Source organism: Cupressus sempervirens, chromosome 3 (assembly GCF_028749045.1).
Source record: "Cupressus sempervirens isolate cs-2001-9-10 chromosome 3, ASM2874904v1, whole genome shotgun sequence".
Lineage (NCBI taxonomy): Eukaryota > Viridiplantae > Streptophyta > Pinopsida > Cupressales > Cupressaceae > Cupressus > Cupressus sempervirens.
Window position 1 is genome coordinate 515,862,242 of NC_143120.1, and position 144,179 is coordinate 516,006,420.

General features: G+C 35.8%; 1 protein-coding gene across 2 annotated transcripts; it reads right to left on the bottom strand.

The window, feature by feature from the left end:
• Nucleotides 1-10,202: 10,202 nt before the first annotated feature.
• Nucleotides 10,203-92,222, bottom strand: LOC149567438 (serine/threonine protein phosphatase 2A 59 kDa regulatory subunit B' gamma isoform-like). 2 transcript variants are annotated; one of them, XM_089820628.1, is made up of 4 exons: nt 91,870-92,222; nt 91,465-91,750; nt 89,744-91,261; nt 10,203-11,346 (listed from the first exon to the last, which is right to left on the bottom strand). In XM_089820628.1, exons 3-4 carry the CDS (start codon nt 91,019-91,021, stop codon nt 11,017-11,019), a joined length of 1,608 nt encoding a protein of 535 aa, XP_089676754.1. In that variant the 5' UTR covers nt 91,022-91,261; nt 91,465-91,750; nt 91,870-92,222; the 3' UTR covers nt 10,203-11,016. The 2 variants fall into 2 exon arrangements, with proteins under 2 accessions (XP_089676754.1, XP_089676755.1); XM_089820629.1 differs by lacking the exon at nt 91,465-91,750.
• Between the last annotated feature and the right edge of the window lie 51,957 nt (nt 92,223-144,179).

Consider the following 144,179-nt stretch of genomic DNA (forward strand, 5'->3'; position numbering starts at 1 on the left):
AAATTAGACATATAGCTATAAAAATAGAGAGGGAAAGGAGAGTGAGTGAGTCAAAAATAGACACATAAGTAGAGAAATAGAAAGGGATAGAGATCAGTTGATATATATTTTAGGTATATAAAGGTGTAAGTGCTTTTTTTAAAAAAAAATTCAATGTAACTTTTTATTATTATTATTATTAATCTACTCTATTTTTTTAATAACTAATTTACTTCAACTTAGATTTAGTTATTTAATTTAGATTTGTTACTTAAATTGATTTGTTTCTTTATTTTTATTTTATTTTATTAATATAGATTAGTTGTAGTTTTAATTGTATTAATTGATTTAGACTAGTAAAGTACTTTTTTTAAATGATTTCATTAGATTAATTTAAATTTAGATTTTATTTTTAGATTAGAGTTTGCTTTTATATTAGATTAAATCTTGATTTCATTAGATTTTTCTAATAGTTTATGTTTTGATTTTTGTTTTGGGGGATTTTTCTTTTTTCTTTTTTGTCCTCTTATATAGGTGATAATCATTTTGTCGAAAGCTTTATCTTGAATCTACTAACAATATTTGGTGCAAGATGTTTGTCAAAGACTTAAATTTTGAAACCACCTATTTAGTTTAGCAAACAATTCATTTTGGTGCTTAAAATTTACCAAGTGTTTGATGTCCTTGGTGCATTGACACATTTAGTTTGGATAGATACCAAGATAAAATAAATGTATTATCTCCCCTCACCTTTGTGGATCTTTGGTGCAAGATAAGTAAAAAATGATCTTCTAGAGAAGCTTGGCTTCGTGGGAAAAGGTACACACCCCAAGAAAAGAACCTCAAGAAGTGTTTTCAATTCAATCCACTATATAAATGAGATAAGGTTAAATTCAAGTCTTAACCAATATTAATGTGTAATATACAGTGTCATTTTGAAGGGATGCATTTATTAGGCCCCTAGTAAGATTGCTTAGACCCACTTGATGGGTCATTAGACAATCATATCTTGTTGATACCCCAAATTTTACTAAAAACCAATTGTGTTAGTGACTAAAATCCTTCTATTCAATGACCAAGGAGAAATTCTAAAGACATCTCACACTTTTGTGACTCTTCAAAACAGATAGTGATTCCTTGGGAAATGATGTCCCTTGAAATTTGAAGCTTGTCGTGCTTGAGAAGGGATTGCAGAGTACGGAGGACCTCGTGCCTCCAAGCCTCTAGGCTATCCACTCTGAGTAAGCATGACAAGACTTGTCCAAGTAGAAAAACAATGAGTATTTTCCTTGCCTAACCATAGGTTGTGCTTGACTTCAAACTCATTAGAAAACGCTTTGTTTGGCATGTGTGTTTGAAACGTATTCCTAATCAACAATCACTCATCGAAACTTCCAAATGTTTCCACAAACACTTTTATCAAACCCTTATCTAGAGCATTGTCCAACCTTTCAAAAAATAGGAAATTTGAACCTTGCAGCTTTATTTCAACTTTCCATAGTTGTCATCACTTGCATCTCTTGCATCTTTTATCCTATGTTATCCCCTTGGTCAGCTCCTTGGTTCTATATTGTCTTAAATTGAAAGCACTCCAATTTAATGAAGGTTTACTCCTATTTAGTACAATATCATCAATCGCCTTGCACCTTCCCTTCTTCTTCCCATTTTTGCCCTTCCTCCTAGTTGGAATTGGGCTAAAGCCTAATAGACCCTCTTTAAAGCTCATATTTTCATGGTGTTAAACTCAAGGTACGATTTATTTCCCCTAGGTCCTTCCTTCTATTCATCTATCCACTTGGAATGTACTCTCTACACCGAAACAACTATATCTCAAACTATTTGCCTAATTTCATGGATTTGGGTCCTATTTTGGGATCCTAAAGGGATCTCGAAGATTTTGGGACCTAGTCATCTAGGGGGTGCAGTACACCCCTGATGTATCAAGGTTATTTTATGACCCTAATGGGCCAATCAGGGTCATAGTGCACCCCTGATAAGGCCCTATTTTGGGTCCTCTACTTGTATCCTGTGTCCAGTTAGTTTCGGGGTGCAAACATCTAGGAAAGTCAGCCTACAGGAGTAAGCTATTCTAAGCCCTTTATAAATCTTTCCATTTCCTCATTCTCACATATGTCATCTTCAAGTGTTCAAGCATCCACATGCTCATGCTCTCAATCTCTCAAGTTCTCAAGAATTCTTCATGCATCCAAGGCATTCAAGTTATCTCATTGAAGATCAATGATTCATACATTCAAGCTATTGAAGGAGCTTATCCAAGATCTATCATTTCAACATTCAAGTTCTCCCTTCATATATTCAAGATCCTTTATTGCATCTTCCACATTCATTCTCTCAAGATCTGCATTCATCTACATGCAGTCCTATGGCAGATTTCAAATACATTTATTCATGAAGGTTTTAATGTCACTTTGATTTCCTTTCTAGGGTTTTGAAGTTGAATCAAAGCTATTACATCTACATACTTGGTTACACTCTAAATTCAAGAGTATTTCATAGATTTACATTACTTAATGTTATATCTATCACTACTTCAATTCAAGGTTAATTCCTAAACAGGGATTTAACTTAGGCAATCCCTCATCCCCCACCAAACAAACAATAAACAAACATTCCTTTATTTTGCAGGTTTCAAATCTCAAATCAACGAACAAATTGCAAATTTGGATACCCTTTTCAACTTTCTTTAGAGTTGTGAAATTGGAATCAATGCCGCATGCATTTCATCAAGGGCACACTGCACCCCTGATGCTCAATTTCAACCCTAATTGAGGTCACCCTAGATTGCTCGTCGAACGATTTTTTGGGTTTTCTCTGTAGTGCAGTTTTTTGTCTAGCTTGCGAGAATCAGCCCTTTTGAAGGTTTTTTAACAATCTACTTTCAGGTTCATATCTCACAAGGTATATCATCTTCAACACTATGTTTTTAGGTTCGTAGCTCACAGGGTATATCATCTTCCTCTCTTTCATTCTATATACTTCATCATTTTGTCATATTTCTGTATTGCAGCTCAATGTTACATATATCCTTGTTTTAACCCTCTTAAGGTAGAGGTGAGAGGGAAATAAATCCAAGTTATGCATTCCTTTTGCATTAGGGTTTGCATTAATACTTCCTTGTATATCAATCTAACCTAATCCAAGGGGTGTATCGTGGCCTTCCCACTTTATTAATGTATGGTTGGATTGCTTCCATTTTCCTACCCTACATAAATTGGTGGACCTAACACGCTTACATCTCTTGCTTGATTTTGGAGTTAGATTATTGCATTTTATTGTATGTTCTTCATTGCACATTTTTGGTGAACCTGATTGTCGCACTTCTTTATTACATTTTGGAGTTGAATTTCTTGGTATATATACACCTACTTTGTATTTAGATCTCTTTTTGCATTGTTTTCATATAAATTGCATGTCATATATTTGAATTTTGAAAATATAGAAAAATTGCATCTAGTTCATTTTTAGATTGTGTCTTATTTCAATGGTGTTGTCTTCCTTCTCACGTTTTATTCATGATATTCAAGAAGTTCCATTTCACGCATGTGATGAAAACTTAGTTTTTCCTTGCATTGATCCTCATTCCCCTTCAAATGGTAACCTTTTCAAAGAGATGTTGATCAACCTTTAGTGGTTCATGATGTTCCTACCCTTCATAGTGATACTATTTGGGATGAGCCCTTGGATAGGAATATTAATTACTCTCTCCTTTTTGAAACTTCATTTCTTAATGATTGTTCCTCCTCTAATGTGTGTTTTCTTCCATCTTTGGATGATTCTACTATTTGGGATGAATTATTAGATAAGTATGTAGATTACTCTCTTCCTCATAAGGTACCTTTGGATAATTTCATGGTTATTGCTCCTATTGATCAACCTCTTTCTCTGCATTTCATTGGTATTCCTTCTATAGCTGAGGCCTTCATGAGTTTTTTTTGTCCTTCGCCTACAAGTGTCTTACATATAGAAGACCACGTCTTTGATCCTTATTCGTGTTCCTTTCAACATACATCTCAAATCAAGTTAGGTCTTGTTGAACATGATAATCCTTATGAGCTTCCTTTCATTAATTCAAACCTAGATCTTACCCTCTAAGTGGCTTCTTGACTCTTCACAATTGGGAGACCTTAGATTTCATATCAGCATCTTGGATTCTTGACTTTGTGAATGAAATGTATTTATTTCATGAGTATATGCATATTGATTGCTTCTCTTTTTATCTAATTACATCTAAGAGATCTTTTCTATGCTATATCAATTACTTGTTTATCTCATGTTTCATGTGAGTTGTGATGATGCATTGTATCTTTTTCATAATCACTTTACTTGATGCATCTGCATCCCTATTATGTTACTCCTATGTTTGTGACATTGTTAGCCTACTCTTTGGGGGGTTTTTTGTCCTCCTTTGTGCGTAACATAATAGTCATTTCCCTCGTCTCTTCACTTGGGGGGCAAGGGCCCTATTTCATCTTTCTATCTATCATAGGGTCTATTATCTCCCTTTGTTCACTTGTTTTCCTTTTATATGATGACATCTTTTTGCATGCCTAGTATAAATTGGAACTGCTTAGGGAGACATATGTATCATCCTTCCTTTCCTTAAGGCATCCAATATCACTTATGAATTTGCATTCTATTATAGGGAATATATCATTTAAAGCATATATTGGATTTTTCCCTTTTATCTAGGATATGTTATCCCTTGGTTGTTTATTTCATGATAACTAGTTAGGCATAACATGGTATCATTTCACCTCTCTATCTCATTTCTATATAGATTTGTATTATTTTATGGAAATTCTTATCTATGGTATGCACTGCTTTGTTACATGCATGGTTGTGATTTTTGCCTAACAAGTTCCTTTCCATACTTTAGATTTCAATGCTTCTCATTTAATAATCATCTATAGCTTACTACATTTGTGATATTCTTTTCTGTCATCTTACTTTGTTTAGAATTGGTTATCCTATGATGTTTCTTTATCCCCTCTATGGTGTAGCATTATATTATTCTTGTTGATATAGGGTGTTTGTGATTTGTGCATGGCTATCGCTTTTTCCTTACGACTCATCCTTATATTTTTCAAGATTTTCTTCTATAATCCATCATAGATTTCCTTTTCTTGTCTCACACTTAGGGGCGAAGAAGTTTTGGTATTCTTTATCTCTTTTTCTAGGGATCTACTTTCTTTAAGCTTGCATAGAACTTGTTTATTATGTGGCATTGTTCTTTCTTTATGAAGAATCGTGTCTTGGCTATGGATTCTCTCGTTTGCAACAAGTGCATGTCCTAAGTTGTTGCCTCTTCATAATCAAGTCAAACTATGTCAATTATATACACTTTCCCTTGCTTAAAGATTCTAATCCTTCATCCTAGGATCCCTATTTCACCTATATATATAGGGGGTTGAATAGGTGTATTCTTTTTCGTCTTCCCTTCTTGGAGATGTTATCTTAATCAAGCACTCCTCTTCAGTGGATGTCTTATTAAGTTTTCTCCCTTTTGAGGATCCTCTTTCCATAAGCGATATATCTTTTTCACAATTGTGTATATTCTTAGATTGTAGGAGTTACAACTCCTCACTATGAATGTAGTCCACATCATTGTTATAAGGTTCTCTCCTTGTTCTATAAGTAGGTATCCTCTTTCTCTTCCTTCATGTCTATTGTACATAGACATCATAAGGAGGGGGGCATATATACGCCCTCCTTGTACATAGTTTTTGCTTTCATAGGGTGGAAAATATGAATTTTGGGCATAGCTTGGAGTACTTCAGCCCTAGATGCTAGGTATGCTTTCTAAGTCATTCTCAAATCTATGCATTGTTACTTCATCTCTCCATTGCACACACAAAGACATATGCTAAATCCCATAATGGGTAACACAGCCAACCTTGTTGAATTTCATTCATGAGTAATGCATCCAAACACATATATGTTAAATCTTATATTTGGGTAATGCATAACAAACTTGCTAAGTCCCAAAATAGGTAACACATTCAAACACAGCATGTTCAGTCCCATGCACAGGTAACACATCTTTTACACAAGACCATGGAATGGTGATACGATGGGTATTTGATCTATGGATGGAACTTTGGTGGATTGACTAGCGGATTACCAGCCCGTTAGACTATTTCAAAGCCATCTTTTACAACAACTATCTTGGTTGTTCACAGTAGTCTGGGCACTCTATTGGTTGAGGTAATCACTTTCCTTTTCCTTTTGTTTCTTTTGCTTTCATGTTAGTAGAGATAGATCCAGAGGTTATGTTGATTAATGATATTGCTCTTGCATTTCATATATCATCTCTTAGGCTCTTGTGATAGCTTTCTAAATATGATATTAGTGGGTGAGACATTTCTTCAATTGAGGTATGTTTCACTAGTTGATTTGGGTTTTTTTTTAGCACTAACCCCTTATTAGCTTTGTTTTTTAATTTTCACCCTAGTACATGGATGTGGAGTTGGGACCCTTGGTCTTGGGGGCGTGTTCTCTTTGACTAAGTGATGTTCTATCTCGGTGGATTCCTCTCTTCGTCTTCTCTCTACTTTACCGCAAGTGTGAGTTGATCCACAAATTTTGCTAAAGTGGGGCCTAAATGTACCATCTTAAAATGGAAGCACTCCAATTTAATGGAAGTTTAGCACCTATTTAGTACGAAATCATCAATCTCCTTACACCTTCCCTTCTTCTTCCCTTTTCTACCCTTCCTCCTAAGTGGAATTGGGGTGAAGCCTAATATACCCTCTTTAAAGCTCACATTTTCATGAAGGTATGATCTATTTTCCCTAGGTCCTTCCTTCCATTCAGCTATCCACTTGGAATCTACTCTCCACATCGAAACAACTATATCTCGAACTTTGTGCCTAATTTCAGGGATCTGTGACCTGTTTTGAGATCCTGAAGGGATCCCAAAGGTTTTGGGACCTGGTCATTAGGGGTTTTGGGTCCTCTACTTGGATCGCATGTCCGGTTAGTTTTGAGGTGCAAACTTCTAAGCAGGTTGGCCTGTAAGAGTAAGCTATTTTAAGCCCTTTATAAACCCTTCAATTTCCTCATTCTCACATATCTCATCTTCAAGTGTTCAAACATCCACATGCTCACACTCTCAAGCTCTCAAGTTCTCAAGCATTCTTCAAGCATCCAGGGCATTCAAGCTATTTCTCCATTGAAAATCAAGGATTCATGCATTCAAGCTATTTAAGGAGTTTATGCAAGATCTATCATTTCAACATTCAAGATCTCCCTTCATATATTCAAAATGCTTTGCGGCATCTTCTACATTCATTCTCTCAAGATATACACTTAACTACATGCATTCCTATAGGGGTTTTCAAGCACATTCATTCATGAAGGTTTCGATGTCACTTTGATTTCATTTCTAAGGTTTTGAAGTTGAATCAAAGCTATTACATCTACACACTTGATTACATTCTATATTCAAGAGCATATTCATAGATTTACATTACTTCATGTTAGACACATCACTACTACTTGCAAGCATTCTATCTTTATTTCAATTCAAGGTTAATTCTTAAACTAGGGTTTGACTAAGGCAACCCCACTCCCCCAAAAAAAAAAAAAAAAATCCTTTATTTTGCAGGTTTCAAATCTCAGACCAACGGACAAGTTACACATTTGGTACCCTTTTCGACTTTCTTCATAATTGTGAAATCAAACCTAGTGTTGTACACATTTCATCAGGGGCACACTGCACCTCTAATGCTCCATTTCAACCTTGATTGAGGAGGTTGCCCTAATTACTTGCCAAATGATTCCCAGGTTTTGTCTGTAGTGTAGTTTTTTGTTTAGATAGATGGGATCAATCCTTTCGGAGGTTGTTTGACAACCTGTTTTCAAGTTCATATCTCACAAGGTTTATCATCTTTCTCTCTTTCATTTCTATATACTTCATCAATTTGTCATGTCTCTATATCTCAGCTAAGTAGTACATATCTCCTTACTTAAACCCTTTTAAGGTGGAGATGAGAGGGAAATAAATCCAAGTTATTCATTCCTTTTGCATTAAGGTTTGCATTGATACTTCCTTGTATATCAAACCTAATCCAAAGGGTGGATCTTGGTCTTCCCACTTTATTAATTTATGGTTGGATTGCGTTGATTTTCCTACCCTACAAATTCATCCTTGCAATCCTTACATGCACTCTTTTACTCATTCAAATTCATTTAGAGCCTTGTATGTATTATCATTTTCTCATCATCTTTTTGGACTTATCATATCCCTTAGTAATCCTTCATTTGATCCTTGCCCCTATCTCGCATTTAGATCCTTCACCTTCACATTATCATAACCTTGTCCTTATCTCATTGTATTAGACCATCATATTCCTAATCAACAATCCTTTCAAACATTTGCTCAATCACTTTTATCAAACACTAATCTAGAGTATTGTCCAACCTTTTAAAACGTAGAAAACTCAACCCTTGCAACTATGTTTCAACTTCCCATGTGTCCTCACTTGCATTTTTCATCCTAGGTTATCCCTTTGGTCATTTCCTTAGTCCATCCACGCACGTGGACTTTCACTCATTCAATTTTACTTAGTACTTTGTCCTTGTTAACAATTTCTCGTCATCTTTTCACATCCCTTGTTCATCATTCATTTGATCCTTACCCATAGCTTGCATTTAAGTCCTTCACCTTCACATTGTCATAACCTTGCCCTTGTCATACTATCCTTTGCCTCATTGGACCATTATCTTTAAGGTCCCCTCCTATTCCATTTCACCTTCAACTTGCATTATACAAGGCCTCTAAGTGTTATAGGGTACACCATTATCTCTCTTAGGTGGCATTTTATCTTTCGTCCCATTAGAATCATATTAGGCATTTCTATTTGGTCCATACCCATGGTTGAAACAAGGCCCAAAGCTTCTAGGAGACCAAACAAATTCCTCTCGCTCATCCACGTTTTCAACACATGACCATTTCAATTTGAAACTACACAAATCTTGTACTTTGATGGTACTAGGTCACCTACAAATTCACCCCAATCATTGCATGAGTTTATTTGGTGATCCACGACCACTCAACTTTGGAAATGAGTCCCAATTTCTTAGACCTAGCTCCTCATTTACTTGACTTTGAGAAAGGAAACAAATATCATGAACAAGGATTCTCCTCACATATTGAATTTAGTTTCCAGCCAGTTTATAATTATGTATAACCCAAATTATCTTGAAATTACCAAACAAAGTCCCATATTCAATCTCAACCATCATCGAATTCAAGTTCCTCACATAAGGGGTCAACTTTCCATCCAAGTAATAATTATGTCTAACCTAAATCACCTTGGAATCAACAAAAAAGTTTCATAGTCAATCTCAACCATCCTTCAATTTAAATTTATCATATGTAGAGTCAAGTTTCTATCCAAAATCTAATTATGTCCAACCAACAATAAGTTGCAATTCTCAAAAGGCTCATGTTTTCAGTCTTACAAGGTGATCATAACCTTTTTGTTGAATTTTCTCAAGAAGAACTTAATAAAGCTTGTGACACGTTATTGCTTAGTGACCCTATTGAATATGCCCTTTGCCTTCTAGACAAAATAGAATCACATTCCAAGCTTAAATCCAGGTGGAATGAAGCTGGGTCACAACTTGTAAATCAAACAAAATCATTTGAACAACAAAAAAAATCAAACCAATCTTCCAAAAACATGGTAACTAGAATTTGCAAACCATCAACTACATGCAAACATCAATCTTTAGATTGACCAATGCCACAAAACCCCTCACAATGAAACCAAATATTTTTCATAATACATCTAAACATGTTAATGATATTCATTGAAATATTTGTAAAAATCAGAAATATAGAAAAGTGTTCAAGGAAACGCCGTCCAATTATAACATATGGATTCAATAATAGATGATATGATGCTTTGGGACAAACATCTCATCATTTATTTATAAGTTTAAACTATGGAAGGACATACCCCTAATATGCTAATTAAAAGTATTAATGTACTAACTATATTTAATGTCGAGGTAAGGCATGCCACAGTAAAAATAAAATCCGCACTAACAGGAAGTGAGAACATTGAAATAAAGGATTACCTGAAACTAACAGCTAAAAAATGTCACGCATCAAGATCCCTCGAATCTATAAAGTTGGAAATTGAAAAAGTAAAACATGATGAGCTGTCTACAATATGTTGTCTAAACAAGAGAAGTCATGAAAACGGACTTTTGTGTTTTAAATAAAAAATAAATGCAATAATATCCAAAAGAGAAAACTTAATCTGATTTTTTACACATCATATTTTTGCTTTTCCAAGTACAATATCTCCTAGGATACCATCACCGATTCTACTAAGCCACAACCACCCTAGAAGCACAGCCGTTGATCAGCTCCTATAATTCGAAATTTTGAGAAGTGTGTGATAACTAGTTCTATTACCACTAGTTCTAAATGGTGTTTACAGAAAATAACCTAATACAAGATCAGTGCCTCACAATCCTGTGGAGCAAAGGATTTTGACATCAAATCCAATATGGTCTGGAGATAACAAACCACATTATAAGAACTGAAGATGTCCAGAATTTATAAAAGCCAATATAAGTACAAAGTTGAGGTGTACCTGCCTTGAAGATATCACACCTGCTATTTCTTTTCAACTTACTTTTATCTCGGCTCATGAAGGGGCAGCGAAATATATTTTTCAATCTTCCTTTCCTCGGAGTCAGGAAAGATAGTGAAATGAAATAACATGTCAAAAAACTGCCTGATTCTTTGAGTTTCAAGTCATTCTGTACAGAACCAGTTTGCAAATCTCATTAATACTGCAGCCGTCCACTCATCAGTAAACCCACACCAAAAGCAATTTTCAACACTAATGACAATTTCATGTCAAACAAACAAGCCGGGGCTATAGATATAGTCTTTCAAAAAAAAACACTAAGACAGTGGCATTTAAAAAGGTTGTGTTCTGATCACCAACTCCCCACCATAGCTTTCTGATTGGTAATGGCATTATTTGTTGCCATCTAATCAACAAGCACAAGCTCATTGCTAATAGCATTTGGGACAGCAAAATCTTCCAGGCGCTTCCATGTCAGTTTGCGTTTCTCTTGTACATCTTTCTCCTTTGCTTCATCTTCATAGAACTTCTCTTGGCAATATTGAAACAGATCTTGGTCCATTTCTACAAAGATCTTTCTCACATTTGAAGTCAGACTATTGACAGCTTGATTCCAATGGTTCCTCGTATTTCTCTCCAAAGCAGGGAAAATAATTGGCAATATTGAATGACAATTTTTTGCGATCAAGCTTATAATATGATCATTGTTCCAAAGAAATAAAGCCCGTTCAGCCACCTAACAAATAAAGTCAGCAGCAAACTATTAAAAAATACTCAAAATTTCTATACTTGGAAAGAAATTTAATTCTAAATAAGTATGTCTCACAGATATCTAAATAAAAAACTAAGATGCAATTGCAAACATGTAAACCAAACAAATCAGGCAATCCTAACATGTGCAGACTACATGTCGACCATAATCTTCTAATCTCAACAGCATTGGATAACTGAAGGAAAGCTTCAAGTTTCAAATGAAAGTCTAATGCCACATAAATAAACTAGACACAAAATGAGCCACAAAATGAGAAATTGATCAGTTCAAGTATCTTCAAGAAAAGAAAGGTCTTTCATATCTTTCTGTGGGTGCCAGGAAGTAAATTCTACAGCATTAGCATTGATTTGCATTTCACATGGCAAAAAACATTAAAAATACTTCACAATATAATGATTGAAATGGGAAGGACTTGATGTGTGGAGATTAATTATTGGTAATTACTAATACCTCATTTACCTATGCAGATTCTTATTTCGATGTTGGAATGTTTTTGCTAATTCCCCTACTAGTTAGGGAAAGGGGTGGTCAGTGAGGAGTCAATCAGTTTATGGCCATGGAGGTAGATTCCTGCAGCCATAGCTCCTAGGATTATAACTACTGTAGTCCAAATGGCTCAGCCCAAATATATCGAAGGTTCTGCACAACTGTTGGAACAGATTCTATGGGAGAAAGCAGCTTGCATGGGCACTGGATGGACCCCTGAGAGGGAGAGTAATCAGGATCCTAGGAAACTTCTAAGAGGTACAAATCACATTGCTTCGCAACCCATGCAGCTCCCTTTCAGTGTTATATCCACGAACCATGACAAATTCAACCAGTAGAGACCAAGCAAATGGTTTTGTGGGAATAGAAAATGAGAATGGGACAAATTGGCAAAAGTCACAGCCAAGAGAAGATTGTGCCCAAAGAAGACCATCTGAAAAGATAGTTCCACATGTGCCCTCTAGCTTTATGTTTTGTTTTTGTTTCACTTTTATCTATGGATGAAGCCTGATGACTTTTATAATTATCTAATTCAAGCTGAAAATAATTTTGTTAAGAGGCACTCCATTATGGATAGTGATACACATCAACTCATTCAAATTATAATCAGATGTGTTTTGATATCTATGATACTTGATTAGCAGCCAGTCCCAGTGTCATTTTTCCTGGTTTATCTATGCTTGGATAACCAAGATGCGTGGTTTTGAACCAGAGCTGGCATTTTGCTCAGTTTGGCTTTCCATTGTCAAAAATAAAGATTTCTTGTTCTTTTTGCTTTGCAGTTCAAGTCCTTACCTCTTAAGAGGTCTTATATACAACTGATTTCCTTTGGATGGAGCTGATCTATATGTCTTAGTTGGCTTTTCCTCAGTTTAACTTTTAGTGCACTCAACCGTTGTAGCTTCCTACATCAACCACGTGTGCACCACTCTTCTATGTGTAATTTAAAATTTTAATGTAATTGCAAATATTGTAGTACAACTAATCTTGTATTCAAAACTTAAAGGACTTCGGAATAGTGCTCGGTTAAGGTCAAGTCATAAAATAAAAAATTTCGGGAAAATGATAATAATGGACCATAGCTCACAAATATAGAAGACGTCAATAATGAGGTAGTCAGAAATTTCAAGGGTTTTCAGCCTCTGGATAGGCTTGATTGGGGACAGCAATTATGCAGAAGAGTTGGATGTTATTCCCCACATCACTCCTGCTCAACAAAACAATATGCTTCAACATCCTATTGAAATGGAAGAGGTGAAGAAGGCCCATTTCTATGGCTAGGGATGAATCCCCTGGTCCATACAGGTTCCAATCTTGTAATGTCCCCATTTCCTAGGTCAGTATCTTTTGCAGAAATTTACCTATCGGCAAGGGTCTTGTATGCTAATACAATGGATAGGGAACCCATCCAAGGGTCTTGTGACCCTTTCAAGATGCTTGTGTGGTGTTTCAAGTGTTCAGAGACAGCCCCCTATTTTTTTGAAGTGTTTCTCTTTTTTTTGGAGGGTTCCTATGTTTTAGGAGACAGGGAGTTAGCTTGTTATATTCGGAAATTGCCAAGGGACCAAGTGCATCAATAGTTTTCAGTTGGACAGCTTAGGAGTTGGTTTTGAATTATTAAAGTTGATTGACATTCATGATTTACCTAAATAAATTAAAATTACTTTATAAGTGACTTTATTATAATATAGTAACTTAATAATAAACCTTATTAAAGTAATTTAATAACCCTTAAATAAAGCGACTACAAAGTCACAAATATTTGCCTAAATGGGACAACTACATGGAGAATAAATCAATAAAATAAAATGCAACTAATGCCAAATGAAACCTTAACTTGAGTGTTTACTGTACAGGGCAAACGGATACTTATCATATGTAGTATAGTAAGATATAACATAGAGCAAATACTTTATTCATATATGCAATATGCACTCCAATGCTTACAATATGATTATGATGATGTCAATAGTCCCTTTCGGACAGCGTACATATACTTTCTCAAAGGGGTGACTCAACAGTCACTCGCCCTTTCGAATACAATTCTACCCGTCGGCTACAATATAGAATTTACCGACAACATATCCCCCCCCCCCAAAAAAAAAGTAAAGTCGTCTCCAAACAACAAAATAAAGACAACCCGTACAACAAAATTCAAATTACAATAAAACAATTAAGTACATCAATGTTTAGACACTAAGAAGAGGGATGCGTCCCTGGTGTAGTAGTTGTTCGTGCCCTAAGCTCGTTCAGCTCTGCTCGTAGCTTATACACTTGCTCCTTCCGTACTTCCAATTCTGCTTCAGCCTCCATTTGAAGCTCCAAAGCTAACTATATCTTTACAGCAATCTCTTCCAGCTCTTTCTCCTTCCCTTTTGCCACCTGCTCTTTCTCTGTTGCTAATTGTTCCTTCTCTGCTGCCACCTTTTGTAGCCGACTCTATCGGGCTAACAATGCTACCCTCTAGAATTCCCAGGCTGCCCTCTCTGCGGCTAGCCTGGTAGCTAACTCCTCCCAAGCCCTCTCTGCTGCTACATTGGTCTGCCTAGCTACTCCGAAGGGTGTAATACGCATCCCTATGTATCTCAACTATCTCTTGAGTGAAAGCCTCTACTTGGCTCTTCATACCTAGATCTCTCGTAGTGGTCCAATCCTAACGCATCTCTACAATCTCAACACTCGGCCACCCTTGTTCCTGAAAACAAACTATAAAGGTCGTCGGACATCCTAATTTCATGAAGGATACCACTCTCTTCAGCTCCTTTGTTATTGAATCCAAGGCCTGTATCTCTACAGAGGCCACTACTTGGCAAGCCCAAGTCACTAGAGTTGTTATATCAGCGAAGAATGTCTCTCGTCACTATTTCTGTCTCTACTGGAAGCTGAGCACCCATAGCCCTCTCCACTGCTTCCGCCATCCCTTCAATAGCACTATGTGGTAGTCCATCAGTCTGTGACGATTGACGCTCCTCCACCTATGCCTGGAGAGGGCTTTCCTCCGGAGCTACTTCTCACGTAGGTGTGTGCAAGTATGTCACTTGAGGTGTTGGTGTACGGTGAAACCTCGTACTTAGGTTCGTAGTCAACCTCTGGGTTCTGCTCTCTATCTCATTCCTCAGGCAATGCGAACAATGTTGTATCCACCATAACCATTGCATCTGAACCCACTACGTCCAAATGAACACCTAGTGTCCTCAAACCCTCGCCTGTCAATATCTCCATCACTCCTTCCTGAGTGTCCATCTCCACATCAAGTACAAGTACTTCAACCCCTATCTTTGGTATAGTTGGCAAAAACTCTAAGCAGGCTCCATCGTTACCATCAGAATGGCTGTCTCCATCGGTGACGGATGTGCCTCTACAACACGTTGAATCGCCCCTGTAGCCGGAGTCATCACCACTAGCTATCTAAATTGGCCAAACCCCGAAATGTCGTGTATACCAGGACCAAGTGTGTCGTCGTTGAGAGTACAGGCCGTGGAAATCTCAACGGTGTAGCTATAATTACTTCTACCTCCTCGTCCTCTTCATTCTCCCTATGGGTCTCACTCTCCTCGGAAGAAGTCTCCTCGCGACCACTGTCAGTATTATCGTTGTCCGATCTCGGTTGTTTCTGTCTGACTGTGGTCTTGGTGCCAAGTGTATCAAGATGCCTCCACTGCATGATCGGGGGTTCGTCAAGTGCAAGTGGTCCTGATTTGGCCTCCAGTGCATCGTTGGGGATCATCTGCGTCATTGCCTCAAAGAATAGCTCGATGGCATAGTGTGGCATGTAGAACATCTTGTGTCGTAGTGTCATAAATTAGTACATCCATTCTACCAACAATATAGCCAAGTCATACACTCTTCCATTCAGAATCTCGTTCATCATCGCCACTTCTGGGAATGAAATGTCTAAAGCACAGCTAGATCCTATGAGGTGACTTTTTACTACATCCATAAGACAACGCCAGTGCCCTTCCTGCACGTTGGATTTATTCAATCCTCTACCCTTCGACGTGTCTATGAGAGCTTCTTGCTCCATATGTGTCAAATCCCCACATACCAATTGTATCAATTGTCTTTACTTCCCGGCTCAACTTTTTCAGTTTGTTGTCTATTTTCCTTCCCCCTTGTGCATGACCAGGTATCCCGAATACCCATGTGAAGTCCGCCGATCTGAATGATATTACCAAGTTGCATCCAAGATAGGCAAACGTACTGGTTAGAGAGAACCTATTTTACGTTTCTATCATGAGGTGCTAAAACCCTTCATAATCTCGAATACAGAACACAGGCATTTGTATTACCCATTCAACTTGTGCCTTTCGAATGCTGGCCTTCACTGGATGGTCATCAGTGTCTCTGGCCACCACTCCCTGCATTTTGCTCCATTCAACCCTTCAAATAAAACATTCTGCACTGTGAGATTTTCCGTCGCAGCCAACTGTGTTGGTTGCTTCCCTTTCTTTTTGCTTGGTCCCGTACTTGTCCCTCTTGCTACACGTACTCCAGATGGCAAAGTCATTACATTCCTGTTCATGACTGCAGTAGTTGCTGTGTCTTCTTCCAATTTCTTTTTCCAAGCTCTTTTACCAACTGAATGCATAACTATCACCTTTGTCATTTTGCTTAAAGATGACAAAACAGTTAGGTCTATTGCCTCCGTACACAACTTATTTTGAAGTTTCCTTTCACTTCTGATGGCATTCGTATGGCTCCTCTTTCCAATGCTCTTTTTGGCTGTACAGATGCAATGTTTCTCCTCCTGAGACTGCATGGCTGCTATAGCTCCTTATCAAGCATTCACTAACTGTATTGCACTGTTAATTACTGCTTCCAGTTCTCCAACCGTATGACAATCTCCTTGTGCTGCCTCTGTATGCCACAGTGATACTATGACTCACTCTCCATACAGTATTAACCTAAGTTGCTCCTTGCTAAGTTCTCCGTACAACAAGCTCTCTTCCCCTTGTGCCTTTATTGCGCTTTTTGTCTAACCGAATGAAATAACCCTTCAAGAAGTCTGTACGGTATTATAACTTTATTCTTGTTCTCATGTGTACAGTCGTACTATAGACTTATTCATCAACAGATGACCGTATGGTACGGTGGTGCTTGCCTCTAGCCGTGGTCTCTTGTCTATCCAAGGTCGCATGGTACCAATTCTTATCCTTACAGTGCTCAATCTTGAACTTCCTCTACTTCCAACTCAATAGCCATACAGCCTAACCTCCATTAATGTAATAGCCGTACGGTATTCAACTTATCCCCTTTGCAATATGGTTGTTGTCTTCACCTATTCCATTGACCGTACAGTAATGTTTTTGTTCCTTTTATGCTTCTTTGTTACTGTACGGTACTTTCTTCTTTCCTTTCATGCTCCTTTGTTACCATACAGTACTTTCCTCTTGTCCGTATGGTATCTATAGTTCCTTTCAAACTCTTCCTGTGTACCGTACAGTGTACGGTAATATCTCCCTTCCAAGCATTTCCATACAACCTTCTGCTCTCTGATGGTTGTACGATGTCAATGTCTAATGCTCTCCTTCCGTACGGTGAGCTCTATCCCAATGTTTTATCGTATCATGGTTCTCTATCCTTTTTACTTTAACGTACGGTATTCAACCAGTCGTACAATTACCTTGCAATGACCTTTTGTTGCTATACTGTGAGCTTATATGCTCTTTTGATGTTGGTCGTACAGTCTCTGCTCCTAGTAGCTATACAATATCTTTTTGAAATGTTCTCATGTTTCTTGTTCAAGACTGTACACTATGAATGCATACTCCCTTCTGATTTCTAGATACCGTACAGTATTAGGTCTTGATGCTTTCTTCTACTACTCTTGATACTATACTATATGCTTGTCCTACTATAATATTTCCTTTTTATGCATATTAGTATTTATCTCTTTTATAGTCTTCAACTTGCTATGAAAATTTTAATTCTTTATTTTACACTTATTTTACATATATACATTAATATTTACTATTTTTATACTCTCTCAATTGTTCGTCCACAGGGCGCATTATTTCTTTCGTGATAGATTTTCAACTTCGACCCATTCACTACATCGAGCACTTCCTTCCCGTCGAGCGTCCATAATTTGATTGCTCCATTATCACCGACTTCGCGGTTTTTGTATGGTCTTACCCATTTTACCTTGAATTTTCCTAGTCTGATCTCATTGCGCCCATTGTACTTCAAAACTAATTGGCCTGATTGAAATTTATTCAACTTCAAGTGCTTATCTTGCCATGCCTTTCGTCTATAATGTGTAACTTTCGTGGCCCATTGTACCTACAATCGTCGCTCAACCAGTTTATTTAAATTATACAATCTCTGTCTCAGAGTTTTCATATCTCCTAACTTATTTTCAATCGTGATTCTTAAACTTGATACCATGAATTCCATCGGTACCACGACCTCTTGCCCATACATCAATTGAAATGGTGTGTCTAGTGGTTACCTTGTATGAAGTACGATACGCCCATAATGTTGATGGTAGCTTTTCTTCCCAATCTTCTCCCTCAACTACACAAGATTTATAAATCACTCCAACTAGGATCTTATTAGTGGCTTCTAATTGTCCGTTGGCTCTTGGGTAGTATGGGCTCGACAAAGAATGGTAAATTTTGAATTTTGTAGTCAGCAGTCGGATGACATGTTTCACGAAGTGTCCCCCATAGTCGCTAGTCAACTGTAGCGGAATCTCGTACCTTGTGATCATTTGCTCATAGATAAATTTAGTTGTGCTTACCGCAAAGTTGTCTAGTAGTGCTCGTGCTTCCACCCACTTGGTTAGATATTCTGTCGCCACTACAATGTACCTGCATTTTCTAGTTTTACTTACCTTAAGGAGTCCAACAAAGTCCAACCCCCATCTTTCACATAGTTCTTGTGCCTGTGAAGGATTGAGAGGCATGAAGTCCCTTTTTAGTGGTTTCCTAGCTCTTTGACATGTATTGAATGCCACGACCCACTCCCTGGCGTCGTGCACGGTTGGCCACCATAACCCTACCAAAAGTATCTTCCATGCAGTTGTGTCTGGCCCCATGTATCCTCATGTTGGTCCCTCGTGTGCTTCCTTGAACACCTTAGAAATCTCCTCTTCCAGCACGCACCGTCTTATTATCTGATCGGGTCCCATCTTATACAGTAACCCATTGATCAACTGAAATGTTCAGCTCCTTAGCACCAGTTTCCTCCTCTCATTCGGTGACATTTTGCTAGGCAACTGTCCCGACGATAGATACTCTTTGATATGCATATACCAAGATGGCAATACGGTAATCTAAAATAGCTACGCGTCAAAAAAATCATCGTTGACTCCCTCTGGTGGCTCTCCTGATTTTATTCTCGTCAAGTGATCCACACTTACATGACTCTTTCCTGGTCGTACCACAATTTTGAATGTAAATTCTTGCAACAGTAATAACCATCTACTTATCCTTCCCTGTATTATCGGCTTGTTCACAAGATATAACAACGCTTGATGATCCACATAAAATACGAACGGTGTTGCCAGTAGATAATGCCTAAATTTATGTACTGCGTACACCATTCTGAGTGCTTCTCGTTCTGTCGAACTATAATTTCTCTCCGCTTTAGATAATAGTCTACTCGCAAAGTATACTGGATGATCCAGTCTATGATCACCTATCTGTATCAGTGTTGCTCCAATCGCGTGCTGCGATGCATCAACATGAACATGAAACTCTTTATCCCAATTTGGATAAGCTAGGATCAGTGTTGTGGCCAACCTCGTTTTCAGTCCATCAAAAGCTTCATTCAACTCCCCTTCCAATTTATAAGGTTCACCCTTGCAGGTAAGTTTGTCAAGCGGGTACGATATTTTCGCAAAGTTCTTGATGAACCTACGGTAGTATCCAATATCTTAGAGGAACGATTTTACCTCTGTCACATCCGTTGATGGTGGCATTTCCAAAATTACCCGAACTTTGTCAGGATCCGTCTTCAGCCTTGCTTTGCAAACTATGTGTCCTAATAGCTTCCCTTGTGGCACCATGAACCTACATTTCTTCAAATTTAGTGCCAGTCTCGCCTGCCTGCATCTTTCCATGCATTCGCTGAGTGTTGTTATATGCTTATCTACATTATCAAATTTCCACAATCCATTTGTAAATACAATGGTTTCTGGATTCGATTGTGTTTTTTTACATCAACCTACATGATCCATCATCAGGATGAGAAAGTGCAGGATAGTAGAGATATGCAGACTGAGCCATTCTCAAGAGATACAAGAAGAGAAGGGGAGAACAAACAAATTCGTGCAAAGAACAAAAAATGAGAAAACATTTGTGCAAATTTGTGCACTTCTCATTTTTTGTTCTTTGCACGAATTTGTGTGTTCTCCCCTTCTCTTCTTGTATCTCTTGAGAATGGCTTAGTCTGCATATCTCTACTATCCTGCACTTTCTCATCCTGATGATGGATCATGTAGTATGATCTGAAACATTGATGTAAAAAAACACACAATCAAATCCAGAAAACATTGTATTTATATGCTTATCTTCTGCGCTAAAGATTGACCAGTCATCCAGGAATGCCTTAAAGTTTTCGATAGACATTTTATCAAATATGTGTGAGATAATTCTCTGGAACACTGCTGGAGCATTACACAGTTCGAACGGCATCATGTTATAGGCGTATATGCCATCTTCCACTATGAATGTTGTTTTCAACCTATCTTCTTCGGCAATGGATATCTGGTTGTATCCAGAGAACCCATCCATGAATGAATAAATTTCATGCCTCGCAACTTCTTCCAAAATGGTATCGGTGAATGGTGTCGGGAATGGATCTTTAGTCGTTACTACATTTAGGCATCGAAAGTCTGCATATTCTTATCTGTGTGGTGTCCTTTTTCAGAGATATCACAATTGGTGATACTCACTCGTCTGCACCCTAAAAATAATTCCTGCTTCCAGCATCCGGTTGATCTCATCAATGATCCGTGCGGCATAATTTTTGTTCATCCGATATGACCGCTTCCGTACAGGTACTGCACCTATCAACGGTATCCGGTGGACACATAACTCCGGCGGTGCTCCATTAAAATCCTTATACATCCATGCAAAGATGTCCTTGTACTCCATAAATATTTTGAACGCTGCTGCCTTCAAGACTAGATTCCAATCATCTCCCACAAAGATATTTTTCGGATTGGCTTCATCTCCTAAGTTCATAGTTTTTACAGTAGGATTTTCATACTTTATAGGTTTGTCATCACTAAACATATGCGTCGGTGTTTCATCTACATGTGCTTCTCCCTCCTTTACTTCACTATACTCCTTCAGAAACTCGTTCCCTTCTTTTCCCTCTTCGACTCCCAACATGTTACAGCTCAAAAAGAGCTCGTAATCCTCCATCTGCCAATGGAGTGAGTCCAGGTCGTCATCATTCAATCCTCCTAATCTCAATACTCCTTCGTCCGGTTCCATTCTCTTCTTTCTCTCGTCGTCACCTTCGCCTTCGCCTTTGGAATCTAATGATGTTGCCTCCTCACCTACCATCTATGTGTAGGTCGATTATAAATCTCCGACCTCCGCCTTCCATGGACAAGGTATTTTGCTTCCAATCATGTTTCACCTTCACCTATACCAGCCAACCCCATCCGAGGATGGTGTCGTGTCCTTTTCTTTTTAACGGTATGACCACAAAATCCAACAAGAATGGTTGTGTACCGATAGTTACAGGCTGTGCCATCAAGGTCCCTAAGGGCTTAATTTCGTGTTGATCGGCAATGAGTAATTGAAATGTAGGTGGCCACAACGTAGGTTGTCTCAACTTTTTCCATTTGTCCTCCGGTAGTACATTTACTCCTAACCCTTCGTTGACAATTGTGTCTGTGAGTATGGTTCCCAAGATACCTATCTTTACTACTGTGGGATGTCTTCCCGTAGTGAGTGCCAGTAACATTTGATTTGTTGCAGTCGCTCCGCCGCCATCCTTTCCTGTCTCTTCCATTGCTTTCGGGAGTGGTGTCATATTCAGTATCGTCGTTCACAACTGAGGCATTGTAAGGTCATTTAATTTCATAGGAACTTCCATTTGCATTACCTGCTTTATAATATTTTGTTCTACCAGGTTCCTCTTCGAGGTGCCGGCAGTGTCTTTTGCTTGTAATTTCTCCGTTTCCATTTGTTTTTCCAATTTCGTTCATGCTTGTTGCAACCTCTTCTTTTCTTCCTCTACATCTGGGTACATTGCCTTCTTTGCTTGTTCACGAGTAATGGCTATTATCTCCTCATCACATGTTTCGATGCTTAAAAGGTTCACCCCTTGCTTCGAGCATTTTGAATCCTCATGGTCTCTTGGAACACACCATCTACATAACAGTTGTGGCGTTACCTTCATGGTACAATCTTTAGTGAAGTGCCCCCAAAGGTTGCATGCACAGCATTGTATCATCAGCCGTCCACTCAAGTCGTATTGTATCCGACTTCAGCCTCCATTGTTATTATTATTATTAGCACCTTGTTCGCGCCGGTTATTTTTCCAGTATCCTCTTGAGGTTGTGTCATTGTTCGTGTCTGTTCCTGGTCCTACCGTGGACACTTCCTGCATCAATAATACTTGTTGATGTCATTTGTCTTCATATTGAACAGGCATTCCTTGGTGGAATGTCTAACAATTTGGCAAATATTGCAAAATTATTTTTTTAGGCAGAGCCCTTCGCGTGGCCCTCCTTACAATCCATACACCACAATTCCCCTTTCATCGACTCGGGATTCTTTTTCAGATTTTTTAATTCCTTCATCATCTGTAACATATCCTTCTACCACGCTCGAACTTTCTTACTTGATTCCTCGTCGCTGTTGCTACTTTCGGAAGATGAATCGTCTGAGTCTGACAATTTGTGTTTCTTCTTTTTGCTCGTTTTCTACTCACTCTCCAGGTCCATTGCCCGATTATACGCATCTATGTATGATGTTGGAGGTACGATTTTCATCTTTTTCTTTAGTGTCGGTCGTAGCCCTTCAACAAACCATCTTTTCTTTAGTCCACCGGCTGGTTGGCTCTCCATCTTCCCTACCAACTCTTTCAGCCTTCTTGCATACACACGCATTGTTTCATTCTTTCACTACTTTGTACTATATATTTTTGCCACAATTTCATTGTTGTCCCTTAGTAGTCGGAACTCTGCTATGAATTCCTTCCTAACTTTTGTCCATGTAGTTAATTTTTGTGGATCGACATCCAAAAACCAATCAATCGCAGCACCCTGTAGGGTCGCCAAGAATTGTCAAACCCAATCATCCTAGTCCGTTACACCATTTGCTGTCCATATTGTTTCGCATGTCTTGTAGCATCTAATTGGATTTGTCATCCCATCACTGTTGCACTTCGACAATTTTTCCTTTGGTCCTGCCTACTACTTTCTTCTGATTCTGTGGTACTTGCTATGTACTTGCGTTGTTCTGAGCACCCACATTCTAAGTACCTGCGTTGTTCTGAGCACCCACATTGTTCTGAGCATCCACGCTATTCTGCACAACCGCGCTACTTCAGACAACCGCGCTACTTTGGACAACCACATTACCTGAGGAGAACAAATCTTCCTCAAGCGAAGTCGTTCGATTCTCTGCCTATATCCGCTCATCGGGTGTATCGGGAAGGAAGAGTTCACTCCACGCTTGTGCTCCTAGGGCACTTCGAGCGAATTACTTCCCTTTCGTTTGAATTCTCTACCCTCGATGTATACAAGTTAAGGAACTCCTTCCGTGTGTCTTCCACCAAATTCAATCCCTATCAAATTTCTTCTAGCAATTCCTCACCACTCCTCGGTTTGCTAGGTGAATGCACTCCCTCCCTCTGTGCTCCTTTACCCCCTCGGTGTTCGTCAATAAGCTATTGAAGCTTTCGTCTACACTTCGCCTATTGTGCTAAAATTAATACTTCCTGTGTTGTGCGTATCTCATCCTTATCTTTTATCTTATTCCTATCTTTATTAAGTAGATTCGGCATTAATCTTCATAACACTTCCTTTGTTCCACTTTCGACTAGCAACAGTCGCCAAATCTTTACAATACAAGGTAAACAGATACTCATCGTATGTACTACAGTAAGATATAAGACAGAGCAGATACTTTATTCATATACGCAATATGCACTTTAATCCTTACAATATGATTATGATAATGTCAATAGTCCCTTCTGGACAGTGTACATATACTTTCCCAAAGGGGTGACTCAAATCGTCAAATGCCCTTTCGGATAAAATTCTATCCGTCAGCTACAATATAGAATTTATCGACAACAATGAGTACCCTAGAAATAAGAAAAGAAGTGAATTCATTTGGGGAGAAATAATTTTGGAAAATTCATCTTTGGTATTCCATAGCTCCTAGAGCTAGGGTTTGGCAAGAATTATTTGAGAAGATGGAATCTAGGTGTGGACAATCACTCAAGGGCATAATACGCAGGCAATTTCACACATGGGTTGCATTGGGCCTCACTGAAATTGATTATTTCTACGGGGTATTCTACAGGCTAAAAGAGTGCACAAGGTAATCGATTTCAAATTTACCTGGAAAGCAGATTTCATTGGGTTTAAACTTTATATGCTAATTTATCAATTTGAGACATTTCTTTCAAACTGTACCACTTAGAACACAACAGCAAGGCATTCTTTGAACATATTTCAGTTGTCATGTTGCAGGCAAGACATGGACTTTCTTGGAAGGCTTCAGTTCTAAGTTCATAGTGCAGCGGGCCGTACATGTAATGGGCACCCCTAGATGTCCCAAAAAACTAAACCAATTTGCTGAAAGGAATTTTGTCAAACAGTTTGCATGCAACCTCTTATTTCTCCGTTTAATGTTTTAAACCCCTTATAACTCCGAAAATCAAACGTTTATTTGTTTGTTGTGTTTTGTGCATGGAATTGGTATCATACAACATAAACAAGAAAGAAACTACAATAATATGCAAAGTGGAAATGAACTGCTGCTAATAAAATGTTATTTTCAGAATTCATAAAACCAAATACATGGCAGATTTAACAACTCACTAATTACTTCAGCAGTATTGACATAATACTCCAGCCCATGCTTTCGAACTTGCTGCTACAATACTTTGTCCTTCAATCAATCCACTACCTTCGTAATACCATTCCCTCAAAGCGGCATAAGCGTCGGACAAGTAGTGAAGAAGATATGAGCAAAATACCAAATCTGTCTGTAGCCGGAAATGCAACTAAACTGCCTGATAATGAAGCCAATAACAAAGAATTCCAAAGGCCAAACCCCAAGGGAATGATGTCTAGACTGTTACAAGAGAGGATAGACGTCCTCAAATGCCAAGAACGGAGCTGCAACTCACACACCAATTTCTTCTCATTTTCAACCTGCCTAATGAAGCCACAAATGCTTCATTTTATTCTATTTCCAAGGGTCCGCTCAACTCATATGGGCAATGTGGGATAAAAGATGTGTAATATATAAAACATTTATTAAAATACCCCTTATGTCTCCCTTGAGTACACATCACCATAAAATAAATATTAAAGTAACACTTTAATATTTTACAATTAAATTAGACGTTACTTTAATAAAACTTCAGGCATTAAAATGTAGTAGCAATCGGACTTCGAATAATGCGAGTGATAGCTCATCGGAAAGCTCTCACCGAGGAGTATCGAATCCAATCACCAAAATTGACCTGCACTGTGTCCTGCCGACTTACTAAAAATAGTAAGTATGCCTAAAACTGAGTAAATCAACTTCGTTTTGGCCCAAACTGGAAATGACTAGGCCAAAACACTCCAGGATCCCTTTAAACCCTTCGTTAGCCCTCGAGACCATGTAGAACAAGGCTAACACGCACACACTTGGTCAACTACTAAAATGGGGACATTACAGTACAAGTTACTGTAAGATTGTAGACATTAATATCAGAAAACAAGTTTTATTGGAAAGCATTTTGAGTTGGGTGATGCTCACCAACCCTAGGTATGCAATCAAAGGATTTGATATAATGGATATGTTATCAATATAAGGGTTTGATAAGCTCAATTCTTCTGAATTGCCATTGTAATTATTTGGTTTGAAGACAGTTTAAATTGGAAATAAGATACAAAATTCCGAAAATATTGATCACATGTTCGGCACCAGAAAATGGTATGATATAGTTCTTGATTAATGCTATTGTAGTTTATTGAACAGTTTAAAATCATTCCTGTTAGCAAATAATTCCCTTTCATTCAAGGCATATATTTCAATCAAAAAATTCAGACAACAGACACAAAATCAAAAAATTAAGAAAACTCTAAAATAGTGAATTCGATCAAATATTCTACAATGCATTTGAAAATATACAAAAGCAGGTGGGATATTATACATCCTCTTCCATTCAGCATTTTTGGGATGTGATTAGTTTAGACCATAGAACCAAGACACGGACTCGGCACGGGTAACTTGACTCGTGAACTGGCTCGGACTCACCTGTGACTCGTAAAAGTGACAATACCCTTGAAATTTAGATATTTTTTAGGATTTAAAGAACATTCCATGCACCCATTATTGAATAAAGTTTAAAGACACAATAACATCATGAAATAGAAGGTAATTTGATCACATACATAAACGTGCATCGGTTACATAAAGTAAATTTTAAAAAATATTAAGAAAATTTTTAAAACTAAAATTAAAAATCAGGTGAGTCAGATGAGTCAACCGAGTCAGCTAGGCAAGTCAGCCAAGTGAGTCAGTCCGGTCAAGAGAGTTAGGCGAATCACCCAAGGTGACCCATTGAATCAGGGTCACGAGCCATTTCAACCCGGCTTAGGCTACCCGACTCGCTAACTTGCAGTGAGTCTCAGAACTCTAGTTTAGACGTGGGAAATGGTGGAGTCTAGAGCTAATTCTTGCATGTCTAAAGAATTAAACCGTACTCTGATTGCCCTTATCCCCAAAAAGAGTGCAACACAAATCTTTGATGATTATCCTCCAATCCCCTCTGCAACATTGTATAAGATCGTAGCCAAAGTGATAGCTAACAGATTAAAGATTGTTCTTCAGGACATCATCTCAAAGGAGCAAAATGTATTCATTCCCAATAGAACAATGACGAAAGGCATTGGCATTGCCCGTGAAGCCTTCTATTAAACTGGCCAAGACAAACAAAATGTTGGTGAAATTGGATATTTGAAAAGAATATGACCAAGTGAATAAATGCTCTCCTCTGAAGGTCTTAGAAAAAATTGGTCTTGATCAGCAAGTAGTCTCTTGGGTTAAGAGTTGCATTTGCACTTTGATGATCTATGTGCTAAACAATGGCAGTTCCCAAGAGACTATTTTGCTAATTCAAGGGAATTGAGGCAAGAGGATCCTTTACCCCCTTTGTTAAAACCCTAACTTTGATATTCAGATTGGTCTGACTGTGCAGATCTCACATTCTTCTTTTCTCATAGAATACCATTCTAAAGGCTTTTAATACATTACCTTTGGTTAAAGCATGAATCATCTATCCTTGGTAATGACCATTTGTCAAGGATTAAACATAAACCAATTAATTATGTTTGTTAATGTTAAACATCTCCTTCTAGGCGCCGATTTATGGAAGGTATTGTGGGCCAACCTAGATAGGGTCATGTACCTTTAAGGCACATGCCCTTTGGTTATGGTATATGAGGTGGGTGTAGTTGTAGTTTTAGGACACACAATCAATGTTGTCATCCAATTTCAAGATCTGACTGTGCAGATCTCACATTCTTCTTTTCTCATAGAATACCATTCTAAAGGCTTTTAATACATTACCTTTGGTTAAAGCATGACTCATCTATCCTTGGTAATGACCATTTGTCAAGGATTAAACATCAACCAATTAATTATGTTTGTTAATGTTAAACATCTCCTTCTAGGCACCGATTTATGGAAGGTATTGTGGGCCAACCTAGATAGGGTCATGTACCTTTAAGGCACATGCCCTTTGGTTATGGTATATGAGGTGGGTGTAGTTGTAGTTTTAGGACACACAATCAATGTTGTCATCCAATTTCAAGATCAGACTTAAAAGAAGATCAAAACAGCAAGCACAGGAAAAGGTATTACCACAGATCTGATTATTAGAATTTGCAGAAACTTTACACGGTATCTGAGCTCTAGTAGTGGAACCTAGGCTCTACAAATTAAATAATTAGACTTGATATATCTCTAGCATCATTCTCATATCTTCAATGGCATACACAATCAGACCCGAGGACAAGTTTGATGGGAAAGAACACTTTGATGACTGAAAATTTAGAATCATGATGATTCTTGAAGAAAATGATGTAAAACAATTTGTTGATTCAGCATCCAGACAACCTACTGTTGAACGTCATAAAACTATGTGGAGTAAAGGAAATAAGAAAGTCATTTAGATCATATTAGATGGAGTGAAAAATGATATAGTACCCATGCTAACAAAACATCAACCAACATTTGATATAATGAATGCATCACTAAATGCATATGCGCTTAACAATGCAACTAGAGTTCTCGCACTAAAAAGGCAACTAAATCATATACAACTACAGAACGGAGAATCAATGAATTCTTACTTCCTAAGGGTTGTCAGTCTAAGAGATGAATTTGCAAGTATAGGAACCATCATTAATCTCACGGAACTAACACTGATGGCTATGGATGGATTACTAGATTCATGGGAAACATTCACACAAGGAGGAAGTGTCAGAGATAATCTTCCTGACTTCAATAGACTTAAGGGAGACTATCTTTAGGAAGAATCCAAAAAACTTAATGAAGGGGGGCAATTGAAAATTGAAGACGAAGAACTTCATGTTCTTGATACAAATTCCTATAAAGCCAAGAAGAAAAAGGGTAATCAAAAGAATGACAAACTTAAGAAAGGTCTATCCAAAATAAAATGCTTCAGATGTGAAAAGTTTGGACACTACAGATCTAATTGCCTGAGAATTCTAAACAACAAGTGAACTATACAAACATTAGTAAGGAAGAAGATATCTATGATCCTGAGAATCGTGTTTTGTATTCGACACTATCAAATGAAGTCTCAAGTAAAGCATGGGTGATTGATAGTGGATCGTCTCGACATATTATAGGATACAAAGAAGCACCAAACTCTATATCAGAAAACGTTAATAGCGAAGTCACCATCAGTGATAATTCAACACATTTTGTCAAAGGAATTGGAAATTGCACCTTGAAAATAAAGTCAAGTAATTCTATTCTTCTCAAAGGAGTACACTTATGTACCAAGAATAAAAAGGAATCCAATCTCGATTACAGCACTTGAAGATGATGGGCATAATGTTGAATTCATGGACGGTAAAGTCATAACCTAAGCTAAGAACTCCTTATTTAAGAAAGCAAAATTGATTGGTCAAAGAAAAGGGTATTTGTATAAATTAAATTCAAGACCTAGTTGACCTCTTCAAGCCTTAATTCATGAAGCTGATAATATAAACGAAATATAGCACAGAACGTTAGGACATCTAAATTTCAAAACCTTATCAACTATAGAGAAGATGATTATTGGTTTACCTAAACTGAATAAAGATCACTCAAGCATATGCAAAGGATGTGCTTTGGGTAAGAACACCAAAAGTCCATTTCATGATAACATTAGAAAAACTAAAAATGTTTTGGAATTAATCCACTCAGATTTATGTGGAACTTTGTCTGTTCCTTCTCTTGGAGGATTTTAGTACTATATATTTTTTATAGATGACTTCTCTAGGAAAACTTGGATTTACTTCTTAAAATGCAAAGAATCAGAAGAAATCATGAAGAGATTTAAAGAATTTAAAACCTTAAATGAAAACTTATCAAGACATAAAACTAAAACTCTTACGACTAATAATGGAGGGGAATATACCTCAGATTTGTTTAAAAGGTTTTGTAAAGAAACAGGAATTAAGAAGAGTATATTGTTCCTTATAACCCGCAACAAAATGGGGTAGCAGAAAGGAAGAATAGAGCAATTATAGAAGCTGCAAGAGCTATGATATTTGATCAAAATTTAGAATATTATCTTTGGGCATAAGCCTCTTGTACTATTGTTTATATTCAAAACAGAAGTCCTCACTCCTACCTTAGAGATAAAACTCTTAAAGAAGTCTTTACTAAGGTTAAACCCAATATAAGTCATCTTAAGAATTTTGGGTGCCCAGTATATATACATGTTCCAAAAGAAAAGAGAACTATTAGAACCCTCCGGGAGGAAAGGTGTTTTTGTAGGGTATAGTGAAACATCTAAAGCATATAGGATTTTCATACCTGGTCAGAAAAATATTAAACTTAGTAGGAATGTAATTTTTGAAGAAGACTAAGCATTCAAAAGAGCCCTAAGTTCTGAAGATCCCTCTCCCTTACCTAGTTCTGAAAGAAATATTGAATCTGAGTCTCAAAGGGAGAAATTGAAGAAATCGAAGGTGAAATTCAAAATCGTGATCTTGAAGAAACTCAAAATTCTAAGAAAAGACCACTTTGGGCCATTAAGATAGCAGAGGAAGCACAAGACTTCGCTGCACCATCCGGAACAATCAAAGAAAGCAAAAAACCCAAAAGATTTTCTAGTTATACAGCAAACATGAATGATTTGTCTAAATCAGAACCAACCAATATTTCAGAGGCTAGTAAACATACATCTTGGATGGGCGCTATGACAGAAGAATACCAATCCATTATGAAGAATGATGTTTGGGAAATTGTTCCTAGACCTTAAGGAAAATCTGTTGTTTCTTCCAAGTGGATATTTAAAGTAAAGCATGTTGCCGATGGTAGCATTGAAAAATATAAGGCCAGATTTGTAGCCAGGGGATTCTCTCAGAAAGAAAGGATTGATTATAAAGAAACATTTGCTCATGTTGCCAAATACACCTCTGTAAGTGCAGTCCTAGCTATTGCAGCATCGAAGGGATGAAAAGTACATCAAATGGATGTAAAAACAACATTTCTGAATGAAAAGATCACAGAAGAGGTATATTTGGAGCAACCTAAAGGATTTGAAACTCGTGATCCTAAAGTCTTTGTCTGAAGGCTTAAGAAAGCTCTCTATGGGCTCAAACAAGCTCCAAGGGATTGGTATGAAAGAATTGATAAGTATCTCACCCGCTTAGGATTCTCCAAAAATGAAGCCAATCCAAATCTATATTATAAAAGGGATAAAGATGATATGGTAATTTTGATACTGTATGTTGATGATTTACTAATAACAGGTGATGTTACATAAGAGGTATATTTGGAGCAACGTAAAGGATTTGAAACTCATGATCCTAAAATATTTGCTTGTAGGCTCAAGAAATCTCTCTTTGGGCTCAAACGGGCTCCAAGGGCTTGGTATGAAAGAATTGATAAGTATCTCACCGGCTTAGGATTCTCCAAAAATGAAGTCGATCCAAATCTATATTATAAAAGGGATAAAGATGCTATGGTAATTTTGATCCTGTATGTTGATGATTTACTAATAACAGGTGATGATCATCTCATAGATCAATGCAAGAAAGATCTAATTAGAGAATTCCAAACGAAAGATTTGGGAATCCTTCATTACTTCCTAGGACTGGAAGTACGGCAGAATTCTGACAACATTATACTTAATCAAGAAAAGTATACATTAGATATCTTGAAGAGATTTGGAATGTGGAACTGCAAGTCTATGTCTTCTCCAATGGAGATTAATCTACATAAACCTGAAGAAGCAGCAGTAGAATCACCTTCCATAGATTCTACATAAGAAAGTTGACTTGGATTTACACGGATTCACAGACTCAGATTGGGGTGCAAGTGCTAAGGATAGAAAAAGTACTTCAGGATGTTGTTTCAGTTTAGGATCACCAATGATATCATGGATATGCAGGAAGCAGTCTTTAGTAGCACAAAGTTCCAGAGAAGCCGAATACATTGCGGCAGCAACGGTCTCTCGAGAAGCAGTTTGGCTTAGAAAGTTACTTGTGGGATTTTTTGGTCAAGCCATGAATCCTACAATTATTCATTGTGATAATCAAAGTTTCATCAAGCTTTCTGTGAATCTAGTCTTCTATGACAGGTCCAAGCATATTGAAATTCCTTACCATTATGTTAGAGATATGGTGCACAGGAATACTATAAAATTAGAATACATTTGTACTGCAGATCAAACAATAGATATTCTCACCAAACCTCTCTTGAGTGAAGATAGATCACTTCAGAAAAAGACTTGGTATGGTTGAATTGTGATTCATTTGTATTCTTTTAATTATTAATAAAATAATTTTATTGTCAAGCTATTGATTGTTATGGGCTCCACCATTTGTATTCATTATTTTAGAGGTGACAATCTCTGAAATAATGAACATTTGTATGAAAGACATTATGAGAGATGACCATCTCTTAGATAATGTGCTAATCAGTAGAGATCTACTCTAAGATCTAGATGAGTTTAAGATCACATTGTGATACAGACATTGTTATGCCTATAAATCACAATTTGGATAAAGAAAGAATTTTATTATTCTCTGGAGTTTATCCTATGTTCTGGTAGATCTTAACTCGGGATCATGGTGTGATATACGAATGCCACTACCTATGAGTCACAACTTGGATAAATGAAGAATTTAATTATTCTTCAGATTTTATCCTTTCTGTTGCATTCCATGCAATGCTGTTATCACTAGTATAAGTCATATCACAAGATGGTAATATGACGTAGTATCATGTGCTCTATGATATCACATGCTCAGAAGATTCAGATAGATGTGGAGTATCGGTCTATGCTTATTCATCTTAACTAATGATGCTAGATATGTTATCTCTCAGTATGATTATCAAGTTAAGAGGGAGTGTTAAAACTTTTAACTTTGATATTCAGACTGGTCTGACTGCAGATCGCACATTCTTCTTTTCTCATAGAATACCATTCTAAAGGCTTTTAATACATTACCTTTGGTTAAAGCATGAATCGGCGATCCTTGGTAATGACCATTTGTTAAGGATTAAACATCAACTAATTAGTTATGTTTGTTAATGTTAAACATCTCCTTCTAGGTGCCAATTTATGGAAGGTATTGTGGGCTGACCTAGATAGGGTCATGTCCCTTTTAGGGACATGCGCTTTGGTTATGGTATATGAGGTGGGTGTAGTTGTAGTTTTAGGACACACAATCGAACACCAAGTCTGCTCCTAAAACAACTCTGCCACAAATATACATTTACTGTGATAAATATATTTCAGAAATAACAATCAACGTTGTCATCCAATTTCAAGATCAGACTTAAAAGAAGATCAGAACAGCAAGCATAGGAAAAGGTATTACCACAGATCTGATTATTAGAATTTGCAGAAACTTTACACCCCTTCCTCTTTATGGTGATGGTGGAAGTGCTTAGTTGTCTAATGTATAAAGTCTATTGCTCCCATTTGCAATTTGCAGATGACACTCTTCTTACGGGAAAAGCATCACTCGGATAAGCAATGGTTATTAGATCAACTTCAGATAAATGCTGTGAAGTCTCAGAACAGATAATTAAATGTCACAAGTCAGAATTACTGTGCTTCAATACCCTTCCAGCCAAACGAAGAGAGATTTCCTGAATTTTGGAAATCAAGTCCAGCAAGTTGCCTGGTAAATTTCTTGGTATTCCATTTTTTGCCTGTGTCAGCAGATCCAGTTTGTGAAACAGATCAGTAGATAACTATATAGTGAGACTAGAGGGATGAAAGTTTAAGTGCTTAACTTTGGCGGGGAAATTTTTAATGGTGATATCAGTTATTTCAGCATCCTCAATCTATTTCATGTCTTGTCTAAGGATCCCAAAGAAGATCATAAACTTAATTGAGGAAAATGAAATTTTCATTGGAGTTGAAATCATGAGATGGACAAAATCCCTATGCTTGCTTGGGAAAAGCTCTGTAGACCAAAGAGAGCTGGAGGCACAAGAATCAGAAGATGGAAACTCATCAACCTGTAGCAATGGGCACAGAACTCATCTGATATCAATTGCAAATCCAAATCAAAAGTGCATCAAAATCCTGCAAGCAAAATATTTTGGAAACCCAGATCTTGACAGAATCTTAACCACACATCAGTGATCACTGAGCATCTCAACTGGAGAATTGGAGATGGCAAATCTGCTTCCTTTTGGGATGATTCATGGGAGGGCTTTGAAGCTTTGCCACATGACATTAACATCTTAGCATTGAAAAGAATCTCAGAAGAGCAATGGGACAGCAAAGTAGTGAATTTTTTAGAAAGGAGTGTAAATGGCATTGATTCTTGCCAATGGAAATATATTCATATCCTAAACACTTGACCTGGAGGAAAGATTCAAACAAATTTTGAAGGAAAGGAAGATTCTCACATCGGATATGCAGTATTCACTAGTTGATGTGGTGAGAAGTGTGTCAGCCATTCATTCAAAATTGGTTATAACTTGCTGGAAAATGGACTTCAGAGGGAAGGTGGCCTTTTCAGTTGTGCTGGAGTACGCAATGGCTCCCAAAAGCTGGTTCCTTTCCATGGTTGGCTTTCTGGGGAAGGATTCTTGCTGGGGATAGACTCAATAAAATTGGCTTCATGGGACTATTCAGATGTGCGCTATGCAAAAATAATGGAGAAACAGCTGAGTGCCTTCTATTATATGGTGTCTTTGCTAGAGAATGTCGGTCTATCGTCCTAAGGAAATTGAATTAAACAATCCCTTTCCCTGCCTCTTTTAAAGAAAAGTTTCAAGATTGGAAATCAGATCAGAAAAAATCCCTTTACTCGAGTTTATGGAAACTTGCTCCATATGTAGTTATTTGGGAACTATGGAAGGCACGGAATAGATGTATCTTCCAATAAAGGGAGGAACATGAAAGGAGAATATGTAGCAGGATCGAGAACTCAATTTCAGAACTAGTTGTTAAGATTGTAGCTTCAGTCAGATTGAATTGACCTGAAGATAATTCTTTTGTGGTTATTGGGAAATCAACATTTAGACAAATATATCTACTTATATTATATTATATATATAATATATATGTTTTATATTATATATATAGATAGATATGGTTATATATATATATATTATTGTTAACCATAGAGAGATGTCTCTTCATGAGATATGCCCCTCCTCTCATATTTATAAGTCATTCAAATATGCATTTGGAACACACCAATATGATGGCAATGTAATTACATTTGCAAAAAATGACCCATCTTACTCAACATGGTATCAAAGCAAGATTGCAAATAAATAACCATTAAACTATTGAATTGAGATGACTTGGGGGCTGTGTTAAAGACCAATGAACTTACGATAAGGAAAAAACATCAAACAATGGCCAGTAGAGTTCTTACAATCGTAACTCACCATCATTGTTGGGAAGAAGAAGCATCGTCGAAGATAAAATAAAAGGAGTGGACAGATAATGTTCTTCCCACCATATAAGAGAACATAGTTCATACTTTAATTTATTAAGATACTGCACTCACAGGGAAGAAGAAACAACACTTGGATGGAGCGTTTTTTTCACTATTAGATTCCAATTGATAATCCACAATAGATAAAGAGTTGTCAGTACCGACTCATTCTCTTACTATGAATGCCATGAGTCCCAACCCTATTTGGCAAGAATTCATATTTGATTAATAATGAACTTTATAAAATAGTTTCAAATATTACCGTGGAAGAGAACCTTGTTAGGCTATCAATTTTTAATGATATCACTATATGTCTATGTTTGATTTACTTCACATACTGATATCTCATTCTATTCAATACCTTATAATTATGCACTAATTGGGTTGTATATATATATATATATATATATATATATATATATATATATATATATATATATATATATATATATATATATATATTGTGATAGTTCCTCTCATGTCATTAATGATACTATATTTGTTGTTCTTGTTCTATTATCTGATAGAATCTATATTACCGGATTTGGACCCTGGAGCTCGGGTCCGGATTCATCCAGGTCTAGATTTGAGTCCAGACCCACGGCTTATGGGGCCATAAAGGGGTCAAAAAAACTTTAAAAATGAGCTTTTTTATATTTAAAAAAAAATTTCCTAACCCTTAAGGAAGGCAAATAAGATACTTTTCAGTCATCTAATCTCTCATTTGCTTTCTCATTTTGCTCTCATTTTGGTGTGGTCATTTTGCAAACTTGAAGAGAAGGTTGTAGAGATTGTTTGTGGAGTCTCAAATCCTTCAAATAATAAATGTAGAGTGTTCCAAGTATGCATTTGATCCTTCCTTTTGCTTCTTTCATAGTTTGTTTTTCGTTTTTTTATTGTTCTAATTTTTTATCAAGTTTTGTATAAGTTCTAAAATATTTTTTATTTTATTTTTGTTATAGATTGCAAGAATCATAAAATGAGTAGTCAAAGTCCAGTGGGTGGGGAGGGATCCCAAGGATTTAAAATTGATAAAAGTTCTCCTTCGTGGAAGTATACAACAAGAATTGAGCAATGTATTGGAGGGGGAGGGTATATATGAAATGCAATTTTTGCCAAACCCAATATAAAACCTCATATTACAAGGTTAAACATCATTTCATAGGCCCAACAGGTCAAAGGATTAGTATGTCTAAGGGGCCCCCAAAGGGAGGTAAAAAGGGGTTGTCAGCTTCTCAAATAGCAAGCATGTTAAACGAACAACAAGAGGCTGATAGGTTAGTATCGAAGGGGGAAAAAGATAGATCAAAGCAAAAACCACTAACACCACCCTCTCAAACAACCACTAGACAACATCCCTTCCTACCTACCCCATCTACGGACGAAGATGAAATAGAAACACCCCCATCCCACAAGAGAGGCCCATTAGATAAGGCATTTCAAAATGAAATGAGAGAAATTGCTAACATAAAGGTTGGGTGTTGCCTCATTACGAATAGTGTTTCATTTAATCTAGTGAGATCACCTTATTGGAGAGAGATGGTAAAAGCAATAAATGAAGCACCTCATGGTTACCAAGCCCTTCGATATGAAAAGTTGAGAACCACCATACTGCATGATGAGAGAAAGAATGTAGAAAACCTCCTCAAACCAATAAGAGATTCTTGGATCCAAATGGGGTTGAGCATTGTCTCTGATGGATGGAAAGATTGTAAAAAATAGTCCATTAATAACTGTAATTGCTGTCTGCCCCAAGGGGGCAATGTTTTTGAGGGCAGTTGATTGCGAAGAGCAAGTAAAGGATGCAAATTTTATTGCCCCGCTTCTCATTGAATCCATAGAGTCCGTGGGAGTTAACAATGTTGTCCAAGTAATAACAGACAATGCTAAAGTTTGTAAGGCTGCAGGTGCTTTGGTAGAAGCACGATATGATCATATATTTTGGACACCATGCACCGTCCACTCCTTGAACTTGGTGATGAAAGCAATTGGCACCCAAATTGAATGGGTGACAAAAGTGTATGAGGAGGGTGAGGAGATCCAAATGTTTGTGACAAACTGCCATATGTCACAAGCAATTTTCAAAACTTTCTCCCACTTGGAATTATTGAAAGTAAATTTTAAACTTTATTTAGCTGCATTTATCATTTTGTGTCATACTTTACATTATTGAATAAAATGTTAACTTTTTACTTTTTTGTGTTGTTTACATATTTGATATTTGAAATGTGTTATTATATTAACTTACAATTTGAATTAACATGGTAATAGGTTGCTGAAACAAGGTTTGCTTCACAAACAATTGTCCTTTGATGACTTGTGAGGGTGAAAGAAGCATTGTCCCAAATGGTTATTAGCAACAAATGGGGTGGATGGAAGCAAGCTGATAAAGAAAGGGCTAAAACTGTAAAGGATATGATCTTGAGTGATGATTTTTGGAATTGGGTGGAATATGTATTAGAACTCATTGAGTCCATCATGTCTATGCTTTGGTTTGCCGAAACTGATGAGCCTTGTTTGGGGGACATATATGATGCCATGGACTCCATGCTAGAAAGAATGAAATCAGTAAGTTTAAATTTTTATACAATACTTTATCCTTGTTTATTGAGAGATTTTGAATTTTTAGTTTAAGTTATTAACACTACATCAAGACAACTTACATGTACATCATTTGACATCCCAGGTCATTTAGAGGAGAGAGCAAGATCCTGAGGAAGTTTGTTCTTATTATCGGGCTCATATATTGAGAAGTTTGTTATTATTATCGGGAGGCTTTGTATTCATATGGTCTGTCGTTGATTGCAAAGAAAAAGATATTATATGGAAGTCGACTACATTTGTTAAATGACAAACTAATGATTAGTCATGCCCACATAAAGGCATGACCCTACGTGACCTTTGGCAACGTAGAGTCATGTCTCTATGGGGACATGACTCTCGGAGACCTTATTATAAATATATCAAGCAGTCGTTGGGCTCAATATCAATATACAGAATAAACAACCCTAGCGATTGCTCTCCTTCCCTGCAGGTCATTATAATCAAGATCACCGATTCTCATTGGCATTGAAGTTTGAAGACAACATTAATCAAATTGCTATTCACAGGTCCCACGATCTGCATCATTCGAACATCACTATAAGTCTGAGAGACAAGTAAGACAATCTATATTTGTGCAAGTCTACTATAATAGTTTATTTCTATCAGAGATCTTATCCATTAACATGGTATCAGAGCCATCCTGATAAGAAATTCTATAATTCAAAATTAAAATCTCAAATTTCAATATTAGAATTTTTATTCTCTAAACCAAAATGGTTAATCACATAAGATTAGAGGATAGACTTGAGGGAGCATCAAACTTTTCATCATGGAAAATTCAAGTCATGGAAGTACTAAAAGAAATGGAATTTGAAGAGTACATAGAATCAAACAAATCTATTCCTGAAAATGAACCAGATAAAACAACATGGAAAAGACACAACAACAAGGCCATGAAAATTATTATAGACTCGGTGAAGGATCACATTCTTCCTTCTATATCGACTCTTAAAACTGCTTTTGAGATGTTCTCCATTATAAAGAATACTTTCAAAATTAATAACACAAGAAGATTGCTAATATTGAAGCAAGATCTACTATACATCAAGATGAATAATGGAGAAACTGTTACGTCCTATTTCCTAAGAATCTCAGAATTAAAAGATCAACTTATGACCATTGAAAATGAAGTAGATGACAAAAAACTTAGCATTATAGCCCTAAAAGGACTACCACTATCTTGGGAGACATTTATTCGTGAACTAAGTTCTCGACCAGATCTTCCTAAGTTTGAACTACTCAAAAACAAATGCACTCAAGAAGAGTAAAGATTAATTACGAGAGGAATCATTTCAAATCTAGAGGGAGAATTTCAAGCTCTTCAAGCCTGTACCAATAATAAGGGAAAAAGAAAGGGAATTCATCAAGACAACAAGGAATTCAACAAATCATACAGGAAAAGGGATTGGTCCAAAGTACAATGCTTCAAATGTGACAAATTCAGTCACACTCATAAGTTCTGTCCAGAATGGGAGAAAATTCAAGCAGCCCTAGTAGAAGTTAAGTATGAAAAGGATGAAAATCTTGCATTTTTAGTTCTTGAACAAAAAGACAAAATGGAATGAGAATCCCATAGTGAGGAATCAGGGGAAGTGATACATTTCCAAAGTTCAAATACATAAGTGGCATATGCAATGTTGTACTCAGATAAATCAATTATCTATAAATTCAGTTTTTGAATCAGAGATATGGTATATCAAGATTGATTAGCAAACAACAGATATTCTTACTGAACCTCTTGCCAATGTTAAATTGGAATATTTTAGAGATAAACTTGATCATATTGTAATTTTTGAATATTGAACTGAAGTTTCAATTTATATGTGTGTTTATGCTTCTAAGTTGAATAGTTGCATCAGATATGTAATGAAAGATGATGATCTTTAGAGAAATATATTTAGAAGGTAATCTTTGTAAGGTGACGATCATGCAAATGATAAGCCTGTTATTATGACAATTTGTTCCAGATACACCAGAAGTCATTGATAACAAATGCATTATGATTACTCTAGATATTGTTTCAGACAATTAGAGATCATAATATATGTTATGATAGTGTTCACAGCATTGTGGTTTTGATTATTTGACAAGTCACTATTTCAGAGTGTTAAAGTCAGATAATGTGTACAGATATTCTATATTCTGATATCTATTAAAGAGTTTATTACTTCTCCCTTGCTAAGAGGGAGTGTAGATGTATAGCATCAGTTGAAGTAATATTAAGTGCTTGAATTCATGTTTTATGTGAACTCTATTTTACTGGTGAAATATACACACACACACACACACATTAAATTGTTCACAAGATAAACTTCATAATTATCGGGCTCATATATTGAAAAGTCTACTATTATTATCGGAGGGCTTTGTATTCATATGGTCTGCTGCCAATTGCAAAGAAAAAGATATTATATGGAAGTCAACTACATTTGTTAAATGACAAACTAATGATTAGTCATGCCCACGTAGAGGCATGACCATACATAACCTTTGGCCACGTAGAGTCATGTCTCTACGGGGACATGACTCTCCACCTTATTATAAATATATCGAGCAGTCGTTGGGATCAATATCAATATATGGCATAAACAATCCCAGCGATTGCTCTCCTTCCCTGCGGGTCATTATAATCAAGATCACAGATTCTCATTGGCGTTGAAGTCTGAAGACAACATTTATCAGATTGCTATTCACAGGTCCCAAGATCTGCATCATTCGAACATCACTATAAGTCTGAGATACGAGTAAGACAATCTGTATTTGTGCAAGTCTGCTATAATAGTTTATTTCTATCAGAGATCCTATGCATTAACATGGTATCAGAGCCATCCTAATAAGAAGTTCTATTATTCAAAATTAAAATCTCAGATGTCAATATTAGAATTTTTATTCTCTAAATTAAAATGGTTAATCACATAAGATTAGATGATAGACTTGAGGGTTTATGGTCCCAGGCAGAGCTTGGATACCCATAGGACAATTCACCCATCCTCCCCACTTTCTTCTTGTGGCATGAGGATGAGGATAGAGAGGTCAGGGGTGCTGCATCTAAGTCGACTTTAGTGACATCAAACACTTCTTCATGGTCAGGGATCTTCAAGCTCGATGACTTGGAGAGAACCTGTTGGCAGAGCAGCGAGAGGGAAGGCCAGAGGTTAGTCAGCGGTGAATAAATTGACACAGACAGGTATTTTTGGTTTGCATGACCTTCACTTGTCTTTTTAATAGTCTCATATCATAGATTTTAAGGTTTTGGGTTTTGAATGGTAGGGTTCATCTGTGTTTAAAGACAGATTTCTCATGGATTTTTGTATGCTTTGTGTGTGCAATGGTGTGGGGGTTAATGTGTACACCTTGAAGCTTGCTTTTGCCCATGTAAAAGAGTTCTCAATGTAAAGGATGTATTTGTGTTCGACAGAATGCTTTTGGGAACTGATACTGGGGTGGCATATCTTGAAATTTTGTATCTATGTTATGATCTATGTAATTATCTTACTTCAATACTATTAATAAAAGACTCATTTTTACAGATCGAAAAAATATAGCAAAACTACAAATGCTTAGAAGGAACTTTTGACTGCCTCCATGTTAAACGGAGGTAAAAAGGTAAAACCTTGAATAGTTGGGAATTTAGATTGAAGCTACAATCTATGGTTCTCCTCTAGTCTGGTAACTTTATTTAGATCTCCCATGACCTATTTTGGCCACTTATAAGCACTGGTACGATGATTTTCCTCATTTCATGTAATATGTAAAGATCCAATTCTGTCCTAGAGAATGCCATAAAGTCAAAGGAATTAAACGAGGACAAAATCCTCCCAATGTGTCCATTCATTCCAATGATTGAAGCGCATTCAAGGAAAATATCATCTGCTGCATGCCAAGATTTATCCCTTGTATACTAGACAAGTCCTGTAAACTACAATATGGATATTACAATGCTATTGGATGGTTGTGATTGGGTGGATTCTATTTTACGTCTGTTTATTACCTAAAAACAGTTTACTGAACTTTGGATAGCCACTTGTTCGTGTCTAAATGGTTATGTCTAATATTTTAGTACCATTAAGGGTTCCACCGGATGCTAAAACAATAACCCTGATACATGTCTCACTAAAATAAAACATTCCATTCCACCTACTTATGTAAGTTATGCTTTGCTTATACAAGCTTAAAATGGATCACATTTCAAATGTTGCTCAAGAGAAGAGTTTGCTCGTAAATGAAAACACAAAATATCTACATACTATAAACTTTATGGAAAAATAATCAACTGCAGATGCACCCCAAACTTATTGTCTGTAAGACTAATATTTCTTCAGAGACCAAAACTATTCTGAATATCTGCACTGATTATAAATAGTGATTATACTTAGTGGACACTAAAAAACACTGAACTAAAACTAACCAACACCACCCACTTTGAAAACATTGCTTAAATTTCTGGCCTCCTGGTTCTGCATGTACTGAAATGTGCCAAATCGATTCTTCTTGAGACCTTCAAGATAATGCTTATGGCCCACTTCGTTGCTGCATGGACCATGTTGGAAACGAAATTTGTATTCCATATTTGTGCCACCCAAATGTAACAAAATACTCCTAAAGCCTAAAATGCCATGAAAGGTGGAGGGCCACTTGCCTTGTATAAGAACAGCACTGACTACTCAAGGCAAAAATGCAAATTCAATGCCTGGTAATCTATTCTTTAACAATAAGAATAAGGAAATTTCAAAAACAAATGTATATTGCAAACCACAAATCACTAAGCATCTTTGCTCAACAAAAGTTTCTTTAATTTATCAACTTTCCTACTGATAACTTGGGCCTTCCAAATCTTTCTCTATTGATGAGTTGTAACATACATGATAACTATTTTCAAGGGCAAGGCTTGATATTTGATTTTTGCATTCATGGATCCCTAGGATATGAGTGCAAGAAAATTGCACCCTATCAGACTCAAAGGAAATCTTGATCATGCCTAAAGGATATATTTGGTTGTTTCCTCTTCAGTGAAGAGTGACACAATGCCTTTCAAGCATAGCCCCAGGATCATGAAGAACTCAGGCTTGTTTAAGGAACATTGGTCACCTGCTTTATTCTAAGGCTGAAAGACCTAGTGGAATGAACGTATGAGTAGGCCTTCTCGTACTCTCAGGTAAAACATTGGCATAAGTCTTGCTAAGGAAGAGAGGAATGGCAATACAAGAATATATTGTGGCCTTGGAATTCACTCTGAATCCTAGAGTGTTGAACTACACCAGCATCTGCATTGAAAAATATTTAAACAAGCCATTGCCAGATAGACCAGTATTAATGAGAGGAACTCTTAGACTACAGAAACATCTCGTATTGCATGCAGAATCTGCCATCAAAATATATATTTAGCCAGTTTATGTCCAACGTGAACAAGAAGCCACCCAACAACAAGCTAAGTAAGATAAATTCCACTCATCAAGAACCTCACGGTACAATGCTCCTGCAGTTTCAAAACAGCAACATAAATATGGAATTGGTGAGAAGTAAAACTTGCCAAATAAAATTTTCAGATGGTACACCACAAAAGGGAAAGGATCAGTTAGCCAAGTACCACGATTACCATTTCAGAATACCATTTCCTCTCATATGGGGGCTATGGAAGATAATCTATCAGTCAATGAAAAGACCGAGTAGAATCAATGGACCATGGTTTTACCACAAGACAATCTCATTAGCCAAGGTCCAATAACAAACATGATGAGCTAGCCCAAAATAAGACACAATTAAAGGGAAAAGACAACCCGCAAGGAACCAAAAAAAAAAGATCTCATCCCTATAAAGTATTCAAATCAAAGAAACCAAAGTCATACAGGCTAAAAAAGAAAATAAGATTAACAAGGGATTAGACTGAATGAGAGGAGTAAAAGTGTTAATAATATAGCAGATAAGGTGATGCTAATTGGGAGCCCCGTTCTCATAAAACCAAGGAATCACTATCCCTCTTGTAAGAATTTGGCTTAGGCCAGAATTCACCCAAGAACTAAAGAACTCAACACAAGCACACAGTAGACCAAAATAGACACAGAGTATGATCAGAATGAGGATATTCATTCAATAAATGGTTCAAAAGTACACTAGGAGTGCCCGAATAAAAAGGCATCAGGAGAGCTTCTAGAATGCATAGAAGTTAGCATCATGATATGTCATACAACCAGGCACATGTCCACCAAATATGGATTATCCTCCATTAAGCACGCGATTAAGTGCGATGATGTGAGGATAAACCTACAATGGTGTAGCACAAAAATTAGTGGTGTAGACAACATGTGCTAAATGAGGAGTGCGGATAACTGTGTTGTCATCAGGACAACTCAGTGAATGATGCATACTCCTGTGTTGTAGACACCATGTGCATAATTAGAGTTGTGTAACTCAATGAGAGTACACAAACTCCTAAGTGTCTCACCTAAAATAATAATAAAATAATGCAAAATAATTAAATAATGCATTAACCTAAGTAAAACTTAAGTGTAATAAGTAAATACTTATTTACACCAACACACCCCTTAAGTGCAACTTAGGGAAATGCCCTTAAGCTTACGAAATCTAAGATGAAATGCAAGATGGGTCTCGGCTACTAGGCCATGTTAGGTACCCATGTACATAATGATATGCAATCTCCCATAAAGCGGGGAAAGAGGGAAAACCATAGTTCCAAGAATCACGGCGATTCATGCGATTCACGCGATTCGGCGATTCGATTCAAGCCAAACGATTTTTTGTGAATCGGTGAATCGAATCAGCGATAAAGGGTTTATGAAATAAGTTACTCGCTAAATTTCAAGGGTTTTTTAAATTTTCCGATTCATGGCCGATTCGATTCCGATTCATGGCCGATTCACGATTTGATTCGGCCTTGCCGATTTCGATCCGATTCCGATTCTTGTTACTTTGGGGAAAACCTCATGGGAAAAACCCTCCCCCAAAAAGAGAGATAAATAAGGATGCATGGATGGAGTAATCAAGACCCCCCCACTATGACATACATCTGGTATATACATAAGAGAATGATGAGAGGAGGTAGAGAGACAGGATGGGCTCCCCTCCCCCCCCCCCAAAGAAGAATGTCGAACAGTGATTGCTTCGATGAAGAAGCTGATCCAAGACTGCAGAATGGTGTTCCTCCCCTTAAGAAGAAACAATGCCAAGGGTACAAATGAGACGCTTCCGCTATGTGTGGAAAGAATCCCATGGATAAGTGATGTCTCTGAAACCTGCTCAACTGGTTGAAGAACCTGTCCCAAAGAACTGTCTGACTCAGCAACTGATGAAGAACCCTGCTGCAACTGCTGATCATAAGTATCCACAATCACTTCAACCTGTGAGGATCGATCATGTAGAGAATGAACAAGAGATTCAGATGGAACCCTCGTGACAACTGAAGAAGGTAATTCTGCATCAAGAAGAAGAGGCAGATCATCAATACTGTCTCCCAAATCTGTCACTAAACCTGAACCTAAAAGACTAGAAGTACCCTGCTGTTCTAGACCTATCACTGTGGCTATATATGCATGTGGACTGAACTGATGAAGTGACCTCTCACTGTATCTGTCGATAGAACCCCACGTATGTGAATTTGTTGAAGCACTATCGCTAGAATCACTATCAGTTTCCACACTACATGACGTGCGAAGAGGAGTAGAGGACAAGCTTCGTGAACTTTCCTCAAAATGTACATCCTTCTCCACAAATATCTGATGTGTCTCAAGATCTAGAAGTCTATATGCCTTAACACTATCTTCATAACCAATGAAAGTACAAGGCCGAGATGACTGTGCCTTGCATCCCCTAGAAGATCTGTTTGCCCATGCAGGACAACCGAAGACTCTGAAGTGTGTCACAATAGGTTTTCTGCCGCACAATGCCTCAAAAGGAGTTTTGCCACCTAAGGCTTGATGAGGAGAACGATTAAGAATGTGAGTGGCACTTGAGATTGCTTCGACTTCTAATGATGGATCGAGAGACTTGGCTTGTATCATGCAACTTGCCATAGACTTAAGAGTTCGGATCCTTAATGCTGCAACATCTGTCTTATGCGGACTGAATGCTGGTTGAGTCTGAAGATCAATTCCCTCATGTCTGCAAAAGTCCCTAAGTCTTCTGTTCACATCCATGTTACCATTGTCCATGCGGAGTATTTTGATGGCTTTCTTGGATTTCCGTTCAACATGAGCCTTGAAGGCTAGAAATGTGTCCAACACTTCATTCTTGTTATGCAAAAAGTCGACCCAAGTGAACCTTGAAAAGTCATCAACTAAGGTGAGTATATAGCGACCCTGGCTGAATGCAAAAGGACCTGCTAATACCATGTGAACCATCTGAAGAACACCTGTTGCTTTAGAAGACTTCCCTCTTTGTAACTTCCCCTCTGGATGCATATCCACTAAATCTGTTGAACATTCACCCTTAGAAAAGTTGATTTGAGGTAGACCTTTCACCATGTGGTATGTGCAAAGTTGTTGAAGATAGCGATAGTCAAGATGATCATACTGCTCATGCCATAATTGCATGTTTGAATTAGATTGTGATAACAAGGCCTTTGAAGGAGACTTGGGTACAAAATGCGAGAAAGAGTACAACCTCTTGTGATCATTCACTTTCCCCACTGCAACCAAGGAATTATCTTTAAGATTGTGCACTTTTACTGAGTCAGGAAGGAACTCAACTCTATGTCCATCTCCAAAGTGAGTGACTTGGTAGATTGAGAGGAGATTTGAACTTAGGTTTGGAACATAGAGAACTTCTTGAAACTCTCCATTTTCCATTTCCACGTTGCCTTTTCCTTCAACTTCCATTTTACTATCATTCCCCATGAAGATGTGTGGTACCTTGGACTGCTTCATTGAAGAAAAATCCTCCTTTGAAGAACCCATGTGATATGAGGCACCTGAGTCAAATATCCATTCTTTTGAAGAGTTTGCATTTGCCATGAATGCTTGCCCTTTGCCCTTTGAATCTGAAGAAGACCCTTTATCCTTATAAGCATTACGCAATGGAACATTATGTTTCTTCATGATGTGAGTTAATTCATCAATCTTTTTGAGATAACACTCATGCTCTTCATGACTCGATTTCTTGCAATAAGCACACTTCTTCTTCTCCTTATTGTTGTCCCCTTTCATGTTGGAATTCGAGGACTTGCCTTGTTGATTGGATTGTGGTGTTGTCTTTTCTGCATCCTCAGATTTGTCTTTTCCACTTCTTCTTACCCTTTCCTTTATTTGAAGATTGTTCAGCTGAATTTTGAGAACCCTCATTGGCCACCAATGCTTTGGACTGAGGTGATTTGAGAATCCCCATTGATTTCAACTTCTTTTCTTCATCATCCAACAATTTTGCATATTCATCAAAAGTGACTTTCTTGTAGGCAAACCCTAAGGTAGTCTTTGAGGTGTTAAAAGAAGATACAAATGTGGAATATTTCGATGGCAGCTTGTTATGGATGAGATAGATCAGTCTGTCATCTTTGATAGAACTCCCACAATCAGTAAGCTTTGTCCTTAATTCATTCACCTTGATGATGAAGTCCTGTATTGAGTCATACGACTTAGGATCTAAGGAAACAAGCTCATCTTCAATTTTAAATACATCCTCTTCAGACACTGTACCATAAAGGCTTTCAAGGGTATCCTAAGCTTCCTTGGATGTAGCACATTTCTTAATTTGATACATGATCTTATCATCTACCCCCAAACATATATCACCTAGGGCTTTCCTATCCATGGCTACCCATTCTGAAAATTCACTTGTTGATACATTATCACCTGCTAGTTTAGGAAGAGTACCATCTACATATTGTGAAACTCCATTATGCATTAAGTGATACCACATTTTGATTGACCACGTAGCATAGTAATGAGGAGTTAATTTAGGAAACTTAAAGTTGCCCATAATGCAGAAAATGAAAGAAAAGTGCACAAAAGAGAGAACACAACACCAAGAACACCCCCCCTTTCACTAAATCAAGAAACCCCCCCAAAATAGATGCTTTGGGCACTTTATTAGTGGTGCGATTACAATGGGCCACTTGCCAATTTTAGCCTTCGTGGACTTCTGATTTGCTTGTTACAACCCCTTGATGGAGTACAAATTTGAAACTTTACAATGTGCTACAATTCTGAAGCATTACAAAGCAAAGAAAGGCCCTATGCTGAAAGTGACGATTTTGTCCACACAACACTACAATCTGATGCCAGATCTGGAAAGTAGACGAGAAAATACGCACTTTCAAAAAAAAACGGAACCTTTTTTCGACTCCAGATGTGCCTGTACGGAGCTTTTGAAGTTGCAAAATGCAGGATTATCCAGGTACAATCGCCAAAAAACGCAATTTCTGAACAATCCGTGCACCAAAACCAAAAAATAGCTGCACCACTGAAAAATTTAGAAAATTTTACCCAATTTCAAAAAAAATTGCACCTGATTTGTAGTTCGGATGTGCGAGTTATGACCTCTTGAAGTCGGACTGCAAAAACCAAAATCAATTTGGTAAAGGGTTGCACCAGCAAAAGACGGGGTTAAATTTGACGGTCATACGGCCGTCGCAACAAAGAAAAATTGCCATGTTTTGACGTCCAAACGGGCGTCAATTTTAAGATAATGAAAATGATGACGTCAGCAAAAACTCAGCCACCGGATGACGTCAGCATGACGTGGTAGTACGGATTGTACGAAAAATCCGCGTGGCAGAGACTTGGATTCGATGTGGCACTGACTCAGCGATGACGGGGCGTACGTGTCGCTGACTGGGATGTACAGTCGAATGGTGACTGTTCAGGGTCTGCGTGGTGGTGTTGCCACGTGTCGGAGGGCAGTTGGTTGGCGTGCTGCTGACTACCAACGTTGCCGGATTTCTGAGCAGCAATCATCGAAAGTCTCTATGCTTGCCGGAGTTTTTATGCAAGGACTACCGACGCCAGTTTGTGGGAATTATCCCACATTCATGGGATAAGCGCTTATTGTGCTCTTTAAAACCTTCAGCCCGTGGAGGCTTAAGAAATGGCCGCCGGTCTATTGGGTTCCGTCACCGGTGAGATGGGAAGCCCAAATTTAGCCAGCGGTGTGGGTATTTCGCTGGGGTTTGCTCGACCGCGGCCGGAATTTGGCCACTGACTGGTACAATGTGCAATACGGCTTAATAGGACCGCAGATTAATTAAATAAAACCCTGCGTCAAATTAAATAACCACCACAATACAGATCCGGGACTTGATCGCCCGGGTCTGTAAAAAAATTTTCTCTGACTATCTAAAAATATTTTCGAAAATACAGATACGGAAATAAATTGCAGAGAAGTAAATTAAATCAGATCTGAAACATAATAATCAAATCCGAAAATGACCATACCCAAATTGCAAATCGGTGCCTTCGGGTGCCGGTTTGCAAAAAAATTTTGCCTCGCAATCAACTTTCACCCAATATAGGCGAGTTTATAGTCGATCTTCACCGAATCGACGCTCCGGATGCAACGGAGAGGTCAGATCTAGCTCTAGACGCTCCCAATTTCTGCGGATCCTCCGAATTCGTGTCGAGGTCCTGAAGCATGAACGGTCTCGAACGGCTACGTGATGAGAATCTCCCTCAGCTCTGATACCATGTAAGAATTTGGCTTAGGCCAGAATTCACCCAAGAACTAAAGAACTCAACACAAGCACACAGTAGACCAAAATAGACACAGAGTATGATCAGAATGACGATATTCATTCAATAACTAGTTCAAGAGTACACTAGGAGTGCCTGAATAAAAAGGCCTCAGAAGAGCTTCTAGAATGCATAGAAGTTAGCATCATGATATGTCATACAACCAAGCACATGTCCACCAGATATGGATTATCCTCCATTAAGCACGGGATTAAGTGCGGTAATGTGAGGATAAGCCTACAATGGTGTAGCACGCAAATCAGTGGTGTAGACAACATGTGCTAAATGAGAAGTGCCAATAACTGTGTTGTCATCAGGACAACTCAGTGAATGATGCATACTCCTGTGTTGTAGACACCATGTGCATAATTAGAGTTGCGTAACTCAATGAGAGTACACAAACTCCTAAGTGTCTCACCTAAAATAATAATAAAATAATACAAAATAATTAAATAATGCATTAACCTAAGTAAAACTTAAGTGTAATAACTAAATACTTATTTACACCAACACCTCTATTCCTCATAATGTGGATCCTAATAAAAAAACATGCTAAGATTAGGGATGCTGATAAATGTCTTAATATAAAACATCTTGATATGATTATTCCAGAGTTGTATACAAACAGATATAAATACAACAGCAGATTTCAATACAATGAATTTTCAAGAAAGAACCCCCTGATAGAGATACAGCTGGAGGAGACAATTATAAACATATGAATATATTCAATTCTATTGTAATGTCCCCGTTTTTGGCAAGTCTATGCAGTTGATGGAGTTAGCTCATCATAGCGACCCTCATGAGCTAACAAGGTGTTTTGGGGTTCCCAGTTGAGGACTTACAATTTTTAGTGAGTCTATTTTTAGTAGTGAAGTGGGTAGCTTTGGCAGTTGGTCGTCCTTTGCAGTAAATAAGGTTAATAATTGCTTGAGCTCTTATTTATTCATTAATTATTAACTTGCATTATTATAATAATATTTATGTAATTATAATGATGACATTAAGAGATATTTCTAAAAAGTGTGTTGCAAAGTTTCTAGTGTTGAGTTCTTTTTAGTTCTTTTGGAAAACTTCCACAATTTATGAAGTGGAGTTCTTTCAGAAACTTTGGCCAACAAAGTATTATAAATAGGAGCTCATTTCATTGGAAAAAGCACGCTGAATATTTATTTGCTTTTGATGCCTTCGTGGCTTTTTCTGAGTTTTCTGAATAGTGTGCCCTTGCTGAAGTATAAAGGTCTGGTTCTGAGTTGTGCATTGATTCCACAGCTGAGGTATTGTGGACCAAGTTCTAAGTACTTTACCAATTCTCCTTATTGTGTTCACTGTATCTAAGGAGAGATTCATTATGTGGTGTGATTTGAAGAAAGATTATTTGCTCGAATTTGTATTGGAACTGCTGTGAAGAGTTTTCATTCTATTTGATAAATCTGAAGCTATAATCTGGTGGTATGATTTGTCACCATTGTGCCTGGCAAACCCCTTGAGAAGCCACATCTAGCTCTTGAATCGTTTGCAATACTGAGCTGGGCATATAGGCGGCAATTTGGAAGTTGGAGGGGTTAATACTGTGCAAAAGAATTGGTGGAATTAAATCCACATGTCCCACTTTTGGTCTGCAATCTGGAAAAATAATTGCTGCTGTTCATCTAAGGCAGCGGAAGTCTTATTTAATCTTTGGAAAAACGTCGCTTGGTTGGACGCCATATTTCCTGGGCTGGGAGATCTATTTGAGACCAGCATGTGAGGTGGTAGACATGGTTGCAGGCCCAGCGTATCAACAAATGCACCTGTGATTTGCTTGGCAGCCTGCGGCTTGAAATTCAGACCTGGCGACTATCATTTGGGACTTGCGATCTGCAAAATTGGGGAAGAGTTTATTTGATGCAGACTTGTGGGGGTTTCTTTGAGGCAGCGGATGCTCTGGGAGAAGGCTGCGTTTCGACTGGGCCTTGCATTGGACTGTTCTGGAGATGCACATTTCCATTTGGCACTCAAGGTTATACAAATAACAACCAGGTTCATCCTCATTGCAAATAAAATTTAGTTGTAAGCAAAAATTGACAAATCTAGTTATTTTTCCAGTAGTGAATAAAATTCTGGGAATTCAGAGAGTCCTAATATTAGATGAATTTCCATGTGCAGTGAGTTGCTTGTTATTTCAGAACTATATTTTCATCACAAATCTCAAAGTTTGGATTGTTCTGAAATCTTATGACATAATTGATTGGGAATAGTTCAATTACATCATGTTCTTTTCGGAGTTGTACTTTTGACATTGTATACAAGTTTGCTTGCCAAGTGTTTAACAAAATGCCAAACACCCATGTAGTCTGAAGAATGGGTTTGATTTTGCTAAAGCCAGGTGAGGGTTATTACATCTATACAAATCTGGAGGCACAATGTTAAGCATTAAAAATATTTAATGGCGATAAAAATTTCAAAATCCATGATGTGAAGCAAATTTCAAAAAGGTCCTGGGAAACATGTAAAAAAATAGTATGGCAGATGCAACAAATGGTGAGAACAATTAATGAGGCTCCAAAGGGTTTCAAGGGCCCTGGTTATGAAAAGGTATGCACCACTTTATTGGATAGAAAGGTGCCGAGTGTAGAGACTTGCATGAAGCCCAACAAGGATTCATGGACCGAAACAAGTCAGATGATAGTATCTGATGGATAAGAGATGCGAGAATTCGTCCTTTGGTGAATGTTATTGTAGTGTCCACAAGAGGTGAAATGTTTCTAAAAGTAGTGGATTGTGAAGGATGTTCCTGTTGGCCATTTTTTGTTAAGATTCTAACCTAAATAATCCTACAGGTCTAACAGTACAGACCATACCTCTCTTAATGTTCATATATCTTAAGATTGGCATCTAAGATTTATACTTGCACATCCTATAGGTGTCGGCGACTTTCATAGGGATGTCTTTGTTTGTGTTTGGCTAAACTAATGTTTAGTTAATTAAATCCTAAACTAAGTCTCTTAAAATCACCGACTTAGGAAGAGGTATAATTTAATGTCAAGTGAAGGGTTATGTCCCTTAAGGGACACACAATCTAGCAAGGTATATATTAGGTTGTGGATGCAGATTAAAGGACACACAATTCACAACAGTCTGCTCCTATAAGCATCTCACTTCCAACAATCAATAAGTCTGCTATATTATATATTATCAATTTGGAAATAGAACATTGAATCTACATTCAAGATAAACCTTCAACAACAAACTTAATATTGATAATATTAAGAAGATCATTCTCAGCCAAACTCAAAACTGAATTATAAATCTGATTCAAGACTCAAAATTTGCAGAACTTTACATGGTATCAAAGCTCAGTTATCAGATCTAGGGCTCTGCAAATTTTTCAGTAATCAGATCTTTTATATATTCAGTAGTTGTCTTCTATTTCCAATGGCATATACAATCAGGCCTGAAGATAGATTCGATGGAAAGGAACGCTTTGAAGCATGGAAATTCAGAATCTTGATGATTCTTGAAGAAAACAATGCTAGACAATTTGTTGATGGAGCATCTAAACAGCCACCAGTTGAACCTCACAAATCCATACGGACCAATGGAAATAGAAAAGCCATTCAAATCATCTTGGATGGAGTTAAGAATGATATCGTACCTATGCTTACGAAACACCAAACTGCCTACGATATGATGAATTCATTACGGAATGCATTTGAAATAATCAATGCAACTAGGGTCCTTGCATTAAAAAGACAACTGAATCACATCCAAACAAAGAAAGGAGAATCGATAAACTCTTATTTCCTAAGAGTTGCTAGCATTAGAGATGAATTATCAAGCATAGGAACCATCATTAATGACACCGAACTAATGCTCATGGCCATAGATGGATTGCCAGAATCATGGGAAACATTCGCACAAGGAATAAGTGCTAGAGATCAACTTCCGGACTTTAACAGACTCAAGAATGATTGTCTTCAGGAAGAGTCAAGAAAACTAAGGAAGGGAGGAAACCCAAAAGTAGAAGATGAAGAACTTCACGTTCTTAATGCCAACTCTTATAAAGGCAAGAAAAAACACTTCAAAAAGAAAAGAGAACCAAATTAGAACCATCTAGGAGGAAAGGTATCTTTGTAGGGTATAGTGAAACTTCTAAAGCATATAGAATTTTCATACCTGGACAGAAAACTATTGAACTTGGCAAAGATGTAATCTTTGAGGAAGATCTTGAATTCAAAAAAGCAGTAAGTTCCAACGAACCCTCTCCTTTATCAAGTTCTGAAAGAATTAGTGAATCTGAATCTCAGAGGGAGAACTTAGAAGAGGTCGAAGATGAAAATATAAGCCTTGAGGAAAGTTCAAAGAAAAGACCACTTTGGGCCATAAAAATAGTTGAAGCAGCTCAAGAGTTTGTTGCACCTTCAGAATCAATCAGAGAAAGTAAAAGACCTAAAAGATTCTCTAGTCATACAGCAAATATGATTGATTTATCCAAAACAGAGCCAACCAATCCTTCTAATGCTATTAAACATCCAGCCTGGAAAGAAGCTATGACAGAAGAATACTGGTCAATTATGAAAAATGATGTTTGAGAAATAGTTCCAAGGCCAAAAGGAAAATCTGTTGTTTCTTCCAAATGGATATTCAAAATAAAGCATGCTGCTGATGGGAGTATTGAGAAATATAAAGTCAGATTTGTAGCCAGAGGTTTTTCTCAGAAAGAAGGGATTGATTATGAAGAAACCTTTGCTCCTGTTGCCAGATATACTATCGTTCGAGTTGTCTTAGCAATTGCCGCATCTAAGGGATGGAAGGTACATTAGATGGATGTAAAGACAACAATTCTCAATGGAAAGATTTCAGATGAAGTCTATCTAGAGCAACTAGAAGGATTTGAAACCCATGATCCTAATGCCTTTGTTTGCAGACTCAAGAAAGCTCTTTATGGGCTTAAACAGGCTCCCAGGGCCTGGTACGAGAGGATTGATAAATATCTCACCAGCTTAGGATTCTTTAAGAATGAAGCCGATCCAAACTTATATTATAAAAGAGATAAAGATGGTATGGTAATACTAATATTGTATGTTGATGATTTATTAATCACAGGTGATAATCATCTTATAAATCAATGCAAGAAAGATCTAACTAGAGAATTCAAGATGAAAGACATGTGGCTTCTCCATTACTTCCTAGGATTAGAAGTACGACAAAATTTTGATAGTATCATACTGAATCAAGGAAAGTACACTTCAGATATTTTGAAGAAATTTGAAATGTGGAATTGCAAGTCTATGTCTTCCCCAATGGTGACCAATTTGCATAAACTTAAAGAGGCAGTTGTAGAATCACCTCTAATAGATTCTACTCTCTACCGACAGATGATTGGGTCACTGATGTACCTAGTAAATACAAGACCTGAGATCTGCTATGTTGTTCATGCCTTAAGTCAGTTTATGTGTGAACCTAAGGAGATTCACCTAGTTGTTAAACACATTATGAGATACTTACAAGGAACTCTTAATTATGGACTCAAATATGAGAAAGTTGCTTTAGATTTGCATGGATTCACCGATTCAGATTGAGGTGGAAGTGTTAAAGACAGGAAAAGCACTTCAGGATGCTGTTTCAGTTTAGGGTCAGCAATGATTTCATGGATATGCAAAAAACAGTCTTCAATAGCTCAGAGCTCCACAAAAGCAGAATACATTGCAGCAACAATGGCCTCTTCAGAAGTGGTATGGCTAAGGAAGTTACTTGTGGAATTATTTGGGCAAGCCATGAATCCTACAATTATTCATTGTGATAATCAGAGTTCCATCAAGCTCTCGGTGAATCCAGTTTTCCATGACAGATTCAAGCATAGTGAAATTCCTTACCATTATGTGAGAGATATGGTAGATGGGAATTCTGTAAAATTGGGATACATTTGTATTGTAGATCAGACAACAAACACACTCACCAAACCTCTATCTAGAGTAAAGATAGAACATTTCAGGAGGAGACTTGGTAAGGTTGAGTTGTAATCCATTTGTACTCTTTTGATTATTAACAAAATAATTTTATTTTGTCAAGCTAATGACTATTATGGGCTCCACCATTTGTATTCACTTGTATTCATTATTTTAAGAGGTGACAATCTCAGAAAATAATAAATACTCGTATGAAACATTATGAGAGGTGACGATCTCTTAGATAATGTGCTACACAATAGAGATCTACTGTAAGATCTGGATAAGTTCAAGATCATATTGTGATGTTGACATTGTTATGTTCATGGATCACAAATTGGATAAAGGAAGAAGCTTGGTATTCTCCGGGTTTATCCTGTATTCTAGTAGATCTTAAAAATCAGGATCATGTTATGATACCAATTTCTATGAAATCATAACTTGGATAAATGAAGAGATTACTCTTTAGATTTATTCTGTATAATATCACTAGTATCAATGATTTGTCATATCATAGGTTTAAGTAATATGGCTTTGTATCATGTGTTCTATGATACCACATAAGAGATAGACAGATAGAGTATTAATACTTGCTTACTCATTTGTATTGATGATAGCGAGATATAAATCTCTCCGTAGGATTATCAGGTTAAGAGGGAGTGTTAAGATTCTAACCTAAATAATCCTACAGGTTTGATAGTACAGATCGTACCTCTTTTAGTGTTGATATATCTTAAGATTGGCATCTAGGATTTATACTTGCATATCCTATAGGTGCCGGCAACTTTCATAGGGATGTCTTTGTTTGTGTTTGGCTAAACTAATGTTTAGTTAATTAAATCCTAAACTAAGTCTCTTGAAATCGCCGACTTAGGAAGAGGTATAATTAAATGTCAAGTGACAGGTTATGTCCCTTAAGGGACACACAATCTAGCAAGGTATATATTAGGTTGTGGATGCAGATTAGAGGGCGCACAATTCATAACAGTCTGCTCATATAAGCATCTCACTTCCAGCAATCAATAAGTCTGCTATATTATATATTATCAGTTTGGAAATAGAACATTGAATCTACATTCAAGATAAAACTTCAACAACAAACTTAATATTGATAATATTAAGAAGATCATTCTCAGCCAAACTCAAAACTGAATTATAAATTTGATTCAAGACTCAAAATTTGCAGAACTTTACATTTTTGCCCCCCATTCAGCCCATCATCAATAACCGATCAAATATATCTTCAATGAGCTGTTTTCTTTGCTGTAGGTTAACATGTGATTTGGTTGCGGTTAACATTTTTTTTTAGCTCGATCTCTTCATGAACTAAGTTGGCTCAGTTTCTTCATTGACCGAGCTAGTTCAGTTTGTTCTTTGACCGAGTGAACTCAATTTTCTCATTTTCCGAGTTGCGGGTTAACACGTGTTTTCTGCTGAGGTTAACATTTCGTGTTAATCATTTTCACCATTTCGGAGAATGACTTTGTTGCTCTTTCCAAAATGGCGAGATTCACTATTTTGGAAGGCTTACCTTTTTGCTTCCACGATATTGCATGCTGCCTCCTCCACCCGTGCAGTTGGGAATGTGCCAACCAACAAATTCATGCCACGTGGTGGATCCTTCTTGTGATGGATTGCTTTTAATCAGACGGTGATCCTATTTTCGCATCATTGCTTGGGCCTCTTGCAAAGATACGATGGCCGTTAAATTTTAGAGCATCCTTGGATATTTTTGAGTGCATCTCAGTCGTCTATTTGTTTTGAAGAAGATATTGGATCTACGGTGGTGTTTTAATCATGCGTTGGGGAGATTTCTTGCAACATCTAGGCCATCCATATTGACAAGAAGATCTACATCGACGGTCGCTCTTTTTGGGGCAGATCTGATCTTTTTCACGTAGATCAACTCTATATTTTCGTGGCGGCTTAACATTGCACGTTATCCCATCCTACATTTTTTAGCAGTGGCGCAAATTCATTTATTGAATGACACATCACAAGGACTGTTCTTTAATGTTGAACAACATTCTTGGGCCTTGTTTGCACAACACCTTTGCATCTCCATGCCTCTTTATCAGTTGTAATGATCAAATCTCATGGGATTTGATTTTGTACAGCTGGGTGCATTTGTTTTTCCTTTCTGTCACTTCATTATAGCAGACTGTATTTTATGATCAGATTTAGTTTTGATATTCATTTATTGCTTCTCTCTGCAACTTGACTCCATCTTGTGGTTGAAGTTCGAACTTCATGGTTAAAATCTGAGTTATGCCTGATCTATAAAGGCAAGTTGTAAATATCTTTCAAAGGGTTCTTCTCTATTTGTATTTTGCAGCAACACTATGCTCTGCATTTTTCCCTTCCTTTAATTAAAAAGCCTTGTTCTTAACTATTCTGGCCATTCATTGATTTGTGCATGTTATTGTATTTGCCTTCTTGTGAATATTTCCTTTCCATGTTTTTAGATTTACATGTTGTGTTAAGTTGTCAATAGTTGTTGATAGTTGTTGCTTAGTGAAGATCCTCTTCCTTTCAACATTTCATCATTCTCAAACCTACATGTGATCCCTTAGAAGATAGATTGGAGCCCAATTAGTGTATTTTGGTGCTTTCATTGATGTGCAGTGCAGTTACAAGTAGAGTTGTAACCATATTTCTATCTTGGTGCATCACCCCCTTTCCCTTCAGCAATTTATTTTTATGCATTCCTTCTCCCTTTTCCTTCCCAGTTTTAGTTTAGGTGCATCTTAATAATGAGGAAGTTGGCCTTCTCCGGAGATTCGGCCTCAAAGCGCAAGTCCCACCCTTGGAGGTTGTTTCCATGTTACACAAGGTCGTGTGCATACTTTTGTGTCAACAAGTCCTTTCATTGCAAACATTATCATCCATGTCACTGAACAAGTTAGCCCCCAGAATGGTGTTCAGGCAGTAACTTACTGTAATGTCCCCTTTTTGGGACATTAGAAAATCCTAAGTCCAATCCATAAAATATTGATTTTGGCTTAAGGGAGCTTAATGCAAATTTATAAAATGGCCAAGCTAATATTATACAGTGGGTTAAAGGTGACAAAGAAGAATAAGATGAAAAGACAAAAGGCAGTTGAAGAGTCACCACTGAGCATTAAATGAGGGAGTCTCATTCATTTTCAGCTATGCTTGAATTTGAGATTGATTTTTTAGTTTCCCTTTGGAGAAGTTTGGGAAGCTACTAGCTTTCTCTTGTTGAAGCCTGAGGACGGAAACCTTCAGGACTTTCTAGGTGGATTAGGCATAACCCCAATTCATCATTTGTGGTGGATTCACATCAGAATTCACACCTGAGACTACAGGTGCATTTTATTGTTTCTTTCCAATCTGAATGTGTGACTGTATTTAACATTGGATTTTGATATCCGGTTATTGTATTGCTGAGGTATAATGCAATAACATATATTGAGGTCTTTTGATGAGCATTTCTTGGTTCGTTGCTGGTTTATTTTGCTGGGTTTATTTGCAAAAGATATCTATTGTTTTCTGAAAATTATTAGTGTAAATTTGAGAAAAATTTCCTACTAGGATATTGCAGTGGTATCATAGCATCGTACCTGCCATCCTGTGTGGTATAATCAAAGACTTCGTCAGAAAGGTTTCAACAAAAAGGTTTATTAAAAAAATTATCTGATTGTTTGAGACAAATCAGAATACTGTATCCTTTAAGTCTGTCAGGTTACTTGAAGATTAGCAATTACAATTCTGAAATTTTGGGTAAATTAGTTGGACTGGAAAGAGCAAGAGATTGTTGATTCTGAATATTTGAATCATGGGCCATTAGTTTGGAAAAACACGATATGGAGAAAGGAAATTTTATTGTGGAGAACCAAATACGAAGCATTTTTCTTGCCTGAAGCGGTATTATTATTGCATGCGGACAACATACGTACTCTGTTACTAATATAATCATCGGAAGTTTCAAGTTCTGTGTAGTTTTTTTAATCCAGCATTGCATTCAGAGTCGGAAAGAGAAAAAAACATTAGGGAATGTAATAGTTTCTTGTGCTGCTATTCAGGAGTTTCTGTGTTGTAGAGATTATAATTGTGGGCCCGACTCGCAATTGGCTTTTTGCCAAGTTTTATATACAGTTTTATGAGCAATTCAAATATTACATGTAATATTCTACAGAAGTTGATCATATTCAGAGCATAACGTTTTGTGGAAAACTTGTAGCATTCACAGAGAATAATAGGTAGATGCGTTACTGGAAACAGGTAATTTTGTATTGGTTGTCTGACTCAGCCTCTGCTATGTAACAGTCCAGAGGGAATTAAAACGACATAGCTACTTCAGAAAAAACCAATTTATGCTCCCTCCTGAGCAGCTATTTCATTGGAACATTTCTTCCAATTAGTGTGTTACACTGTTGTGAGTTGACAGTACCAGAGACAAGGAACATATAGATGGAAGACATGAGTATCTCATAACCTCATCCATTTGAACTATTGCTGTGGCAAACTTCACCGTAAGATTACAGGTTCAAGGAGTGTTGAGTACTGAAAAGAGAAGATTCCTGTAGTGCCAGGTTGTGGTCAAATCTGTAGTCATTTGGAACTATATTTTCTCGAATTCTATCCCAATATTGGAGGTGAGTCTGGTGGCACTGTCTGCAGTTCCTCTGAAGAAGTTGGTGATTCAAGTTTTGACAGCATTCACTGGAAAGGCTACAGACAAGGTGCATGTAATTCTCGACTATACTCTCCCATCTGATACAATTTTTGCAATATTACTTTTAATATGAGAGAAAGGGAGTTGTGAAACTTATTATATAGGAGATTGTATAAGACCACAGTAAAGATATATGCTCTTCGAGTTTATAACATCAAACATTAGCATAAAAGGTTCACTAGTGCCAATTTCTAGAGAGATGATTGTGTTAGTTGAGTGAGAATTTCCAATCTAATCATCTATATATGTGATTGCTGAGTGTTTGAAGGAATGCCTTATCCAAATAAGTGTTTGATAATCTCACCCATGGCTTACCAACTTGTGGAGGAAATAATTGAACATAAATTTAACATGTTCAAGGAATTTATGTCTGAGCATGAGCTGAGATCAGGAGGCATACAAATTATAGGATCTTCAAACATGAGCAGGAATCAAATGAGGAAAGTGCACCTTTGTTTTAATTGCAAGCAAGCTTGGTCGCTTGGTCACTCTTGTTAAAAGAATATGGAAGAAGAATCAGCTCAAAAGGTGCAGAGCATTGAGGAAGTTGGGAACTTCATAGTTCAGCTTCAACATGATGAAATCCATGAGAGAGAACCAGCTATGGATAACAGTAAGATTTGTACTAGCATCTTACTTGGTGATTTGGAGGTTATTATTGACAAACATTACAATGATCATAAGGCTGAAAGTGAATCTCTCCATGAGGATGAACTATGCGAAAATGATAATGTCATAGTTAATGAAGCAATACATTTGGAGATGGAGGTAAATCGTGAAAAGGGCGCAGCTGAAAATGATGCTGATAATATAGGAGCTGAATTCAAGAGCCAAGCAAAAATTCCAGTTCAGGTTAATGATTTTGGAGCATATAATTTTGAGGATAAGCTGAAAGAATCAACTGATATGGTCATTGCAGCTTTAGTGTATTTTGACAAAACCAATAAAAACATTGAGGAAATCATATCGGAAGTTAAAACTATTGAAAAGGAGAAGGGAATAATGAAGGAACCCAATAGTGCAAGTCTTTACATTCTTAAAAGTGCATTAGAAAGAATGAAATCATATTACTTAAAATTGCTAAAAGATAGAGATATGGCTATCAAAACATGTTGAAGATAAAGAGAGGAAATAGATGAGTTATATCTCCAACTAAATATGACACAATATTCTCTACATCAGGTTGAAAATCAGAATTCTACAACAGCCGCTCACATAGATGATTGGCACGATTATAGAACAATGGATCTCATACACATTGTTGAAGGGATTAGTACCTTAGGTGACAATGAAGGTGAACTTCGTATTCCCACTTCACCCTATCTATACGTGGCTCACTGTGTTGAGAAAGACATTAAGGACCAGCAAGAAATGCCCAAAGAGAACTCGGATTTTTATAACAACAATTATATATCTACACAATGCCACATGAATAGGGATGAAACAAGTGAAAATGGTTTAGAGACTTCACTAGATGGAGATGTTGATTCTAGTGTTGATACCTATGGTGAAACAGATAATTCAGAGTTGTCTTTAGTGTGCCTTGAAGGTTTTTACAGCTTACCTAGAGATTTATCACCGAGTTCTTATGATACGGCAGCTCTACTTATTGATTGGTGATTTTATCTTTCTAAATACTTCAGTTATCGATGGAATGCCCGCTTGGACTATTAGTACATTTTCAGATTTGGCTTGGCCTACAAGGGTTAGTGAGTTGCATGCAGATGAGTGGGAACTACACATGTTTGCAATATATTCCATATGAGATGTTTACCCTTTCAGTTCCACAACATATCGGCGATAGCATTATCATTCTTGGTGTTGCTCTGAGTTATGACAATGACATCTTGAGTCATGTTGAATTGGTATCCTTGCACACAGATAGTGTGATGGGCATCTATTTATTCAGTTGGCTGATTCAGGTGGTTGGGGATTCACCGATCATCTATTTCTACACCCAGGCTCGTGTTGATAGGTTTTTGAGATCCAGGGGTCAACACAAGGTGTGTTTTACATTGTGTGAGGTTTATGATCAGAGTTCCGCAGCCTACAAACACAGCGGAGTATCAAAGATTGACTTGGGATCAAAAAAATTCATTGGTTAAAGAGTTGTAGTTGGACACCTTTTTTCACCATGTTACAAGATATGTTTTCAGGATGGGCTGCAGAGCCACTTGCGGATTTATATGGGATCCTAGTACTGATTGCTTGAGGACAAACACTCTCGAGGAGGGAGGACTTGTAATGTCCCCTTTTGGAACATTAGAATATCCTAAGTCCAATCCATAAATATTAATTTTGACTTAAGGGAGCTTAATGCAAATTTATAAAATGGCCAAATTAATATTATAAAGTGAGTTAAAGGTGATAAATAAGAATAAGACAAAAAAACAAAAGGCAGTTGAAGAGTCACCGCTGGGCATTAAAAAGAGGAAGTCTTGTTCATTTTCAGATATGCTTGGATTTGAGATTGACTTTATGGTTCCTATTTGAAGGACTTTAGAAAGTTGTTAGCTTTCTCTTGTTGAAGCCTGAGGACAGAAACCTTCAAGACTTTCTAGGTGGATTGGACGTAGCCCAATTCATCATCTATAGTGTATTCACATCAGAATTCACATCTAAGACTACAGATGCATTTTATTGTTTCTTTCCAATCTAACTATGTAATTGTATTTAAGATTAGATTTTGATATCTAGTTATTGCATTGCTGTTGTATAACGCAATAATGTATATTGAGGTCTTTTAATGAGCATTTAGTGGTTCATTGCTAGTTTATTTTGCTGGGTTTATTTACAAAAGATATCTGTTGTTTTCTGAAAATTATTGGAGAGTGAATTTGAGAAAAATATCCTACAAGGGGATATTACACCGGCAATGCCAAGAATTGTAGGGTTGTTGTATTGGTTGAGGAGGAATTCGAACACATCTTTTGGACACCTTGCGTTGTGCAATCACTCAACCTAATGCTGCAAAAAATTGGCACTAAGGTTGAGTGGATTAAAAACAATTGTACGAAGAGGCACAGTCATGGATCACCATATGTCACAAGCCATATTGTAATGTCCCCATTTTAGCAGACTCCCGCAGTTAGGCTAAGTTAGTTCATCATGGCAACCCTCATGAGTTGGTAGTATGTTTTGAGGTTCTCTGAGGCAAACTTACTATTTTTAGTAACTCTATTTTGAGGTGGCTTCAATTTTTAGCAATGCAATGGAGGCACTGACAGTTGATCTTCATCAACAGTGGACTGAGCATACTTATGGAGTTCATATTTATTAAGTTATTTATAAGGCTTTAATTATTGAAGGTACTTTATGTTATTTCATGTTATAATTTTAAGTTGTGAAGTTGAAACCTCTTAAAGTGATTTGTGCAGTTGTGTTATCAATATGACTCCCTTGTGAAGATTTATTCATCTCTTGTCTATTGCTTTTGATATTGTCTTGTGAGGGTTTGAAGTTGTTTTTTCTCTTGAGGACTGATTCCTCTTGATCTGTGGTTCAATTTGTTGTTGTAAAACAAATTGAATTAATATTTCTGAGTCTGGGAGTTGCATTCAATTCAATGCTGATGTATACTGAATTGAGATATATATTCAATCTGATTTAGGATGTCTTCTTATACTGCAATATCTATTGCTAAGAAGGTGATTTGTGTTGGGTAAATTTTGGTAATTAAAATCTCTCTATTGTGTGCCCAATTACTCATGCAGCTTGGCATCCATTTTATTTGCTTTCAGCGTCTGGTATATATATATATCTATCTCTGTTTTTGGAGTATGTAATATCCCAGAAGGATATTATCTCCAAATCTTCTCACAAAAAGAATTTCAGAATATAACAAATAAATTATGCAATGAAACCAGACAATATTAACCAATAATTCTTGCAAAATATGTGTTACTGCATTATACATCAGCAATACAATAACAAGCATCAACTCCAATCTATAATACAAAAATACAAGCAGATTGGAAATATAAAAAGTGTAAGTACAAGTGAGACACCTAGTATGACATCTCCGTGGACAATGGGGTTGCCTCCACTATCTATCGGCACAAGGGTTTCTTTCTTCAAGCTAGATGAAAGCCAAAGCTTTCCAAATAACTCTCCAAGAGAGAACAAATTCTGAATCATAAACCAAGCATGCAAAAATAAGTCTCCCTTCCTTCTTTTAATGCATTATGTTGTGACTCTTCAATTTCCACTTCTCTGTGTTTCGTCATCTTCTTCTTTATCACCTTTTAACCCCTTTTATAATATTAAAGTCACCTGTTTTATGAATTTGCTTTAAGCTATCATAACCAAATTTAATATTTTATAGATTTAACTTTGGAATTCCTAATGTCCCAAAAAGGGGACATTACAGAGTGGTTTTTGGTTGGCATGTTTGATGATATAGTGGGGCTATTGTGTTCTGAAATTAAGCACCCATTAATCTTTGCATTTGGGTGCCCAGCATTGTGAAGTTCTCACGCCAAGTATTTGCAATTATTGGTGTTGCCATACCTGCATTTCAACACCAAATCCCCTCACATCATGGCATCTGATTTCTACTGCTAAATCCCAGCTAGGCGGCATTCTATAGAGAATTCAATCACTGCATATTGAGCAGCTGAAACACCCTATTGGGCTGCAATTTCCAGTGTCATCACAGAGAGCGATTTTGATATCAGTTTGGGGCTGTCGGTGACACTATTGTCTGGCGTCTTGGCATCTACTTCTTAACGCCATTATTGGCATCTAATAAGAATTGTATTGGCAACATGGGCACCCTTACTACAGCCTGTGTTTGGTAATTTTTGTCATCACTGTTGGTACTGACATATCTATTATAGGCAGCACGTGGAGGCTTCCAGCAACTTTTCTACAAACGATTTCCTCGGCAAATATCAAATTTGTTGTAATAGTTATGATTTTCAGCCTTGTTGAAGTTATAATTTGGTGAATCATTAGTAATCAGAAATCAGCAAATTGGCATTATTTCAAACAATTCAAATTCCTTTAATATTTTATTATGGTAAAATGGTGAGCAATAAGTTTGCAAATCTCTAATAATAAGATCAATCAAAATTTGGTAGCTAGCATTGTTAGTTGTAAAATTATTGAAATGTCCCCGTGTCTAGGCCTATGTACTTCGCAACTGATTCCTTCAAATTGTTTATAAGAGACTTCTTACTAGTCACTGACTCTCCTTAAGGTATAATATCCTTGCAATTTCAGATGGACAATCTGATATATGTTGGATGACTTAATGTTGTATTCACACTTAGTGCTCTAAGATCTTTATTAATTATGATAAGATTAGGTTGGAATGAACTTGACACTCAGTACCATTCCCTAAAATGATCTCAGAGTGGACTGCTGATATAAATTTCATACTCTGTAATACTCTGGACAGTATGACAATTCAATCACTATTTCTATCTTCATATGCTTCTTGTTGTTATCTTTCTTCAATCACTGTTTCTATATATATATATATATATATATATATATATTTCTCTGTTACAAAAATTGTTAACTTTCCTTTATCCTTCCTTTTCGATTGATTATTGTTATTCATGTTAGTATTTTGGTATGGTTACGAAACTCCAAGCTAAATAGAGAGAGTTGTCGGTGATGCTAAATGTAATTTTCTGTCATTGATGCATTCTGAATCTTCTATTTTGATGTCTAGTAAAGACCTATTCAACTCCATTGTTTTAGCTGGCTATAAGAACTAAAAATGGATTGATTGATTGTGCCGACTTCTTCTAACATAGACTGACTATAATTCGACTGGAATGTTGGTTGTATCTTCTAAAGTATTACTCGTCCTCATCATATGTAATAACCAATCGCTTCAGACATGAGCTTGATGGGTTTCAGCAAGTTTAATGACTCGTCGTGTAATATCAGAAGAGTTCCTATGCACAACTCTACTCTCATCATACGGCATTACCCCCTAGTTCTTCTTTCCATATCTTCGACCCTTCTCTTGTATTCCCTGTCATATTTCTAAGGATTTTGAGTATATATTTCCCTCATATAGTGCGACTGGTCTGCAATATATAATAATAATCCTTGTTCATTCTTGTTGCCCAAATGGGTCTCCATATCAGGTATTGGTGTCTTCAATCAATGGATCTGATGTGTGCCAGATTTGCTGCAGTCTCCCCATCTTCAATTTCATGATTTGAATGTCCACCAGTCTTCTTATCCTTTGTTCTTTGGAGATGACTAGGAACTATTTTCTTCCATTGCCGTTTGTGAATGTTCTCCCATAGCCATCTGTGAATCCCTCCATAGCCGTCTGCCCTGCTATTTAACAAAGGCTCTCTGCCATTGTGGAATAAGATGCCTGTGGTCTGGGGTTGGTCTCTCCTCCATCGATGGTGGCTACTCCATTTTTTTTTCCTTTTTCCCTGCCTGTTCTTCCTCCCCCTTCTCTATCAATCACTCGTTCCATATATAGGTGATACCTACGGGAGGAAAGTCTTGACTATTGATTCAGTTGTTTTGCATTGATTTAATTTATAATTACAGTTATGTTGATAGCCGTGTATTGGCTGCTGATTATGCTATGTTTTATATTTAACTAAATTATATTATGTGAAGATATATAGTATTCGTATGCATATTTTAATATATTCATATTATTATTATTATATGACACTATCAAATTTAATAATAATATTTTATTATTCATTTATATTATTGAATTATACCATTATATATGGTTCATTATATGGGTAGCCTTATTATATTTTAACAATTATGTTAATGAATATAGATTATCATTAAATCTTTATTATATGTAGTAGAGGGTATACTGTAAGTTGCGATTCTGATAGGACAATATTATTTATCATTTATTAATTAATTCTATTGAAGGAAAATAGGGGACATGACAATTATTTACTGGTACATTTCAGTATTTAAGTTTGGTATTGCTAAGAATATCAGAAGGGTATCCTTTAGCATTGTAGGTGTGAGCTAGTAGGGCTATAACAGTGGTATAAGAGTGGTTTCTTGCCAGCCTGCAAGGAATTGGGTTACATTATGGCTCGGGATTTATTCCAGGTAGACACTATACCCGCAAAGGTTGCACATCTCCACGTGGTGATGGAGAACGAAAGACTCAGTTTGGCAGCATGGGGACAGGGTTGTTGGTAGTCTAGGAGACTCAGCTGATACATATTATAGAGATGTTGGCATTGGTTCTAGATTAATAGAGAGGCCAAAGATCTGGCATCTAGACAGCATCATGTTGTCAAGGTGTTGCAGCAACTTTCCAACACACTATAGTGTATTGCACTCCCTAAAGGTCAGAGTAGGGAGAGAGGTTCTTGAGATGATTCTGTTAGTTCGCATAGGTCCTAAGTTAACAACAGGTCTAGAGCTAGTGATAGGATTAGAGAAGAGGAACAGGTCAAGATTGATGACAAAATCAACAGGATTGGTTATATTGGCACATATGATAGGCCACAGAGGCCTACATTTCTAAGACCTAAAGCAGATGCGGTTAATACTGAGACTAAGGCCGCACCTTTTCTGGATGATGTTATGGCACATTTCGCAGAGTGGGATGCTCTTCTACAAGCCATCAAGAAGAACCTTAATTGTGATAGATTCCTGACGCAGAAGCAAAAGCATTCGACAAGTAGGCCTACCCCTAACACACAAAGGCCTAGGCAGTCAAATTTGAGAGAGGTAGCTAGTAAGATGACCTTAGTCCACTTTGATGATAGTGGCAAGGTCACAACTTGTGCTTGGGTCCATAAGCTCGATACGTAGCTAGCATTGTGTCCCATGACAGAGGACGCAATTAGATTTGTTGTGCTACATTTGAACGGAGTAGCCCATGACTTGTGGTATCATGGGTTGGTCTCCTTACATCATGATCAAATTGATTCCTATCAAGAGTTCATAGATAGATTAATAGAGTGGTTTGATAGGAAGGATCCTTAGGTATATTTTTGAGAGTTAGCTTAGCTGAGGCAGGCAAGTGGCCTGGAGGCCTTCATCAATGAGTTCCGAAGGCTTTCAATGATGGTATGATATCTCTAAGCAGAGGAGAGTTATGTTATTTATGGAAAGATTGGTAGACCCACTTCAAGGGTGGGTTAAGTCATTAGACCCACCTACTGTACAGGAGGCTATGAGGAAGGTGAGAGATCTTAGGTCATCCCCTCCTAAAGGCAAGGTTGCTTCGAAGCCTTCTATCTCTACCCCTGAAGATGAGGAACATCGGCCAGTTACTAATGAAAAAAAGGAATCGGCTGGAAAGAATGATGAGGCATCACGAGAGGGTTTGAGGACGAGACAACTTTGTTTTTGGTGCAAAGGACCTTTGCTAAAGGTCACACTTGTACATTGAGGCCTAAGGGAGCAACAAACCATATAATATGGATCTACTATGATGAGATTGAGGCTGAATCCTCACAGCAGCCTAATGGATTGGATGGCGATGATCAGGATTTCAGTGAGGTATATACAATAAGGAGTGCATACAACTTCATATTTTATCACCATGTACAATATATCTACGGGTGCAAAGTTTATCTGTACCTAAATCTAATGTTTGGCAAGATAGTTTGGTTGGTGCAATGAAAGAGGGCTACTTTCTTATGATGCTTTGGTTTCTATATCATCAACATGGGCATTTGATGCAGGAGCATTCTAGGGTAGTTAGCAATCATGCATGTTGGAGGGATTTTTGGCTTTGAAGTTGAGGACTCAATCACCAAAGGAGTGGTGTTCAGTCGTTAACAGGTGTAGTGTTGGTGGAGGAGCTTGGTCACTAAAGGGGGCTCAGTTGCTGAAGGAGCTCGTATACTGTTGCCCAGCATGTACTATGTTGCTTGGCAATGCTTGTAGGAGCTTGACAATGCTTGGTTGGTGGTTGCTGATGCTCAGCAATGTGGCTTACGAGATGAAATTCTTCAGATTTAATCAATCATCTTGGAGCATTTAATGCATGTGGCATGAGATCGTGACATGGAGCAATCGTGGGAGTTCGTGTGGACCTATTTGGGTATTGATTATTTGTTCTAGGTGTATTTAATGAGTGTTGTAAGCCTTCTAAGGCATTTGGTATTTAATATCTTGTGTAGCCCAACTTGTGGCTCAACATGTATTTAATGCAAGGATTTATTTAATTTGTAACTTGTTGGCTTAGTTGGGTATAAGTAAGGGGCCTTGTGGAGTCCTAAGTCATAAAAATCATCCAACTTGGAGAAGAGGATGGGAAAAGAAGCAAAGTTTGAGAAGAGCTAGTAGCTGCAGCTTAGGAAACAAAGAGATTGCTTAGTGAATTGCAAGCACAAGTTTAGATTCTTCTTGGAGTTTCTACCAATGTGTGGACCTAGACTAGCTAGGCAATTGGATCTTGCGAGGTCTTGTAGAATTACTATTGTAATTGCTTATGTGTTGGCTGTAACCTGGAAGGCCTTACAGCTAGGCATCTTGGATGTAAATCTTATGATTCTACTATGAGAATAGGCATTGTTGTGGATCTAAATATATGTGTTATTGTGTATATTCCGTTGTGTGGTTATTTGCTGGGGGCTAGGACATCTCCTTTGGGGATTCTCTTGTGTTGCACTACATCAACATTGAATGCAATTGTACAGATTATGTTCTTTACTCTAATGGTGTTGTATGTATGGAAATGGTTCGATGATGACAAAGATATCACGAACATTTTTCTATGGATCCTAGTGGAGCTTGGAGTACGATGTGCTACTAGATTGCTTGAGGACAAGCAATCTTAAGAAGGGAGGACTATAATGTGCCCATTTTAGTTGGCTCCTACAATTAGCCTAAGTCAGTTCATCATGGTGACCCTCATGAGTTGGCAGTATGTTTTGAGGGTCTCTAAGATAGACTTGCTATTTTTAGTAAGTCTATTTTGAGGTGGTTTCTATTTTTAGCAATGCAATGGAGGCACTGGCAGTTGATCTTCATTAGCAGTGGACTGAGCATAGTTACAGAATTCATATTTATTAAGTTATTTATGAGGCTTTAAGTATTGAAGGTACTTTATGTTATTTCATGTTATAATTTGAAGTTGTGAAGTTGAAGCCTCTTAAGTGAGAAGTGTGAAGCTGGTCTGCACAATTGTGTTTATAAATATGACTCCCTTGTGAAGAGTTCTTCATCTCTTGTCTTTTGCTTTTGATATTGTCGTGTGAGGGTTTGAAGTTATTTTTTCTCAAGGGCTGATTCTTCTTGATCTGTGGTTCGATTTGTTGTTGTTGCAAAATAAATTGAATTAATACTTCTGAGTCTAGGAGTTGCATTGAATTCAATGCTGATGTATATTGAATTGAATTATATATTCAATCTGATTTAGGGCATATTCTCATACTGTAATCTCTGTTGGTAAGAAGGAAATTTTTATTGGGTAAATTTTGGTAATTAAATTTTCTGTGATATGTGCCCAATTACTCATGCAGTTTGGCTGGTCAGCATGTTTGATGGTATAGGGCGTGGACTGTGTCCTGCAATTAAGCAGCCATAAATCTTTGCATTTGGGTACCCAGCATTGTGAAGTTCCCACGCTAAGTCTCTGCAATTCTTGGCATTGCCATACCTGCATTTCAACACCAAATACACTGGCATCATGACATCTGATTTCTTCTGCTAAACCCCAGCTAGGTGGCATTCTATAGACAATTCAATCACTGCATATTGAGCAACCGAAACACCCTATTGGCCTGCAGTTTCATATTAGTTCAAGCCTGTTGGTGACGCTACTGCCTGGCGTCTTGGCATCTACTTCTTAACGCCATTATTGGCATCTGATAATAATTGTACTGGCAACATGAGCAACCTTACTACAGCCTGGGTTTGGTAATTTTTGTCATCACTGATGGTACTAGCATATCTTCAGCTAGTCTTCTACAAATGATTTCCACAGCAAATATCAGGTTCCTTGTAATAGTTGCAATTTTCAGTATTATTGAAGTTATAATTTCGTGAATCATTAATAATCAGAATTCAGCAAATTGGCATTTTTTCAAATAATTCAGATTCCTTTAATATTTAATAAGGGTTTTCACTTGTGAGCAATAAGTTCGCAAATCTGTAATCATAAGATCAATCAAAATTTGGTGGCTGGCATTGTTAACTGTAAGCTGTTTACTTGCACATTTCAGTATTTGAGTTTGGTATTGCAAAGAATATCAAAAGGGAAAGATTATAAATTTCCCGACTATACATATTTCTTCAGCATTGTGGGTGTGAGCCAATCGGGCTATTACACATATTTAGACAATTCTCGAAATTAGAGCTCTTGAAGCTTAGTTCAACTGTATAAAATTTAAACATGTTTTATAAATCTAGTCACTTTAGTTTTGTAAATTTTCTGTGTTTTTTATTTTTAAATTTTAATTTTAATCTTGAAATTTTTTAATTATTATTGTTTTGATCTTAAAATAGGTTGCTGAGAACCGCTTTGCCTCCAACTGTATTGCCTTGAGACGCCTTGTCAAGGTAAAAAAGACATTGCCTAGAATGGTGATCAATGCTAATTGGAACATATGGAGGCAATCTAATAGTGCCAAGGCAGTTGTCGTTAAGGCATTGATACTAGATAACTCTTGGTGGGATCGTGTTGAGTACCTTCTAAGGCTCACCAAGCCTATATTGAGCATAATCCAATACACTGACATGGATAGGTCTTGCTTCAGTGAGATATATGATGACACTTATTCCATGATTGAAGATATTATAAATCATAAATGAGAGAGGAAGATCCTGGTGAAAAGTTCTTCAAGGAGCTGCATGTAATCGTGGTAGAGAGATGGAACAAAACGACTACACTTGCCTTTGCATTGAGCCCCAAGTTCTATAGCCAATCAATTGTCAAGGGGAGTACCCTAGAGCTGCCCATACAGAGATCCTGAAGTTGCTCAAGGTTACAGAGATCCTGAAGTTGCTCAAGGTTACAAGGCAGCCTTCAAAGACACTTTCACGAGCACCTACAACTTGCAATGGGGTCTAAATTTATGAGTTTTGCGAGCACTAATGATTGTGGTCTTGAAGCTCTTGTAGACAAGGTCAATGTTGTTGCTCATAAATGGTGGTACTTCTATGGACAAATGTACCAAGACCTACAACCCATTGCCATCAAAATTTTATCACAAGTTCTTTAATCGTAAGATTCTAATATCTAAATTCTTGTTGATGAATATCCAAAACTCTTCACTCTACAATTTCAAATTTGTATATCTTGATAGGTTGCTAGTTCAGCATCATCTGAGAGGAACTGGAACACATATTTCATCCACACAATAAAACACAACCGACAAAACCTAAGAAGGCAGATAACTTCGTCTTTGTGCATTCAAACATGAGGCGCACAGTTCACATAGAAAATACTTACAAACAAGGGAAGGCAAAAGATTGGGATGTTGAGCCAGAGTCTGCAGAGTTGGAAGCCCACTTTGATGCACTTGCACTTGATGATGGTGATCCTAAGATACTTAGTGATGTTGAAGCTGCTCCTGAGGCTCGACCTAAGAGTCCTGATGCTAGTGGCACTATTTGTGCTTCTAATCTACAATTGTATAGTGATGATGATTTGTCTAATGATTTTTGATGATATTTGATCACATTTGACTAATTAGAATGTTGACATTATTGTTTTGAACTAGAACATTGATATGTTGGTGCATTTTGACATTTTGTTATGTTAATCGAACTAAATCATTAATATGTGGTGGTGTATTTTGCTAAGTTGCTTTAATATTTTATTTTATTTTTTATCAATAAACGGTTGAAGCCTAGATTAATTATTATTTGTTGAAATTAATTATTATTATGTGTTAAGATTGAGTAGACTCGAACCCAAGACCTCCCACATGAGAGGCTCAACAGGTTGCCATTGTGTTGTAGGCTCTTGCCTCTAAGTTGCTTTCATATTAGCATAATGGGGTACGAACTTATTTGCTAAATAATGTTTTTACATATATATATTTTTTTTTTTAAAACAAAACTAGTGCGAACAAACCCAAAATGAACTTGATCCCAGCCCAAAAAAAAAAATTGAGCGGAAGTCAAACCCGAATATTGAATTGAAATCCAAATTGGCAACTTGGTGTAAAAGCTTAATTATAGGACCAACATGTAGTTTGGAGCAAAACGGGTTACACAATTGTGACCAATGGTTGGACCAATAGGAGGAATAGAATGCTTCTAAGTTTTTTTGTTTCCTATAGAGGTGATTGATCATTCTACTTCCCTAAATGTATTGAATAATTTAAATTTGTTTAGTGATCAATACTTATACTTTATGATTATTGAATGGTTCAAGTGGTGACTGACAATGCAGCAAATTATGATGCTTTGTGTTAACTTTTAATGGAGAAACACACTAGCATCTTTTACTCTCCATGTGTCGTCCATTACATTAACCTCGTGTTGGAGAATATTGTTAGGTTACCATTGGTCAAAGCATGTGTAAAAAGAGCCAAAAGAAATTGCAAATTTATATATAATCACACATGGGTTCTTAGTGTAATGAGGCAATATACAGGACAGAAGAATTTGGCTCGTCCTAGAATCACAAGATTTGCCACCAATTTCATCATATTGGATTTAATTAAATCGGTCAAAGGCAGCTTTGAGGTACATGTTTGTTGCTGAGGAGTGGACTAACTCATCCTATTCTACAACTACTACAAGAATTGATGTTGAAAATTATGTTTTTTATGAGCCAGTCTTTTGGACTCCTTGTGTAGAGAGATCTTGTGGGTAATTTCTTCATAAAATCTACATTATGTTTTACTTTTCATTTAAATTTAGTATTCATATTTTTCTTATGTTTGCAATTTTGTCTATTGTCATTTAAAAAAACTATTAATGTTTCATAGCATTTGCAGTTCATTGAGCCCTTGGTAGTTCTACAAGGGGCTAATGAGGAGAAGCTTGTTATGGGCTACATATATGAGGGCATCAATAGGGCCAATAAAGCCATTCGATTCATCTATAGAGGAGATGGGAGTAAGTATCATCCCATTTGGGGAATAATTGATAGGAAATGGCAACTCCAACTTCTATTAGTTATTACCTCATCCGTGCAATGGCTTATTAGTTATTACCTCAATCCGACATTCTATTTCCACCCAAATTGCAAGGCCATTGACGAGGTTATTAATGGCCTCTACTCAATCATATACATGATGTCTACAAGTGACCTTGATACCGATGTCAACAGTATCATCCACAATATAGAGGCCTTTGATAATGTATAAGAGGAGTTCTCTCGTCAAATCTGCAAAACTGATTGGACACAGTTGCAAGCACGTAAAATTATACTTAGAGTGCAGAACTTGATTTTATAACTTAACATCTTAAGGTTGGAAATGAGACTGATTTGTTTTCTTTTTTTCTAATCTCGGATAGATGGTGGCAAATGCTTGGTGCTAAAACACCAAACCTTCAAAGCCATGTCATTTGCATATTGAGTCAATCATGCAACACTTTGGGTTGTGAGCACAATAGGAGTATGTTTGAACACATAAACTCCAAAAGGCACAAAAGATTGTCCGAGGAGAGGTTAATTGATATAGTATTTGTTCATTACAACCTTCGTCTTGGACAAAGACAAATTTCGGATAGTGACACCACCCCAATCACGCTAGAGGAGGTCGATCCAGAATCTGAGTGGATCACTAAGGCTACGGATCTTATCTTTAGTAAGGAGGACCTTGAGTGGATTGACTGAGAAAGAGAGGTTGAGGCTATAGCCATGGCAGAGGAGGGGGATAGAGTACAAGCAAACACATGCACAACTAATTTTGGTTATCATGGCATGTCATAGGTAGAGACTATGGTTGTTGATTCATCCAAGACCCGACCTTAGACACCTTTGTAGAAGGGATACAGGCTAATCTGAGCCATAAAATTATTTTTGTTGTTATATGTGTTTGGAACATTTGATATCATGGATTTCATATTCCAAGAGTTCCATATACATTGACAATACTCATAATTTTACATGTCTAAGTTTTCTATTTCCTTTAGCAAAGAAAATCGTTTATACTTATGTGATCAATGTATGCTTGTGCATATGATTAAATTAGCTTCTATTTCATGATGTTATTGTGTCTTTAAGGTTTACTTAATAAAGGGTGTATGTAATAAGTTTTAAATCCTTAAAATCAAAGTAACGAGACTCGTACTCGGCTCTGACTTGACAAGGGCAATTCGACTCGTGACTCGGTAGTGACTCAGCAAGTCAGGGTATATTAATAGAAAAACCTTAGAGAAATATTAAATATTTGATGACTTGGCGAGTCAAGGTCACAAGTCATTTTGACCCGGCAAGGGCAACTTGACTCGCCAACTTGGGTGACTCACAACGAGTCTCATTACTATGCTTAAAATTCTCCAAATTTCTTGGGTTTATCACTTTGTCAAGTTCTGTTGTCGTGTCCCAAGTCCCAAGCCAAGTAACCCTTGATAGAATGTGAGGTTTATGCTGTTCATGTTGTTGTCATTAATGGTTGTCATCAATGTCAACATACTCTTATCTCAGCTTCTAGGGCATCGCTACTATATCGGTCGATGTGTACTAATAAGTTTAGTGTATTAGTCCATGTGCACCAATAGCATGTATATCAATAGAGGGGTTCACTAATGGATGTGCTTTAAATGTTTTATCCTTCTATACTCGATGGTAAATCTACTTGATGTTGGCAAACCTACTTGGTGTGCAACATATCGTGGATTACATGTTTTGGGTCAATCCATGTTGAAGAGTGTTATTTGTGTTTCGACCGCAACAACTACTTTGAAACTAATTCATCACAACCGTTGGCACCGAAGATCTTGTCGATGGAATTGCTTTTTACATGGCCCAAGGAGCATTGTTTTGGTTGAGGTGGTCCACATTTCACTCCTTGCCAACCATGGGAATATCTTGATGTGACCTATTCTCAGATCTATTCTGGCCAACAGGTTTGAGGGTAAGCAATATAAGAAGAGCAAAGATTTTACTTGGTGAGATAGGCATGATTGTGTATGTGAGAAAATATGCAGTCTATTGTAACAATGATTGTGTGTTGAGGCGAGCAGTGGCAAACTAAGTTGCAGAGTATCGATGACTGTATTCAGTAGTGGTTCAACTTTCATTTCTTACATATTGACTTTACTGTATTAGTAATGAGACTTCATTGTATTCTTAGCAGTCAACCATATCGATTGTGCACCTATCAGCAATGACCCAAATTGCAATGAGCATAACTAGCAATGACCCTCTTGTAAAAAATCACCTTCATCAGTGCCACCCCAATAAGTGTTCATTTCATAAGAATTAACTTCTCTATAATTTTCCCCAATTTGGGTTTCCACATAAATCTTAGTGTTCTCTGTGTCGGTGTTCCTATGAGCTTTTTATGTTAAATTTTTTGTGGATGTTTAATGTGCTTAACCAATAGATCAAAAGTTGTTATTGCTATTGTTTACAAGTTTACCAACATAGAAAATAAAAATTATAACTTGTGTATGAATAATTGATTCGATCCCCTCTCAATTATTCAGCTTGTTCAACAATTGGTATCAAAGCTTAATTCCTCAATATAGACCTTAATTGCTTGAGGCAGATCCTATGGCACACAAATTGAATATTCCTATGTTTGATGGGTCCAACTACAGTTCATGGAAAGATAAAATGAAAGGTTAATTGGTTTTGGTTGGTTACAAAACTTGGAAGCACATGGAGACGAAGTATGTGTACCCTCATAATGGACTTCAAACTCGAGATGAAATAGAAGCGCGTGAAAAGAATGAGAAAGCAAGGTATGTGATCAGTAGTGCTTTATCAAAGACAGAATTAGCTAAAGGTTATTTCTTTGAAAACTGCTTATGAAGTTGTGAAAAGTTGAAAAACAACTATGAAGGAAATGACAGGGTTAAGTTATCTAAGAAACTAATAGCTAAAAGGATTATGAGAATCTAAGGATGGAAACTGGTGAAGATATTCAAAGCTACATTCAAAGAGTTGAGAATGTTGTCAACGAAGTTAAGAACCTAGGCAGCACCATTACTGATGAAGACTTCATGGAGAAGATCTTGATGACACTGCCTGATAGCTACAATGAAAAGATCTCAGCTATAGAGGAGGTTTATGATTTGAATAAGTTTACTAAAGGACAATCGTTTGGCACCTTAATGACATTTGAGATAAGAAATTTTGATAGAGCTAAGAGCAGATATGAGGCAACTTTCAAGGCAACTAAATCTGAAGCACCTGAAGGTGATGATGAAGAGTTAGAAGCTAACTTTGCAAGAAGACTAAAGAAAGGTATCAACAAGTAGAAGTGTATGTTACCTCTAAAATGTCTTAGATGTCGTAAGATTGGTAATTTGGCTACTAGATGTCCAAAAAGAGATCCTAGACAAAAGTTTAAGACGTTCAACAAGAATACTTACTATGTGAATGAAGATGCTACTATTTCAAATGATGAATCAGAAGGAGAAGGCTATTTGTTTTACGCTGAATAAGAAAATGAGAAATCAGCATTTGATTATTCTAATATATGTAATGAAGCTGATCAGGTTGAAATTACCTTGTATGTTAGAAGAGATAAGAATGAATGGTTGATTGATAGTGGTTGTTATCAACATATGACTGGAGACAAAAGTAAGTTCGTATCACTTGACAAGTATAATAGTGATCCTATTAGATTTGGTGATGATAAGGCAGCATAGACTGTCGATAAGGATCGATAACTTTTGGTGGAAAGAATAATACTGGCAATGTTTATAATGTGAAAGGTTTGTGTCACAATCTATTGAGTGTTGGACAGATGTGTGAGAATAGCAATGATGTCATATTCAAATACGACGGTTGTGAGATCAATTGAAGGACTGGATCAATAATTGTAATTGGCAAGAGGACTGATAGAACCATGTATCAGCTTGCAAGAGCTACAAAAGGATGTTTGATATCTCAGGCTGTTGACAATAAGCTTTGGCATCGGAGGATGTGCCACATCAACTATGATAACTTGGTAAGAATAAGTTTATCCCATGTTATCTGAGACTCACCAAGAATAAGCCAAAAAAAAGGATGTCAGGATGAAAAGCAGTGGAGAGAATCTTTCAAGGCAAAAGATTATCTTGTTGGCATGATGATGATGTGCAGTAAGTCTAGATTGAAGTTTTTGTTAGATCATCATTTGTGTGTTGTCATTGTTGGCAACCAAGTGATCTACAGGCATCAAATCACTTACCACTAATAATGGATCAGAGAGCTCAAACTGTGAAGTGTAGAATGAACCGGGCAAAGACAGTTAGAATGCTTTGGATGCGCGATGAATGTTTTAATGAATTGATATGTTTACACGACATAGTTTAAGATGATTGTGAAATAAAACTTACTGGGTCTGTACAAGAAGTTACGATTTCTTAAGGATTATAGGTAACAGAATGAAAAACACTTTGGCAGAGTTGACTTGGAAAGATTTGGAGAACCAGTACAGTTTGTGATTGAGATCGGTATAGTGAGTAGATAAGTGTGAAGAGGCCAACATGAAGGCACAAAATTCAAGGTGTTAGTTCTCACTCATAAAGTTTGAATTGATTTTGAGGTCGACTTATGGAAACGCATTTAGGTTTTTCCACTGCCTCAAAGAACTGTATAAAGGTGATGTTAGATTAATGTGCAAGGAGATGAAGTGTTATGATGCAGAGTTTATTAAGTACAATTGCAGTACAGTGTGTTCACATTAATCTAGAACAGAGAATTGTCGAGAGCATAAAGGATTTGTCATGCAATAGGTGCAATAGTCAGATCAAGCTACAATTATTGATTGTAACAAGTTAACAAGCAAAACCCTTTAACAAGGTCACCCTTAACAGGGATGGGCAAGGTCTGAAGAAGGAAATCCTTTAACTGGGTGACATTTAAGAGCTCTAAATCCCTTAACTGGGTGGATCTTGACTAATCTTTAGTGTAAAGTTTCTATTTTCTAATAATGCTTAACACTTTTAACTGGGTAACCCTAACCGGATGATGTAAAAAAGCTCCTAACAAGGCAACTTGATTATTGTAGTGGTGAAGATTTGTGGGTAACAAATCTCACCGAGGTTTTTCCCTCTAACCAAGGGTTTTCCATGTCAAAATACTTGTGTCAAGTATTACATGTGTGAATGTTTCAATTACATTGTTAATACTTAGTCATTTCATTTGCATGTTTCATTATAATCAAATTGTGGTGAAATTTTTTTAAGTTATAACAACAGTAATTCCACCCCCCTCTCAGTGTTTCCTAGTATTAACACATTCATCAACTGGTCTACTAGAGCTTGTCCAGATCAACATCTATAGCCCTCTCTAGGAGGAAGGAGGATATTTCGTTATTTCCTAATGCCAAGACAGGGAATAAAATGAATAAGGATGCCTCTATCAACATGAACTCAAAAGGATTTCAATGACAACTGAGACAGCACAATGGGTATCCTCTAGACACTTAAGGCAAGGTATACTTACTCCTTCAAGATAGATAAGTAGATGATAGAGGAGATTGAAAAGCTCAATAATGATCTGCAGGAGCTTCACAAGAAAATGGAAGATTTCCAGAAGGGAAATAGCCACATGGATTCTGACACTATCGTTGATAATACGATCTTTACTTTGTCTTTGAGATTCGCATGCAATAGATGAACGAAAGGATGGAAAAGGATGAGGAGATTTTGAGAGGCATCCTCCTTCACAGCCATGAAGGACTCAGAGCTTCGACAACTAAACCTAAAGGTTTGCATGTTGTGGAGAGCCAGAAGGGAAAAGAGATAATAAATGTGGAAAATGAAGACGGAACCTCCTCTGGTTTAAATGCTCATCCTGGTCACAGAACTCGTACTAGTATGAGAAAGAAGAATGAGACTGAGAGAAAGGAGAAGCCTAAAGTGCAAATTGATCTCACTGAGTCATTGCAAAGGCCTAAGAACTTGGAGAAGGATACTGAGATCCTCATTATGCAACTGGTTTAGCTTGTTCTGTTTGCCCTGTTCGATGTTGTTTTGGTTTTGGTGCTGGTCTCTGTTTGTTCATTGTTGTTGTACTGTCTTTGGTGTTTCTGCAGTTTAGTCTTTTGGCTTTTTGGTTTGTGTTACCTGCCCTTGGGGTAACAATTGCATCTAAAGTTATGAATGAAAATCTATCTTCCAAGAGATAATAAAGGATTGTGGGGCGCCTTCAAAACCTGTTTTTACCATTAACTGAAAACATCTATAGCCCTACCAAAACAAGAAGTTTTCAAGGTGAGAGATACTTTATACTTTTTATGATGATTATTCAAAATATACTTGGGTTGCATTCAAAATCTGTTTCTACCATTAATCGAAAACATCTATAGTCCTACCAGAACAAGAAGTTTTCAAAGTGAGAAATACTTTATACTTTTTATTGATGATTATTCAAAATATACTTGGGTTGTATTTCTAAGAGAAAAATATAATCATCAGAGAAGTTCAAGATAGTCAAGCCTAGATTTGAATATGCATGTGGTAAGAAGATTATAAATTTAAGATCCGTCAGAGGAGGAGAATTTACTTCAAATAAATTTGAAAGATACAATTTGAAATACGGCATCAAAAGACAATTGTTAAACAGCTAGAACACCATAGCAAAATGGTGTTGTGGAAAGAATGAATTAAACAATACAGGAGGCAGCAAGGACAATAATCAAGGAAGCAAGTCTACCAAAAGTATATTACTATGCTCCACATGGACGCGTTTCCAGGAGTTTTACCCTCGTACCCATACCGGGGACAAAACGGGGATGCGGGGACGGATTTTGGTCGTCCACTGAGTCGTCCCCTTTTTGGAAAATTCAAAAACATCTCCAAAACAGCCAATTTTTTTAGTAGGAAACTTGGGGACGGCCAGCAGTACCGGGGACGGTTTTGCCGTCCCCAAAACTGCTGGTCGTCCCCTTTTTTCCAGTCAATTTGGTAAAGGCAAAACACCCCCAAAACATCATTTTTTTCTAATTTTTGCTGTCTGTGTGGCCCCTAGTCATCTTAAAGACATAATAACAATATGCAACCCATATGTGGTCCATTCAAACACTAGCTCTTCTACTCATTTTTAGATTTAACATACTTGCTAAGAGGAAGAAAAAAAGCATAAGAGCAGAAGCAGCAGTGAGCAAAGATTGTGTTTAGTGAGGAAAGATTGTGTTTAGTATTTACTAACTATTTTAATTAGACTTCTCTTTATTTCATTCTGATTTTTGCATGATACTTGGATCTCGATTTTTGCTATATATGTATGTGATATTGTTATAATGGAAGTACTTAGTATTTGCCATTTGATAATATTCCATGTATTGCTCTTCTAAAATGTCTATGGTGAATGGTTTATCAATGTTATGATATGCATCTTTGAATTTTTTCTCTATATATTAAAAAATCCCCTACGTTTTTAATCGCCATCCCCTGATGTCTCGTCCCCTAAATTTTGGCTTCGACCCGTACCCATACCAGAAACACGTCCCCGTCCCCTAAAACGTCCCCGTCCAGGAAACTCCATGGAGCATAGGTATATTACGAAGTTGTGCACACTGCTATGTACACTTTGAAAAGGGATCTGTACCGAAACAAATACAGCAAGACTTCATATGAATTGTGGCATGGAAGAGCACCTATTGTGAAATAATTCAAAATCTTTGGAAGCAGATGGTACCCACGAAGAGATGAACATAACTTGGACAAGTTTGATAGCAGAACTGATGTAGGATATTTTTGGTTTATTCCACAAGAAGAATAGCATAGTGATATAACAAAAGGTTGAACAAGATAGTATAAAGTGTGAATGTGAGAGTTGATGCAGATTTTCTAAAGACGCCATAAAAACATTTTGAATATAAATTTGATGCAGAGGGCAAGGAGGGGTACAAGAAGAATAAAAGGCAAAGCCAACACCTACATCTACATCTACAAGCAAGACACCAAGGTGTGTATAGAGACATCATTCTGAAAATCAGATTATTGGAGATAAGATGAGAGGAGTAGTTACTAGGAGTAAAGCAGCGCAAGAACAAGCTTTGTTTTACTTACTATAAGAGAATGAACCTAAATCTATGGCAAAAGCTTGTAATGATTAGAGTTGGATTAGTGCAATGAAGGAAGAACTTAATCAAATTGAAAAGAATAGGACTAGGGAACTTGTGCCTAGACTGACAGACAACAATGTGATAGGTACAAAGTGGGTGTACAAGCACAAGCCAGATGAAAATGCAAAGATGATAAGAAATAAGACAAAACTGGCATGCAAAGGTTATTCCCAGATTGAAGGAATTGACTTTGATGAGACCTATACTCCTATTGCTTAGATGGGGGCTATTAGGATGTTCTTGGCATTTGTTGCATTCAAAAGTTTCAAAGTTTACAAGATGGATGTCGTGTTTGCATCCCTAAATGAAGAGTTGAACGGGGAAGTGTACATTAAGCAATGGAAAGGATTCAACTCAGAAAAAGATTCTGATGCAGTATGCATGTTGAAGAAGGCACTATATGGATTGAAGCACGCACCTAGAACCTAGTATGTCAGATTAGATAAATATCTAATCAATCGAGGATTCAAGAAAGGATGGGCAAACAACACTTTATACTTCAAGACATACTCAAATAAGATTTTGATTGTTGTAGTCTAAGTCACAAGGTTTGGCGAACATCAAACATGAAGTTTGAAATCCATCGAATATTCAAGGGTAAAAAAAAATTCAAACAAATTCGCTGACAAACTCGCCTTTCAAAAAAGCATTTAACTTTCTGGAAAAATAAAATCTTCCGGCACTTGTACTCATTTGCCTTCAAACAAATGCATTGATCTTCCTGAAAAAAATATTTTCGTCGGGCACTTTCACATTGGTTTTAATTATAAATGAAAACCCTGTGTTTGGCTAAAACAACGATTTCGTCTACGTGGCAATTATATTTTCATTGTTTAAGTTTCTTTTAAGTTCTATCGTTTGGTTATGATATTCCATGAAAAAATTTGAAGCATTTAACTTAGAAATATTGTCCGATGTGCTTCTATCGTCAGGTGGTTTTACATTATTTTTAATTCTATTAAAAATGAATTTTTAAAATGTGTTTTTAAATAAAATATTTATTAAGATGTTAATAAAAAAATTTATATATTAGGCAAACGCCTACAATGCAACGATAACTTGTGAGCCTCTCATGTGGGAGGTCTTGCATTAGAATCTACCTTCACTTAACATATTAAATAATAATTAATTCCAACAAATAATAATAATTAATCTAGGCTTTGGCTGTTTACCGATCAAAAAAAATTTAAAATATTAAAATATTATTTGATTTTTTAAAGATTACTGTAAATAATAATAAATTTAATATCTTTTTTCTTTGGAAAATAATAGTTAAATTAAGTTAATCAGAATAAACTCCTTGATAGATTAAGATCATAGATTAAGTATTTAATTTTCTTCTTGTTGATAAGTTTAAGGATTTATTTTCAGTACAAGATTAATCACTTCGTTCTAATTTTAAAAACAGCTAACCTTAGCTATTTCTCATACAAATACAATTATTATTCTAGAGCAGTGTTTGCCATCATTTTCTTGATATGCAGATGCAATCTGCCTCCAAGGTGTGCAAAAGCCCTCATTTATTTTATGTTTTCAAGTCAAGCAATCATGTCTTTAATGGAAGCAAGTGTATTATATTCTCCCTAAGCAGTGTTGGCTCATGCTGGTTGCAAATTGTCACACCAACTAAAGGAAGCATTGAACACAATAGAACAAAATATAAATATAAGCTTCACACACTCATAATAAACCAATTATAAAGTCGCACAACAAGCATAGGATAATCTGACTGTGTCTCATTTGAATTACAACAAAATATAACCAGATACCAACATTGCACAACAAATGCAACAGAGGAACCACCAGAAATCTATAAGAACCCAAAGACATTGTATGTATGTAAAATGTTACAAACGTAAATGGCAGAATACTTGATATTAAATAGAGATCAAAACGATCAATATATACAAAAGGAGAATCGAATAGAATAGAAACATTCTATTCTAGACTACACCTAAATATTAGAAACATTCTAATATTTACAATAAGCTACAAGAGTGAGCATTAAAGATTATTCTAATACCCCCCCTTAATGCTCAATCTATTTACTACACCAATAGATCCCCTAAATTTAACAAACTTCTCAGGACCAAGGGGTTTTGTGAAAATATCTGCTGATTGCTCAAATAAGGTAGGGACATAAAGTAACTGAATAGATCCATCTTCTACTAACTGTCGGATATAATGGCAATGAAGCTTGATGTGCTTGGTTCGTTCATGAAACACTAGGTTTTTGGCAAGTTTGAGTACTGCCTGATTGTCTATAAACAAAGAAGTTGGACCTGCTTGAGAAATATGCATATCTGCAAGCATCTGACGGAGCCAAACTGCTTCACAAGCTACCTTGACAGCTCCTCTATATTCTACTTCTGTAGAGGAGAATCCATGTGCCTGTTGCTTCTTACTGGTCCAGGTAACTGCTGTAGATCCGATTCTGAACACATAACCAGATGTAGATTTCCTGTCATCAACTGAGCTGGCCCAATCGGAATTGGTGAATCCACTGAGCTGAGGAGTAAAACTCCTTGTGTAAAGAAGACTATAATCTGAAGTACCATGTACATAGCGTAACACACGTTTTGTTGCAATCCAATGATCAGTCTTGGGGTTCGTCATGAACCATGAGATGTAGCTAACTGCGAAACTAAGATCAGATCTAGTAGTAGTGGGGTAGATGAGACTACCTACTAGCTGCCTGAAGAGTGTTTCATCTACAGGAGGAGAATCAGATTGTGCAGACAATTTCAGACCAGTCTCCATAGGAGTGGAGGCAGGTTTGCAATCTTGCATTCGAAACCTGTCAAGCAAATTTCTAGCATACTTGGACTGAGACAAAAAAATATTGTTGTCAGTTTGCCAAACCTCAATACCTAAACAATAATGAAGCAATCCAAAATCGGTCATATCAAAAGTTCTGCATAGATCCTGTTTGATATCTGAAATCAAATGTCTTGAACTCCCAGTAATGATCAGATCATCCACATAGACAACAATCAAAAGAATATCATTACCAGAGTGTTTAATATACAGATTACTATCTGACAGGCTGCGCTGAAATCCTTGATTAACCAAGTACTAATCAATCTTTATGTACCAAGCCCTAGGAGCCTGTTTAAGACCATAGATGGCCTTCTGGAGTCTACATACTTTTGGTTCTGAACCGGCAACCTTAAAACCTAAGGGCTGCGTCATGTAGACTCCTTCCTGTAATTCACCATTGAGAAAGGCACTCTTCACATCCATTTGATGAACTTTCCAACCATACTGAGCTGCAATGGCAAGACGAATGCGAATAATGCTCATCTTGGCTATCGGAGCAAATGTCTCCTCATAGTCAATGCCTTCGCGTTGGATGAATCCTTGAGCAACAAGTCCGGCTTTGTATTTGTCCAAGGTACCATCTGCATGGTACTTGACCTTATAGACCCATTTACAGCTAATGGGTTTCTTCCCAGGAGGGAGATCTGAAAGAACCCAGGTGTGGTTCTTTTGAAGACTTTGAAGCTCAGCATCCATTGCTTGTTCCCATTCTGGAATTCCTTTGGCCTCTGCATATGTCTGGGGCTCAGGGATACTGTAGATGTTGGCCATAAGAGCTATATTAACTGTGTTGTGCTGAATGCTCTTATTTCTGGAGGTTCTACCCTCAATGAGTTCATTAGGACAAAGATCACTAATCGTTTGAGCCCACCATTTTGGTCGAAGAGTCGAGGAGCCAATATCAGATGCAGTCAGAATAGCTGGATGAGGGGCAGGAGCAGGAGCTGTATTATCTAGAAGTGGCTAAGGTGGTGTATCAGTAGCATCAGATGACTCATATAAAATAGAAGAACCCAAGTCAGAGATTGCTGAAGACTGAATCTCGAAATGCGGTGGGTAGTCAGAGAGCGGAAATGGTCCGAGTTCCTCATCAAACACAACATCGCAACTGAAGATTAAATGATCGGTATTTACATCAATCAGTCAGTAGGCCTTATGTGTGTGACTATATCCTGTAAACATAAGTTTTTGGCTTTTGGAATCCAACTTAGTGTGTTTGGCATCAGGAATCCATACATATGCCAGAGAGCCAAAAACTTTCAAATGGTTGATCTTAGGTTTGCGACCACACCAGGCTTCCTCAGGAGTCTTATGATTAACTGCAAGGGTGGGTGACCGGTTAAGGAGGTAGACAATTGTGGATAGTACTTCTGCCCAATATTTTCTGGGAACATTTCTATGTTCTAGCATAGCCTAGCCATTTCTGTGGTGGTACAGTTTCGACGCTTTACAACACCGTTTTGCTGAGGGGTGTGAGGTGTGGTGAACTGACGTCTAATGCCATGAATAGTACAGAAGGCAGAGAAAGCAGAAGAACAGAATTCCCCCCCATTATCGGTCCTAAGAGTACGAATGGAGGAACCAAATTCTTTTTCTACTAGAGCTTTAAACTGCTGAAATATAGGAAAAGCATCTGATTTTTGCTTAAGAAAATATACCCACATTTTGCGACTAAAATCATCCACAAAGAGTAAAAAATACCTGTTCCCAATAATAGAAGGAGTATTCATAAGACCACATACATCAGCATGGACAACTGGAGCACTCTAGATGCCCGCCATGATTCACCATTCTTAAATGGTGTCCTACGTTGCTTCCCTGCTTAACAAGCTCCGCAAATGCGATGGTTCTGGGTCTGAATATTAGGTAGGCCATGGACTAAATTATCCCGAGCAAGTTGTGCTAGATACTAAATGTTCAGATGATCGTATCGCTGATGCCAGAGACTATTGAGAGCGGATGATTCGGCAATGAAAGCATACTCAAGGGAATCGCCTGAATCTACAAGCCTATAAATACCATGATCCTCAAGACCGACAGCAAGGGTAGTGCGAGAAGCATGATCAATAATCGAACACTTATTTCCACTGAAAACGACATCCAACTGAGGAGAGTGCTTCATAATCTGACTAACAGATAGAAGATTATGTTTCATGCCAGAAACGTAACATACATTTAGGAACATGAGTTTTCTTCCTCCAAACTGAATCTGAATATTTCTCTTGCCAACAATATTGTATTCTTCGTCGCCTCCAAAGATTACTGAGTCAAAATAGGGAGTGAATTCAACAAACCAATCACACCTATGAGTGAAATGTCGGGAGGCACCAGAATCGATGTACCAGGCATAAGATTTCACATGACTTGCAAGTATGCTAGCCATAAAAGCATGGAAGATAGATTCTTTCTGCTCTGAGTGTTGGGCAGCATGGGCTTGTTGTTTAATTGAGTCTGACTTCTGATGTTGCTGATACAGATGCTCAAATGGCACAAACTTCGAGGTGAAAAAATGAAAGACCCAAAAAAATTGGAGAAGTACCCAGAAAAGAGCTCAAAAAACCCAGAAATAAAATGTTGTCGGAATCTAAATCTGCTGATTGAAAATTGAAGCACAAAAAACAAGGCACCCACAAAAATTTGATGAAGACCCATTTGAGATCTCGATAAACCCACCAAGAATATGTGATCAAAAAAAAATTCAGCCACCTGAAAATTAAGGTTTTGAAGCCAAAACTCAGTCGGCGGCTTGGAAAGTCAAAGACAATAGAAAATGTCAATTTGAAAACCCAGATCTATTTCCCAGATCACGACTTCAGCTGAGACGACGCAAAAACACTGAGTTTGAACTCCAAACGATGGCAGGAGCAGGCATTTTGTAACACAGAGCTGTGAGTCAAAAAGAATCGTGAGTTTTAAAAACTAGAGTTGTCTGTAACTGAGCCACGGATCTCCCAAAAACGGCGCCAATCCGGCAGCCAAAATTGATATGCTAGAAAAAAGCGCAGTCGTCTTTAACCAAGCAGAGGTACAAACAAATGCCAGATACTGGGAAAACGCCGTGGGTTGTAGGTCGCGATTTGTCAAATCAAAAGCCGCGTTTTTCAAAGAAAAAACAGACACCACAACAAACCCGTGGTTTTCAAAAATCGGATGCCAAAAACCCACGTTTTCAAAGAGCATTCAACCACGATTTGTAGAAACCGAGTCGTGATACTCCGAACAGAAACCCTAGCCGGGTTGTTTGTGAAAACTCAGAATCAGAAATAATATGGAAAAATCTTAGCAAATAATTTCGAAAAAAATTCAAGTAATTGGCTCTGATACCATGTTACAAACGTAAATGGCAGAATACTTGATATTAAACAAAGATCAAAACGATCAATATATACAAAAGGAGAATCGAATAGAATAGAAACATTCTATTCTAGACTACACCTAAATATTAGAAACATTCTAATATTTACAATAAGCTACAAGAGTGAGCATTAAAGATTATTCTAATAAAAACACTTGACTTGTCTGATGTAAATGGAAAACAAGAACAAAATACCACTTGCAATTTTCGTAAGGCATTTCTCCGCAGTACATTTCCTTAAAAAGCCAAGAGGTGGTTGCAATTTCATGATTACATGTGACATAACATATATCATCTACAATTGTTGTTCTGCTTCAGACTAGGAATGACAAGAAATTAGAACCACAAATGCAAATGCTAAAATTTTGACCAGTTTAAACATAATATAATCATATCTAAGTGTGTAAATTTGGTATCTGTAGCAACTCTCCTATTTTGTAAACATACATGGACCTTATAAATTAGGATCATAGAATACAAATTCAAAGTTTCAGTGATTTCAACTTAACTAAACTGATTAGTCTTCACCAGATTAACTAATGTTGACATTGTTGATGATTCATTGTCTTGATAAGATTGCCCACTGTGTGTTTTATTCCAGCTACATTTCAAAAGCTTGAATCTATAAATAAGGTATAAGTTACCAAGAACTTCTTTTACATAACAATCAACAAAGCATTGACTTTGTCCAATTGTATGTTGCCTAACTTCTACATTGTGCCAACATTTGCAACACCAAATGCATTTAAAGAAATCATGTATATGAATCTTAGAAATATAAGCTCACAGAGCAATCTTCACAAATGTAAGAACTAATATGCTGTAATCAGTGAACAAATAAATCAAACAGAGATCACATATAAAAGGTCCAATACTCATAAGAATACCACAATTTGCAGAAATTCACTTTTGCAAAGAGTATAAAACCGTAATATAAAAAATGAGAATAATTATAATAGCCAAAGTTGTATTCTTCAACATACAAACAGTCATAAAATTGCCTAAATGTCCCTAAATCCAATCTGTGATCATAAAACAAATTTAATTAGATAATATCCCATCCGTTACACCATATCAAATTTAATTTGTTTGGAAAATGAATGATAAATTGACAATACTTGAAAATAGGATTTTGACATCAAATATTACAAATGCATGTATACCCTTCCATTTGATCTAGCATAACTTCAAAGTTAAAAGATTTACATCAATACAAAATATATACACACCCACTAGATCTACATGCAAAGCAATCACCAACTTGTTTAGTGCTTTAGGATGCCAAGAACATGTAATGCATTAGTTCCAAAACTGAGACAATTCTTACCTGGAAGTGCAAACTGCTCAAACAACGGCTAATTTGCCGAAACAAAGGTACCATACACCGCTGAAATTCAGCTTCTTGAGTAGCCTCCAAAATTTCTTCCAATTCTCCCAGGAACATAACCTCCTTTTGACTGTTTGTAACAGGCCAGTATTTCAATAACCCTCTGATGACTGTGTCTGCCAGCTTAAAATCTTTCTCGACAAATTGTGTGATGCAATAGGATAGCTGCTGATGGTACATTGACACACACTTAGGTTTATGCAGTGGAATCAACACCCGTACAAGAAAAAGTTTGTGTTCCTCCTTCAACGGTAATGCAAAACCATTGATTATGCTACCTAGGATCTCCAGAAGTTCAGCTATTCCACTATATCTTTCAGTCTCAAATACAAACCGGTAAAAGATATTATTGATAGCTTTCCTTATGAAAGGTCTGTGTACCATGAACTTCCCATATATGCGGTGCAATATTGTTTTCAAGTATTCCCTCTCCCTTGGGTCTTCAGAGTCAAAGAGATCCAGTAACTTCAATACAAAGGAATGATCAATATACCTCTTTGCCAACTTTGCATCTGTCTCCGAAGATGCAATAAATCTCAGGAAGAGTTCATAAACTATTTGCAGGTGTGACCAAGCTGGCTCCATCGCTAGCTCTTCTTCTTCTTGATCAAAAACTTCTAGCACTTTGCCTTCCCGAGAAGAGGGCGGTAGTGTTCTGAACAAATTCACAGCAACCATCTTTGTGATTTCCTGCATCATAGGCTCAGTAAATTTGCCACTGCCAGATGTTAAGTAGTCGACAAGTTCAAGCAACGTCTGCCGTTTAATATCTTTTTCCTTGATATTTTTGGTGGGGTCGGTGAAGTCAAATACAACACGGCAAATATTTAACTTTTTTATAAACAAATTTTGCTTCTCGGAACTTGGAACGTCTCTGAAAGACGGCAATGACTCATAGGGAACTGTATTCTGATTTACAACTATGGGAGAGGTAGCGGAAGGCAATTTCTTTGACTGAATCGAGGAAGACGGTACTGATGAATTGGCCCATGTTGATGGACTGTTATTGCGCTGGACAGTTGCGTCAACGTTTCCTGCTTGGGCTGTAGGCGACCATCCCCTTCCATTGTTTGAAATACCACTTGGGGCAACACTCCCTCCAAGGGCTCCAGTTGATATATAACCTCCATTTCCTCCTGGGGCAGTACTTCCCACTTCATTGTTTTCAGAAGACTTCGATGGCTTGCGAGGAAGCCTGCCAAATATTTGTTTAAACATACCGAGAATTGTACCAACCCCACTAACTCCGGCTCTAAAATTGGGAGCCAGCTTCTATCCCCACAATGCCAAACCCAGAGCGAAAATGCTCTAGAAATGCACAACGGGGGCATAACACTCTGGATTTTAATTTACGGAGTCAACTGATACACAATCCCCAGCTACACATTCAAAAACGTGTACAAAACAATCTCAACCATCAAGCTGAAAACTTGTCAGTGGTTTCAAATTCAACACTCCCTGGGAAACCAAAAGTACCAAATTACACTTCAGTTCAAAATACATTTTTGAAAAGTAAATGGAACGATACGAAAATGCCGTGATCATCAGAGTCTAAAAATTCCAAATTTAAGAACAAGCAATTTATTCTGGCGGGATAAAAAATTCAAGGTTTTAACAAAACAAGATAGATTAAAGTTCCAGAAAAGAAAAGACTCGCATGCCTGATGTGCTAAACACAATATCCAACCACAAAGCTACCGTTGCTGATATATGCATCAACAGGGGCAAAAGACCAACGTATGTTACACCATACCAAACTTTAAAGTACCAATAAATCGGATAGCTTTTACTTAGAAATGTACATCAGGGCGCCGTACTAATAGTGTTAAATTGGGGACAGCCTAACTCAAGGCGAGGCCTTAGTTTTTCTTGGGATTGAAGACGCTGCAATGGCACTTGAACTCAGATAAGCGTATTCGTGGAATGTCAACTCAATCCGCGCGGGCACTGCAAAAATGCCAGCAAATCCCCAACTTTGAAAAACTCTGATCATCTGCGTTCAAGCTTTGAATTTCAAAGCAGCGCGTCCAATGCCATAAAACACCAAATTAAGAAATCCTACTTACCGAAAAGGACCCTCCAATTCCAACGGCGGCACGCCCTTTAATTGCGTCGTCCTGAAGAAAACATTCAAAGGATCCATCTTAGCTACAGAGACCATTTTCTGATGAATTCCAGTCCTCTTTAGGTGGATTCGGCCTGGGGAGCCTGCTGAAAGTCATAAACGGGAGGCCATTGTCGGCAGAGAGGGCGAGGTGGAAAGAAAAAAGGGAGGGAGCTAAAACCCTTTCCACAGTGGAGAGGAGTTGAAAGGAGAAAGTAAAAGATACTTACCTTCCCTATCTTCAAAAGAGGACTACTAACTACTAATCTCATTCTCAGTCCATCTCGGTTCATTGCTAGCTGGGCGCACTTCCACCCACTGCCACAAGCAAAAGTTTCCTTAAATAATTTAAAATAGTTTAATATTGTTCTCGCCCTCAACTTTAATGTATAAAGAAATGAGCTTCCTTTGACCTTGCTTTCAATAAATATTTAATAAACGTTGTAAGTGAATAAAATCGCTCTTCCGAAAATCTAAGCTAATAAATAATGCTAGACAATTACAATTAAATGTGTTGGATATGAGTTCCTTTTTGTAAAGTTGGTTATAAAACAAATGATCAAATTTATAGAGTTTGGGTGTATATTTAGATGATAAAGAGGAGATGGGTTTTCTAAACTAGTATTCATGAAATATGGGTCAATGAGTTTGCTTTAAAAAAAAAACTACACACTTGAATCTTGACAGCAATATCACAAAATGTATTTAGAATTAGAAGTGGACACAATTAATAGTTTGATGTTTTTTAATTTGTAAATTTTGTCACAAATCATTTATCCTTATACAATTTCAAATTGAAATGTCAAGTCATTTATGTTAGAAATAGATAATATTGAGAAGGGAGGTGAATCATTATTCTACAAACTTTTGCCCAAAACTGAATATTGTTAATTACATTATAACTTGCATATGAAAATAAACTAACAATGTTGAACAGTAAATATAACCATACACATAGAGAGCTCATAACACTATTATTTGTTAACCAGGGAAACTCTAGCCAAAGGAAAGCCCTAGTGGGGATGATACCCACGAGATGATTCAATGAACAAATGATCTTGTTAAGGATATTGACTATGTTAAGAGTCTTTGAAGTACATATAGTGTCTCGAGTCCTTGTTAGAGGACTAAGTCTTGTTAGAAGCCTCAACCCTGTTAAGAATTGCTTCAACCCTATTAGAAGTTGGTAGATCAAATACAAAGTATGCAAGAAGAGCCCACTACTCTAACATGCAATTATACAATTTAGTTCTTCACAGGAATAGATATACATACAATACTTTATGTATGTTATATTTTGCACTTACTTTGATCATACATCAGATGTAGTTCGCATATCGTCTCATTGACCTCACATCAATCACAAATGTCCCATAGATCATACATATGTCGCTCACTTATCTTTACAAGATAAGATCTTCACTTATACCTCACAAATTCCTAATTCACTACTTGGCCAGCCTTCATGCATTCACACGCTTGGCAAAATATAAAATAACTTAATCCACATAGTCAACTCATCATGACTTAGTAATTATTTTGTCACCAAAATAATTCCTAAAGCTGTACAATCTGGTTCTCTGCTATACTTTGTTCTGCATTGTTTAACACATGTATTGGTATTTCAATCATATCTTGTATTGTATTGTCCGTAAACACCTACGCACTGGTATAAGTCATCATGACACTACCATAGAACTTTCCTCAACTATGCATAAGCTAATTCTCAATGAGTCATCCATACACATCACATATGTTTTTTGTGTTACTACAAACTATCTAACACTTAGACAATTTTCTATCTCTAAATGCATAAATGAAATGTTGAATATATGTTACCATAAATGACAACTCTTAAAACATCTATCTGACCATATTGCCAACAATCTCCCCCTTTGGCATTGATGGCAACATTTGGAAAAATTGGCTAAGTCCCAAAATGATGCCATACATAACAAAAATAAATAAAAGTAACTATACAAATTGCCTTCAAAACATAACAATTTTATTCATATTTTGATGGATCATTACATTTCTTATCACTGCTTTACATTGATACATAAGTACATAAGTGTGCATGCCCCCTCCCCACCCCCTTTACATATATAATACATAATTTCCTTAGAACATACATAAAATTTTCCTTTACATACTACTCCCCCTTTGACATAAATGGCAAAGGTGTCAAAAATTGTGTAGCCTGTTGCTGATCACTTGTCATTCTGGAAAAACAATCTGCATAAACAAATTTTAGCCTATTCACTTCTTTCTTCCAGTCTTCCTTCACTAAATCAAAAATACTGATTAATGTGCATAGTGCATAGTATGTCACTTCAACTACGCTCAAGTCAATATATGCAAACTTGTCATTGAAAGTTTTAGCTGCAAGACATTCCTCCAGTTACCTCTGCAAAGTGCTTGTCTTTGGTGAAAAAAAATCTCTAAGACTAGAGAATCTTTTTATTTCCTTCTCCTTGTCAAATTCCCAGCATTCAATTACACCGTGGAGCTTCTCCACTTCTATTCCACAATCTTCAATGTTGGTCTCTAGGAGTTGTAATTTCACAATGAGTGTTTTAGATCACTCAACTTACCCTTTATTTGACTCTCAAAGTTAATCAGGAACTTGTATGATAGTGTGCATTGTCCATACAACTTCTTCCCTTCATCAACATATTTCCTCAATTCTTTGATGCTTTCATCAAGTGCCTTCAAGTCATTTCTCACATTGGTGCACACTATGTCAAAGAGTGTTGCATCATGTTTTATCTATGCTTGTGTTGAAGCTACTTCTGCTAAAGTTGTGAAATCTTCATCAAATATCTTCACCAACTCTTTTGCCTTTACCTACAAGTCTAAATTAGCTACAGTTTTGTTGATTGTCTTCTGCATTCTGTCCAGAACTTCAGTAAGAGTCTTTTCCAAAGACTTTACAGATTTGTTCTTCTCAAACAATTTACTTAGTGAGCTCATTAATCCCTTTGGATCATCATCATCATCTCGTGGTATTGATATTGTTATTGCTACACTTGGAGTTATTGTAGGAGTAGGTGTAATTACTTTCAATTCGACTTTCTTCTTCTCTTCTTCCAATTTCTTAGCTTCTTTCCTTGCATCTTTTTCATCTTTCTTCTTCATTTCCTCGTCTTCTTTCTTCATCTCTTCTTCCTCTTCTTTCTTTCTCTTCTCCTCTTTGTCTCCTCTTTCTTTTTCTTTTCTTCCTCTAACCTCTTTACCCCTGCTTTCCTCTATGTTTCTTTCTTCTTCTCTTCTTGTTTCATCTCTTTATCAACTTGTTTCTTCTTCTACTCTTCTTCATCTTCATATGAGCTGGTGTAAGTTGCAATATTGTTGATATTGCCAACAATATTTGATCCATAACGTGCAAAAGGGTTCTCCTTTGCATCTATAGTTATGTGTGTATTGTCCACTTGCATGGATTTAGTACCCATAACAATGTGCGGTGGTGAGAGTGCCTATTGTTACTCTTTTTCTTCTCCCTCGTCACTGGATGTTGTGTTTGCTTCTGAATACATTAGGCTCTCAAGTTTGGATTATGCACTTACCTTTGGCACTATAGTCATGAATTTTACAATTGCCTCCTCTGTTTCCTTCCTAACATGCTTCTAATTGCCTCCCATCAAAAGAATTGCTCTTCTTTTGTTCCTCAACAAGAACTCAATACCCTTCAAAATGCTAGAGTAAATAATTATTTATTTATTTATTATTTATTCTATTTACTTAAGCTTACTTAGGTTAATGCATTTATTTGATATTTAGTAGTTAATAGTTGTAGTGATGAGTTGTTGATAACATGGGAGTTTGTTCCCTTCTAGCATGTTCCACCTTTTTGTGGAAGTGTGCTTAGTTGTCAACCTTATCTTCTACCTCCTTCCAACTTGTTCTACAAGCTTCCACGAGGCCTTTATATTCGGTGTCTCTCTTATTGTAAATTCATCCATTCACATAGCAATTTCATTTTCATATTGTGAAATATTTTCTCTTGCTTTGTTTCCTTCGAGCTCTTGCTCCTTAGGTTTCTCTTCAACAAGCTATTTGCACTGTAGGTGATCTTAGTGATTGTGGAGTTGGATTTCATCAACTCCTACATGGTATCAGAGCCTCCTTGTTGTTGCTTCGTTGAAGGATTTTTGAAGCTGTGATTCAGAGACACAAACCCTAATTGATTTGTGCATTTTTCTTCAATCTGGGGGAAGAGCCTTTTTTCAGAGCACTTTGGGCCCAAACGGATGCTATCATTGGATTCAGAAGGCATTTTTCAACTAGGATTCATATAAAAAAATTTGATTTTGGAGACAGGAGCTCCATCATTCTGGGGGGGCTTTGGTGTCTATTCTCATGGGGGTACTGGTTGTACTTATGGTTATGAGAGAGTCTCTTGAAACATTTCAGGTGGAAGTTGTCCTCGGGGGGTGTTGTTGAGGTCTTCCTTCCTTCCTTCACTTCATTTTTTTCTGCATGTTTGTACTTACCTCTTTTTGGGGGAGGGTTTTTCCCATGAGATTTTCCCTCTTTCCCCGTTTTCAAAGGTTGCATTTCTTTGCATTGTACATGAGTACCTAACATGCCCTCGTTGCCAAGACCCATTCTGCATTTTCATCTTAGTTTTGTGAGCTTAAGGCATTCCCCTAAGTTGCACTTAAGGGGGGTGTTAGAGTAAATAATTAAGTATTTATTTATTATTTATTCTATTTACTTAAACTTACTTAGGTTAATGCATTTATTTAAAATTTAGTAGTTAATAGTTGTAGTGACGAGTTGTTGACAACATAGGAGTTTGTTCCCTTCTAGCATGTTCCACCTTTTTATGGAAGTGTGCTTAGTTGTCAACATTATCTTCTACCTCCTTCCAACTTGTTCTACAAGCTTCCATGAGGCCTTTTATATTTGGTCTCCCTCTCATTGTAAATTTATCCATTCACATAGCAATTTCATTTTCCTATTGTGAAATATTTTCTCTTGCTTTGTTTCCTTCAAGCTCTTGCTCCTTAGGTTTCTCTTCGACAAGCTATTTACACTGCAAGTGATCTTGGTGATTGTAGAGTTGGATTTCATCAACTCCTACACAAAATTCTATCTAAGTCCTCCTTGGAGCCAACCTCACACAGTTTGTTTATCATTCTTATCCTCAATTTACAATCTATTTCCAATACTTTCTTCTTTTTGTTTATAAGCCTATTGTATAGGTCTTTGGGTATCTTATTCTGAATATTATCATACTTCTTATATCTCATAATCATATTCCTTACAATTGCATTTTCCAATGGCCTTCTATCCATATTACTATACAAGCTATAATACTTATTTAATTGAACAAAATTATCATCGTTTATTATTTTCAAGTTAAGGTTCTCTACCTTAGGCTTTCATGCTCTCTTTCCAGCTGACGTTCTATCTTCTTGCACATTTTGTTCAACTGTTCTATCTTTAGCTTCTTCTTTTAATTCTTCAAAATCACTTATTTTCATCATTTTCCTTCTCTTGCTTGGTCCATTTGTGGTCTGCTTAACCCTTTTCTTAGATGATGGTGCAAGTTCTTGCTTCGCCTTTACCAATCTCTCAAATTTCCTCTGTGTTGTAGGTGCTTCCACCTCTTACTGCCTCCTTGGCTGGTCACTTCTTGTCCTCACAAGTTGCACTTGTGAAACTGTTGTATATGGTGCAATAAGGGCTTGCGCACATGGTTGTGTTGTTGTCACAACTTCAAAAGGTCCTGCAACAATAATAGGAGTTGCTGCTATCACTTCAAACTTCCTACCAGCTTTCATCTCAAGTTTTATCCCTTTCACCTCATTGAATTCATCTCGAGTCATTCATGATTCTTTAAGGATAGAATGAATAGCCTTTTCCACTTTTCTCCTCAAAGGTTCCCCATCTAGGGCATTCTATGTCCTTTTTTGATTGGAGTATGATCTACACATACCCTTCTATAAGCTCTGCACATCTCATATCCCACGGATTCAATAAACTTAACCCTTGGTACCACAACTTCTATACAGGTGTTATCTATCTCCACCATGAAGCATATTTCATCCTTATATTTATCTACCATGGATGGAGGTATTTTGTACCTCCATTTCATTTTAGACTAGAAACTCTTCATCATTCTATTAATGTCATCATCTCTGACATTCTCTAGCTTAGATCTGTAGCATTAAGTCGCCAATTTAATTGTGCACTCATTGCTATCCCAATTTGTTACTCCCAGGAACTTCCTCGTAGCATAGAAAAAAAAATGAGTCAGTAGGGACTCAAATATGAAGACTACGCTCTTGGTCTTCTTTAACTTTTCAATGTTATCCAACAATTATAGTCTAATAATCTCACATAGATTAACTTTTCTTTCCTAAATTTTCATCACATAGGTTTCATGTAAAAATCCAGTTGCTATAGAGTTAACCCTAGAGGCATGGCTAAACTTGCACCTTGATATCCTACTTAGAAATTTTACTCCTTTGTCTTGGATGGAATCTACCTTCATGTTCCTTCCATTGAATATTGTATTCAAGTTTGTCTCAACCATCTTTCTTACATTATTCTCATTTACGAGATTGCATCCCTCATTGCTCAAACTTGTGACCTTGTGAATTAGATCATTATCAATTGCTATTTGCACATCACCTAACCAGAACATATCATCATGTGCCCTACTTAGAATGATTTGGGTCCATTCATGGTTGTCAAACTCCATATTAAACATATACTTTACTAGATTTAAGCGATCTAGGTGTACATACTCAACCTTCAAGGATAGGTCATTATTACACATAGTCCCCAAGTCCTAATGTCTATCTTCATCACCAATGCTTTCACTCTTACAATGAATATAGCTTCTGACATCTTTGACATGAAGCACATTCTTTAAAATTTGCGAAAATGCCCCCAATGGATCACTTGCAAGTGAAATAAATGTATGTTTCTTGAATACATATTGTGGCCTTTCACTCACATCATAAACAGTCTGACTAGCCATTGTAATTCAACTATATTCACTAAAAAAATTAGCTTTAGCTCCATAAAATACTTTAAGATTGTGTTTTAGGGCTTCTGCAACTTCGAGCTTCAAGAACTCCTTTTCGCACTTTACTTTATTTTCAAATCACTCTTCAATTTTCTCAAGACATTTTGCATGAACAAATGGTACACATAATCTTGTTTATGATCCTTAAATTATTTCAAATCATATTACACATTAAATGTGTATCTGCCACAAATTAAAATATTGTCTATGTTCACTAGTAAACTTGTTTTCTGAATTCCTACTTACTACAATCATGTTTAGACTTGTGCACTTGACCATAGCTTCCTTTCTATGTCAACTACCTCCTGTTAACTAAGCAACTTCCAACTCAGTCTCTAACATCAATTCTAACCAACTAATGCACCACCTCTTCTAGAATTGCTTAATTCATGTAGGATGAGTCACAAACAATCTATGACTTCAATTTCTCATCAAGTGCATCAAAATATTATTCCTCCAAAATTGTATAAGAGTTTTATGGATCCTTAGCTATCATAAATACTTCTTTGAATTCATCAACATGTTATTTGACTGCTTCCTTCTGATTGTTATCACTATCATTATCATTCCTTCTGTCATTTATATTGTTGTTCCTTCTATAGTTGGGATTCCTATTGAAGTCCCTTCTATCCATTCTGCAATATCTCAATGTGTGTCCAAAGTTATTACACAATTGACATATAGGTGCATTTCTTATCTAATTTGTTCCATTCTGACTGTCGAGTGCTCTGTAATTCCTTGCAATGTGTTTAGGACTGTTACACTCGTAACACATAAAGTGGTTCTTTTCTCCATTATATTTCTCTCCCTAATTGGATCTTCTCTGTGATCTCCTTCTTTCATTACTTGTAGGGTTAGTGTTCCTAAACATTCTACTATTTGCATTATTACCATCAAACTTAGGTTTCTTACACTCTACTACTTTATGTCCATAACCATGACAATTATAATAGTAAAAATTAGTAACATATTTAAAAGACTCACATGTGCAATCTCTTTTCATATGTCCAACTTCATTGCATATGAAGCATCTACCTCTAAACTCACGTCTTACTTCCTTGGGTGGTTCATCTTGCTTAGGTTTATCAACTTGTTCTATTTTCTTAGTGTTAGTGTAAATAATTAATTATTATTACACTTTACTTAAGTTTACTTAGGTTAAATGCATTATTCTATTATTTACCATATAGACACCTAGGAGTATGCATAGTTATGAGTTGTCTTTTTGACAACACAGAAGAATACATATTCATCTGAGTTGTCACGTAGACGACACAGTTGTTCGCACTCTAATTAAGCACATGGTGTCTACAACATCTCTTTAAGAGATACACCTGTGTAAAGCCTATCCTCTCATCATCACATTAACTCCTATGCTCAATGGAGGATAATCCACTCTTGGTGGACATGTGCTTAGTTGTGAGACTTATCACTTTGCTAACTACTAGTCATTGTAGATGCCTTTATATACAAGCACTTCTAGTGTGTATGTACATATGATATTCTCATTATTGTTATTCTAATCATCCATTATTGGTCCATATTGTGCTAGTGTTTGAGCTTCTTGGTCTTGGTGTTATTTTGCCCTAAGGCAAATTCTTACACAGTATCAAAGTTGAGAGAGCTTCTCTTCACATAGCCATTGGAGACCATTTTTGCTTCACCTCTCGGAGGACCTCGATTCAGATTTGGAGTATCTATAACTATTGGGAGTATCTAGAGCTAAAGAGGACGTCACCATTGCATTTGAAGCATCGATTCAGTGAATTTTGACTATAAATTTGCCTACCCTAGGCCATAGTCAAATTTGAGGCAATATGTTTTTTGCAAATCGGAACCCGAAGGCCCAATTTGCAGAATTGGTAAGATCTTCTAGATTTGTACAATTTATTTTCAAATTTGCATTTTCTATATTAGCATCTCTACAAAAAAAATTGGATATGCTTTTTTTTTTTAGAAATTTTTTGGCCTATTAGGCCTGTAGAGGAGCAATTTTAATTACAGGAACCAGGTGGTCAAATCTTGGCGACCACAAAATATTCCAACTAGAAAATCACAACACAAGGTAGACTTCACATAACAGTTGGCATATTCCATCACCGATCACAAATTTTCAACACTCGGTGGATCTCAATTCCTAGCAGCTTTAAGTCGCTTTACCTTTCACAAACCTACAATTTTAAACACCAAAAAGTGGTTCCACACAGTACATGTGGGATAAATATCCCACACCAATGCTCGCATAAACTCTCGCCCTCCATCGGTGCTTCACAAACGTCGCCACCTAGGTCTGCACTAGGTTCTATCTCCTTCGTCGGTCGAAGTTGCAGACATTGTTCAGCAACCACGTGTCTTCCAATGCTGCTACACCACCGACCCACCTCCTCTGCTCCACGGCACCGCTCAACCTACGTCCTTCGCTGACGCTGCCCACTCCCATTGCCCTTTACTTTCCCAGGGCCAACTGACCTCTTTGTCATCGACGACCACTTCTAATAGTTGGCAAGCTTTCTGACGCCACATCAGACTCCTGACAGCCACACAAATGCCAAGTCAACACCAATGTAGCCAGACACGACACACAAACATGTCAACAGCCTCAACATGTCAAAATTCCTATCATAGCCACATCATCTAATAGGTCAACACCACATCAATGCACAGTCAGCATCCGTACAGTACAGATTTGACACATTAGCTATACAAACTGCCATGTCATTCGGGTGGGCCTATTTTCGCTGATGTCGCCATTTCAGTAGCTTAAATTTGATGATCGTTTAACTATCACTAACAGGCCATATTGCACTACCATGATGACCATTTGGACGTCAAATTTAACCTCACAATTTCCTATGCAGATCCCTCACCATATGCAATTTTGATTTGATAGTCCAACTTCGAGAGGCCATATCTCAATCATCCAGACTCCAAATCAAGTACAATTTTATTTTATTTGGGCTATAATTTGCTAAAAAAAATTAGTGGTGCTATTATTCTCTGGTTTTGGTGCACGAGTTTGTCAAAAAAATTAGTTTTTGGCAACTGTACTTATCCAATCCTACATTTTGCAACTTCAAATGCTTTGTACGAGCTCATCTAGACACATATTCAGGTTTCATTTTTTTTTTAAGTGCTTAATTTTTTGTCTACTTTCCAGATCTGCAATCAGATTATAGGATTGTGTGGACAGAAAATACCACTTTCAGAAATAGGTCCTTTTTGCATTGTATTGCTTTGATTAAACTTCAAAATTGTTTATATCTGAGCTACATTACTAAGTACCAGATTTAAACTCCAAGAGGAGGTTGTAAACAACAAAATTAGAAGTCCACTTCTGTCCATTTTGACAAGTGGCCTATTGTAAACACACTACATATAATATGCCTAAAGCATTCATTTAGGGGGGGCAGGGTTCTTTGATTAAGTGAAAGGCGGGGCGGGGGGGTGTCTTGTGTTCTTGTCTCTCCTTGGTATTGTTCTCTTTCTTTTGCATTATGGGTTCTTTTTCAAAGTTAACACCACATAATTATGCTACTTGGAAAGAAAGAAAAGATAAAGGAACCATTAGTTGAAAAAGGTTTACTGCATTATGTAACTGGTACAACAAAGAAACTTGATGATGATGCTAATGAGTCTCGTAAAGAAGATTGGGCATCAAAACAAGAAATGGTCCTAGGAACCTTGTTAAAGAATATCTCAAATCCTGTCAAATATCACATCAGGAAACTTAACAATCCAATAGAAGTCTGGAATAAGCTTGAAGCATTGTATGGGATAGTAGATGAAGATATGGCCTATACCATTGAAGGAAATCTTCTCAAATTGGATCCTAGGAATTTCAACACCATTAAAGACTATCTTACCCAAGTAGACATGTATAGGGCACAACTTAAGGATTGTGGTGAACCCATCAAGGATGGAAAGTTGATCAAACATGTGATGACTCGTCTTCCTCCTGAATATGCAGTTTTTGTTTCCAGTTATAATACTCACAAGTTAACAATGAGTAGTGCCTTCGCTAAGCCTTCATTTGAGTCATTTTCAGGAATGTTGGTCTTAGAACATGAAAAGTTAGTATGGGAATTCTCTAGCCTTCCAAGACCAAAGCCTTGGTAGCTAATCAAGGGAATCAATGTGGTAAAAATTCCAACAAGAAGCAAAAGTAGTTGAAGGCTAAGCCACAAGATGACACACAAAAACCTTCCTCAATGCATCAATCTTCCTCCACACAACAATCTTCTTCACAGTAAGGCAAGTCTTTTTCCAAAAATAATAAGAAGAGGAACAACTTCAAGAAAAGGGAGAGAAAATTTGTGCCTATTGTAAGAAGAATGGTCATGATGAACATGAGTGTAAGGATAAGCAGATTGATGAGTTGCTAAACTTAATGAGGGAACATAAAATTGATGTGCCAAATGCCTATAAGGATAAGAGATCTTCAACAAATTCAAAATGTAAGGGACAAGCTTTGGTAGCAAGTACAAACAATTATGAGGAATGGGTTCTTGATTCAGGAGCTACACATCATATGGGTTCTTCAAGGGAGCATTTTTCCTCTTCAAAACCATCACATGTACCTTACATCTGTGTGGGAAATGACACTTGAGTGGAAGTTGAAGGAAAAGGGAATGTTGAGTTGGATAATGGAGTCTTCAAGGATGTTCTTCATGTTCCCAACCTTGGCACTAGCCTTCTTTCAATCTACCAAATCACTCACTATGTAAGTGGCAACAAAGTGGAGTTCCTTCCTGATTTAGTTGTGGTAAAAAATCTAAAGGGTGATTCTATGGTGGCAATTGGAAAGGCTAATCATGAGACAAAACTTTATTCTTTTTCTCATTTTGTGCCTAAGTCCACTTCCCTTGCCTTGTTGACCCACTCAAATGCACAAAGTAAACTATGACATGAGAGGTTTGGACATCTCAATTACCACTACCTTCAACAACTTAGCAACAAGAATATGGTCATTGGTCTACCTCAAGTCAAGTATTCAGAGGGTGTATGTATAGGTTGTGAAGCAGGCAAGCATCTCGAAGAAAAGTTTGACAAGGGGAAGTCATGGAGAGCTATTGTTGTTCTTGAATTGGTTCATAGTGATGTAGTTGGCCCATTTCCAGTACCATCATTTGGAAAGGCTCGCTATGTTCTCACCTTCATTGATGCCTTTTCACACTACACTTGGGCCTTCTTTCTTGCTCATAAGAGTGAAGTGTTTGATAAGTTTATCACCTTCAAAGCTCAAGTTGAGAAGCAATCAGGGAAGCCATCAAGATTCTACGAACAAATAATGGAAGGGAATATGTGAACTCAAGGCTTATAGACTTTTGTACTCATGACGGTATTGATCTTCAACATTCAGTTGCATACACTCCACAACAAAATGGTGTTGCTGAAAGGAAGAATAGAACCCTCAAGGAGATGACCACTTATATGCTTCAACATAAGTCTCTAGATCAAGTTTTTTGGGCAGAAGCCATGTGTTGTGCCAATTACATCCAAAACAGAAGTCCCCATAAGGCCTTAGATGGAATTACACTTTTTGAGGCTTGGTGTGGCAGAAAACCAAGTGTAAAAAACTTTAAAGTTTTTGGTTGTCCAAAATGGGCAAGGATACCTCCACAAACACAGAATGCATTGGAACCTTAAAGCAAACCTTGTATATTTGTTGGATATCCTGACCACATCAAGGCATACAAACTCATGGATCCAAAGACACATGAAATCTTCTTTGAGAGGAGTGTTCACTTTGAAGAAAATTGTCCAAGTTTGGCTCCTTCAATTCCTTCTTCCTCCTTCATGAAAAGTGATGAAAGTGATGATAGTGACTTGGAAGATGATATTCCTTCAACTTTGACTTGCAGGACACCACCTTCATAGGGTTCACAAATAGTTGAGGATATTCCTTCTTCTTCCACTAGACCTTGTTGGGCACAACAAACACTTGATTCAGTAGGTTAATTGGTAGGGAATCCTTCAGATCCTAAGAGGACAAGGTCACAACACAAATCATTTCCACATGCAAACATTGCCATTGCTTCTGATCCACATCCATTTAAGGAAGCATCAGGGATTCCTGAATGGGACAAGGCCATGGAGGAAGAATATGACTCTTTAATGAAAAACAACACTTGGGACTTAGTTCCTCTTCCTAAGGGAAGAAAGTTGGTTTGGTGTAAGTGGATCTATTGGACCAAGTTTGCAATGGATGAAAGTGTGGATAAATGTAAGGCTAGACTTGTTGCCAAAAGTTTCTCATAGGTTCCTGGCATTGACTATACTGAGACCTTTCCACTGGTAGCTGAGATGAACTCCATTCGTTCGACACTAGCTATTTTTGTGGCTCATGGTTGGGTTGTTCATCAGATGAATGTGAAGAGTGCATTCTTGAATGGTGATTTTCTTGAAGAGATTTATATGGAGCAACCATAGGGTTTCATTCCAGATACTACTTTGGTTTGCAAATTGAAAAAGTCTATCTATGGTCTTAAGCAGGCTCCTTGGGCTTGGTATGCCAAGATGGATTCCTTCCTACTCTTAGCAGGATTCACCAGGTGTCATTCAGATTCAAATGTCTACATTCTTTAGAAGGATGAATCACACTTGATACTCGTACTTTATGTAGATGACTTGATCATTACAGAAAGTACTTCATCCATCATTTCCAATGTCAAGACTTCTTTGCAAGATAGATTTGCTATGACAGACTTGAGTTTACTTCATTATTTCCTTGGTATTGAGATCACACAGTCTTCAACAGGGATCACACTTTCTCAACCCAAGTATGCTCTTGATTTACTTTCTTGATTTTGTATGAGTGACTACAAGCCTGCACCTACTCCCTTTCTTTCAGATGTCGAGTTAGAGGTCAAGTGGTCCACTCCACTTGTTGATGCTACATTGTACAAATAGTTGGTTAGGAGTCTCATCTACTTGACACATACATGTCCTGGCATAGCTTTGGCAGTTGGCATGGTTTCTCGCTTCATGCAAGAGCTACATGAGCTTCATTGGAAGGTCACCAAACACATCTTACACTACATACAGGGTACACGTACACATGGGATACATTATGCAGTAGGTATTGGACTTCAGTTGGTTGGATATACAGACTCAGACTATGTAGGAGATCTTGATTCTCTCAAGTCTACTTCAAGTTATATGTTCCATCTTGGTTCCAGCCCCATTTGTTGGCAGAATAAGAAGCAAAATACTATTGCACTTTCTTCAACTGAGGCTGAGTATCGAGGAGTTGTCATTATAGCTATAAAAGCTATTTGGTTACAACAAATTCTGAAGGAGTTTGGATTTGACATACCTAAACCCACAGTCATTCACTATGATAATTAGAGTGTTATTGAGATCTCAAAACATCCAATTCAGCATCAACGGATCAAACACATTGAGGTTCATATGCACTACATCAAAGAATTGATACATGAGCAGGTCATTGCATTGCAATATTGTCCTACAACAGATCAAGTTGCAAATATCTTCACCAAACCCTTCATTGGGGTCAAGTATCTTCATTTGCAAGATCTCTTGGGGGTGCCAGATATTTCAAAAAGAGGAGTCCCTTGTCTTCTCTCTTCTTTCTTATGGGAGGGATCTTTTCCTTACATAAGGTCTTTCTCTCTCTCATCTTCTTTTTTGTACTTATCTCTCTTTTTGGGGGAGGGTTTTTCCCATGAGGTTTTCCCTCTTTCTCTATTTTCAGAGAGATTGCACTACATTGCATCGCATTATATGTAGAGCTTTGCATTTCTATATGGGTACCTAACATGGCCTAGTAGCCAGGACCCATCATGCATTTTCATCCTAGCTTTTGTGAGCTTAAGTGCATTCCCCTAAGTTGCACTTAAGGGGGGGTGTTAGTGTAAATAATTAATTATTATTACACTTTACTTAAATTTACTTAGGTTAAATGCATTATTCTATTATTTATCATATAAACACCTAGGAGTATGTGTAGTTATATGAGTTGTATTGTTGACAACATAGGAGTTTGCATATTCATCTAAGTTGTCATGTAGACAACACAATTGTTTGCACTCTAATTAAGCACATGGTGTCTACAACATCTCGTTATGAGATACACCTATATAAAGCTTATCCTCTCATCATCGCACTAACTCCTGTGCTCAATGGAGGATAATCCACTCTTGGTAGACATGTGCTTAGTTGTGAGGCTTATCACTTTCCTAACTCCTAGTCATTCTAGATGCCTTTATATACAAGCACTTCTAGTGTGTATGTACATATGATATTCTTGTTATTGTTATTCTGATCATCCATTATTGGTCCATATTGTGCTAGTGTTTGAGTTTCTTGGTCTTGGTGTTATTTTTCCCTAAGGCGAATTCTTACACTTAGGTTCATCATAGTTTGCTGGCAAATCATTTAATTCAACTTCCTTTGATACTTCAGTAGATGTGCTTGATTCTACCTTACTTAGATCAGATTCCTTAGGGGATTCAATAACTAGATCTGGTGTCAACTTTCTTGGTTGATTTCTCTCCAATAAGATATCCAAGTCCTATGTTGTCATAAGAAGGTCTCTAGTGAAATATCTATTCATCTATCTTCTCACTACTGAAATAAAGTTTATCTAATTGTTGATTAGTTTGTGTCAATTCTCCTTTCACAATGATATTGTACTTTTCTAATTATGCATGCTCAATCTTGATGGTATCTAGTTTAGATGTAACTTGACTTACCCAGGATCTAAGGTTTGCATTCTTAGTTTTCAGTTTAGGTTCATTCTTGCCACATTTTTTTCTTAAGACTCAACTTAAGTTCAACAATTTTCAATTCGTGTTTCAAGAGCTCATTTTCTTTTTGGAGATTTCCTACTTCATCATTGTCACTAGTCTGGGCAATTGATTCCTCACCAGATTTCATATCATCAGTCTTGTCTTTCAATTTACCAATGAAAATTTTTGCATCTTCATATCTATCTTTCAGGTTATCTCTTTCTTCAATAAGAAGGTCAATCTTCTCAAGAGCTTCTTCATGGTTTTTCTTCAACTATTCCATATCTATAGGGATCTTACTCAAGCTATTAAACTTCTTCAGAGTAACTAGGCTTTGATACCAATGGTTAGAAATAGATAATATTGAGAGAGGGGGTGAATAGTATTCTACAAACTTTTGCTGACAATTGAATATTGTTAATTACTTTATAACTTGCATATGAAAGTAAACTAACAATGTTGAACAGTAAATACAACCATACACATGGAGAACTTGTAACACCATTATTTGTTAACTAGGGAAACCTTGGCCAAGGGAAAACCCCAATGGGGATGATACCCACATGATGATTCACTAAACAAAAGGATCTTGTTAAGGATATTGAACCTATTAGGAGTCTATGAAGTACATATAGGCTCTCGAGTCCTTGTTAAAGGACTAGGCATTGTTAGAAGCCTCAACCCTATTAGGATTTGATTCAACCCTATTAAGAGTTGGTAGATCAAATACAAAGTATGCAAGAAGAGCCCATTGCCCTAACATGCAATTATACAATTCAATTCTTCATAGAAATAGATATACATACAATATTTTATGTCTATTGTATTTCACACTTGCTCTAATCATACATCAGATGTAGTTCACATATTGTCTCATCGAATTCACATCAATCACAAATATTGCATAGATCATACATACGTCACACACTTATCTTCACAAGATAATATCTTTACTTATACCTTGCACATTCATAATTTACTGCTTAGTCGGCCTTCATGCTTTCACATGCTTGGCATAATATAAAATAACTTACAAAATAATATCCACAAATTCAGCTCATCATGACTTGGTAATTATCTTGTCACCAAAATAATTCCTAAAGTTGTACAATCTACTTCTTTGCTATACTATGTTTTGCACTATTCAATACATGTACTAGTATTTCAATCATATCTCACGTTGTATTGTCCCTACACACCTACGCACTGGTATAGATTATCATGATACTATCATAGAACTTTCTTCAACTGTGCATAAGCTAACTCTCAATGAGTCATCCATACACATCACATCTGCTCTTTGTGCTATTGCAAACTATCTAACAGTTAGACAATTTTCTATCTCTAAATGCATAAATGGAATGTTGAATATATGTTACCATAAATCACAACTCTCAAAACATCTATATGACTATATTGCCAATAATTTGTTACTTCTAATATCATTTTTTTTTGTGAGACAAGCTTTATGGTCTAAGCACAAACCATGATAAAAATGTTACAGTGCATTAGCCAATGGAAACATGAAACTAAATTTGATGCAAAAAAATGATCATATCACTGAACAACAAGATAGTGAAAAAGCAAAAGATTTTACTTGGCATGAAATCTTTGTACAAGAAATGTATTCATTGCATGCAACCTTAAACAATTATATGTCAATGGCAAGTGAATGTGATAGCTACAAACACATTGGTTCACGTGCTTTTCATCATAAAAATGTAAAAGAGGTGGGGTTTTTCAAGGAAGACTTAAGGGGAAAATGATACAACCACTCACACCCTTTGTGAAAGTTGTAATGAATTGTTTGGTCAAAAGTTCATATGAAAGGTGTTTTATTGATATTCTACATTTTATATTTATGAATTATTGTAATTAAAATGTAATCGAAGTCTCTACTTACCAAACTAAAGTCCATATATCCCTAATATTTGTTTATGTTTTAGTTGTATTTGAAATGAGTACTGTTGAAGACAATAATAATGTAGAGAAAGAGATAGAGGAAAGAAAATTGATGTTTCAAATTTTATTTGTTATGGTACTTGTATTATCACCACAAAATGCTTATATTTATTTTTCTTTTCTTTATAGGAGATATGGAAGATGGATATTGTTGATTATCACCAAGTCCCCTCAAACAATCATTTGGTAAGTCAATAGGAAACTTCTTTCCAGATGGATTGAATTTTTATTTGGCATTAGATTATTACTTTTTGAAGAGTGTCTCTTAATTTTTGAGCATAGAAAGATAAGTTAGCTTGGCATAAGCCCACCAAATTTGGACAATGCCATCTCAACCAACAGAAATATAAAACTTATCAAAGAGAGTTTTAAAAAAAAAAAAAACTAACTCCTTGGTTACAGTGAGGTTTCTAATTGCTGGATAAGCATCCTTGAGTATATTAATGTTGAAATTTTTGAAAATATTAACATAAATTCCACTATAATTAAGAATTAAATGGGTTTGATGAATGAACTTTGAAAAAGAGACTAATATTGGTGTGATAATGCTACAATTGCTCTAGCTATCTTTAACTACTCTAACTACAACATATAATTACTATTTACTGTATAAGTTCCATTGTAATTAAGAATAAAATTTACTCTAAATAATGGATCATTAATGGTTGGCTCATAATAGATTATTTTTTAAATTTATACATACATGTGCATGTATATTTGTGTGTGTGTGTGTGTGTGTGTTTATATATATATATAAACCTATGTACACATACATACACAAAATCACAGGCACACATGATCTCTGAATAAGTTACCATGCACTCTTCAATTTAAATAGGTAAAACTAGACTTATAGTTTTTGGATACATGTATCGATAACAAGTACAATGTAGGTGTGGGTTTTTGAGATGCATTACCATGACACATGGATGAAAGGGGAGAATATATTTTGGAAGGCAAATACTTAGAGTCATTGTGGACTACACTTTATGGGTATACAATTTGATGAATATGTCGCTGCTCCAGAAATTGAAGTTATTAGTGATTGTACAATGTGACCATAGATTGTCCTATTGTTCAAATCATTAATAATAATGATCAATCATGCAATACAAAGAAAATATACTTAACTATATTATCCCCGTTAAAAGATGGATGATTAATGACATGGACGCTATATTTACTAGCACCAATAATAATAATAAATTACTTAAGGGTGCTTTAAAGAGGTAGGGTATGTGTAGTTCCAATTTGAGGATATAGTTGTTGGAAACAATCATGATGAAGATGAAGGGACTACAAATAGTTTTAGCTGCAAAATATGTTGAACTTGTGTATTGGTGTGAGGATATGGATGATGTTGGATGCAGTCTATAAATTAGTCAACTATAATTGGTTATTTTATAGATTACTATAACAAGGCTTAACACATTCATCAATGTCATGCTAAGGAGATCATGGTGGGCAGATTTTATACAAAGCCACCTAGATTTGATAATCAAAATATCGGAAGGAGTGAACACTAGTAGAGAAATTAAGCTTTGTGCTTATATTATCTTATCCTTCTACTAAAAACTAGAAAGAATGTACAACCTTAACCACTATGGTTCAAGTAGAATTTGGAACTGTAAGGAGATCAATATGCAAGATGGTAGGAACTATGGAATGAGAGTCATCACTAGAAAGGAAATGAGATGTGTCCTAAGTCTCATCTCAAAAAGTAGGGAGTGGATTACTAGTTTGACATGTATTAGTATGGTTGGGTTTAGCATGGATGGATTTTAATGATTTAAATCAAAGAGAGACATAAGAACCTCCATTGCCAATTGTGAGTGAGGGCATCCATGACATTCCTAAGAATATGCATAAATGATAAACAAAATGTTATCTGATTGGTTGGAGCACTTTTTAGTGTATGTTTTTGGTGGGGTTTCACCTTCAAATAGGCCTTACTTATCCTTGACAGTCACGGTAGCCATGTGGCATGGAAGATCTACAAATAGACTTGTTGACCTTTATCATGCATACTAGCTAGATATTGTAACCATTGGATGTCATTTTATTCTCCCCTTTCAAATTGTTTTCAAACAACAAAGAACCACATGGATGGTTAAAAACCCTTAGATTGAAATTTTATGGGAAGATTATAAAACTCTTCCAAGAAAATCCTTCACCTAGACATTATCATCATGCAACATCGTTAGTGTCTTTCATAGGATAAGTATTCAACACCTTGTAAGAATTTTCCTTAGGGAAAAATCACCCAAGACCAAGAAGCTCAACAACTAGCACAAAATAGACCGATAGAGTATGATCAGAATAATAATATGAAATTCAATTAATGTACAAGTATAGTAGGAGTGCTTGAATATAAAGGCCTCTAGAATGCTTCTAGAATGTCTAGGAGTTAGCAATATGATAAGGCTCCCAACTAAGCACATGTCCACCAAGAGTGGATTATCCTCTATTAAGCATAGGAGTTTGTGCGATGATGAGAGAATAAGCCTACAGAGGGGTGTCACATAAAATTATGTTGTAGACACCATGTGCTTAATTAAGAGTGCGAACAACTATGTTGTTTACATGACAACTCAATTAATTATGCAAACTCCAGTGTTGTAGACACCATGTGCTAAAATAGAGTTGCTAACTCTTGTGTTGTCAACATGACAACCCATATAAGTACACAAACTCCTAGGTGTCTAACTAATAAATAATAAAATAATGCATTTATCCTAAAAAAACTTAAGTAAAATGTAAATAATAATTATTTACACTAACACACCTTAACTAGATTGCACTGGACAAGGATATGAGGACTCCCGAGGCTTTTTCTATTCAAGGGGAGATATGGAAACCTATACCATAAGATGGTTTTGTTACATATAAAGATAATTATGTTATAATGAAGGTGGTGCATAATATATCACAAAAAATACCTTTTTTGAAACTGCATAGTTACAAAGAGGTTGAAATTGATGGTTTTGCATGAGAATTCAATGCACAAAATGTGGAGAGGGAAGGTAATGCATCAAAAAGATTTATTTTTCCATGGTTTCCTCTGCTATTTTTTCCTCCATTATTGTATCTCCATAGCTTTTTTCTATGTCAATGATATTTTGTGGGCTTTCTTGCTCAATGTTGCCTCCTTCAACAACCTCAACATTTTTTTTTTTTTTGGTCATCCTTTGTTCCATAGATATTGATGACTCAATGTTAACCATTGAGGTTTTTGGGGGAATACGTTTTCTAGGGTTTCCTTTATTACGCCTATTTCTTTAAACAAGGGTTTATGTCCTAGGCTCAGGAGTCTTCTTTGGATTTTTGTGAGAGACTTATCCTGACGCTACAAGAGTTTGTTCCTATGTGAATTTCCTTTTTGGAGGAAGAGGGAAAGTCTCCTTTGGGTTCTCCTCAATAATTTCTTCTTGTTCTACACCTTTTCCCTTAGCATTCTTTACAAAGGCTCTATTTTGTACCATAGGTGGAGGATTTTGATAGGTTTTCTCACAAATGTGTGTCTTCCTTTTGTTTTATGTAGAGAATGAGGGTTCAAGGGACCCCTTACTTTTCTTTTCTTTTTTGGAGGGTTCCTAACAAGGTCTTTTTGACTCAAAGGGCAAGTATTTTTCTACAACCTTTTTGGTTCCTCCCTTAATATATATTCTTCTACCTAAGCCTACCCCCTAGGTCCTATTGCTCTTTGCTCAAATTTATCAAAAAATAGAAGAAAAAAACTCATGAAACAAAAAAATGTTTCCTTGAATCCTTCTCTATCAATAATTTGATTAAACAATGGTGAGAGACATAATTGGGAATACCTTTTTGTACTTGACAAACCTACTTCACTAGAATATGGAATAGGAAATTTGGCAGGTTTACTTATATGTTGTCATACCATAGAAAACTTAGTAGTTTGAAATGTAACCTATGCTTGATGTGTGTCATCCTTTATAAGTGGTATATTGTATAATATAAATAGTACATTGCATGTAGGGTTTTTGTAGTGAGAGTCTCTTCGTTCCTTGTTTCCTATCCACCTCCCGCTGAATGTCTATGTGATGAGAAAATTGCACTTGAGCTAAACGGGGATCCTGGTCCTCTAAGAAACTTTACCTTCCTGAGATAGTCTCAAGACTTTTGCTATCACCTTCTCACTATATTTTACCTTCAAACCCTTCACATTAGCTTCCCCATTTTGTAGTGTATTTGAGAATTGAAACACCACATTCTCATTATATCTGGTTAATTTTTGAACATAATCTAACCATCCCCTTGCCTTGAATTTGGGCTTGCAATGCTGGTTAGATAGTATAACATCATGCACCATAGTTTCATGAAAAATTAAATCTCCCTTGATAGTTGAAAAATTAACGCTCTTCTTGTTGTTTATTGGTTTATAGAGATTTTGTTGGAGCATAGACAACATAGCAAGGGTTGATATGTTTTAATAAAACATCTAGAAAATATTCAACACATGTTATTCTAAGGCTTTGATGGTGGTAATTAATTTGACAACTATCAGTTCAACACATTTCTTAATATCATTGTTTCATAATTTGTGTGAACTGAAGTGTACATGTCTCAAGTCATATGGATCTATAATTTAAAATCCTTACAACCATGATATGTCATATTTGCATCTTGAAATGATGGAGCTTTACAATAGGACTTAAATACTTGATATCAAAATGACAACATGCTTTTGTGATGATTCATTATTGTACCCCCCCTCCCCCTGTGAATTAAAATTAACAATAGGTCCCACTATTGGTAATGAGTGCATAAATGAACTTCATGTTGAAATGCTTAAAAAGAAATTAAATTACACAAAACAATATGAAGCAAAATAGAATGGTACTACTTACCTCCACATTGTTGTGAGCCACCTAGTCGTATTACAAATGTTAAGGAATGTATTGAAATGATTGGTGAAGGTCATGAATTATGGGGAGAGAAGTTGGAATGCTATTTATTATTAAGAAAGTGATGTTCAAATAATGTGAAAGATTTATTATGAATTCTTTTAATAAATTCAAAGAGACTATAGAAGTTGGACACATGGCCCAATAATATTGGTTGCAGAAGCCATGCCGTGCACTTCTCTCTATAGTTATTACAGGAACTTTTCCCTGCTATGAGGTTTTCAATAAAGCTTAAGATTATAAACAATAACGAGCAATTTGAATCGAACATGATCATTAGTGGAAAGTTGTACTACACCATTATTAAATACTGCAAAAAAATTATAGGGCCCTAACCACCTTGATTGGAATTTTCTAGGTGTGTGCAAGTAACCAGAATCATATAGTAGCACCTAGTCTCCTACTCTTCAAACTTCTTGTCTTTGATGAATTTGTCATGTCATTTCTTTCGCTATTATTGAATGATCTATGTGTTATGTAGCGTTGGCTTCCTATATTCATCCAATCCATTCAACTACAAGATGTGTTCACATTGAGCTTTTGTCAAGTCAATGTTTGATTCAAGTGTTGTGCGAAGGGTTTTGTGTTCATATTCCATACACATAAAAATAGCTTTACAATATACTAGATCAAATTGAATGAACCTAGTTATTGTTTTACAGGTTGTTTGATAGGCCCATATTGCTTCAACTTGTCAGAATGCCCAATCCTTCTTATGTATTGCCACTATTTTAGTCAATATTGCTTCAATTTCCCTATTAGTTATCTTTGTTTAATCATTTTCTTGTGGATGATATTGTGAAGATTTACCATGGTTGATTGTGTACTCATTCATCAAAGTAGCTGTCAAATTAGATGTAAAGTGAGTACCCCAACCAATCACTAATTCTCTTGGAATACCAAACCTAGTAAAGATTGCCTCATATAGAAATTCAACAATATTATTGTCTCAAGCATGCTTCATTGGTTTTTCCTCAACCCATTACTAATATAATTAGTGAAAACACGTATACAAGACTTACCATACGATGAATTCTCAATAGCACCTATAAAATTGATTACCTACTTGTTAAATGGAGTGACTACTACATGTGGTTGCTATGGAACTTCATCTGACTTTGTTGGCCTTTCCATCATTTGATAGTGATTAGACTTATTGGTATACCTTGTTGCATACTTATGTAAGGTTGACCAATAATAAATAATGATCAAAATTTTGAGTGTTGTTCTCTTGGTAGTGAAATGTCCACCACAGGGCTCATCTTGACATGCATGAAGAATGTCATATGTTTTATCTTCTCAGACACACCTACGCATGACCTAATCAAGCCCTATATAAAATATACATCCTACTATCCAATAAAATTTTAACAATTCTCAGCTAATAATCACCTTTCCTTAGGAGAAAAGTATGTTGGACTTCTTCTTGTAGCAAGATAATTTGCAATATACCAAGAGTTATGGGCTAAAATAGAAAAAAGACGCTCATAAGGGAAAATTTCATCAATGGTTATAGGATCAACTAGAACTCGTAAGAGGGACAGAAAGTCAACCACTACATTTGCTTTCCTTAGTTTGTTGACAATTTTGATATCAAATTTTTGTATTAGAAGCAACCATCTACACAACTGCCTTGAAATAGTAGGCTTATTCATTAAGTACTTAATGGCTACATGATCCATGTGAATAAAGATCTCATAGCTTATTATATTATGTCTAAATTTGTTTAGGGAATAGATGATAGCTAGCAATTCCTTCTCAGTGACTGTATAGTTGAGTTTAGCTCCCTACAAATTCTTGATGATGTAATAGATGGCATATTGAGGCATAAAAACTAGCCTCCAAAAGCATCCATCACCATGAATTATTTAGCAAAAAAATATTACAATACAACCATGGAATCCTTCAAATACATAGTCATACCCAAGCAATCCATGTGAACAAGCATGAATGCACACATCCCATGTCATGCTTCTAACCTTCACAAATGCTCTCTTGGCTAACTTGTCAAGCATTGTCTTTCTCAACTTTCATTTTCTCTTTCCTACCTTATTTTTTCCTTGTATATACAACTACCATGTTTCTTGTATAGTAGCAAGCTCCCACAAAAACACCAAGTGGTATTACATAAATTATGTGCTACCAAACCCCCATTGACCCACATTTAATATTGGGCATTTAATTAAATTCCCTAATATTAAATAACTACATCAAATATTATCACAATATTGCAATACAACTCATCAAGGATATCCATGTGAATCTCTATACATTGCACGTCCATCTATATTCTCCTAGGTGCAATATTACATAATAAAACAAAAAAATACAATATAACAATATTATGCAATGTGTGCAACACACATAATCTCAACAATCTCTCACTTGTTGCATACATTGCATAGGGTCAATCTATAGCCACATAAATGAAAAAGGGAACAATCCCTCCTAGCACATCCACCATAATGGATCAAAGTGCACCAAGTGCTCCATCTTGGTACCAAAAAAAAATCAAACTATTTAGCATCTCAAACATGAATGATCCCACCTTCTATTATGTCACTACCACTAGACATACATAGAAGCCATCCAAAGAAAAAGCCAACCAACCTATTACATGAGAATCATAAAATGCTATATGAACTAAAATGTCAAGTACAAACACTAGATCTAAAGGTAATTACATGTGTTTGTATCTGTCAAAATCCATAGCTAATATAACACCCACAACAAGTGCTAGCCCATCCAACTATCCATACCTTTAAAGGTATATGAAGTGAATTTCACATTATCAACATATCCAATATCTAACCTGCAATTACAAGCCTTAAGAGTAATACCTACCACATATACACCAAGAAGCTTCCACTACAAAAGATAATGTTAAATCTATAACCAATCCACTCGCAACATCTCAAAGAAGTGAGTCCATGTAGTATCAAGGACATCCACAGCCCACAACACATAAACCAATAACCTACACAAACAACTCTCATAACAAGTCTTCAATGCTCTCCCAAGTTTTCCACAACCAAAAACAAAAAGAGATAAAGAAATAATCATGTCATCTCTCACATGACATACATGAACACAATCTAGTGATCCTAAGATCCAACCAATCTCAAATCCAATATAAGAAAAAATGAACATCCAGAAAGATAACCAAGACCAAAGAGAAACCACAAAAATCATAACATGTATCATGTCCTTCTACACCCACCTCTAGATGTAAACCATCCCAAGTAATATCTCCTCCATAAAACCCCAACCAAGAAGCCACAATAACACTTAAACCATACAATATAACTAATCATAAATGTAAGTCTTTCACAAGAAGATCAAACTCATAAACCATTCCTAATCCAAGGAATCTGCCCAATATAAACCATCTCCCAAGCTCCTAGCATAACAACATATGCACAAGGAGATAACCAATGCTAAACCATCTCTCAAATGAACCCTTTAGAACTAACTCATGTACCATAGTTCAATATCTATATGAATGAAAAATAAGCATAAACAGAATGCACTTGAGAGAAACAATGGACTATACCTCTTAAGCAGTAAACAATCAAGTAGACCAAGAATGGGGAATGAGAATTCTCATCAAGATATCCAAGACTAATCTAAAAACAATCTCCTCTCAAGTTCATATCAGGTAAATTCCCCTCAAACTTCCTATTGAAACCAACAACTATCTTAAAAAATACATCTCTAATCTAAGAGAAATCAACATCTCCACCAAATCTAAGTATCCATGAGCACCTGTAACCAATTAATTGACGCCAAGACCAAATGCAACATAGCAATATCATGAAGTATCCAACAGATGATCAATGTACTCAATACCAAGAAACTAAACCAATACCAATGTCAAAGTTCCAACCATGGCCTCAAGAACATAAACATGACAACATGATCTAAACCATCTCAACCAAAGAGATAACATGCTCCATATGAACATACTATAACAACATGCCAAAGCTCTAAACATGTATCAAGAGTATACCATGACATAATAATGTAACCATCCTAACACCAAGGATAAAATGTCAAATAGAAGCATAAACCACATCTCTACTAAGAACCCCATGAATCCTCAAGATGCAACCATCTCCACACACCATGAAGACCCAAGTGCACCATGCAAATGTCAAATATGCTTCTAGGATAATAAGATCTAAGACATCCTTCAACATTTGGAAAACACTCAATAATTATATCAATGCCAACAACTCCCACTTAACTGTGGTACTAAGTTACCCATGACATCATAACATTCGTCTACGTAAAGATCCTCCAAGTCTACATGCACACAACCAAAGTGTCAATACCAAGTGAAAACAAGATCTCCAAACCAAAATGATACAAACCAAACCAAGAACTAATCTTGCACTGCCACCTCATCACTGTCACAAGCTCTTGATAAACCATGTATCCAAACTATCCATGACATTATGATGAAAACCATCCTCTAAAAAATAGAATCAACCAAGGCATCAAACCATCAAAGAACTCAAAGTGTACATCATGAGCTCCTCAAAAGAAACCAAATAACTATGATCCTCAACCCAAGAATATATGCCAACATAACCAAATCAGAATCCATACCAATGAGCACCAAATAATCATATATATATCCAATCATGTCATGTCAAAATCTATGGCACCATGATCACATCCATGAACCAAGCATCTAACTCTCAAAGTGTCCAACCTGTTAGAATAAAATAGTCAACCACAATCCTCCACCATGGTTGAACCTGGTAATAATATCTCACCCCTTATACATGAAGACAAATCAAAAAATCATGTGACCAAGAGCATAGACAACCCAAATCCAAGCCACCAATCTAAATATGCATCAATAATGAAATATCATGAGTACAAAAAATGAATATCCAAGCCATAATGTAACCTGTAAGTATAGACCATTGACAACATTGCATAACTTGTAGAACCAACAAGTCATCATGCATATCCAAATTAAATATTGAAAACCATATCACCATGAGATCAATTTGAAATATAAGCTAAGTATATAATGACATCAAATCTCAAATCTCCAAAATATACAATGTCATAAAATCACAATGTTACCATAGTCAATATAGATCATAAATTATTCAAATCAATATACCACCAAATAAACCATGCCAAACCATCAAATATGGACCAATATGTATAATTTTTCAAGAGCTTTCCATTAACTATTCAAAGTCCAAAATCCAAATTTGTATGCCTAAGTTATGTCCAAAACTCTACTTAAAATAAACATCTATTTTTTTAACTCTTAAAACTTGACAAAATGTCAAAATCATAAAATCAAACCTATACCAAGTTATAGTGCTCTGAATTATCTTTCCATTGAAATCTGACATCTTGAGTGAAACTTATGGTCATTTTATCAAGACAATATTTTTACCACTTTCAAAGCGATATTTTTTTTAGATGACATTAATTTTGATGGGTTTAAATTTGATGGTCATTACAACCTGCAACTAAAAACCTTTTACATCTCTTTATTAACATGGCCAAACTAGAGCATATTATATTTCAAAATTTATGGAAAAACCAACTTGGATTCAATAGTGAGGTATGTTTTTACCCATGAGGTCATTTCTGCAAGATCCCCCCTAAAACCCTCTTTCAAATAAAATATTCAAAAAATTGTTTTGACAAATAATTTCACATGCCCAAAATTTTCCAACATATCATCATAACAAAAAACCCTAAACCCTCAGATCTATAATAGACAACCTACAAAACCCATATATCTTTCTCTTTCTTTTATTCTTGCATGCATTGCCATAGATTCAATCTAGGGTTACAACAAAACCATAGCTCTGATACCACATGTAAGGAAACTTGCAAGAAAAATATATAACTATTTCCACATAACCCATAATATAGATCTAAAATGAATAAGCACTTAAAATCCACATGTAAGAGAATAGACAACATACCCACAAAAAATATGACACAAGATATATCGTGGGAAACCCTCATTGAGGAAAAAAAAACTCAGCCTCCAAAAGCATCCATCACCATGTATTATTCAACAAAAAACCATTGCAATACAATCATGGAAGCCTTCAAATCCATAATCACAACCAAGAAATGCACATGAACAAGCATGAATCCACACATCCCATGCCATGCTTCCAACCTTCACAAATGCTCCCTTGGCTAACATGTCAAGCATTCTCTTGCTCAACCTTCTTTTGAGCCTCCTTGTCTTCTTTTTGTCTTGTATCTACAACTACCCTTGTGGTTGATTATATAGTAGCAAGCCCCCACAAAACCACCAAGTGTTATTACATAAACCATGTGCTACCAAACCCCCATTGACCCACATTTAATATTGAACATTTAATTATTTTCCCCAATATTAAATAATAACATCAAATATTAGCACAATGTTATAATACAACTCATCAAGGAAATCCTATGAGAATCTCTACATGTTGCATGTCCATCTAAGTTCTCCTAGGTGCAACATTACATAGTAAAATAAAATAATATAATATAAAAATATTATGCAATGTGTACAACACACATAATCTCAACAAGGTGAAGGTCATTTTTTTTGATCACCAGGTGCTATTTTGATTTGGTTGAACCCACTAAACCCACCAAAGAAGGATAAATACTTCTTTCTAGCTATATTATCAAGTACCTAATCTATAAAAGGTAATGGAAAGTGATGTTTCTTTGTTTCTTCATTGAGTTCTCTATAATCTACACATATTATCCATTTTCCTGCCTTCTTAGGTACTATTACTAGAGGTGATGCCTATTGGCTATAGAAATGGAGTAAATAAAGCCAACATCAAGGAACTTTTGCAACTCATTTCTCACAATATCTTGGAGCACTATATTTGCCCTTCTTTGGGTTGCTAAACATGTTTAAAATATGGGTTGATGTATATTCTAAGGGTGTAAAGTTTAGGATCTAACCCTTTCTTATTTGTGTAGTCCCATGCAAATTGTTCTTGGTTGTCTTACAAAAATTTAAGCAAATTTCTAACTAAGAGCTAGTGGGATGTTTATTGAAATTTAATTGTATTCATGGTGTAACTTTCACATTTGAAATTTTATCCATCATCACTACTTTTTCAAAACTAGTTGACTGTATTTGATGGGGTAATAATGTATATAGGTAGTTAAATATTGTAGAAAATGTAGACATTAATCTTGGAGGAAGTATTGCTTGTAGAGAATGTTCATTACCATTACAAACTAGGGAGTCTATAACATGTTCATTTGAAAGGATGAATATCAAAATTTCATGCCCCCCTTGGGATACCATAAAAGGATTTTGGTCAATCATCATGATTTGGCTTACTGATTTGGCCTCTATCACATTATCACCTTATTTGACTATCTTCTAATTGAGGATAAGATGGAGAATATAATGCTAACGTTTTGGTAGTGGGCCTATATTATGTAATCATTTTTCCTAATTGACATGCTATGTAAACATCAACTGTAGCTAGCCATGGTTTGCCTAGTATAATATGATATCTCCCAAGGTGGTTTTTGGGGATAAAATGAAAAAGTCAGCTAGGTATTCCCATGAGTTTAAAGTCAAGTATGTTTGCAACCATCTCATCAGGCTTTATAATTGAACTATCTACAACTTCAAGATAATAGGAGTTTCTCTTATAAATATTTAGCTACAATATTATCTCTTTAGTCATAGCATTCATGGTTTCTCCTAAGTCCACTAAAGTATTTTTAACTTGAACACCATTAATGTAAATTATAACAATAGGATTCTTGGGGTCAGAATGCTTAGGAACAAATAATTTTTCTAGCATAAGATCAAACAGATATCCCAAAACATGAACAATATGAGGATCTTTACTCTTCCTACCAGGTCTTTTGACACATGCAACCCTTATAACTTTAGTATAGATTTCCACTTCTTTGATAGCATCTAATATAGGAATTTTGATAGTTATTTGCTTTGATTGATTCAAGAGTTCAGTAGCAATGATATTCTCATGTGGATTTACATTTTGATCAAGTTTTTGAGGAAATGGTGGAAGCTTGGTTGAAAGATTTTGCACGGGTGTAGGAGTAACCTCAGTTAGTGCTTGCCCTTCTTGGGCCTCCTTAGTATTTACTTTTATGATTATAGGTTTAGCGAGTGAAGGTAGAGCAGTCTATGACCTTAGATAGATATCATAAATATTTATGGAATAGGTGGATTGTTGATTCATATCAAAAGAGTAAACTTGTTGCTAAGGAGGATTATTATTGGGATTAGGTGTACGCTGAGTTGGTAATTGACTTTTTTAGGAGAAATTATGTTTGCTACAGGAGATGGAGCCATTATTGCCTATTATTAGGATTTTTTTAAGGTGCCATATTGCTAGTTAGGCCTCCATTAAGGTGATTGTTGCCAGTTACCTTATGGAGGTTGTCATTGGTTAGGTTGTTGTTGCCAATTTTGTTGAGGCTATTGCTATTGGTTAGGAGAGTTTGGTTGCTATTTTTGCAAGAGTTTTTGCCAATTTTTCTATGGCCACTGTCATTAGGAGGAGGTTATTGTGAATTTTTCTAGTTAGACCATGGAGGTACATTATTATTCCAATTCTAAATTTGAAAATTACCATTATATTGAGGTTGCCCTTGATTACCAACATAATAAGGACCATAAAAAGTTAATGGGTCTTGGGGCATACCTTGTCTTTGTGCCGATGGTCTCCTTTGAGAGATGTAATACAAGTAGTCACCATCTCCTTGTTTTGATTGAAATTAGTTGGCATTTCATGAGCCTCCAAATTAGCTACTTTATTACACTTGCAATCCTTGTTCTTTTGTCTGCAATATGACAATTCTTCCATCATGGCTTTTGCTTCTTCATGTCTCTTCTTTTCCTCCATAGTATCTAGTTTAGTTTTGATGTTGTTGATGATATCTAGTTTAAAATCAAATTAAAAGTGTGTTATATTTTCCCTTGATAATCCAGACCCAATAGTCTTACTAGCATCATGTTTGTATCCTCTCCCTTTCTTTGCAACAACTCTTGAATAGTTTAGGCATGTATTCTTTATATCATCCCATTCTATCTATGTGATGTATCCTCCAACCATTAGATCAAGTTCCTAAACAATTCCCTCATGGATTCCTTTGAGAAAAGAAAAATTCTATGATTCCTCATTTAGTTCACATTAGGTGTCCTTTTGCAGACTAAACAGGGACCTAGAGACATAATCCTACAAAATCTCATCTTCCTTTTGTTTCATTTTGAAAACATCATCTCCCCTTAAGTCATATCCTTGGTAGTATTCCTTTTATTTTCCTAAGAACTTTATCTTCATTTCATTCCAATGTGGACAACATCTCCTCCTAGTCCCATTAACCATCTAAGGGTTGAGTCCTTAAGAGTGGTTGGGAATAAGTTAAGATTATGGGCATCCATGGTATAATCACGACTTCTATAGAGTATACACAATTCAAACAAGAACTTATCATATTCCTCTATAATCAAGCCATAAAACTTTAGACGAGTTAAAGCTATGATGGTTTTAAGGTTGTTGTTATCGTATTGGTAAGAAAATGGAAAGAGAAAAGTAGGAGGTGGATCATCCATTGGTTACTTTGGTGGCTCCTATTAGAAGGGTCTCTACATAACACTGAAGCCCTATCAAGATTAGTGTGTTCGTGGTTGCTATCTTGTTGGGCTAAGTGCGAGATGGCTAGTAATTCAACGTAGGGATCAAGATTTAAAGGCTCTTCAAATATATGGAATCTAAAGGGTTCTTCTTCTAAAGGATGATGAAGATATTGTAGGCAAGTCTTATGGGGCATCAACATAGGGATTTTCTTCTTCAAATTACAGGTTATAAGCATGATCTTATTGATTTTCAAGATTGACTTCTTCTCAAATGAACCTACCTAGGGAATCTATGACGACTCTTCTTTGATTCATGCAAAGGTTTATGTGAATCAAAGGAAACTAACTGAAAAATGAAGGTCATGCTAATGGAAATGCAAATAGTACTCTATGAAACTTGAAAGATGACCCTTGTAAGTGACTTAGTTTGACACCATCTCCAACAACATTACCAAAAATGCTTGACTATTTTCTCTAGTTGGAAACTAAGATGAATTACCCTAGACTTATGGATTATAAATCTATAAAGTAGTTACTAACTGACTCTTAGGAACACTTATGTTATCAAACTAGGGGCATAGACTTGAAATGGTCTAACAAAGTTTAAGCTCTAAGTCATTGCAATTGTCATCACTAACCTAATCAATGAAACTTTGAAATTTGGAAATTAAGTACTAAAAATCAACTTATCTAACTAGGAACTAAAAGCTTGAAACATCTATATTATCCAATAAAGATCCAACAATCAAACACAATCCTACTATGTTTGTTGTTGTTGTAAACAAAATCACCATTTTTGTTACCATGTGGTTGCAAGAATAATAGATTGTTGAATGATTCCTAAGAAAATGAGAAAGAAAGAATAAATAGAAATATCCACTTGCCAAGTGGCCCCCCTTGGGATTGATTTGAAACAAACTCAAGATGGACTTGTTGAAGATAAAGCTCTTATTTTACTCATAATTGATAAATCGAGTGCATACTGAAACAAAGGCTTTATTGACTAATATTTCCTAAAACTATAGTATAAATTCTTACAAAAATAAACTATTCATAAGTTTATGATGCAACTTATTTATAATGAAAACATCTAACTAACTCCTAGACTGATGATCCTTTCAGCCACATAAAATATAACACAATTCAAATTGATTACAACAATATGAGATATCTTCTCATCTTCAAGGAATAAGTCTTCTTATTAACTATCTAACCAAAAATACAGAGTCTTTACTTCTAGATTTTCACTTATGCGGATGACTCTTGGTTTGACTTACTCATTGGAATATTAATGTCTTTATGATGGTTGACTGCCTACTTCTTGTAGTAGTTGTTGAACTAGTCCAACGTCCTCTTTATTGACTCTCCCTCAAACTTTTTGAATTATGTATAAAAAAGGTTAGTGGCATGTGTCATACTCACAATACATAATCATATCATCATTCTATAAAAGTATTTAATGAACTAACTCATTCTTGCAATTATGGTCTTCTTAGCTGCAGGACATTTTAACATTCTAACTTATCATGAGAGCTTAGATTAAAGAGTTATCTAGTTTATCCATATGGATCATCATTTTAGTATTTCTTATGCCTAACATAAGATCACATCAAAACATGAATTATATAGACCTAGTATGAGGTCTTTATACAAATAATGTCTTTAAATAGTTCTCAAATAAAATATGATGGTAAAACCCTTAAACTAACAACTAAAATAAGGAACATAATAGACCATAAAATGGCCTCATCACTTGTGACAATTGGATTGAGACAAGTGAACAAGATGATTACTTCCTATCATGTACACAATAAGGTGGACAATAACAAACAAAAACAATTAGAATATTCTCGTGACTTATAGTGTAGAGTGTGCATCAATCATCACATGGAGGCCACTTGTGTACTTTGTCTTAGTAGGTAGATAAAGTTTTTTTTATATCTGATGACTACATTGAGATGCTTAATGAACATGAGGAACCTAAGAAGCAAAATAAGGAGTTATAATAATTCAAGAATAAGATGAGTGAGAAGAAGGCTAAACTTGAAGCAAACCCTATAGTAGAAGAAGCAATCAGATTGGATAAGCAAACAAAAAGAAAATAACAAGTGAATGAGAATGTTATGTTATAAAGGGAGAAGAAAACACATAAAGAGAAGGCTAAGAGATCCCAAGAGGAAAATGGAGGTAGACCAAAAGATGAACTTTGGAAAACACAAAAACAAGACTATGTCAAGTACACCTCCATGTTCTAAGCAAGGCAATTACAAGAGCACATAAACTATACCTCTACCTTATGAACACCTAGTTCTTCTTTATATGTTTAACATTTTGAACCTACACTTTGTAGGAATCTATAATGTGCAGCGAGGGAGTACCTCTAGGTTCTTGTCACAAATGAAAATGAATGTTAATCAAAGAAACAAATGGGTAGCTCATTTATCTTGTTTGATACAAAAATATTTCAATAAACTAGCATCACCTACAAGTTGAGTGAAGGGTTCTACCTTTGGATATGGGACACCTTTCCCTTTTCTAGGATTTATGGAGAAATGATTAGGGTATTTGTAAACATAATTTTTTGATCATCATGGTGTCATAATTTTGGGATCTTCTCTACAGAGTAGATCAATGTATAAATCATATAGAAAATTGGACCTTACATATGTAACATTAATATGAAACTTAACAAGGTACCAATATTTTTGTCTTATATTTCTATGTTGTAGCCATGGATCATATATGTTTCTATGATATGTTAAATGATTTTAGTATAGTGTTGAATGATTTTAGTAAGTTCTCTTCCTAATACTAAATTGGTAAATATTTATGTCATAAACAAAAAAATATTTTTGTATGTTTATGCCTCTCATGTCTCCCTCCATGTAACTAATGCCTACACTTAATACACTTATACACACATATATGACATTTATATGTATATTTGTTTATATAAGCAATAGGAAGAGGGTCTTGGCCCATGGGACAAAAAAACTCTAGAAGCACATTAACAAAGGTTTGACAACTTCAAGAGGGAAGAGATAATAGGCCCTAGATTAACTTGCCTCTATAAAAAACCAACTAACAAAAGGATATACTCTTCATAGTTCTAGCATTATCAAAGAATAGAAACTAAAATAAACTATGAGAGTTCATCATAACATAGTAAACTAAACTAATAAGCCACACATGGCTAGATTTTTTGAGCATAAACATTATATTAAAAGTAACGAAGCTCCATAGGCTAGCACAACAAAAAGGAACCAACATAAAGAAATCTACCTACCCCCCCAACCTCTTGGACAACAAAATGTCTGCCAATTCCTCATTAATGAATTGGAAGAGCTCCTTGGCCTCTTTTTCCTAAGTAGTGTCCACATCGGGAATCTTGCCTTATAGAGCACATAAGGTGGTAGCGTTGGTGTGCATGATCTTCAAGGAAAACTTTTTGATGTCCTTGAACCTTTTGTTAAGGCCAACAATCTCATGTTTGAGCTGGTTCACCACTTTGTCGAGCTAGTTCACCTGCTTCTAAGAGAGATGAGCACACCCCCAAATTACCAACCTTTAACATTATTTTCACTTTCCATAAAAATGTTAGTGGGAGGGGTGTGAGGAGAATCAAGGGTGACAATCTGAGGGAATGTAGGAGACATGGGTTAGATAGGAGACTGGGGGTTGGTGAGTGGCTGGTTATCCTTAGGGGTTTTGGTGTCCTTAGAAGAAGAGTTTGAGTTAGACTCCGGGGTTTCTTTAATATTAGTATCCTCAGAGGACTCCTTAATGATCAAGTTCCTTATTGTCTGCTTCCCTTTTTCCTTAGCAAGCCTAGAGGAGTATCAAGTATGGCAACGATTCTCCTCATCACTGTACATATTGTTGAGGGTAGTCTTTTTAGTTTTTTTACCTAAACTATCAACAAGGTTTTTGATGTCTTCTCTTTTCCTTTTGACACCTAGGGTTTTTAGAAAATCTATGGAATCCTTAGTTTGACTAGAGGATGATGGAGTAGTATTGGGCTGGTTAGCATTGAGAGGCAAATTAAGGCTAGGGGTGGGGGACATATAGCATAGTGGAATTGGTATTAGATAAAGTAATTAATCCTTGGTGGAGAATGACTGGATTTTTACCAAGGCTAAAGGACTCTAATGCCTCCAACACAATATTTTCCAAAGAGTGCAAAAGGAAGAATGAGATGGAAACGAGGTCCTTATTGGAAATATGGTTAAAAAAAGGGATGTAATAGTAGTAGTAAACTCCATACCTACCTTCTAGAGTAAAATAATTTATGATGATTTTATATATTTTTGTCCAAATGTCCAGGAGGTGCTATGTGTTGTAGCCACCATGTTTCTTAACATGTTTCTCTTTGAAATGCTTGAAAACCTTGTCCAATCTAGCCACATCTGGAGACCTACTAGTCTTCTTCCACTTATACCCAGTGGTATCCATGTTGGTAGCTTGGGTAGTTACCTCTTCATTAATCTCAAAAATGATCCCTCTCACTATAACTTTCCTCCCCTTCTAGGTCTTGACAAACTGGACCGAGACATTCTCTTCATGACCCATCATAATTTCTGTGAACGATAAAATATTGCCATCCTTGCAAATATACATGAAAATGGGGTCATTCTTAAATTATTCCTCAATTTTATCAGGCTCAATATATTGTCCATCCCCTCCCATGTTCATTGAATAGAAACACAAAGAAAGAAAGAGCCCAAGCACTAGTTGAGCAGACAAGACTCATGGGAATCATTTATATGTATGTATATGTGTGTGTATATAGTATTATCATAAAAAGTTAGCAACCATAATTGGATGCTCTAGAACCTACTAGATTTCATTTTGGCGATTTCAAAGTTCAACTGTCCATTATGCTTGATCATAAAAACTTGCATCTTCTTCTCTTTCTTTTTTCCACCATTCCCAACATCCCTACAAATATTGGACCCAACCTACCTAGGACAATGATAGGGAGGCCCTAAGAGTTCAATTCTTCATGGACTCTTCACTAGTGCAAAAGCATCACCATTGTAAAGGGAATGAATCCATAATATTTGGCCTCTAGATATAACGGTTTCAATGTCCTATAAGTCCTTCTCCTAGAACTTCCCAAGTAAATATAGTCAAGTTACTCATTTAACTAAGGTGTTCTTCATGTACTTCTTCAAAACCACTGCAAGTACATTCATAAATCAATTAGGAGTGGATTGACACTATAAAATTCTCATCCCTCTTGGCTCAATCCCATTTATTACCTTCTTGAATGCAAAGTTTGTTGAGTTTAATAATAAGCAAAATTGACCTAGTAGGCCTAGGCCCCAATTAGGCCTAGGTTTTCAAAATTTAAGAATTTTCTCAAAATCTTGCCAAATGACCACCAAAATAAATGTCCATTATGGATACCCTTTTGGAAGAACTAAAATATTTTATAGGTTTCAATATCATTCCCTCAGTACAGTGCTCTAATCCTAAATTAGGCCTAGTTTAGCTTAAATAAGTAAGAACTTGGGTTTCTTACACAAAGAAGATAAAAATGATTCAAATCTTGGTATCAAAATTGCATGCAATCTCCTTTGACTTCAATCAACACTCTTTATTCATTCTTTTTCATTAGCCAATCCACTCCTACAAGCTATGTTGTCTACTATGCCAAGTTCTTAGTAGGAAACTATGTCTACTTGCCTAACATTGGCTTGCAAAATTTATAGTTCAAACATTTTTTAAATCTACCACTTAAAACATAATGTGTAAAATTCCCCTTCTTTCATCCCTCAAATGACCATTAAATTTCCATGGTGGAATTTCAAGATAAGGGCATTCTAATAATCAAACCCTAAGTTTTCCAGTGAACATGCAATTATAGTTTGATTTTAATTTAACAATGCTAAACTTAAAACTAAAGGAAAAAACTAAACAAGAAATATGAGCTAAATACATTCTAACTTTTTATAACCAAATAAACCCCTATTCAATCAAAAAATTTCAAAATGCACAAGTTGCAACAAGACTGTGAAAGATTTTTTTAAAATTGTCATAATGTCTAGTATTGCAAAATGTATGATATAGCTTCCAACCTCAATAAAATCAATCTAGGATTCATATATAGGCCTCCTAACCTTTTCTCAATAGAAAGAAAACCTCCATAACTGACTTTGCATCAAAATGTAAAAGTTACATTTTTCTTACTTGAACAATATTTGTAATGTTGCATGCAACTTTTAAACAACTTGCCAAATTCCACTTCCTTTCTATGCAAAATGATGTATAGTTACTCCTCGATACTCCCTAACACAAAATTGACCCAATATACCCTTGTTATCTCCAACTGATAACTAATGTCATATTTTGATAACTGTGACAATTTTTAAAATTGATTGTTCTCCTTAGAACCAAATAACCTCAAACTAACTCAAAACATCACAATGGGCTTCTACCTTGCCATTATCACATTCAATATCCCATTCATGGGTAGCCAAGCAAAAATTTTAGGGTTTATTTTCCAAAACCTTAGGTTCTCCTGCACCAAACAAGTCACCAATGGTTTTCTTTTAGGTTATTGATTGTGGTCAACCTTGATGAAATTTGAATCCTAAAATAGATTTATTTTAGTATAAAGGGACATCTTATCCCCTCATTTGGAATAACATAGTATCTCATTCATGTATAAGCTACCTGTCAAGTAATCAAACAATCAATTTGTGTAGTTTCAAGATTTGGATTCAAGATTTGAATGCAAGCATCCAATTCAAAATCTCTATTTCTTCAAGATCTATCCAATAAATGGAAATCATCTCCAATTGATGCAAATTTCTCACCCATGATGGCCAAGTTGAGGAATTCTCAATCAAGCAATAAACTTTGTACATTCATCCTTCTCCCTCCTTGTTCATGTGGTTATTAAACATATCTACATTCAAAATCTAGGAGTGACAATCACATATCCATGCATGTGAAGTCATACTTTATTCTATGTCTCATTCCAAGGTCAAATCATTGAATTTAAAGAACACTCAAGATCTTCTTTGAGTGATTACTACATTTATTCATGATGGTTTCATATAAGGTGAACGAGAAATTTACCTTTTTGCATTGTGTAATTTCTATTAAATAAAAAATTTAGATTCTACATAGGGGTTTGACCAAGGAAAGCCCCCATTCACAACCTTGTTCTCTTTTTTTTTGTGTGCAATTACAAATTTTGGGAAAGTTTCATTCAAAATTGTTTAGAACAAGCCGCCATTGGTGATTTTTCACAAGGAAAAAGTCAAGTTTGACATGTCCCCACAATGTTTTGGTGAAAATTTTGGAGTAGAAATTTAGAGGTCCATGCCTTTCAAATATATAGTTACAATTGGTTTTGAGATTGCAATAGTCAAGAAATTTAGATTCTAAGTACAATTTTCTTCATCTCATTTCCAAGTGCACTTAATCTCCCATCTTTTCTCATGCAATTACTTTAGTTTATCATATCACATCATCCCTATAGAAATTCAAATCCCCCTCAAACATAGATCTTACATTAGCACCCTTCTTTTTTGTTGTGCTAATCATATTTTCTTAAGGGTGGGTTTGTATTCTAATGTATATACAAATGTGGTAATTAATTTACATCTTACTATTGATTATCATTTTCCTACACACACACACACACACATGTAGTTGTATGATTTATGAAAACCATAATTGAAATAATTTATGCTAAAGTTGACCATGAAATGAAATTCAAAAATACATATTTTAGTGAAGTGTTGAATGATTTTATGCAATCAATTTTGTACATTAAAGATTTCACAATCTTGAAAATAAAAACAAACAACAAACAATAAGCAATAAATAATAAATAATAATAATTCATAATCTTCAAGAATTTATAATAATATAAAACATGTCTAACCTACAATATAAAATAGGAACAACAAAGTATGTTTATCATTTCATTACCTTAGTAAATTCAACAAGACTTTACTTGTACTACACGATTGATGTATTTGATATCGTAATGGATCTCATTACCTTTAAAAAAATGAATAGATGCAATTCATAATCAACTTCAATTCATTCATATTTGCACCAAATATAACAATAAATAAATGATATACAAAATGATATAGTGCATTGGTAGCAAGATTTCCAATTAAATTTTTTAGTTTAAAAGCACATTTACATTGGCATAAAGGTCATCTACAAAGTCAAATCATGTCTTCAATAGTCTCCCATACCTCCAAATAATTTGTAATAACAAGTAGTAGTAATTACCCTACATAAATTTGTCCTCATAAGTTTGCATGCAAAATATTTGAAGAAAATAAAATATTGCCTTATTTTTTGTTTGGTTTCAAAATTAGACATCATCCATAGAAATATATGCACTCATACATAAATGCATATCGGTACATACATCAATATGCATACTTATGTAAGTTGAAGTATAAACATAAATATGCATTCATATGTACATATATAGATATGACAAGTGGTTTGATTTATGAAATCATCAATTAAATAGAATGTAAGTTTTCATCAAAGAGATGACAATGATGTTGTCTATAATTTTGTATTACTATGATTATTAATAGTTGATTGAAAATGATGTAATTTGTATGTCTCTAAATAATGCATTTAGTGAACACATAGTATTAAAGGTAGTTTGATTTATGATACATCTATTAAAAAAAGTTTCCTAAGCTACTAACCTATACAAGTACCTTGATATTAGGAATGTGCCAAGGATATTTAGTACACATCGAAAGAATTTGCAATGAAAATGATGTTGGAAAATCCCTTTTATAGACAAATTCAAATGTAGTTCAATGAATCCATTGACTTTTGGTTGTTCATTTTGAATTTGACAATAGAGTCGAAAAGGATTGATCATTTTGTATTATGCTTTCTTTCCATTTATTTCTGATTTCTACAATGGCTTCATTGATTCAGTTCTCTATTTTACATTTTTTGTTGTTTCTTTGTTTATTGTAGAGCCTCTTTGTTTAAGTTGCATATACATACATACATGCATGCATGCATAGATACAATCATACATGTGCCATGCATGTAAAATAAATAAGTAAACACACACACACACACACACACGTATACATATACATATATAAACATAGACCTACACACATACTTTCATACATATATACATATGCATACATACATACATACAAATCAATACATAGAATCTTGTTCATACATAAAAACACACATATGCACACGTGCGCGCACACACACACACATTCATATATACATATGAATAGTCAAAATATAGACATATCAAATTGCAATTACAAATGAACAGAAGAAACATTTATAACAAAGTGGATGACTATATATATATAAATATGTATAGGTATGTGGGTATATGTATTGCATGAGATAATGATAATTTTGATATAATTGAAGAAATTATGATGATGTTTCTAGATTTAGTTCGCTATGATGATTGTTTACATTTGAAACTATTATCATTTTCACAACTCTGAATCATATATACATGAAATATATATGAATAGTATTTTGGTTTAGGAAAACAACAACCCTATTTGTGACATTAACCATTCATGTTCAATAAGGAAAAAATAAACATAAATCTATTAACTATAAAACATATAAACATTTATTTATAAAAATAATCGATCATGGGATCTCTATCATTTATCACTTTAATGTTGAGAAGGGGATTTCATAATATCGTTCAACCCTTCCAAAAATTGTTCAACATCCTGTTTTGATACCCAATTCATAAATATATTTAGCAGTCGTCTCCACATTGGGGAATGACACACTACCAATGTTTTTGGGGCCAACACCTATAAATGCAAGAGCTATAAAATGTTTGAAACTAAGAGGGAACTATGCCAAAAAAAATTATATTTGTTAATCAATTATTTGTCAAAAATTCACTAGTTTCTTAGTGAATGCAACCTTTCATTCCATTGTTCCTTGTTATAATGACTATTTTTAAAAATAGATCTAACAATGTTTTTCATCCAGTCTCCAATTTCTAACTAAAAATAAGTGGAAACTATAGCTCAAAAAATTATATTCAGCAATCTATTGATAATTCATAGAAGATTCACTAGCTACTTAACAAATAGAACCTTTCAAACCATAGTTTTCTCTTATAATGAATGATCCTCCAAAACATATATATTTGTTGATTGCATAAGAAAATTTTAATAACCATCAATTATGAAAATTTCCATCATTCACTTACAAAAATGAAATAGTGAAATAATTGTCTATTTTTTTAATTAATATTTATTAACTTCAAACTATTTATGTCTTAGAAAAATCAAGTCATTTTAAGGAAGGGAAATGATGAAATGATTGTCTGCTTTTATTATTTGATGTTCACTCTTTCAATTAGAAGTTTTTATATATAGAATAATTAGGTCATTTTAGGGAATATCAATCTCTTTAATGTTAAATTTTAATGACAATTTTACAAAAAATTTAACAAATATCATTCCCTTCACTATATAGCTATAATGACAACTTTACAATCACTTTAAGGGGTAAATATATATTTTAAGAATAATTGAATTATTATTTTTTAAAAAAATTAATAGAATTATATTATGATTTATTTATATCTATCTTGGATTTATACAAAGATGGAGGAAATGTGAAAGTATATTTCACATGGAGTCTTTTGGACAACTTTGTACTTAGGCTTGGGTTTGTTCTTTTGGAGAAATTTGAACTTGGTTTTAGGATTATTCTTAAAAGTTTGGACAACATACAAAGAAATGATGAGTTGGGAAAGCCTTCATGGTAAGTAGAAGAAGAGTCATGTGGCAAAGTTTTTTAAAATTCATTAAAAAAAAACATTATAGGTTTCTCCAGTTTTCAAGTACTGGCCCCAATTTTTTAGGGCTTGATATAAGTGTAAATCAATAGATAAACCCACATCATTGAATGCAAATAGAAATAAGAAATTAAAGGTAGAGGTTTTATGATGTGTGAAAAACATGTATGATAAAGAATCTTAAAATTAGTTTAAAAATTTGGCAGATTATTGTATACCAAAATTGCCTTTTATGAATAAAAGTTTATAGAGTTTGAATAATAATGTATGCCCACTTCCTTTCACATTAAAAAAATTAGAGATTCCAAATAGAACAACACAGTGTCCTCTTTATTTCATATTTCATGAAACGATTTCATAATGTAAGGAGAAAACAATGGTTGACAATCAAATATTAGCCCACATCCATAGAGATAGACTAGATATTTTGAATTATAATGTACACACATTATATTTTCTGAAAGAAAAAAAAGAAATTTCTAATTATAGCGTGTCCCATTGTATTACATGATTAAAAAAATAGAGAGTTCAAATTAAAATTTCTTCTATCCTAAACTAAATATAAATTTCTTCTATCCTAAACTAAATAAAATGAGTAATGATAAAAAGACCAAAGATTTAAAGTGGCAATGTCAATCCAATCATTATATTGCATATTAATAAAAACATTCTTGCATCCTAAGCAAATACATCAAAAATAATGCACACCTTATACACTTCATGATAAAATGACCAAAGATAATAAATAATAATGCAAGCCCATTACATTTATGATTAAAAAGCTAAAAAATCACAATAGAACAACTCAATGGTCTCTTTATTTCACTTTGCTTGTAATGATTGCATGATATATGGAAAAAGAAATCAAATGAGTAAAAGCCTCGATACCTCATAGAAATGATGAAAAAAGTACATCAAACTACAATTAGGAATGAGTTGAAAAAATGTTAATAGCAAAATAGAAAGGTTAAATTGGAGTGGAGGTGCTACTTGAAAATGATGCATTGAAACCCACAATGACATACAAAAAATGATAAATATTTTATGTCATACTAGAATTGGTAATGACTAGAAGCAATGTTTACAATAAAATGGAAAGGTCAAATTCAAGAAGAGGTACTACTTGAAGAAGATGCATTCAAACACTTGCCAAAATATACATAAATAATAGTTGTAGGTAGAATTTGTGTAAAGAAGTCGTTAAAGTTGCGGGGAGGAGAACTCTCCAAATCAATGAAAAAGGAATATTTTAGGGCTCTATGGTTTGTAAGTGCTGGCTTCAAAAGCATTGACAATATGTCATTTCATAGGTGGAGATGGGTGTTGATGTGTTTTTGAATGGGGTATTCAATGATTTAAATGGGATGTTGAACCTTTTTTGGAAGGTGTTGAATGCTTTTATAAAAACCTCATACTAACTAAAGTGGCCAATGATAGTGGGCCCATAATCAAATCATTTTTGGTTATTTGGTGAATGATTAATAGTGCATAATTGTTCATGTTTCAAGCAATGCTTTGAAATGGCCATTTTTTGACCTTTCAACACTTAACAATATTTACAGGGAGTTTCATAGTACCCAGAAGCTAAGAAATAAATTTTAAGGTGTAAATTCACATACACAAATACCAAATTTTATAAATCAAGTTTCGATGTATGATTTAGGCTATACCAATGCATGAAGTTAGGGTGTGAGAGTATTAGTACGCTTCCCCTACCATTTTTTGGCTTCTTTAAAATTCATAGTTGGTAGAGGGATTGGGTGCACAAAAAATGCATGAAAATTGAAATACAAAGTTAATTGCATCCCTATATGATAGAAAAAAATTCTATTTAAAATGAGATGTTTCCAAAGAGTGAAAAACACATAAGAAAAAGTTAGAAACATCAATCATCATCTGAAAAACCCTAAATAAATAATGCCCATGGAAAGATCATTAATAATTGAACATGTTTGAGTAACCAATCACTTCATGTACACCCGAGCCTCCAATTGCTAATTTTGAAGGAGCCACAAAAATTATAACATATGCACCAATAGATGATAATTTAGCTTTTTTGGTTGGTAATTGGTCCATTTGTGCACCACTATTAGGACCTTTGTGTATGACTACTATGACATTTAGCCACAAGCATTGGCATTTTTTAGGGAATAACTATTGGTGCATCTTTTGAGTAGGTACCAGGCGACACTTTGAATGACCATTTTTTAGCCTTTTACACTTAATGATCTCTATAAGAAGTTTTGTAAATACACATAAGCCAAATAATATTTTTAAGGTGTTAACTCGTCTACAATAATAGCCTTTTTTCTTTCTCAAATTTAGACATATAATTTAGACTCCACTTCCATACAAAGTTGAGATGTTTAAGTATTGGTTCTCTTCACCCACTCTTAAATAAATGAAATAAGCAATTATATCAAAGTAAACAAATAAGTAAAAATCATTCGCAAAATTTCCATCATTAAAAAAAAACTTAAGAAGAAACCATAATCGAGAAGAATTAAGAACATGGGTAACATGTAATTGGAAGATCACCATAGATTTAAAATTCACACCAAGAAATTTCTTCATCGTGGGATTCAAATCAGAGGAAGAATGAAACAAAGTCCATGACACATCCCCTTGGTAGATAAGGTAAAATCTTTTTTTAGTCCAAAAATGTGTTAGTAGAGAGAATTACCTTACAATGAAACCTTTTGGATTTGTCTCTATATCTTGCCCTCATAATACTACAATGGAGAGTTTCTATGAATGATAGGCATCAATTTAGTTTTCTTCTCATATTAGATAAGGGAAAATCCATTTCAATGCTTTACACCACAATAGAAATTATTTCTATTAACCCAACTCCAAATCCTATATGGCTCCAATTAAATTGAGGAATTTGGGAGCAATTTACAAGGACTTTGGGAGCAATTTGTGGTGTTCAAGGAAAGGAATTTTTATTGTCTCCAATACATTAGTAGGAAATATTAACATTCAAAAGAAGGATGTCCAAAGATGCAACCACATAAATGAATTCAAAGATTTAAAGTTAAGGTAATAGGAAGAGCACAAAAAAATAGTTTCCTCACCCCCTACTATTGAAATTCACTTGGGAATGAATACATTGTCATGCAATCATAAAGCTCAAAGTGAACAACCAAACAAGGAATATCTTAATCAAACATAGATTGTATTTTATGGGTCAACAAAAATCAAAGAGCACAGAATGAGCTACCTAATATAATTTCTATCATCCATGATTAAATCATCGTCGAGGGAAATTTCAACACCATATATACTCAATTCAAAAGTTCCTGCCTTCATGATTTTATGGTTGATTGAAGTAGGTTTTGGTTAAAATATAATGTATTTAGTTTAATAAAATAACAAATAAATAGTAATGACAAATAGAATATTATAGTGTAAGCTAAATTAAATTACAGAGTATAGTCAGTATATTATTAAATTATATAACTGCAATGATATATATTAATTAAAATAGTAAAAGAATATATAAATAAATATTATAGTATCATGGTAAATTAAAATTAGATGACATTGAAAAGAACATTTATGAGACCAAAGATATTTATGAACTAATTATATATAAGATATAGATAAAATTATATAATTTTTTAGAAAAAGAGTTAAATTGATTAATTTTAATGATGAAATTGTTTGATATATCTTGTTTAAGCGATAAATTCATCTAATTGAAGAAGGTGGACAATATTCTTAAGCTTAAATCTAATGCATAAAAATAAATAAACATAAATTCATTTAAAAATAACATTTATGCTTTAAAAAAACCAAACACACTTATCATAAATAAAGTTGATAATATACAAAGCTAAACAATTTGAACTTTATTAAAATTGATACAAAATTAGTATTATGTATTTTAAAGTATAAATTAAAAATATCAATATAATAAAAATTATATATAAAAATAAAAAATAAACAATAAATCTATTAAAAGCATTGGTTTAGATATGTCAAAATAAAAGAAACTAAATTCTAATTTAAACTTATATATAAATCAAAATTAAAATAAATATGAAATTAAGCTATATAAAAAATAATTTTTGGAAATTGACAATTTAAAAGAGTTTAAATGTCTATATTTGATTAAAATACCTATACTTGATTAAAATATCTATATTTAATAGCATTTTACAAATTACAAAAATAAACATCAATTAAAAGTGATTGTCTTTTTAAAAAAAAGTTTGTCCGCTAGTCACAAATGTGGAAAAGGTAAAATTGAAATTAATGCATTCATGAGGTGTTAGGAAAATGATTATTTTTTAATAAAATTTATCCACTTGTCACAAGAAAAGAAAAGATAAAGTTGCAATTAATGCTTCCATTAATAGAGGTGTTGGAAAAAATAGTTGTATTTTTGTTGAAAAAAATTAAATTTTTCATTGCCTTTTTCCTCATGAGCAAATAAGGTTTTCAAAAAATTGTAATTTTCAATTTCAAAAAATCATGCAAATTATAAAACCTTTTGCAAACATTACTATATGAATGCAATCTAAAATCTAATTGGTGCAGCTATTAATACAATGGACTAAGCAAAAGCATAAGTTACAGAACTAATAAAGAGGTGTGGTGAGAATATCACAAAATCAAAAGAACTCGATATTATATGTTAGGGAGAACAATATCTTGGATTATGTACCAAATAATGACAATTTAAAATAGAACAACACAAGAACATGCTTTACAAACATTTCACTATGCTTAGATCATTTTTCTGATTTCAAAGGAAAGGATAAATTGGCTAACATTTCTTGCCACCACAATATGCTCTAGACCAGTTCTAGATCATTTTCTAGTTAAGGCAAAAAATATGGAAATGCCAATGGGATAAAGATCACTATTCATATTAGAGAAATGTGGTTTAGACTTTACACACCCATAGGAACTAGAAAAATTAAAATAACAATGGGTGAAACCTAGTGGGTCCTTTTGCATCAAGATGTTAAGAAATCAAAGAAACTCAAAAATAATGTAAAGATATGAAATATGGAAGTCTTCATTTGTATTTTCAAAGATAAATTTAGAATCAAATCAAGATTTGCTTTAGTAAGTTAAGTAGTGATAAAATTATAGTATAATCAAAATTGAATATACAAAACAGAAATTACTAGAAGTATACCAAGAAATATTTGGACAAATAGAGTATTATTAAAGGGAAAAATCTTGAAAGATTTGGTTGGATGAAGAGGATCTAAATAAATCTTAATTTTATACCTGTACAAAGATCATATAAAGCACAAATAAAATAACACAATATGTTTGAAATGATGGATCTAACTCATTTGACCCAATGGAAATCCATAAAATGGGGTTAGGACAGTTCCAAAATCTATTGCGGGTGAGGTAGAGTTGAATTTTCTAAAAAATCTTACAGTGACACTATACCAATATATATTAATAAATTGAGAAAATTCATTTCTAATGGGCCCCATAGCATTGATGAAGTAAAAAAAGTTACTTTTGAACTATATTCGAGTAAAGCCCCAAATCTAGATGATTTATAATGACATTCCTCTAAATTTTTTTTGATCTCATGGGTAATAAAAATTCATTATGTGTGGAAAATTCAAGGATTATATCAAACATGCACAAGGATTTCAATAACACTAACATCATCATCATCATCTCAAAGAAAGAGTTTTTCTCTTCACTCGCAAACAACAAGCCCATATCAATATGCAATACCATGTGCACAATTATCTTAGAAGTTATGGCAAAAAGACTTAGAGTTTAGTCAAAAAAACTAATAGCTCATGATCAAAGTGGAAGAAACATTTCAAATGTTTTTTTGGGTCGAATCATAGGTCAATATACTGAGAGGAGGGGGCGGGGAATGTGAATCAATATATTGTATTAGCTTCAACTTTTCTACTGCTATCACTCTTCACACCAGTCTATAGGTTTGTGTTGACTACAACTTAGTCAGTTAGGTTTAAGTAAAAAAAAAAGAGCGTGAACATAGAAACACATAACATAATATCTATCTCATGGAAACCCAACTAGGGTAAAAACCACAGTGAGTGAGTCAATCGTCACAAAGTTTGCACTCTTCTGGAGTGCATCTGTTCAAAGATTATCTCTATTAGAAGATTACAATAAAACTACTAGGTGCCACCTGGTTAAGCAATTTTGATAAAACCTATGAAATTCTTGTCCCGTTAGGAGCATCCTGGTTAAAATACTTTGAAACACAAGTTAATGTGTCACCTTGTTAGGGGATTTCATACGAAGAACCTATTCGGGTCCATCCTTGATAGGATTTACTATTGTGGAGATTCATAAACAACAGGGAATGATCTAATAAAATAGTGACTACGCTTATCTTTGATATATATCACTTTACAACACTTATGACCAATTTAGAATTAAGCTCTGCCTTCTCTCAACTTTGCAACTTTCAACATGATCACTTGTACGCTTGGAACTTCTCACTCTTGCACACATTCATCTTATGTTGTTCAGGATCACTGGTGTCTACTCAATACATATGCTAACTCTTTAGTTGTGACTTCACTCTATCTCCTTAAACTTTAATATTACACTTAGCTCGACTCTCTTGGATCTCTGGCTAATATATCAACAATCTAACCTTTTCTCTTTTGACCTTGTTTCCTTTTTTAGTCCTCTCTAGACCAACTTTGGAACCTTAAATTGTGAATTCAATATATGAATTATCAAACCTATTTATAGCTTGTCTTCCCATTGTTGTTGTGCATCACTCTTATCGGATGTAGCATATTCATACAAATGTCATAGGTTTAATGTGTTCTCTATGCCTTGCATTGCTAGAAAGAATTCAAATCTAAATTCTTTTAGCTAATTCTCAATGTGACAACACCATCCTTATTAAGTGCAAAGATGAGTGTACCACTATCTACTTCATGATGTGGAAGTCATAGGTATCCTTCTCCATAATTTTCTTGCAGACTTGACCACTCCATCCTGAATGATCACTGGTCTCTCGAACTTCCTTCCATGCTTGACATCCTCTGCACATTCTTACTTCACTTACCATACCTCTATCTAGGTAGACAACCTTTTTCATTTCCTTTGTAGGGCTTTCCCTTTACCTTTCTTTAAGTGCGAACTAGAGTCAACACAGAAGATCAATGTACCTTGTCGGTCATTGCTCCCTATCGATCTTGGTTCCTTCATTTGCCTCGAAAATAATGACAATATTGTCATAACTAAGTCCACCAATCATTCTACCAGTCAGTCTTTGAGCTTTGAGATAATTATGCCCACAATATTATAGCTTACAAATTATTTCTTTCAATCTGAAAAGTAAATCTCAGAGCTATGATTTTGAAGTTTTATATCAATAAGGCTTTGGTGGCAATTAATGGAGCTTCATGTGGAATTTTCTAAAGTGGGAAAGTTTTATGATAGGACTATCTCATATCATAGTCACATTAGGATTAACCATGAAGAGAAATATTAATTACATGCAAATATAATCGATATCAAAAAATAATAAATCACACAAATGAGAACACAAGACATAAAGATTTATGTGGTTCACCCATTTCCTGGGCTACATCCACCAACAATGAGTTAAATATTATTATTATCTAGTGATTATGACTCGATTATAATCTGTAATCCCTTATAGCTCAATACCACCGCAAGAAGTTACAATCTCATCATACCTTATGAAATCCCTAACCCTAAGCCATTTATACAAGTTTTTTTTTTTGCCACTTACAAAATTGGACTAGAATAAGTCATCCAATGGAAAAATAATAGTTGACATCTTTTACAATAGTAAATTCATTTTTGGCTTGGAGGGTGTTGCCCCTAAAAACTCCCGTGGGAGTGTTGCCCCTTGATCCTACCCTATACTATGATAGAAAGCACACCTGAGGCACTACCCTAAAACCCTGCAAGGGGTGCTGCCCTTGAACCTTTCTTGAGAAAATCCCTATAGTGATAATTTGGGGGGAAACCATGTCGAATAAAGGGGAAAAAATTAACCTTTGAGTCTTATTAGGATCCACAACACAAGTAGTCCCTATTCATTCTCGTAAAGTACAAGTGGAGTAGAACCATCTAAAGGAAGCCAGAGATAACTAGCTTAAGGGAAGGAATTATAGTGAAACACAGCCTATTAGCTTTGACACAACCAATATTTGTAGATGACACAATTCTTTATGCCTCCTCAGCCATCCATGGAGCTCAAATAATGTACAAACTATTTTAATTGAATATGAATTAGCATTTGTTCAAACAACATATAAAATACCTCCTTGGCTTTATAACTAACAAATAACCTTCAAAATATATAGGCATTCCTTTACCCACCAAAGTTGTTAAATGAGACCTATGGAATGCAATAGTTGAAAATTATTTCAAGAAGATGAAAATTTTGAATTTTGGATGGTTCACATTAAGAAGATGGATAATAATGACCAAATCTATATTTTTTTGCAATACTAACCTATGTTTTTTCTTGCTTGGATTGAGAAATAGGGCCCAACAAAAAACATGCTCATAGAAAAGGTAGTTTCAATGGAAGGGGCCAAATGAAAAAAAATGCATAGCATTGATCACTCAAAAAGACACCACCAATGAAAAATCTAATGAAAGGAAAAAATTATACAATCAAAGTCTTAGAAATTTGGTACTTAACAAAAAGATAGTAAGGAGAATACACAAGAACCTTGATTTCCAATGGTATAAATGTATCAAAGTTATAGGGGCTTCACTTAGTGAGATTGAATCATAGTACACACTACCCCACCACTAGGTATTCCAGTTTGAATATTGCATACAAAATACATACTGGAGCCTGAGGTGGATCTACCATGTTGGTAAGAGGCACAACCAATAATGAATCAATGCTGGCAGGAGGTACAACCTATATGGTAAGTGATACAAATATTAGCATTGTGCAATTAGGTGTTATGGATTTCTAACAAACACAAAAGAAATCCAAAATGAGATCACAAGTAGGCTCCAACTAAGAATCTCAATGCATACCTCTGGCTTTTATTGTGTTTGACCCCATATTTGATGATCAAGACTCTTAAAAAAATGAAATGATAAAGGATCTATAGGAAGTCACAAAGGGAACTTTAATAGGTAAAAGACAATTAATACAAGTTAATAATCCA

Bases quoted from the DNA above. Each gene is read 5' to 3' on its own strand.
- LOC149567438 (XM_089820629.1), bottom strand. From the start codon at position 91,021: ATGTTTAAACAAATATTTGGCAGGCTTCCTCGCAAGCCATCGAAGTCT. The intron at 11,347-89,743 runs GTAAGAATTGTC...TTTATTTGTTAG, and splicing joins TGAGCAGTTTGCACTTCCAG to GTGGCTGAACGGGCTTTATT.